Source organism: Anomaloglossus baeobatrachus, chromosome 3 (assembly GCF_048569485.1).
Source record: "Anomaloglossus baeobatrachus isolate aAnoBae1 chromosome 3, aAnoBae1.hap1, whole genome shotgun sequence".
NCBI lineage: Eukaryota > Metazoa > Chordata > Amphibia > Anura > Aromobatidae > Anomaloglossus > Anomaloglossus baeobatrachus.
This window is the reverse complement of record NC_134355.1, coordinates 100,695,347-100,839,525: the sequence shown is the minus strand read 5'-3', so window position 1 is coordinate 100,839,525 and position 144,179 is coordinate 100,695,347. Positions and strand designations below refer to the sequence as shown.

General features: G+C 48.7%; 2 protein-coding genes across 3 annotated transcripts; one reads left to right on the top strand and one right to left on the bottom strand.

The window, feature by feature from the left end:
- Positions 1–22,716: 22,716 nt before the first annotated feature.
- FAM161A (FAM161 centrosomal protein A) lies at positions 22,717–44,557 on the bottom strand. Of its 2 annotated transcripts, XM_075338091.1 has the most exons (7): positions 44,463–44,557; positions 44,141–44,314; positions 33,165–33,403; positions 31,191–32,360; positions 29,749–29,848; positions 25,150–25,304; positions 22,717–23,916 (listed from the first exon to the last, which is right to left on the bottom strand). In XM_075338091.1, the coding sequence occupies exons 1-7, from the start codon at positions 44,472–44,474 to the stop codon at positions 23,784–23,786; spliced, it is 1,983 nt and encodes a 660-aa protein (XP_075194206.1). In that variant the 5' UTR covers positions 44,475–44,557; the 3' UTR covers positions 22,717–23,783. The 2 variants fall into 2 exon arrangements, with proteins under 2 accessions (XP_075194206.1, XP_075194207.1); XM_075338092.1 differs by lacking the exons at positions 22,717–23,916; positions 25,150–25,304; positions 29,749–29,848 and adding an exon at positions 30,646–30,846.
- A 71-nt stretch (positions 44,558–44,628) lies between these two features.
- On the top strand, positions 44,629–134,547 carry ERLEC1 (endoplasmic reticulum lectin 1). Its single transcript, XM_075339346.1, has 14 exons — positions 44,629–44,906; positions 49,266–49,370; positions 69,123–69,203; positions 70,096–70,173; positions 79,757–79,817; positions 93,414–93,454; positions 100,908–101,131; positions 101,258–101,387; positions 115,802–115,960; positions 130,382–130,441; positions 130,559–130,683; positions 133,371–133,448; positions 133,536–133,611; positions 134,343–134,547. Exons 1-14 carry the CDS (start codon positions 44,754–44,756, stop codon positions 134,412–134,414), a joined length of 1,443 nt encoding a protein of 480 aa, XP_075195461.1. The 5' UTR covers positions 44,629–44,753; the 3' UTR covers positions 134,415–134,547.
- Positions 134,548–144,179: the final 9,632 nt, after the last annotated feature.

The following is a 144,179-nucleotide window of genomic DNA, read 5'->3' as shown; positions in this document are numbered from 1 at the left end:
TGGGGTAGTAGGTCAGGTTGGTTAACGCTGGGGCGCCCCAAGTATAATGGAAAGGATGATACGAGGGCCGAGACAGGGCCGGGCCCCCCAGCCGCAGTGGCCGGTCCTGGTAGGACATGGGGACGTGGGCTACCCATCGGCTCCGTCACATCTACTCCCTTCCCATACGTTGGGGCAGTTGCAACCAGCGTTTCCACTTCATTGGCCCACTGCTCCATCATGAGGAATATCTGACTTTGCTGGCGTTGGTGGAACTCCATCACTCGGGCCTTCATCCATGCCATGGTTCCGGGCTCGGGGTCTGGCGCAATCACTGCCGGGACTTCTGGCACATTTTCGCTAAGGGGCCGCGGTCCCAGCGGCTCCCACAGGAGCAGTTCAGGGGGGTCCTGAGCGCCTGCAGCCGGTTGGTCCGCCGGGGCGGGTTGGCAGGGTATCGCTACCGGTTGGACAGGTAGCGGGCCTAGTGGCGGGGCGGCAGCAGCTAACACGGGTAGCGGGGAGGGAGGCAGGTTGAGCGGGTGCAGGCCGGGCTCCTCAGCCGCAGTGGCCGATCCCTCGGGAATACAGGGGCGTGGGTCTCTTACCCGCTCCTCCAAATCCTCTTCCATCTCGCGTCTCCGCATAGCAGCCACCACGTCCGCCATGTCGGTCTCCCACTCCTCCAGGAGGAGCTGCATGTGGGCTTGCAGACGGTTATTCAGCGGGGCAGTCCGGTCTCTCAGCCACATCGCCGTGCCAGGCGCGGGAGCATCCTCGTTGGTAGTCGGACTGTGCATTCTGGCAATAAATTCTTCCAGGAACCCAGTATCGCTGCAGAGTCCTGGCGTCCCTGCTTTTATAGCCGCGGGCTACATGCGGCCAGCCGCCATCAGTCCCCCTTAGTTTCTTTCCGGCTCCTCCTCTATCGGGGCGGGGTTTTAGCCTTCGCGCCTCCACCACTCGAGGAGACGCTCGAGCGGGAATTCTTCGCGCCCAAGATGGCGGCTTCGGCAAATTTTCAGCCGGACACCTCCGGCAATAACAAGGCGCACCTCTACCCAATGGCAGAGCGGTAGGATCCTGTTCGTGACGCCAAGTTGTCGCGGGCAGAGGAGGGGACGCTGCGCTCTCCCACTGCTCGGGTCCGGCCGCTGCTGTGGCTGCTGCTCGGTGGTGGCTCGAGCGGTGGGCTGGATCCCGGGGACTCGAGCGGCGTTCCTCGCCCGTGAGTGAAAAGGGATGGGGATTGATGGTGGGGATTTGGTTATTGTCCGTGACGCCACCCACGGTTGTGGTGATATTGGTGACACCACCGCTGCTCTGGACGGGGATCCCGGGAGCGGTGACAGGGAGCAGTTTTGTTGTTAGTTCTCCCCTCCGTGGGTAGGGGGTTGGTTGTCCCGGGGCCCGGTGATGGGGTAGGGATGGATGGTGCAGGCGGGTTACGGGGCCTGGCGAGGTGCAGGGTCGCGGGGGGGCAGCGCTGTGCCGCACGGCACGGTGGTACTCACTCAGCCAATGATGAGGACACAGTTCTCGGTAAAACACACGGCTGGATGGACGGGTCCCACAGACGGCTGCGGTGTTGTTTCTCCCGGCAGGTTGATGGTGACTGCCTTTCCCTGCACCTATGTACGGTAGATGGTTCCAATGGGTTCCCACCGGTAACCCGCTCCCCAGCTTGGATATGGGCTGGAGGAGCCCCTTTTGCCCGCAGGCTCTGGCCCTGGGAAACGGTTGCCTTGGCGGTGGCGGTGTCTCCCTCCCTTGGTTGGGCTGTTGCCTTCTGTCGGGACTTGGCTGCTGGGAAACCCAGGAGGTTCCCTTCGCTAACGGATTTGGCACATTCACGGCGACTCCTAGCCTTGCCGGGGTCCGTAAGCCCCTGCCAGATGGTGCTGACTTCTCTTTGCGTACCGGTCCGGTACCGCCGGGCCACCGCCCGTCCACGGTCCTTACGGTAGACTCCGATAGGCCACTCATGCAGACGGTCACCACCGTCTGCCAACCTTGCTGATCCGTCCGGGCCACACACCCGGACCAACTTCAGTCTGCTCTGCTACCACTCTCCTTCCTTCCACTTTCAACTCTCCAACTAAACTGAAACTGAGCTCTTTTCCTGCCTCCAGGACTGTGTACTCCTCGGTGGGCGGGACCAACCACCTGGCCCACCCCCTGGTGTGGACATCAGCCCCTGGAGGAAGGCAACAAGGGTTTTGTGTCTGACTTAGGTGTGCCTGACCGGGAGTGTGGGGTGTGTTGTGCTGTTCTCTGTGGCCACTGGCTTGTCCAGGGCGCCACATTAGATAGATTAGATACACAGATAATAGATTAGATACACAGATAATAGAGGGATAGATAGATTAGATACACGGATGATAGATTAGATACACAGATAATAGATTAGATACACAGATAATAGATAGATAAATAGATTAGATACACAGATAATAGATAGAGGGATAGAGAGATAGATAGATTAGATACACAGATAATAGATTAGATACACAGATGATAGATAGATGGATAGATAGATTAGATACACCTATGATAGATTAGATACACAGATATTAGATAGACAGACAGAGGGATAGATAGAGAGTTCCAAGGCCTCGATATCAGGATTGCAGACGGTACTCCTGTGATCAGCAAGTCATCCCCTATCCAATGGTGATCCCTTGTTTTGTTTTTTAAGAAGTAAGAAATAATAGTAACAAGAAAAAGCAGAAATAGCAGGAGAAAAATAAAAGGCTGGCAATATTTTTACATGTGTGTAAATTAATATTAATTTCAAGAGACATATGTGTTTTATTATTCATGATGAAGATGTGAAGCAAAAAAAATCCAAATAAAATATTGTATTGTGTTGCAAAGAGTTATTTCTGTCTTTCCATTACTTTATAGGTTGAAATTCTCATGCAACTGGAGAACACAAAAGCTGACCTGGAAAGACTGAAAAAAAGACGATTACCAGTTGAATTACGCAAAGAAAAAGTATGTTGTAGAACACACACAGTAATTTTCTTCAATACTACATTACATCATGGTGTAGTCACTGTGTGACAGAATTTAGAAGTGTATAGGAGTGGTTCTTGTTGTCAGCCAAGAACCCCTCAATAAAAAAGAACAAGCAGCACTTATATAACAGTACAGCCAAGACCATGATCATACGCTGATACTAACCTTTGGGCTTTGTTCACATTTGCATTAATAGCTCCATTACTAGTCTTTGATACAGGTTCTGTTACAAAAACAAACAAACCAACAATACAGCAATATTTTTCATGAGAGCAGACAGCCATCCACCATCTGTGCTGTAAACAACTGATTGGTGAGGTTGTCGATTATTGGAGCCCTCGCAATCTGATATTAATGACTATCCAAAGCATGCATGTTTATATACCTATATTCATTGTTAACATATCTTAGCATTTCAGAGTGCAGTTGTCTCTTTTTTTGTTAATATATCTCACGCTCAGTACATACATGTTCACACTTGTGTGTTACGAAGTGCTATCAGTCTTTTTTTCTTAGATTATGGGGTCATGCCTTCTGATTGAGCACTCCAACTCACCAGCGTTAGGCAATTCTAATTCATTTTTAGCAGGTTCCTATCCGCCCCTAAAATAGAGTTTCTTTAACCCAAAGAAAGGCATTATAGTAGATAGGGACCCAAAATAAGAGATACGCCTTGACGTTGGCTGTTGGGCTCACAAAAATGGCCTTTTTTATATGCTAAGTATCTCAATTTTTATGTGTCTTATCTTAACAGTAATACATATGTATATGCCTATATTCATTGTTAACATATCTTACTATTTCAGAGTGCAACTGTCTTTCTTTGTTAATACCGTGTTTCCCCTAAAATAATACAGGGTCTTATATTATTTTTTGATCTGAAAGAAGTGCTTATTTTCAGGTGATGTTTTATATTTTCCTGTGAACAACAACTCACATTGAACAAAATATCAACATGTATTCAAATATAATCATGTCATCACATTCTGGAACATCAACATTTTACTGGATCAGTTGCACAATTTTTATCTGATCTGCTATTCTCAGAATCAGTCCTATAGTGGTGGGTAGTAAGGAAGTACCATATTAACAAAGGTTTAAATTACCTGCTTAAATGTATTATTAAATGTATTATTGTCTATGTACTGCTAAGTTTATCCCCAAAAGAAAGCAGACACCCCTTAAAAGAATCGTATTTATGAGACCCCAAAGAATTTGAGTTGGCAAGTGAATGGGCTCTCACATACAAATGTGCATCACTGTCAGGTCCCCCTGCGTTTTACAGTGGTTGGCTCCTCCTGGTGACTGAAAGCAGTATCACTCACATGGAGCGATACCGGTACCCAAACTGTTTGTGAGAGCTGTAGTGGAATGCAGCTGGAATGGCGAGGGAGCTGACAGCAGTGCAGATCTCTGTGTGAGAGCCCATCCACCATCGCCACTTGCCAACTGTCATTTATGGGGTCTAGTGAGTGTGATTTTTCTTTAGGGAGGGGTCTGCTTTCTTTTGGGGATGTCTGCTTTCTTTGATGAAGAATCCTGCTGTATTCTTTAACTTTTTTAGCTGCTTTGACACTTCCTTATGGAACCACAACTAGGGCTTATTTTTGGAGCAGAGCTTATATTTTAAACATACTCAAAAAAGCCTCAAAAATTCTACAATTATTTTCAGGGTAGGTCTTATTTTCAGGGAAAAGTATACGTCATCAATATCTAAGTAGAGGAAAACACTTTTAAGGAATATTTCTATTACATCAAGTGTATTAAATACTAAAATTATTATTTCAGGACTGCTACTTACTGGAGATTGAGAAATTGAAGGCTTATTCTGAGAAGGTAATTATTAACACTATGCCAGATCTTTTTATTCAGACGGAAGGTAATTATCATTAAAGGGGTTGTTTCTTGAAGACATCCCCTGTCCAATGTCTACCAACTAACTTTATAGAGACGGTTCCATCATTGTATGTGTCAGTGGCCCGTAAAGACTGGCAGGCGCACTTAGAAACCCGGCATGTCCAAGAAATTATTGAAATGCTATTCATAGGAATGGTTGCAATATAATGCTAAATTTCACCTAAAGTGCCTGCAGCAAGGGGAATTTGTGCTGCAGGGGCATCATGTGCATAGACATGGCTTCCCTTGGCAATCAGATGATTCTTAGGGATGAGACGAAGCCTAACTCGTTGTTTGTGCCACCTTTATTCTAGAAAGGAGCTGTTTTCTTGAGACAACTTCTTTAAAAGGAATCACTTGATTCATGCTGCCCAAACCAGGCACGATTGGGTGCAAGATTGTAGCCAGGTATATGTTTTCAGAGAACATATAGAAAGAAGAGCCATAAGAGGACCATATACACAGGGGTGGGATTCAAATTTTTAACAACAGGTTCTCTGTAAACCCCGCCTATTTGAAAACCACACCCATTCTGTAACCACACCCATTTTGTTAGCCCCACCCATTTTCACGCAGTTTCCTCAACCAAAAAATACAAGAAATTTAAAGTAAAATCTCCTTCCTCTTCTTACCCTCCTAAACCTTCACTCTCCTGTCCAGTACCAGTTGCTCCAGTCATATTGAATTAAATGGTTTTTCTACAGTTTTTAAAAATTATTACTAAAGAAGCCCTGCTAAAATTGAAATGGGCGACCTTCCCCATACAAATCTCATCCCATGTGGCTCCTTTCCCCCTACAGATCTCATCCCATGTGGCCTCTTTCCCCTGCAAATCTCATCCCATGTGCTCCTTTTCCCCTGCAGATCTTGTCCCATATGACTCCTTTTCCCGTATAGCTCCCATCTTATGTGGCCCCTCTCCCCATATAGCTCCCATATTATGTCGCCCCTTTCCCCATATAGCTCCCATCTTTTGTGGCCCCTCTCCCCATATGGCTCCCATCTTATGTGGCCTCTCCCCATATAGCTCCCACCTTATGTGGCCCCTCTCCCCATATAGCTCCCATCTTATATGGCCCCTCTCCCCATATAGCTCCCATCTTATGTGGCCCCTCTCCCCGTATAGCTCCCATCTTATGTGGCCTTTCCCCATATAGCCACATATAGCTGCCATCTTATGCGGCTCCTCTCCCTGCATCTTCGGCTCACTGAGCGCTTACCTGCTGCAAGCACCGGCAGCTTCTCCTCTGTCCTCCGTCCTCCTCCGCGGCTCGTCTCTGCACGCTGACGCTGACAGACGGCAGTAGGAGGAGCTACCTCCCCACGCTGCAGTGACCTCTGCAGCGTCAGCGCGTCGCTGCACGCCGGGTCAGGGAGCAGACAGGCTCCACTGTACCCGGAAGTGCGGCGCAGAGGTACGGGGATTCATTTGTGTCAGTGTCTTAAGGAGACACTAACACAAATGAATACAGGGAACCGGGTCACCGCAGCTGTTTCTTGCCGATTCTGGGAACCGGCTGCTATTTTAACAACCGGTTCTCCAGAACTGGACAGAACCGGCTGAATCCCACCCCTGCATATACAGAGACACAGAGACAAGACTAGTCCGGCACCTCCCTTAGCCATCTTCTTCCAGCACAACTGCAGGTTATTGAGAGGTCTTTGCTGTAGCCAGAAACCTGTCACATTAAGAAAAGCTGACTGGGGTAGTCTTGTCTTATGAAGGTGGCGTCACCCCAAAAATTCAACTTTGCCATTTCACCATTTTTTTTTTCCATCAATTTCCATGTGGGCTACCTAATTTTATATTTTGATCGAAATTTTACGGATGTGAAGATAACAAATATATTTGTTTTCTTCTGTTATTTCTAGGTTTGGAAAATGTGGGTGATTTGAATTTATATTTTTTAAAAAACGTTTATACATTTTTTACTTTACTTTTTCGCCTTGTTATGGCACCTAAACCTGTATTGCAGTATACACTGTATTGCAGTATATAGTCGGCATTCTTATATGAAGCCCAACCTCAGGCTAGGCTATAGAATGGGACTATATTGGCTACAAATGGGGCCTTCTTCAGGCCTTTGGCTGCCATGACATCTCATTAGCCTCCTAGACATTGTCATCTAAATTCCGCTATCGGTGATTGTCTGTGGCAACTAAATGGTTAAACAGCACTGTTCATAGAAAGTTCTGCTCGTTGCTAGTACAGGAAGTACTTGTCTCCCATTGAGAACATCTGCCCCATCATTGGTCAGGAATTGCAGATTCAGCTGCCAGCAATGGATCTTGATGTTTTGCCCATGTGTATTCAGTGTGGCAGAATATTCCTTAATAATCTCATAAGCCAAGGTATATAAGTGCGTGTATTTTAATACTTCATAAATCGAGATGTTTTGAAAATTTTGTTTGCATTTTTTCATTATTTGCATATCATTACCATGTCTGTCCATCCTGTGATTTCCATAACTCCACAGCTCTTTCTTCTTGGTATTGTAATTTCAATGTTGAGGAGTGTATATCAGTATCTATCCATACCATTTCACTCAAAACTAAAATGACTGCACATGATAGAGTAGTACAACAAAAGGACTTGGTATTTTTTGGCTTTACAGCATATGTGTTAACTTCTGTTACAGATAAAAGAAGAGAACGTGTCGTTGTCAGACACCATTAGGGTTCTTCAGCAGGAACTTGAGAAGAGGTCCATATTGTCCTATTTTAGTCCTCCAGTTTACACAGCAGGAGCTGAGGTTCTGCTGATCTCTCATCGGAAAGGATCAGAATATACTCACACAGGAGCAACAGGTTAATTACTGTGATACTTGAGAATTTAGATCAAATCTTAAGATTTTACTCCTGAAACTTTTGGTCTGGCTTTATAGTTTGTAGAACATGAAGAAAAATTATATTTACAGTATCTTGTAGTAAACTATTGTGCCATTGCTGAGAAATCAGGTTAAAAACCACATGATAAAGTCATGTGGGGAAGTACCAAGTGAACGGCGAAAGGGAAGGGAAACCCTGTGTCCAGGGAAGGGGGAGATGGAGATCCCTGTCCGAACCTACTGCTGGTCCCTTGCGTCCCTCATCACCCTAGATAGGTTCCGCATCTATGCGCCGAGCCGGATACCTGACCCTAGGTATCCCTAGTGCTGGGTCCTAAATTTTGAATGGATGGGATGACTGCTTAGTCAACCCCACTAAACACTATAAATGACACAGGGAGGACACCCGGGGAAAAAGCATTAACTACTTACAGTTAGGTCCAGAAATATTTGGACAGTGACACAAGTTTTGTTATTTTAGCTGTTTACAAAAACATGTTCAGAAATACAATTATATATATAATATGGGCTGAAAGTGCACACTCCCAGCTGCAATATGAGAGTTTTCACATCCAAATCGGAGAAAGGGTTTAGGAATCATAGCTCTGTGATGCATAGCCTCCTCTTTTTCAAGGGACCAAAAGTAATTGGACAAGGGACTCTAAGGGCTGCAATTAACTCTGAAGGCGTCTCCCTCGTTAACTTGTAATCAATGAAGTAGTTAAAAGGTCTGGGGTTGATTACAGGTGTGTGGTTTTGCATTTGGAAGCTGTTGCTGTGACTAGACAACATGCGGTCTAAGGAACTCTCAATTGAGGTGAAGCAGAACATCCTGAGGCTGAAAAAAAAAGAAAAAATCCATCAGAGAGATAGCAGACATGCTTGGAGCAAAATCAACAGTCGGGTACATTCTGAGAAAAAAGGAATTGACTGGTGAGCTTGGGAAGTCAAAAAGGCCTGGGCGTCCACGGATGACAACAGTGGTGGATGATCGCCGCATACTTTCTTTGGTGAAGAAGAACCCGTTCACAACATCAACTGAAGTCCAGAACACTCTCATGAAGTAGGTGTATCTGTCTCTAAGTCAACAGTAAAGAGAAGACTCCATGAAAGTAAATACAAAGGGTTCACATCTAGATGCAAACCATTCATCAATTCCAAAAATAGACAGGCCAGAGTTAAATTTGCTGAAAAACACCTCATGAAGCCAGCTCAGTTCTGGAAAAGTATTCTATGGACAGATGAGACAAAGATCAACCTGTACCAGAATGATGGGAAGAAAAAAGTTTGGAGAAGAAAGGGAACGGCACATGATCCAAGGCACACCACATCCTCTGTAAAACATGGTGGAGGCAACGTGATGGCATTGGGCATGCATGGCTTTCAATGGCACTGGGTCACTTGTGTTTATTGATGACATAACAGCAGACAAGAGTAGCCGGATGAATTCTGAAGTGTACCGGGATATACTTTCAGCCCAGATTCAGCCAAATGCCGCAAAGTTGATCGGACGGCGCTTCATAGTACAGATGGACAATGACCCCAAGCATACAGCCAAAGCTACCCAGGAGTTCATGAGTGCAAAAAAGTGGAACATTCTGCAATGGCCAAGTCAATCACCAGATCTTAACCTAATTGAGCATGCATTTCACTTGCTCAAATCCAGACTTAAGACGGAAAGAACCACAAACAAGCAAGACCTGAAGGCTGCGGCTGTAAAGGCCTGGCAAAGCATTAAGAAGGAGGAAACCCAGCGTTTGGTGATGTCCATGGGTTCCAGACTTAAGGCAGTGATTGCCTCCAAAGGATTCGCAACAAAATATTGAAAATAAAAATATTTTGTTTGGGTTTGGTTTATTTGTCCAATTACTTTTGACCTCCTAAAATGTGGAGTGTTTGTAAAGAAATGTGTACAATTCCTACAATTTCTATCAGATATTTTTGTTCAAACCTTCAAATTAAACGTTACAATCTGCACTTGAATTCTGTTGTAGAGGTTTCATTTCAAATCCAATGTGGTGGCATGCAGAGCCCAACTCGCGAAAATTGTGTCACTGTCCAAATATTTCTGGACCTAACTGTATCTACAGATGACACAGGTAGATGTTCAGCAAAGTCTTCAGCACTGATACCACATAGTAGTACAAGCCACCTGCTTGCAACTAAGGGTTGAATGAACTGAAAACATCATCAGCCCCAAGATAATGCTGATGATCAGCAGCTGGGTGGACAGCAAGCTCCTGCTGGGTACAAATGGGGGAGAGATGAATCCAGCAGGAAAACTACCTACACCAATGAAAACTAACAACAGGAACACAGGAAAGTCAGGCAGCATTCTGCACTGCCAAACGCTGTGCCCTTCTATGGCCAGAAACCCCATGAGTGTCTGTCACCCGTGAAAGATAATTAACCTGGAAGTGCATTGTGGATGTATTGATGTACTTGAAGTGCATAGACACACCCACATGGCACTTCCAAGCAATTTTGCATATATATTGAAAGCCTGATTTCTCAGCCAAATATAATTTTTCTTGTCGCTCTACGACCTATACACCGATACAACTAATTTCAGTATCAAAATCCTTCTGACAGGTTCCATTAAAAAAAAAGTGTTCTCTTGACATCTGTAAGTAAATACTTGTAGTCCATCTAAAATGTCAATTCTATATCATCTTTTCGGTTTTTTTATGCCTCGTTAAAAGCTGATCATTACCCCTTTGTCAGTTGTGTCCTTAACCAGTTTACGCTGCCAGAACTAATTGTTGAGAAAACTGCTTGGTACCTGCCCTAGACCAAGAGTGTTGCGGTACAAGGGAGAGAACTATGCACCATCTGTTCTAGTGATCTCACTATTGGACTCTCAGGATTTAGCATATCCTAGCTATACACTCCCTGACAGAAGTTCTGTCGCTTATCCATGTTATGTAAATAAAAGCTTATAACCTGACTTTAAATTCATCCATTGGTTTTATAAATTACTCTTTTGAAAGCTGAAACCCTCCCAAATTTGGTTTAGGTTATGAAAATAAAGCTGAAATATTGATCATTTAATGAACACAGAAAGGTCAGATTTTGGCAAGACAAAGGTTTTGTCATCCATGGAAAGTAATGTGAAATTCGAACAAATAATTAACTTCTAATACAAAGATATGTTGCATAACATTGGTGAATGAAGTTGTGGTGCTATTAGAGCCATATTTAATATTTTGTGTGACCTCCATGAGCTTGAAGGACTGCATCCATGTGGTTCAACAATGATTCATACAATTTATTGATTAAGTCATCAGGAATAGCAAAGAATGCAGTCTTCCATGCCTCCCAGAGTTCATCTAGATTCTTTGGTTTTGTCTACCAAGCTTCCTCTTTCATCCTACCCAAACATGCTCAATGATGTTCATGTCTGGTGACTGGGCTGGCCAGTCCTTGAGCACCTTGATCTTCTTTGCCAGGAGGAACTTTGTTGTAGAGATGGATGTATGAGATGGCGCACCATGCTGCTGCAGAATTTGACCCCTTTTATGATTGGGAATGTAAGAGGTAGCTTGATATTTTAGGCTATTGATATTGACTTCCACCTTGCAAATGTTTTGCACACCCCCATACTGAATGTAAACCCAGACCATGATCTTTCCACCACCAAACTTAACTGTTTTCTGGGTGTATTTTGGATCAGTAGGTCTCCTGCAGTGTTTGTGGCGGCTTTGGTGTAATTCAACTGAATATTTATCAGAGAAATCCACTTTCTGCCACTTTTCCAGCATCCATCTGTTTAGCAGGCTGTCGGACTTGGCAAATGCCACACGTTTTTTTTATTGCCTTTTGTTTAGTGCTGGCGTGTGGGCACTGATTCGACCATGGCGGCCATTTCGAAACAGAATCCTACAAACTGTTCTAGTTGACACAGGGACTTGAGCTGACCAGGACTGTTGGAGCTCTGCTGCAGTGGAAGAGGGGCTGGCTTTGGATTTTCTAACCAAGAAATGTTCCTCCTGAGCAGTTGTCTTGCGGGGTCTGCCGGACCTGGGCTTGTAAAAAACATCTCCAGTTTCTTCAAATCTTTTTTTTAATTCTTTGTACTTGATGCTGAGACACATTAAAGGGTGCTTTACATGCTGCGACATCACTAACGATATATCGTCGGGGTCACATCGTTAGTGACGCACATACGGCTTCGTTAGCGACATCGCAGCGTGTGACACCTAGGAGCGACGATCAACGATCGCAAAAACGTCAAAAATCGTTGATCGTTGACACGTCACTCCTTTTCATAATATCGTTGGTGGTGCATGCCGCTGATTGTTCATCGTTCCTGCGGCATCACACATCGCTATGTGTGACACCGCAGGAACGACGAACATCTTCTTACCTGCGTCCACCGGCAATGAGGAAGGAAGGAGGTGGGCGTCATGTTTCGGCTGCTCATCTCCGCCCCTCCTCTGCTATTGGGCGACCGCTTAGTGACGCCGCTGTGACGTCGCTGTGACGCCGAACGCACCTCCCCCTTGAAGGAGAGATTGTTCGGCAGCAACAGCGACATCGCTAAGCAGGTATGTGCGTGTGACGCTGCCGTAGCGATATTGTTCGCTACGGCAGCGATCACCACATATTGCAAGAACGACGAGGGCGGGTGCTATCGCTTTTGACATCGCTAGCAATCGCTAGCGATGTCGCAGCGTGTAAAGCACCCTTAAAGGTGCCAGCCACCTCAGCATTGGATCTGGTCTTCAGCCTCTTGATAATCAAGGCTTTGGTCGCAGGGTGGATTTTTGGCATGTTGTCAGAGGTCAAGTTGCAGTTCAAGTGAAGGTCTAGGGTGCTGGGTTTCTTTTTATCCACACCCACTAATTAACCAATCATTTAGTGAGCACAGGTGAGGATGTAAACTAGGATTCGGTATATTATATGACAAGGCGACAAAACTTTTGCCAAAAGCTGACCTTTCTGTGTTCATTAAATGATCAATATTTCAGCTTTGCAGCAACTCTATTTTCATAGCCTAAACCAAATTTGGGAGGGTTTCAGCTTTCAAAAGAGTAATTTATAAAACCAATGGATGAATTTAAAGTCAGATTATAAGCTTTTATTTACATAACATGGATAAGCGACAGAACTTCTGCCAGGGAGTGTACAATGTATATTTGTTTGAAAACTCCTGTAATTTCAATTATACCTGCATGATCAAAAATTATCATTACAGTAAAATACGTATATCAATACTAAGTACACTTCTCTACCTGTGCCAGGTCTGACCTGAATACATTTTTTTAAGGTTCTAATCACATCTGTGTTTTCCAATTCCATTGCTTTTGACAAGAAAAATAATATTGAAAGAAACAATATTTTCCTGTAAAAATGAAGGACACCTCGTTGTAGCTTGTTGGACTAGTGAAGAGCCCATCTGGCTGTGGCTGAGGCCTAAACAAAGATGAGAATAAGATTCTGTCCTAAGTGGCAGTCATCTGTAATCTGTAATAGCTCTCAGCATCCTATCATGCCAGTTTTTCACTTTTGAATATCACATTAGGTTGGTGAAATGTCTTAAAATATAGGAGCCGGTCGTGCATAGCTAACTACTGAAATGTCTCAGCAAATTAATTTTTCTTGCTTTTGATCTTTTCTTTTAACACGCACAATGAAAGGTCATTTAAGCTCCATTAATTGAGCGCGGTCTTTTGTAGAAAATGGTACGTGTTCTACAAATAGTGATTTGTCAAGATTATGCTACCAAATGTGTTTCTAATTAAAGGGCCACAAGGAGATGGTTTCCTCCATTTGTCATGTGGGACTGAACAGGGCATTAACATGCACTAGATATAGCCATAGGCTGATAAAGGACGTCATATGTTAGACCTCCGCTCTGATCCTCATTTATAAGTACAACCTGTAAACCTTCAGCCATACTGTAACCACTTCCATGGTGCAGATTAAGCACTGCCTTCTCACTATCGTAAGTAGAGATGAGCAGATCACTTCGCGCAACCTCGGTCCAGGTCAGTGGCCTCTGGCCGTCGACACGCAGGATCTGTTTGAATTATCTTAGGGCGGCTTTGCACGTTGCGACATTGCACGTGCGATGTCGGTGGGGTCAAATCGAAAGTGACGCACATCCGGCGTCGCAGTCAATATCGCAACGTGCAAATCCTTTTTGATACGATGAACGAGCGCAAAAGCGTCGTTATCGTATCATCGCTGCAGCCTCCGACATTTCCATAATGCCGGTGCAGCGACAGGTACGATGTTGTTCCTCGCTCCTGCGGCAGCACACATCGCTGTGTATGAAGCCGCAGGAGCGAGAAACTTCACCTTACCTGCCGCCGGCTGCAATGAGAAGGACGGAGGTGGGCGGGATGTTTACATCCTGCTCATCTCCGCCCCTCCACTTCAATTGGCCGCCTGCCGTGTGACGTCGCTGTGACGCTGCACGACCCGCCCCCTTAGGAAGGAGGCGGGTCGCCGGCCAGAGGGACGTCGCACGGCAGGTATGTCCGTGTGAAGCTGCCGTAGCGATAATAATCGCTACGGCAGCTTTCACTAGATATTGCACGTGCGACGGGGGCGGGACTATCGCTGCAGCATCGGTAACACATTGTTACTGATGTCGCAGCGTGCAAAGCCCGCCTTACATTCCCGGATCTCGGCCCCAGTTTACGACTAGTTGTTTTTTTTTAATTTTTAGATCACACATTCCCAGAGATGTGCAGTTGTGGAAGGACACTACACAGTTTAGCTACAGGTTCTAATGAAAGTACTTCTGCCTTGGAAGAAGATGTCACGGTGAAGGAAATTCACAGGCAAATGTAAGGATTGTATTCTAGCGGCTTCATAGTGATATATGTTTCAGTAACAAAAAGAGCAGAATCTGATATGCCCTTGCCATATTTTCTATGGGTACAGGTGAGTGGGTATTTTAGTGCCCAAAATGGCGGCCCATATAGGGTATGGTTTTCTTTCTATTTTACACTCAACAAATGTTAGTTTTAGCATTGCCAGAAATGGTGAATGTGTGTGTTTTCTGCATAAATTATGAATAATTAGGTGAAATAAAAAAAATATGATAAAATCTATCTAATATTTGTTGACAGTAAATAGGTTTGAAAAGTATATAATAGGCCTAGGCCTATCCCACACGACTTAAATTGAGCCAACTTTGTAATTTAATTTAATTTATTAAAAGAAATCAGTGGGGTGGATTTATGAATCCTGTCTACTTCTTACATCCATATAAATCACTCGAAAGCCGAAATTTAGCACAAATGTATCAAAAACATAGACACAAGAAGAAAGAATTAAAAATAAAACATCAGGTGTGATAAAAAAGGTCCGCCCCAGCTATTGTAAAAAGCACAAAGAATCCAGCATCATGAAAAAACATACAAATTGTGTATACATGATTATAGTCATATCATTTTACTCCAATAATTCCATATATTAAATATTCAACAAGACAATAGTAAGATATATATGCATAAGATTGTCCCAAATAAAATGGAATTATATATCCAATCTGTATGAAATCAGGCTGTATAGAATATGATGACTTATATAGACACTGAGTCCTAGCTGAATCTAAAGGGATTAGAATCCTCCCATGATATCCTCATGTGTTCACCAAGCTTGCATTAAATGTGTCATCACAGAAAGGGTATGTGACGCCCTGGTTGGGCAAGGTAGTCACAAATAGGGCCCCACACAACACCCTTCCCTCACAGGTGACATCAGCCAACCTCAAAACCCTAGTCACCCCCTAAGGGCTTGATAGACACACCAGGGGGCGGAACTAGGCGGTTGGAAGACGCCCACCTAGGAGTTTTAGACAGTCCGAGGGCAGGAAACAGTTCAGTCAGACAGGGCAGTCAGTACAGTGGAGTTCAAGGAGAGTGGAGGTCAGGTCTGTGTCTCAGGCTTGAATGAAAACTGACAAGTACCAGGGTAGGAGCCCTGGTGCCTTTGGCTAGGAGGCAGACGGCGGTCTCCGTCTGCAGGAGCCGGGAAGACGGCTCGGTGGACCGGGACAGGGTAGTAGCCCGCCGGTACCGACCCGGGGAACCGACTCGGAAACTGGAGCCCAAAGGGGGTACTCAAACCCTGAAGCTAGGTCCAGAAGCGACTGGAACTGGTTAATTAACTGATTGCGGCCAGGACTAGAGGTCCTGTCCCAACCAAAGTCCCGATTGAAGGCAACAGCCCACCGAGGGGGATAACAGGCTACCACCAAGGCTCATAGATCCCACGGGCCAGCGTCTGCGGGCAAGGGCTCCTTAGACCACATCCAGCCGGGAGCGGACTCCTGAAGTTTCAAGCGCAGGTAGTCCACCATTCCAAAACAGGTGCAGGAGAAAGATAGAGACCACCAGCCGGGTGGAGGAACCCGAACGCAGCCGGCTGCGGGCACCGACCATCATCACCTTGGTTTACCAGAGACTCGTGTGTTTCCTTAATAGTGAGTACACCAGCACCCTGCGGTCACCCATCTCCCTGCATCACCAACCCCAACGGATCCCGGGGCCACCATCCCTGCCCACGGAGGGGTTAACAACTTGCTGCACAACATCTACCCCGGGTGCCCTGTAACGGCAGCGGTGGTGTCCAATATCACCACATACCGTGGGTGGCGTCACAAACCTAGTACGGCCCAGCCCGTACATATATGTCCACCATACCCCGACCCTTTTCATTCGGAGTGTCCGCGGGACCCCAGTCCGGAGACCCTCGAGCCACCCACCGGAAGGTCCGGACCCGAGCAGCAGCAGGCTGCTGGCACGGGGGGCGGCACAGGTACACATGAGGTAACCATGTTAATGGAAGGATAAAAAAATCAGCATTGCAAACTGTTTACAAAGTACAGACCTCTAAAGCCCCTCAATGTATTACCTGTGCCGAGGCAGACCCACACACCACTCCAACGATCGTTTCTCATTAGCTTCGTCTATTTCTTAGCCTATAAACTATAAAGTCTGAATATGTGCCATATTTTTTCACAATGGTCACACAGGATGATAAATTAGGATACTTTTTGTCTGAGTTTTTGCATCAATGTGTAGCGCCGCCGTCCCTGCGGGGACGCAGATTTACTAGCCACCACTGCCAGGTTGCATCCTCTCCCGCAGCTCTGCGGCCACACATATGCTCATCTGCCTCGTTCTTCACCTGGGGCTTGTGCATGTCTCACAGGCTCCCAGGGAATGCGCTTAATGCACATATATGCACACAAACCCTCCTCTTACAGGGCCAGCGTGCCATTTCCCGGAAATGCTTCTTAGCCATGCTATGTATTTTAGGCACCCTCCCATTAAGGGAGGTGCCTGCGCAATGACCTTATTTAGTATACCAGCCTGTTGCTGGCTAGTTGTCAGGTTCCTGTGCTCCTGTCCTTTTATCCCTGTGTCCGTCACCATGTCCCTGCCCACCATATTTTGCCACAGTCATCTTGACTGTACCTGCCGATACCTGTGCCTGTACCTGAGTCCGTCAGCTATCCTGGGGTCAGCTGCCACAGTCCCAGTCACTGCCCTGGGAGTGGTACCTGTCATCCACCTCATGGTAGGTGCTTAGTTAAAGATTAAGCCTGGGTCTCCACTGTGGTCCAGTGGGTTCACTAATCTTGCTCACTGCCCCTACACCGGCTACATGCGTTACACACCTAGGTTGCTTATGACACGCCCCAGAGCCTTGGGGTACTCGGTCCCGCGCTTTGAATCACAGGGACATGTCACGGGAATGGCCGGTGCCCAGTTCCGTGACACTGGGGGTCGCTTAAAAAGGGGAAAAATAAAAAGGGAAATGTTTTTCATGACGCCACTTGCGATATGAGGCTATGTGGGGAAAGCCGCTGCTGCAAAGTCTTTCACTGCTGGGACTGGTGGTATTAAGCAGCTTGGATGTTATGGACCTCCGCAAGTAAAGCTAAGCCCCAGGGGAGAATGATGGTGGTATGGTTGAAGTTGGTGATGCAGAGGTGTAGGAAGAATTCAGACAACACAGGGGCTGCTGTTTAAATTGTGCTTTACTCACTGGTTCTGAGTAGCTGCAACTCGGCTGGTGCTGGTCTCTACCAATCTGGGCATCAGGTAATCTGGTATTCCCTTGATCCCAGTGCCGGTGTAGTGACCTGGTAAGCTGTACTTCCATGCACCCGTCTGTAGTTGGCCTGAAGAGTTCTGGGGTCCCCTCCTGTTGTCACAGTCCAGGCCCGTGTGGCAGGCAGATTGAACCTCTCTTGGGTTGGATCTCTGTGCCAGTTTCTGGTTTCCCTCTTTGCTGCTGTGCCCCGGACACTAACCTTGGTGAGGAACCCTGATGATTCCCTCACCTGGCAGATTTATCAGGTGAGCTTGAAGTGTCTTCCTGAACTAGGGCTCTGCACCCCACCAGTGCTCGGTCCCGTTAGTACTCACACCATACTCTCCCTGGCGACCGTTCGCCTTGAGCCCAACAAGCCACTTTCCACTTTCTGTCTGAACGTCGTCTTCTGACTGACTTAGGACTGACCGTCCGACTGACTGTATTTCTGACTGTCTGACTGACTGTATGTCAAGATGTCCATCTCCCGTCAACTCTGACTAGCCCCTCATCCTCCCAGGTATCTGACTAGCGGATTGGATAAGTCCCGACCAATAGATGGCCATCCATCAGGTCCGTCTCTAGCCTTTTCCCCAGTACTGGAAAAAGGGCATGGATGTGTGTGTTTGAATGGTATTTATTGGCACTGGTCTTCCAGGAACCCGGGGTTAGCACCACAGCTGGTACTGGATGCAATACCCTGTGGTATCTGACACCTCAGTGGCGCAACACTTACTTTGTAACTTTTTTGTGCTTACATTTTGTTACATTTTAGGCAATACTCCATTTCCTTTAAACCCAAAAAAATAATGTGCACTAAAAGTCTTAAAATAAAATAAAAAATAATTGTATCCCTCTGTTGGGCTTTGATTATGCTATGTGTCTGTGAGAGAGCGTATTGAATTTATATTGTGAGAAATTAGGCTTCTTCATAAAATTCTAATAAACGGAAGGGTGGACATATATCTATGTAAATTAAGTGGATAGGGGGCTTTACACGCAACGACATCACTAACGAGATGTCGTTGGGGTCACGGAATTCGGGACGCACATCTGGCCTTGTTAGCGATGTCATTGCGTGTGAAACGCATGAACGACCGCTATTGATCAAAATTACTCACCATATCGTTGATCGTTGACACGTCGTTCTAATCTCAAATATCATTGCTGTTGCAGGACGAAGGTTGTTAGTCGTTCCTGATGCAGCACACATTGCTATGTGTGACACCGCAGGAACGAGGAACAACATCGTACTGCGGCCGCCGGCAGTGGGGAAGGAAGGAGGTGGGCGGGATGTTATGGCCGCTCATCTCCGCCCCTCCGCTTCTATTGGGCGGCTGCTTAGTGACGCCGCTGTGACGCCGAACTAACCTCCCCCTTAGAAAGGAGGCGGTTCGCCGGTCACAGTGACGTCGCTAGGCAGGTAAGTATGTGTGACGGCGACGGGGGCGGGTGCTTTCACCAGCGACATCGCTAGCGATGTCGCTGTGTGTAAAGTGGCCTGATGTCTCAATGGTCTGTGAGTGATTTCTATTTTTTACAAATATTCTTTTGCTAAAAAAAAACGATGTGTTTATTCATTGTTGGCAGGAAACGAGAAAGGAACCTGCTCCTCGACGTTATGGTTATTATGTATGAGAGACGATGGTTTGTAGAAGAAGCCATGCCACACGTCAGAAGAGCCCTGAGGAAATGTGGAGTCTTATCACTTGCTGCAGATTAGATGTGGAATTCCGGCAATAATATGTCAGTGTGACTGTGTCATTACCGCTGTACAGTGACAGTAAAGAAATGGGATTACTGACACAGATTGCAGGGTAAACATGGCTACCAAATCCCAGATGATCACTTCTATTGTAATAAAAATGTTATTTTCAAGAAATTGTAAAAACTTGTAATGGAACTCTGATCACTGTTATGTGATGAGTGAGGATGATGACAATTGATAAAGGAAGATAAAGTAAGATGTATATTACAATAATCTGAAATACAATTAATTGAATTAAATTGTGACTTTATATAACTTTTAGGCTGGGGTCACATGAGCGCATAAAAAAACAAAACTGGTCGCATTCTCATCCAAAAAAGTTGAATGATTTTTTTCTTGTCTTCTGTGTGCTGTCCTTATGCAATCCGTTTTTTTTTTACTCTGCAGGTATTAATCAATTCCAGGACCATTTACAGTTTCCCATAATACAGAACTGTAATGTATCTATAAAAATCAGATGCAATACTGATGGTCCATAAGGCATCTGATTTTTTTTCTCACCATATCACAGCATGCTGCAATTTTTTTCCCATGTCGAATACAGCAGAGAAAAAAATGCAGATCTGCACTGCCTCATTTAATAATGTTGGTCCAAGTGCAATCCTTTTTTTTATCAAATTGCACTCGTCTGGGTTATACACTCATGTAAGCAAGACTTTACAATGATGGTACAATGCTGGTGGGTGAATGCAAAACTATCTGATTCTTGCCATTGAAGAAGAGTGCAGTAAGCAACCAGCGTCCTCGTTAATATTGTTAATGTTTCCATAGGCCTCCATACACCCTAAAAGAGTGAATTTGTTACTTCCGTCTTAGTTTATATTATTTTTATTAGGGCAGAACCTTGACAACTAAATTTAAAATACAACTCCAGTGTTTATTTTTATTACTATATAATATACTAGCTGTACTACCCGGCTTCGCCCGGGTTAATAACTGTTGTTAACAAAATAGAATGTATTAACATTCCCGGGATAGAATGTATAAATAGAATGTATTAACGCCCGGGATAGTAACTGTCTCTCTGTTTCTCTCCCATTCTCTGTCTGCCTCCCCCTCTGTATATAGTTCTCTGTCTCTCTCTCTATCTCTTTGTCTGTCTGTCTCTTTCCCTGTCTGTCTCTGTCTCTTTCTCCGTCTGTCTCAATCTCTTCCCCTGTCTATCTATCTCTTTCCCTGTCTATCTATCTCTGTCACTTTCCCTGTTTGTCTCTTTCCCTCTCTTTCCCTGTCTGTCTCTTTCCCTCTGTCTCTTTCCCTGTGTCTGTCTCTTTACCTGTCTTTTTCTGTCTCTTACCCTGTCTGTCTCTTTCCCTGTCTGTCTCTGTCTCTTTGTCGGTGTCTGTCTCTTTCCCTGTCAGTCTGTCTCTTTGTCTGTGTCTGTCTCTTTGTGTCTGTCTCTTACCCTGTCTATGTCTGTTTCTTAACCTGTCTGTTCTGTGTTTGCCTCTTTTCCTGTCTGTGTCTGTATCTTTCCCTGGCTGCATTGTGACACGCCAACATTCCATAGAAGGGCGTGGCTGCGCATTCTTCTGAAGTTCTGGCTGCACTGTGGCTCCCAGCTCCATTTGCTTTAATGGAGGCAGGTTTTTTGGTGAATAACTGTAAAGCGCGGGGTTAAAATTTCCCCTCAAAACATAGCCTATGACGCTCTCGGGGTCCAGAAGTGTGAGTGTGCAACATTTTGTGGCTGTAGCTGCGACGGTGCACATGCCAATCCCGGACATACATATACACACACACACACACACAAACACACACACACATACATACAAACACACATACACACATTCAGCTTTATATATTAGATAATTCTGTCACTATAGCCTTTAGTTGTTCTGTTGTTGTGAAGATTCAAGGTGTACTTCCCTTCAGTTAGGTAATGTGATTTCTTGGTGATTCTAGAAATGACCTGCCTTCAAGTTTTCTGAATGGCGTCCCCAGCACAACATGTATTATGGTATTGCATGGACTGTACCACTGAGGTTCGCCCCAGTGGGGGACAGAAACATCTTTCAGAGATAATGATGATGACTGCACAAAGGAATCAAAATACAAACAACACAGGAATCGGGAATACAAACTATCTCTGGCAGTGGTCACATGACAGGAGGGGGAATAAGAAGGGTGTGGTGTCTTCCTATTAGCTGAAGGTGAATTATGGCAACTTCAGCTGGAAAACACATGCGACCTACAGTCAGCCAGTGGTACTGCATGTCCCAGGGAAACCCAGCTTAGTGGATGAGCGGAGCCTGTGCTCAGCAGAGCCACGGGCACCAACTCCTCTCCCATCACCAGCACTATCCATGGTGGGAACACGGCGTCACCTGGTGATTGGAGCAGAAGTCGCAGGAGCGGACTCCGTTGGGGACATGACACAATACAAGTCTATGGGTTCGTAAAAAAAATGTAGAGCCCATGGATGGCATCAGTGTGCTGTATGTATTTAACATTGAAAAGTAGAGGTGAAGCTTTGTAATTCATTTATTTCTTTATCCATCTGATGACACATTGATGGAAAAATTGGACACTTAAGAACTTGGATACTAAGAAACTACGTTTGACTGTACATGTTTATATGCCATAAACCAATAAAAATTGTACAAAAAAAAGACACATGGAAGCCACACTGTTGCCACACACTGATGACATCAGTAGCATTTTTTTTACACTTACGTGTTTAAATATGGTTGCGTGAATAAGGCCTAAAAGACTGTACATAAGAATGTGTAACCCATCCACACACAAAATATAAGTAGCTCTTAACTAAACTTGTACATAACTTATGATTTTAATTCACTACAATAAGAAATGTAACAAAACAAAACGGCAAGATTTTTTTTTTTTTTGGGGGGGGGCGGTGGAGGAAAAAATAAACCAAAATGTCTGAAATAAGGTTTGTTGTAATGGTATAAATGGTAAACAGTGAATAATGTAAATTGTTACTTTCCAAGATGCTTCAGAATAAAGCATGTTTTCAAAGTCGTCTACTTTCTGATCAATGCTATATACTTGGGTATTTCTAATAGATAAGTAAGTGGCTAAAGTGATAGATTCATGATAATGATTGAGGATGAGAATAATAATTAATAATAATTAATAATAAAAAAGCATAACTGATTTTGAATGCTGGAAAATAAATTTATTTGGTAAAAACATTTCCAGTTTATAATAAAGTCACATTATCAATATACAATAAATCAAGTTATCGATTTTGCATTTGAATAATTAAATTATTGAAAAAATAAAAATTAATTTTCTTAACAGTAATAAGTAAAAAACAGGGATGGGTATTAGCTTTTCCCTAGGGAGCCTGCCCTTAGCTAAAACTAGAACTGTACTCACTAGTCATTCGTCTTAAATATTCGCCAGCGGATCGTGTTTGTACTGGTAATATAATCTATACCGGTAAAGCCAGCCATACATATTAGATGGGTCTCGGCCTACCAGTATGTAGGCTCTAGCCCAAGAATAAGAGGTAGGTTTCATGATATATGTATAAGGATGTAAGTGTAGGGAAGCCAGCTATATGAGGAAAGCATGTACACATACATATACTGTATCTCAATCTACTGTCTAACTTTATATCACCTCTTGGATGCCTTCCTTTCGACCAATTTTTTTGCAAAAACAAATGTTTACAATTTTTGTTGTATTTCCAGTCACACCCCTCTTCAAGTAAAGTAATGACTTCTCATTAAAGAGCCACATTCCTTGTTGATTGGAGTGCAAAAAGTATCTAAATCACATTATAAATGATGGCGAGACAAAATGCATAGCCTGTTAATAAGAGTTACTGTGCCATTGTACTTGTACAGTTCTTGTTGCCTGGGTTTTTTCCTTCATTACAGAACAGAAATCTTACTACACAGGTAAAATGCTGGATTTTACTATATTATCACAAGGAAATTGTATATATCAGACTTTTGATTTTCTTTTGATTGGTTGGTTGCACACATCAGAAAGTTTGTCAATTCACTAATAAATAGAATTTTCAACGGGGGATGAATAATTTTGATTGTAACTAAATGGGCAGCTGATATTTGTTATACAAAAGAACGCGCCCCATGTTGCTCATTCCAGTCAATTCTGATCAAAGTAGTTTACCAGAATGTTGTATGGGTTCTCCAAGGCTATCCACCATGTTATATTATCAGATATGATTGGATGCTTATGGAGTGATCACACAAACAATTTGGTAACACGCTCTGCATCAGGTAAGTTTCAACTAACTACAGCTCTTCAATGTGGTCTTCATCGGTACTGTATTCTTCATACTTCTCATCTTTAGACTGATTTCTCTGAATTTCATCGTCTTCACCATGTTCTTGTAAATCTTCTATTTCTAAAGTTCCATCAGAGCTCCTTTAAAGATAAATAAACAGAACGTTTTAACAAATTAAAGTGGTTGACCACTACTTTTACATTGATGGCCTATCGTTAGGTGTCTGATCAATAGGAGGCCTATGTGCAGTACCCAGCCGTGGCCACTATCAGAAGACGGAACGGTGCCGGAGCTAAGTATTTCTGGCTGCCTCCTGCCACCACCGGGACTGAGAACAGATGATCGGCCGGGGTCAGACACCTCCATCCCTGACGATCATCTGTTCTCAGTCCCGGCGGTGGCAGGAGGCAGCCAGAAATACTTAGCTCCAGTACTGTTCCGTCTTCTGATAGTGGCCGCAGCTGGGTACTGCACATAGGCCTCCTATTGATCTGGACCAAGAACAGCTGATCGGCAGGGGTGCCGATCAGACACTGATGACAAGAGATGAGCTGTTCCATGGAGGTTCGGTTCGCCGGCAGCCAAGGAGCCCGAGCCTCCACTCGCTTGAGCTTGACCCAGACCCAGGAGCAAGTAACTGATTGTCAGTTTGAATCTCCGCCCACAAATAGCCATCCATAAGCAGATCACTTCTGGGGGAGGGTAGGCGGGCTTTTTCAAATAATTTTTTGGCTTGCACACTATATGTAAGCATGCTGATGTTACCCCCAGTGCGAGCCATTCAAACACGCAATTGGCTCGCACAGGGCTGATCACCAAGAGTACCTGAGCACAGAGTTGCTGGCACGAGTGAAGTTCGAACGTTAAGCATCTGAACCCCGAACCTTGATTTTTTAAGTTGGTGTTCAGTTCGAAAATCGAACCTCAGATTCACTCATCTCTATTGATGATCTATCCTAAGGATAGGCCATCAATGTAAAAGTAGTGGACAACCCCTTTAAAGGGCAATTTCCTTTGCAGCCATTCTTATGCATATTGCTCTTTTGTGGACAGGGAGCCACTTTCCCTGTCAAGCCATTCTGTATACAACAAAACATGGTGTCTGCTATGCCCCAGAAAGTCTATCAGCAGAATACAAGCTGTGCCTTGTAACTCTGCAATTAAGAGGGATGTGCCCATGGGTGTAAGCTGAACAGTAATAGTGAGGTACACCAGGCTTCTACTGAACCACTCTATGCCTATGATTTCATACAAAGTTTCTTAATGTCAAAATTAGTATTATACCATACAAACATTGCTCTGCACTAAGGAAAACTCTGTCCTCCATGCATTGCCATACAAGCACCATGTACAGGCTTTTGACAGTGTATTACCTCTCTTCATCGTCTATGCTGAACATATCCTCTTTCGAACGCTCAAAGACTCGGACAGCTGCATTTTTCCCTTTCATCGAAACAAAATCATCAGATATACCGAGATCTCTGAGAACTGTAGTGTAATGTTTCTCAGCACACAGACGAGCATTTTTCTGTAAAATAAAAAGGTATGTAATCAAGACAACACTTGGAAACCATTAACAATATCCAAATCCATAAATCAATGCTTTTGGTTGTAATGGTAGAAGAGTTTATTTAAGAGGCACTCTTCTTCTTTTTCCATCCCTGCACTGCCCACCAGATTGTCCATTACACTCTGCTCTTCTCTTATACATGGTTGTCTTACAGTCCATCCATGCAATTCAGCCTTCTCTTTGCTTCTCTTCAGCCAACATCTTGATTCCTAGCTGATTTCATTGGTATACAATCATACCCATCTATAGACACCATCCACAAAGAGTCCAAAAACTCGAAGCGTTTCCCCCTACTTATGTATTGGGGTTCATCAGGAGACGAATTAAGGCAGAATCGCCATTCTGATGTTTGACCACACGTGTGGCAGCATATGTCCCTCCAAGACGGTGCATGTGGCAGACGTGTCGAGTTTTTGAACTCTTTGTGGATGGTGTCTATGGAAAGCCTGGGTATAATTGCATACCAATGAAAAGAATAAAAGAATTATGTCAGGAAGGCTAACCTGGTATTTTGTAGATTATAAATGTGTGACAGGAGCTGTGCAGTCATCACAAGTTACAATGATAAGAGCTTCTGTATTTCACCTATGGTACGGTCTATGCACTTTCTTCATATAGAAAGCTTTGCTTACCGTGATGGTGATACTCTTCAGAGAACTTAAAGACATGTAACTTCCAGGGATGAACCATGAGATCACATGACCTAACTGTAGAGAACTATACCCAGAAAATCACAGGATTGATAAAAATATGCAAATGATGAAAAAAATGGAAACTATATTTTCAAAACATAGCAATTTATTCAGTATTGAGTATGAGCACCTTGCGCTGAAATACCCACTCTTATATGCCTTCTGCCTTGCAGTTCAAATTTGGAGAGAAAAGGGTTAATAGACCGCGCTGCCATAGAACAGAGAATCCTTATAGAAGGAATGATTTTACTTGTGTAAGCGTTTCAAAGCCTTATAGCTTCTTCCTCAGGACAAATCAGGTATATGGGAGCCTTGCCCCATTAAAGGGGTTATCCGGCTTATTTTGAGTTTTTTTCATTATTACCCTATTGGGCTACATTGGGGCAGGTAAGTAGATAGAGACCACTTACCTGCCCCGCTGTCAGCCCCTCTCCCCCGGCTCAGAGTGGTCATGTGACCGCTCCTGCCGCGATTCTGCTGCTTCCGGTCATTTCATGTCAACATGGGCAGGACCATGTTGACATGCAAATCTGGAACAGCATGTCGCCTCCCTGCTGGGCGGCTACAGTGCGATGAGCCCCGCCCCCCTTCCCTGCACCCTCCCACACATTCCCCCGCACCCCGTACTCGCCCCGCGACATTCCCCTACACTGCTGTGGGGTCCGTGACCTGGGGGAGGGGCCTGGTGGCGGCTGCCGTGGTGTCAGCGCCAGCACCGGGCCCCTGCTCAGGATCGCACATTCAAATGTACCGGCATCACATATCACAGATGCCGGTACATTTGAAAGCGCTGATGAGAAGGAGCATTGCGCTTCTCATCACTGTCCCGCTGTCTGTGCTCTCTTCAGCACAGCGGTGACGTCACTACTGTGCTGATATGGCCAGAGCACAGACAGCGCGCGAATGTGCAGGAACGGCGGGGACCGAGGACGGGTGAGTATGTACTCCCTACATGTGTTGCCTATGGGGGGGGGGGGGGGTCGGTACAGAGCCCGATGTGTGTATGCGGTGCAGAGCCCGATGTGTGTGTGCGGTGCAGAGCCTGATGTGTGTGTGCAGTGCAGACCCTGATGTGTGTATGCGGTGCAGAGCCTGATGTGTGTATGCGGTGCAGAGCCTGATGTGTGTATGCGGTGCAGAGCCCGATGTGTGTATGCGGTGCAGAGCCCGATGTGTGTATGCGGTGCAGAGCCCGATGTGTGTATGCGGTGCAGAGCCCGATGTGTGTATGCGGTGCAGAGCCCGATGTGTGTATGCGGTGCAGAGCCCGATGTGTGTATGCGGTGCAGAGCCCGATGTGTGAATGCGGTGCAGAGCCCGATGTGTGTATGCGGTGCAGAGCCCGATGTGTGCATGCGGTGCAGAGCCCGATGTGTGCATGCGGTGCAGAGCCCGATGTGTGCATGCGGTGCAGAGCCCGATGTGTGCATGCGGTGCAGAGCCCGATGTGTGCATGCGGTGCAGAGCCCGATGTGTGCATGCGGTGCAGAGCCCGATGTGTGCATGCGGTGCAGAGCCCGATGTGTGCATGCGGTGCAGAGCCCGATGTGTGCATGCGGTGCAGAGCCCGATGCGTGCATGCGGTGCAGAGCCCGATGCGTGCATGCGGTGCAGAGCCCGATGCGTGCATGCGGTGCAGAGCCCGATGCGTGCATGCGGTGCAGAGCCCGATGCGTGCATGCGGTGCAGAGCCCGATGTGTGTATGCGGTGCAGAGCCCGATGTGTGTGTGGTGCAGAGCTCGATGTGGTGGGGGGTGCAGAGCCCTATGTGTGTGTGTGTGTGTGTGGGGAGTGATGTAGAGCCCGAAGTGGTGTGGGGTGCAAAGCCTGATCTGGGGCTGTTATTTGCAATGCTGTAGTGATAACAGGTCAGGTGCTGGGGCAGAATATACTGACAGGGAATGTGTGTGCAGGGGGCGGGCAGGGGGCGAGGCTGGAAACTGGAGTGGGGCTGGACACTGAGGCCGGGCGGTGCCAGCTCTGACTGAGGTTTTGCACAGGAAGTGGTCAGTTTGCTTGTGCTGAATGTAAACAAAGAGCTGCAGAGAATAAATGAATAATTCAAGAGGAACAAAAGTTAGAAAACAAAAAATAACAATGTAGGGGTGTTTTATATGACAATACAGCACAGATTAGCTTAAACTCAAAAATTTTTGTTATGTCGGACAACTCCTTTAACAGACATTACAATTTCTGCCCATTGGAGCTCACTGTTAATATTATTCTCGGATATTGCTTTTAAAAATCATTGCATAGCACATTTTACCATTTTTTCACTCATATAAACTAGATATTGAAACAAATTCTTTTTTCTAATCTGTTTTTCTATTTTAATTGTAGGTTTTACTTTTTTGGGTATGTGATTATGTCTAAGAATTTCTCTATGGACACAAAAAGGCCTTTTTCTCTCAAATATTGTTCACAAATTTGTCTAAATCTGTGTTAGTGAGCACTTCTTTACCGAGATAATCCATCCACCTCACAGGTTGTGGCCTATCAAGAGGCTGATTAGACATCAGAATTATTGCACAGGTGCGCCTTATACTGGCCACAATAAAAGGACACTCTAAAATATGCAGTCTTATCACACAGCACATTGCCACATATGTCAGAAGTTTCGATAGAGAATGCAATTGGCATGCTGACTGCAGGAATGTCCACCAGAGCTGCTGCCTGTAAATTGAATGTTAGTTTCTCTACCATAAGCCGTCTCGAAAGGCGTTTCAGAGAATTTGGCATTACATCCAACCGGCATCACAACCGCAGACCACATGTACCCAACCAGCCCAAGACCTCAACATCCAACATCTTCATCTGCAACACTATCTGAGTCCAGCCACCTGGACAGCTGCTGCAACAATCAAATTTCTTCACAAACTGTGAGAAACCATCTCAGGGAACTCATCTGCTGCTCGTCGTCCTCCTCGGTGTCTCCACGTGACTGCAGGTTGTTGTCATAACCGACTTGAGTGGGCAAATGCTCTTATTCGATGGCGTCTGGCATGTTGTAGAGGTGTTCTCTTCAAGGATGATGCCATTTTGAATGCACAGAGATACCGTGATGAGATCCTGAGGCCTATTGTTGTGCCATTCATCTATGACCATCACCTCATGGTGCAGCATGATAATGCATAGTTCCATGGTGCAAAGATCTGTATACAATGGAAGCTGAATACATTCCAATTCTTGCATGGCCGCATACTCACCAGACATGTTACCCACTGAGCATGTTTGGGATGCTCTGGATGAGCGTATACGTCAGTGTTCAAGTTCCAATGAACAATCCACAATCAACAACCTGATCAACTCTATGCGAACGAGATTTGTGGCACTGTGTGAGGCAAATAATGGTTACACCAGAAACTCTTTGGATCTCTAACATTCCCCCTTCCCCCCCAATACTGGAAAGCTGCACATTTTAGAGTGGCCTTTTATTTTGCCAGCCTAAGGCACACCTGTGCAATAATCCTATAGTCTAATCAGCATCTTGATATGCCACACCTGTGAGGAGGTTGGATTATCTCCGCAAAGTGCTCTCGAACACAGATTTACACAAATTTGTGAACAATATTTGAAAGAAAAAGCCTTTTGTGTACATAGACAATTACTTAGATCTTACACTTCAGCTCATGAAAAATGGAAGAAAAAAATGAAAGTGTTAGATTTATAGTTTTTTCAGTGTATATCTAAAAAAGGACAACGTACAAACCTGAGAGGCCCTCTCCAATAAGAGCGGGGTTTGGGAGACCCTTTCTTTCATTGCACCCAGCTCTTCCATGTACTCTTTTGTTTGCTGCTTTTCACTTTTCCTGTTGTATCAATGTAAAGATATCAAAGTTTAAGAGTCACAGACATTCATCAATAGGTGTGATTGGTTTCCTTGTATCTCAGAGGTTCTGTCATTAGATTCTCCTTTACACATTGTTGCTGACCTTCAGAGCTATGTGTTCTCAACATCATCAACCGTGACACTTTTGATGAAATTATGTGCACCAAATACATAAAAGTTGTCCAAACCCATTGATTTTAGCAGCACTAGACTGTCATCTGTTGTTAATGGGGCCTCCTGACTTCCCTATGACAGATTATGTTGGGCGTGAGAGAGATTGATCTGGTTAAATTTGAACACCCCATTCTTTTGTTTTCAGGGGAGATAAGCTGCTGCCAGACGGTTCTGGCAGCAGCTTTCTACCTTCTCTCATGAAAACACATGACTGTTCGGCAAACATTTATGAGTCAGGGGAGATAGGAGTCCATGAAGGTCACAGCTATCGCACTTTTACTTTCATCTACCCACTACTATTTGCTATGTTGGAAAGAGATTATGAAATCATACTTTTTTTTTTTTTTTAATCAGACTACGCAGTTTGTAGTCTGTTGCTAAGGCAACCTATAGTGTCTGCTTAAAAGCTGCTTACACAAAACAATAAAGAAAGTCAAACTATGAAGCTCCCTTGTTTTTTTGAATTGAAACAATAGTGAAGATGGTTGTAAAGATATCAAAGTTTTAGGTTTCATTATAAACTAATAGGCTTTTCCCAAAAATTAATTATAATGATAGATTTAATTTAGTTAATCTTCCCTGGTAGCTCTGTGATCTAGAAAACTAGGTATAAAGCTACATATGCTATCTAGGAAATATTACCTCAATTCTTTTAATCTACTATGTGCCTTTTGGGTTTGGTCTGGGTGAATAGCTCTAGCTTTGCTACTTATATGTTTCTTCAGGGTTTTTTCTTTCTCCCTCCTTCTTGTTTGTCTCTTTTTCTTGTCTTCTTCCTGTTTTAATTTGCCTTGAATAGACTTCCTGGGTGAGGACATAAAAGGACTGAAAATGCATGTAACATCCAAGGTTGAGTTCTGCTAGGGTCACAGAGGGAGAGGACTCTAAGAAGGATAGAAGAGATCCTTAATATCTAATCTAAGGCTATTCTAATAGAGGTAGCGCCATGGGAGTGTATTCTATCAGAGGATGCATGGAATCTGGGCTTTGGTCTAAATGAATGACCTTTAATAAGTTTCAGCCATTGTATGAATTAAGGCTTACCAGGTCTACATTATGGACAATTGTTGAATCCCCTTTTGCATGGCGTCCTGCCAAATTTCGATTCAATGCATCTCTTAGTTATCTCTTACGAACGTGTCCATTACCTGATAGCCTGCTCTCTCCTTTTAGACGACTCTGTAGACCTTGGAGTGACAAGTGGATCCTCTTCAAGTGCTAATAACCCTGTTGAAGTTTTCCATGATGGGTTCCTAGGAGATTTATATGGCCACCGAGTCTCCTTGAGCATTTCTTCATCTGCTTCAATGTCCTTCAGGATTTTCCCCTTGTGTGATGCTAGATTTGAGGTTCGTAAATAAAAGGGGTCACAAATAGTTACATGCTTTGCGTCTTTATTAATTAAGAAACGTTTCTCATGATTTTCATGTAGAACTCTAAAATTGGGTATCTGAGTATTGATTTTTGGCTTATGACTTTCTTCTTTTTTAGATTGTTGACATCTTGTTTTTCTACTTTTTGGACTTGCCCTACAGGCCAGTGTGCTGGTAGGATAAGAAGCGCTGTGCAGAAGTTCTTGAGATCTCATTTTTATCCGAATCTGCCTATACAGTTCCTCTTCTTTTAGCCTTTCATTAGCCGACGTTCCATATACAGATTTTGGAACTGGCTTTGCTTTGAAAAGCTTGACGGTATGGACTGAATCTTGAAGATCATTGAGCTGCATCTTCTTTTCTTGTTTCTTGAGCTCCTCTCGCTCGGTAAACAAGAATGGTTTTTGAGATGCTTGAAGAATCTCTTTACTTCTCTCCTTGACAAAATTCCGTCTTTCCTCATTTCTTTCCACTATTTCGTGATACAGAGGGAGATAAACTGAAGCAGGCACAGGGTTTGCTCGAAATTTCTTTTGACATTCTGCTTCTTCCTCGAGTCTCTTCTTCAACAAATTGTTCTCCATCTCAATTTCTGATTTCGACTTGACATTCATCTCCTTTTTCTTGGACTCCCGAATTGTCATATCAAATGGTTGTGGGATAGTCACTTTGTGAGACCATTCTTTACATCTATGTTTTTTAGCTTTTTGTTTTGACTGCTTTTTTCCAAAATCTGTTTTCTTGATATAATCTTCAACTGTAAATCCATTCCACATTTGACCAATTTTCTCTCTGACAGATATAGAGTCATTTGTGTCACTGTCATCTTCTCCATCAGAGAGTTCATCCAGGGACGAATCTGACAGTCCAGATGAGCTCACGTTGTGCTTTAGAAAACAGCATTCACATTCAGTAGGCTCTGAAGACTTCTCCTCCCACTCGGACCTAGAAATTAAGAAAAGATACAATAAACACCTTACTGGGCAAAGGTGTCATAGTGCTAAAAAGCTTCCAGATGACCAATAAAATATACTACATGCCCATGGCTGGTGTTTACTCTGCACAACATCTAATGGTGTCCATACAAATTACATGAAAAATGACCACTGCTACAGTAGGATAGTTTAGTCTCCGAAGCTTCAGAAAATCTGATCTTATTTGACATATGTGATAGACAATCTCCAAACAACTTTGCTTATGTAAAAATCATGTCTTTCATCCGAAAAAAATCACTCAAAGTCTCAGCTACTGAGGTTTTGCTTCATACTTCCGGTCCACTGCCTGTTGTCAAGCACAATCTGTATTCAGCACCAAAGACACAACCGGATTAGCGAATACAGGAGGGTCTTTATCTTTCTTCTTCAGCTCTCCTGTCTGTTAAACTGGAAACAGGAATGACAGATGGGCGGGATTTCAGGTCAGGTCAACCAAGTCATTGGACAATGCATGGCGGGGAGGGAAAGGAAATGTCAGCACCTATTGTGCTGGCAAAAGTCTACACTAAATTGGTGGTGGGTTCTGTAGTCAGTATATTATGTTCTCCCCTTGCTCTATCCAAAGACTCAGACACCACAACACCAAATGTATTCTGCTAAAAACGCAGGCAGAATTGGAGTACAGGTACTGTGCTATATTATCCAATAACTCCAACCTGGAAAAAAAGAGCAGCTAAGGTTCTATTCAGTACCTGCTTATAACGCAGCTGCCTACCACACTGACTACACACAACTTCTGAGGACACCTACTCACCAGTAATCTGTATTGGCCGCAGCTTGTGTGTTCTGGACTCCGTGTAGATGCAGTTTATGGTCGTACATCTTCTCCAGCTGCTCCATGTTTAGTACATGAGCGTTTTTTAATCTCTCAAGCTGCATGTAATACTCCCTGTCTGAGTGATGGAGTTTTGAAATGTCCAGCATCCAATCTTTGCAGGTCACCATTTTGCAGGATTGCTCTTCTTCAGGATCAGAGTAGGAGTCGAGATCATCCTGTTAGATTTGACAATGCAAATGTTTGTATATGACTATAATGTGAGGAAAAAATGACTAAAATAGCTATGGGAGGGAAAAAAGGGGCTTAAAGGAAACCCCCAGTCTGTTCCTTTATACATTGTACAATGGGGATACATGTGTCTATAGTACAGGGTCAAATATCCTTCTAAAGGTTATTCCTGATATGTAAGGTCTTATACAATTATTAGGATATCTGCTGTGGAAGAATAAAATCCTAATGTGCTACCCCAGTGAGGTTCCTGACTAACCACCAAAGGAGGCGATTTGTACCTTATGTTCAACACAGGGCAACAGATCTGGATAAATAACGGCCCATACTAATTTGTCGGTTACCACCTACCCTCTCTACCTGCCAGACCCTACATAGAAAGCTTCAACTGTACTAAAAAACAAAAAGGTTAATCACAGCACCTACAGTGCTGGCCAAAAGTATTGGCACCCCTGCAATTCTGTCAGATAATACTCAGTTTCTTCTTGAAAGTGATTGCAATCACAAATTCTTTGGTGTTATTATCTTCATTTATTTTGCTTGCAATGAAGAAACACAAAAGAGAATGAAACAAAAATCAAATCATTGTTCATTTCACACACAACTACAAAAATGGGCCAGACAAAAGTATTGGCACCTTTAGCCTAATACTTGGTTGCACAACCTTTAGCCAAAATAACTGCGAACAACCGCTTCCGGTAACCATCAATGAGTTTCTTACAATGCTCTGCTGGAATTTTAGACCATTCTTCTTTGGCAAACTGCTCCAGGGCCCTGAGATTTGAAGGGTGCCTTCTCCAAACTGCCATTCTGAGATCTCTCCACAGGTGTTCTATGGGATTCAGGTCTGGACTCATTGCTGGCCACTTTAGTAGTCTCCAGTTCTTTCTATCAAACCATTTTCTAGTGCTTTTTAAAGTGTGTTTTGGGTCACTGTCCTGCTGGAAGACCCATGACCTCTGAGGGAGACCCAGCTTTCTCACACTGGGCCCTACATTATGCTGCAAAATTTGTTGGTAGTCTTCAGACTTCATAATGCCATGCAGACGGTCAAGCGTTCCAGTGCCAGAGGCAGCAAAGCAACCCCAAAACATCAGGGAACCTCCACTATGTTTGACTGTAGAAACTGTGTTCTTTTCTTTGAATGCCTCTTTTTTTCCTGTAAACTCTATGTTGATGGTTTTTCCCAAAAAGCTCTACTTTTGTCTCATCTGACCAGAGAACATTCTTCCAAACCGTTTTAGGCTTTCTCAGGTAAGTTTTGGCAAACTCCAGCCTGGCTTTTTTATGTCTCGGGGTAAGAAGTGGGGTCTTCCTGGGTATCCTACCATACAGTCCCTTTTCATTCAGACGCTGACGGATAGTACGGGTTGACACTGTTGTACCTCGGACTGCAGGGCAGCTTGAACTTTTTTGGATGTTAGTCGAGGTTCTTTATCCACCATCTGCACAATCTTGCGTTGAAATCTCTCGTCAATTTTTCTTTTCCTTCCACATCTAGGGAGGTTAGCCACAGTGCCATGGGCTTTAAACTTCTTGATGACACTGCGCACCGTAGACACAGGAACTTTCAGGTCTTTGGAGATGGACTTGTAGCCTTGAGATTGCTCATGCTTCCCCACAATTTGGATTCTCAAGTCCTCAGACAGTTCTTTGGTCTTCTTTCTTTTCTCCATGCTCAATGTGGTACACACAAGGACACAGGACAGAGGTTGAGTCAACTTTAATCCATGTCAACTGGCTGCAAGTGTGATTTAGTTATTGCCAACACCTGTTAGGTGCCACAGGTAACTTACAGGTGCTAGTAAAGGGAACCTGTCATCAGAAATTTAGCTTGAAACCTAAAAGATTCCCCCTCTGCAGCTCCTAGGTTGCATTCTATCAAGGTTCCTGTTGTTCTTGTGCCCCCTTTCTGACCAAAATAAATACTTTATAAAGTGGTACCTTTTTGTATTGAAATCTTGATAATGGTACACGGGGGCGGGCTCTCTGGTGTCCGTTAGTCTGCCTCCTATCGCTTTAGGCCGTCCCCCATTGCTCCATTTCATATCTCAGGATGCCGCCCACTGCGCCCGAGGTGCCGCGCACACGAGGACCGCTGGTCATTTGTGCGCAGGCACGAGGTTATGGGCGGCGCTGAGATTGCATCGCAAGTGCCCGCCCATCATCTCGTGGCCACGCTCTCCCCTCTGCCTCCAGCGTTCTGCGCAAGCGCTGGCCAGATGACCCGACGTCACCTCTTTCCCATCTTACCCTGCAGCAGGAAATAGATGGGAGGAGCGGAGCAGGACACCGCCGGCTACGAGAGATGACGTCGGGTTATCTGGCCAGCGCTTGCGCAGAACGCTGGAGGCAGAGGGGAAAGTGCGGGCACAAGATGATGGGTGGGCACTTGCGATGCAATCACAGCGCCGCCCATAATCTCGTGCCTGCGACACACGTGACCAGCGGTCCTCGCATGCGCGGCACCTCGGGCGCAGAGGGCGGTGTCCTGAAGTATGGAATGGAGTGATGGGGACGGCCTAAAGCGTCAGGAGGCAGACTAACGGCCACCAGAGAACCTGCCCCCGTGTACCATTATCAAGATTTCAATACAAAAAAGGTACCACTTTATAAAGTCTTTATTTTGGTCAGAATGGGGGCACAACGACAACAGGAACCTTGCTAGAATGCAGCCAGGAGCTGCAGAGGGGGAATCTTTTAGGTTTCAAGCTAAATTTCTGATGACAGGTTCCCTTTAATTACACAAATTAGAGAAGCATCACATGATTTTTCAAAAAGTGCCAATACTTTTGTCCACCCTCTTTTTTATGTTTGGTATGGAATTATATCCAATTTAGCTTTATGACAATTTTTTTTTTTTCATTGAAGACAAATTAAATGAAGATAATAATACCAAAGAATTTGTGATTGCAATCATTTTCAGGAATAAACTGAGTATTATCTGACAGAATTGCAGGGGTGCCAATACTTTTGGCCAGCACTGTAGATAGTCTATTTAGACGTGCGCCACTTATATGTATTAGATAGGCAAAGAAAAATAAGGGGCTAAAATATAACCTTTAATTCAATTTAAATATAAAAAGTTATTAAAATATCTATAGTATAGGTATAATATGCAACAATGAGTTTCTCTGAGTGATAGAAACAACAGGTCAATAAGACCACCAAAAAATGGCCCCAATATCCAATTAAACAGAAAGGGCCCAGCCCACAGACGCCATTAATACAAGACAAAAAAAAATTAAAAAAAACAAAACAAAGAAAAAAAACATAAATAGTGTTATTTCCATATCCCTGAGTGGACAGCGGTCCCACGGGTGGGTGTGAATAAATAAATACCGGTAAATAGAAAAACACAAAATAATTAAATCATAATCTCATAGTTACAATGGTCAACATATCATGTGACCCCAATAATTCACATTGGCTGTATATGCAAAGTGATTAGGAAATGATTTACAAAAATGGCATGGTCTCAGATTAACAGGAGCAGGGGTAGGCAGACATCTCCTTTAACACAGGCATTCAGGTGTCTATATTACTGACCCTATACAGGCCTGGAGAACCTATTTATGCCTGTCACCCCACCTGCTTCTGCCCTAACAAGGGCAGACCACAGCTAGCTCTGTTGCTGAACCCTAAGATATCCCTAATTCCATCCCGACGCGTTTCATGGGCAAAGACTCTTCAGGGGAAATACATGCAGTCGGGTAAATAGGGTCTACAGGTGCATCTCAATAAATTAGAATATCATCAAAAAGTTAATTTATTTCAGTAATTTAATACAAAATGGAAACGCAAATATTATATAGAGTCATTACACACAGATTGTTCTATTTCAAGAGTTTATTCTGTTAATGTTGATAATTATGGCTTACAGCCAATGAAAACCCAAAAGTCATTATCTTAGAAAATTAGAATAATTACCACAAAACACCTAAAAAGGCTTCCTAAGCAATTAAAGTGGTCCTTTAGTCTGATTCAGCGCTTTACAATTCAGGAGGATCATATACAAACAAGTAACAGTTATAGAAATACAATATTTAGAGGAAAAAAAAGAAAAAACACAACCCTGCTCGTGAGAGCTTACAATCTACAATGAGATGGGGGGGGGGGGGAGAGGCAAGGTTCAAGTGTTTATTTACAATGACAATCCAGCCATCTCACGGACATGGGGGATAGATAATGGTTTCCTCGACCAGTGGGCCAGAGCCTTGAGATGCCTTTGGGTGCCATGGAGTTTGATGTGGAGTTATGTTGTGAGAAGTTGTAGAGGGACTATGTGAATTGAATCTGATTAGGGAGTGTGATAGGCCGCCCTAAAAAGATGCGTCTTTAGGGTGCGTCTGAAGCTGAGTAAGTTGGGAATTGTCCTCACTTCTTGGGGTAGAGCGTTCCAGAGGATTGGTGCAGCTCGGAAGAAGTCTTGGATCCGGGAGTGGGAGGTTCGAATTAGTGTGGATGTTAGTCGAAAATCGCTTGCAGAGCGTAGAGAACGGGTGGGGTGATAGACAGAGAGGAGGGTGGAGATGTAGGGGGGTGCCGCACTGTGGAGAGCTTTGTAGGTGAGAACAAGCAGTTTGAATTGGATCCTGTGATATATGGGCAGCCAGTGCAATGACTGGCACAGAGCAGAGGCATCCGAGTAGCGGTTAGCCAGATAGGTGACCCTGGCTGCTGCATTAAGGCTATGTGCGCACTAGAGCTTTTTACCTGCGGATTTACCCGCGGATTTGCCCCGGAAATTTCTTGAGAAATGTCTGCAATCTTTGTGCAGACATTTCCCATGAAATTCAATGAGAAAAAAAAATAGCTGTGCGCACTGTGCGGATTTTTCTCAAGAAAATTTCTTGAGAAAATTTTCTCGAGAAACTTTCTTGAGAAAATGTGCATGTCCATTAATTTCCGCAGGTATTCCGCAGGTAGCAATGATGTGCGGTATACCACCGGAATAGCCGCGATTTACCTGCGGGAATGCTCATCGCTGCCTGCGGTTTTGCAGGAAGCGATGTCATTATGCCAGGAAGAGGAAGCGAAGCAGAGTAAACACAGACGTCACACTCCCTGGACGCCGCACAGAAGCACTTCCGTGCGACCTCCAGGTGCCCGTGCAGTCTGTGTCCTGCTCCGGCCTCGCGGCTGCCTGCCCTGCTGTGTGTCAGTGTCTGCCCGCAGTATCAGCAGCTTGTCACGCTGCAGCGCAGGCAGACACTGACACAGGCAGACACTGATACTGCACTGCAGGGTGTCAGTGTCTGCCCGCAGTGTCAGCAGCCTGTCACGCAGCAGCGCAGGCAGACACTGACACCCTGCAGTGCTGGGAGCCGCGGGGATGACGATCGCTGCTGTCAGGAGGTGAGATCATTACCTGCTGTGACGATCTCCTGCCTCCTGACGTCAGCGCTGTCACTGCTGTCTATGCCCGTCTCGCGAGCGGCCCGAGACTGTCACTAGCGGTGACGTCACGGGCTCTCGCGATTCTTCTGACAACGCGGCGGGCATAGAAGTCAGTGACAGCGCTGACATCAGCAGTACAGGAGATGATCACAGAAGGTAATGATCTCATCTATGCTCCTGATGGCAGCGCTCGTCATCCCCTGCAGTGACCTGAGCTGACCTATTGATGTTAGCTCAGGTCACTGCACAGCTCTCCCAGCCAATGGGGAACATTCTGTTCTTCATTGACTGGGACAGCGACTATGGTATGGATCGCCGTGGGACCCCCCCCCCCCTTATTGGATTACGCCGGACGTGGATTGATTGTTCTTTTCAATAAATTGGTTAAAGAGGCTATGTGGGGAGTGTTTTTTCAAATAAAACTTTTTTTGTTGTCTATTTTTTTATTATTACTGACTGGGTTGGTGATGTCGGGTATCTGATAGATGCATGACCTCACCAACCCCAGGGCTTGATGCCAGGTGACATTACACATCTGGCATCAACCCCATATATTACCCCGTTTGCCAACGCACCAGGGCGCGGGATGAGCTGGGGCAAAGCGCCAGGATTGGCACGTCTAATGGATGCGCCACTTCTGGGGCGGCTGCGGCCTGCTATTTTTAGGCTGGGGAGTGTCCAATAACAGTGGACCTCCCTAGTCTGAGAATATCAGACCCCAGCTGTCCGCTTTACCTTGGCTGGTGATCCAATATGGGGGGGACCGCACGTTTTTTGTTTTAAATTATTTATATAATTTAAAATAACAGCGTGGGGTGCCCACTCTTTTGGATTATCAGCCAAGGTGAAGCTGCCAGCGGTGGTCTGCAGGCTGCAGCCGTCTGCTTTACCCTAGCTGGCTACAAAAAATGGGGGGACCTCACGTCGTTTTTTTTTAATTATTTATTTATTTTATGGCTAAATACAAGGCTAAGCACCCTTTAGTGCCACATGAAAGTCACTAAAGGGTGCCAGCTTAGAAAATGCAGGGAGGTGGAACATTATATAGGTTTTTCTCATCTATCTATCTATCCCTCTATCCCTCTATCTATCTATCCCTCTATCTATCTATCTATCCATCTATCCCTCTATCTATCTATCCATCTATCCCTCTATCTATCTATCCATCTATCCCTCTATCTATCTATCTATTCATCTATCTATCCCTCTATCTATCTATCTATTCATCTATCTATCCCTCTATCTATCTATCTATTCATCTATCCATCTTTCCCTCTATCCATTATCTGTCTATCGATTATCTTTATTATTTATTGCAGGGACAAACCTGCGGTAAATCCACGGCAAATCCGCGGCAAAACCGCATGCGGATTTGGTGCGGATGTTTTCCGCAGGTCCGGAAATCTTTCACTGGCAGAAGTTTCTCAAGAAATTTTCTTGAGAAACTTCACATTTCTAGTGCGCACATAGCCTAAGGTTGGACTGTAGAGGAGAGAGTCTAGTTAGGGGGGAGACCAATTAATAGAGAGTTACAGTAGTCAAGGCGAGAGTGGATCAGGGGCACGGTGAGGGTTTTTGTCGTTTCCAGAGTGAGAAAGGGGCGGATTCTAGAGATGTTCTTGAGGTGCAAGCGGCAGGAGCGGGCAAGAGATTGTATGTGGGAGGTGAAGGAGAGATCGGTGTCAAGTATAACACCCAGGCAGCGGGCTTGCTGGACTTATCGTTGTGCCACACACAGAGAGGCAGATGTCAGGTTTAGGAAGGTTGGAGGATGGAGGAAAAAGAAGAAGTTCAGTTTTGGAAAGGTTAAGTTTCAGATAGAGAGCAGACATGACATTGCAAACTGCAGTCAGGCAATCACTGGTGTTCTGTAGTACAGCGGGGGTGAGCTCAGGGGATGAGGTGTATAGCTGTGTGTCATCAGCATAAAGATGGTACTGAAAGCCAAATCTGCTGATGGTCTGTCCAATTGGGGCAGTGTAGAGGGAGAAAAGAAGAGGGCCAAGGACTGAACCTTGAGGGACCCCAACAGTGAGAGGAAGAGGAGAAGATGTGGAGCCAGCAATTGATACACTGAATGAATGGCCAGAAAGATAGGAAGAGAACCAGGAGAGCACAGTGTCCTTTAGGCCGATAGAATGGAGCATAGAGAGAAGGAGATGGTGGTCAACAGTGTCGAAGGCAGCAGAAAGGTCAAGAAGCATAAGCAGAGAGTGGTCACCGTTACGTTTTGCAGTCAATAGGTCATTGGTCACTTTGACAAGGGCAGTTTCTGTTGAGTGTAAGGGGCGGAAGCCAGACTGTAAAGGATCTAGAAGCGAGTGAGTGGAAAGGTAGCGGGTGAGGCGAGAGTAGACCAGGTGCTCCAAGAGTTTGGAGATGAAGGGGAGATTGGAGACTGGTCTGTAGTTGCTTGTGCAGGATGGATCGAGAGAAGGTTTTTTTAATAATGGAGTAATGATAGAGTGTTTGAGGGAGCAGGGGAAGATACCAGAAGAGAGAGAGAGATTGAAGATTTTAGTTAGGTGAGTGGTGACAACCGGAGAGAGTGTCTGGAGTAGAGGTGTGGGGAAGGGATCAGTAGGGCAAGTGGTAGGACGAGAGGAGGATAGGAGCCTGGAGACTTCCTCCTCTGTGACTGGGTCAAATGTGGAAAGTAAGCTGGATGGGATATGGGGAGGGATGGGATTCACAGAGCTTGGTGGCTGGGAGCTGATCTCTTGGCGGATGTTTTCTATTTTCTCTGTAAAATACGAGGCCAGGTCATCAGCATGAAGGGCTGTGACAGGGGTCTGTACTTTGGGACTGAGGAGGGAGTGAAAGGTGTCAAAGAGCTTTTTTGGATTGTTGGCAAGTGAGGAAATAAGGGTGGTGAAGTAGGTCTGTTTGGCGAGGTGAAGGGAAGAGTTGTAGGTCCTTAACATGAACTTGTAGTGGATGAAGTTTTCTGGTGTGCGGGTTTTCCTCCATAGGCGTTCGGCACTCCTGGAGCATCGCTGAAGAAATAGAGTTTGTGATGTGAGCCAAGGCTGTTTTACTCTTTGTTTGGTCTTTCTGAAGGTGAGGGGCGCTACTTGGTCTAATGTAGTCCTGAGTGTGTCATTGTAGTGCTTTACAGCCATATCAGGACAGGAAAGTGAGTAGATAGGGGACAATGATGCGTGTAAAGAGTCTGAAAGTGTCTGAGAATTGATGGCCTGTAGGTTTCTGAATGTGTGATTGGTGGGAGTGTGCTGGGGCGGACGAGGATTTGTGAGCTTGAAAGAGAGGATGTTGTGGTCAGAGAGGGGAAGAGGTGAGTTGTCAAAGTCAGAGATTGAGCAGAGGCGGATAAAGACCAGGTCAAGGGTGTTCAGTAGGCTATATAATCATGGGGAAGACGCCTGACTTGACAGATGTCCAGAAGGCAGTTATTGACACACTCCACAAGGAGGGTAAGCCACAAAAGGTCATTGCTAAAGAAGCTGGCTGTTCACAGAGTGCTGTATCCAAGCATATTAATAGAAATTTGAGTGGAAGGAAAAAGTGTGGTACACAAAGGTGCACAAGCAACCGGGATAACCACAGCCTTGAAAGGATTGTAAAGAAAAGGCCATTCAAAAATGTGGGGGAGATTCACAAGGAGTGGACTGCCGCTGGAATCAGTGCTTCAAGAGCCACCACACACAGACGAATCCAGAACATGCGCTACAACTGTCGCATTCTTTGTGTCCAGCCACTCATGACCAATAGACAATGCCAGAAGCGTCTTACCTGGGCCAAGGAGAAAAAGACCTGGACTGTTGCTCAGTGGTCCAAGGTGTTGTTTTCAGATGAAAGTAAATTTTGGGGGAGACGAAGCCACCAGTGCATGAATATAGCGGATGGAAGGAAACTGTGTGTGGCCATGTGTGTTATAATGACATTATGCAATAGGCGGCCAGCCTTGTACAACAGCTGGGAGAGCAGCCTGGGGGGCACTTGCCCCCCGACCTCCCGGGCCAGTCTGCCCCTGCCAACAAGCTTTTTGGTGATAGAAATCTCATTTTCCAGCAGGACAAGGCACTTGTCCACACTGCCAAAAGTACCAATACCTGGTTTAATAAGCACAGTATCACTGTACTTGATTGACCCAGCAAACTCACCTGACCTAAACCCCATAGAGAATCTATGAAAGACACCAGACCCAACAATGCAGACGAGCTGAAGGTTTCTATCAAAGCAACCTGGGCTTCCATAACACCTCAGCAGTGCCACAGGCTGATCGCCTCCATGCCACGCCGCATTGATGCAGTAATTCATGCAAAAGGAGCCCCGAGCAAGTATTAAGGCATTTACTGTACAGACTTTTCAGTAGGCGCCAACATTTCTTCGTTTAAAATCATTTTTTCAGTTGGTCTTATATAATATTCTAATTTTCTGAAATAATGGCTTTTGGGTTTTCATTGGCTGTAAGGTCCCTTTCACATTGCATTTTTCCCTACGTTCACAGGTCCTGTCGGGGCATCCGTCCGGACCGCCCCTCCCCCACTCTGCAAAGCGTGCTCCGGACGCATGCGCCCGACAGGGCCATTCACTGTTATGGAGCGCACTGGCGTTAGCGTGTGCTCTGTTTTGTGCCATTTTTTGCACATATACGTTTCTGCAGACGGACACCCGAACGTACTCCTGCAGTAACGTATATGTGCAAAAAATGGCACAAAACAGAGCACACGCTAACGCAGTGCGCTCCATAACAGTGAATGGCCCTGTCGGGCGCATGCGTCCGGAGCACGCTGTGGACGTAGGGAAAAATGCAATGTGAAAGTAGCCTAAGCCATAATCATCAACATGAACAGAAATAAACACTTGAAATAGATCACTCTGTGTGTAATTACTCTATATAATATATAGGAATAGATCACTGTGTAATGACTCTATATAATATATTGGAATAGATCACTCTGTGTGTAATGACTCTATATAATATATTGGAATAGATCACTCTGTGTGTAATGACTCTATATAATATATTGGAATAGATCACTCTGTGTGTAATGACTCTATATAATATATGCGTTTCCCTTTTTGGAATTTTTTGATATTCTAATTTATTGACATGCACCTGTATGTCCCAGCTGCCATATGAACAAATTTGGCTTTATTGGAAATTTGGATACTGTCCCTTGAAAGCTGTAATCAGCCCCATTTATGGATATGTACAGGTCAATATAATAAATGTTGTGAAAAGTTCACTTTATGGCAAATTAAAGTGCACATTTATTTGATCAGTGATCAGACTACACAGGGCGATCAGCTATACAGGCACAAGCCCTCACACTCGGGCATGGCGGGCTCCTCCTCACCTCCGTGCAGGCCCGCAGCTTCTCCTCCTCCTGCCTCTCGTACAGGGTGCGGGGGGCTCGGGTGCGGGGGTTCACAGGGGTGCGGACACACGATGCGGCCAGCACTGCGTCCCGGTGAGAGCTCGCCATCACAACCGCCGGAGACGCTGCACTGCTGCCTGGCAACGGCTGACGCTACGGGGTGAGAGAGGGGACAGGAAGCAAAAAAGAGGATCAGAGGCTTGGCAACAAGAGCTGCAGCAGATGGCGACATAATCCGCTCATCCCATCTGCTGGTGAGAGGGCAACAGCCGGCGGGGATGGGCGGAGAGCCGGCACGTACGGGGAGATACATTACTGAGCCGCTACAATGGAAGCATCCTCAAAGGGTTAAATTCTCCGTAGTGGAGATGCACGCGGAGCTCCGATAGAGATGAAAATGTTATGTGTAAGGAGCTGTATGTGTAATAAAGTTTATTTAAAAAAAAAAAAAAAATCTACTCCGGAAGTGCTGAGCTGTCGCCGCTGCGGGCCGGCTCCAGTGATCCCGGAAGAGACGTGGCGTCCCTGCTGAGAGCGCTGTGCCGCTATGTGATTGGCCGGGCCGTGCACTGTCCGGAGAGCTGGGGAGAGGATGCACAGGGGAGAGCGGGCTGTCCGTGCTGCTGCCCCGGCCCTGCTGCTCCTGTACGGGGTGTTCAGGGTGTGCGGCGGGGGCCGGACGCTGCCAGCCATCAGCGATGACATCCCATTCCGCCTCAACTGGCCCGGGCCGGACTTCTCTCTGGTCAGTCACCTGGGGACAGTGCAGGGGGCGGGGCCCGACAACAGTGCAGTAGTCGGGGGTCCTGTGCTACACACGGGGCTGTGTTATGGGGGTGTCAGTGTGTATGGGGGGACAGGAGAGTGACTGCCCTCACAGAGAGGGGTATAGAGTGGACGATGAAAGGATCCGGGCTCTGTGAGGACCGTATCATCACTTCAGGACTGTTATTTTTTATGCCGAAGATATTTTCCAAAATAGAAGTGTTCTTACTTTGCAGCAGGTGCAGTGCTGTATATATGCTGTATATATGCTTTATATATGCTGTATATATGCTTTATATATGCTGTATATATGCTGTATATATGCTGTATATATGCTTTATATATGCTGTATATATGCTTTATATATGCTGTATATATGCTGTATATATGCTGTATATATGCTTTATATATGCTGTATATATGCTTTATATATGCTGTATATATGCTTTATATATGCTGTATATATGCTGTATATATGCTGTATATATGCTGTATATATGCTGTATATATGCTTTATATATGCTGTATATATGCTTTATATATGCTGTATATATGCTTTATATATGCTGTATATATGCTGTATATATGCTTTATATATGCTTTATATATGCTGTATATATGCTGTATATATGCTGTATATATGCTGTATATATGCTTTATATATGCTGTATATATGTGACAACAGGTCTGGGTCACGCTGATGTATTGCTGTGACCCCTGTACATCTGACCATCGTCCCTGCCTGCAGATTATGTTGTCGTTCTATAGTGATGGCCGCACTGATCTCATAAGGCAGAGGGGACGTGATCAGTATTTGATTCCATCACGTCTACACATCACTCACTATCCCAGACACAGAAAAGAGCTCTGGAAAGAAATCTGTTCTAATGGAGAATTGTCATCCAATATCAATTCCTACAATTTATATCCATATGAAGAGCATCAAATCTGTAGATAGTTTACATCAAAATTACCCCCCTCCCCCACTGAAAATTGTTTATTAGTAAAATTTACAAACTTTCTGTTGTTTTCAAATTAGAACAAATTAAGTGGATGAACAGGACTGTAACAAGTGGAACTCCGAATTCACCACAAAATGTCACGTGAATACTGCAGTCTAAGGGGCACTTTGCACTCTACGATATCGCAGGTGCGATGTCGGTGGGGTCAAATCGAAAGTGACGCACTTCCGGCGTCGCTGTCGATATCGTAGTGTGTAAATCCTTTATGATATGATTAACGAGCGCAAAAGCGTCGAAATCGTATCATCTGTGTAGTGTCCGACATTTCTATAATGTAGCTGCAGCGATGGTACGATGTTGTTCCTCGTTCCCCTGCGGCAGCACACATCGCTGTGTGAGAAGCCGCAGGAGCGAGGAACATCACCTTACCTGCGTCACCGCGGCTCACGCCAGCTATGTGGAAGGACGGAGGTGGGCGGGATGTTTACATCCCGCTCATCTCCGCCCCTCCGCTTCTATTGGCCGCCTGCCGTGTGACGTCGCTATGACGCCGCACGACCCACCCCCTTAGGAAGGAGGCGGTTTGCCTGCCAGAGCGACGTCGCAGGGCAGGTGAGTGCATGTGAAGCTGCCGTAGCAATAATGTTCACTACGGCAGCTATCACAAGATATCGCATGTGCAACGGGGGCGGGGACTATCGCGCTCAGCATCACAGCATCGGCTTGCGATGTCGTAGTGTGCAAAGTGCCCCTAAGAATCATTCATCCTCTTCATGACAGGTGTCCGCAGTACTTTATACTAGAGTCTTTGGCTGTTATCTGCTGCAGACATGATGCATACACCCGCTTCTGGCTGCGTTCCTCAGGGATCTTAGCTCCTTCTTTCCTCATGGACAATGGCCTTCAGGTCACTATTATTCTTTGTGCTCTCCAACAACCTTCTTTAAATTCCACCTAATTTTTTTTTGTGGGGTTTAGTCAGGTGGCAGATGATCACTCCAGATATCACCGAGCCTCCACTATGCTTCACTGTAGATGGCACAGAGCCATTACCATACTTCACTGTAGATATCTCCAAACTACTACTATCCTTAAGTGTAGATGGCACCGAGCCACCGCTGTGCTTCACTGTAGATGGCACCGAGCCACCGCTGTGCTTCACTGTAGATGGCACCGAGCCACCGCTGTGCTTCACTGTAGATGGCACCGAGCCACCGCTGTGCTTCACTGTAGATGGCACCGAGCCACCGCTGTGCTTCACTGTAGATGGCACCGAGCCACCGCTGTGCTTCACTGTAGATGGCACCGAGCCCCCGCTGTGCTTCACTGTAGATGGCACCGAGCCACCGCTGTGCTTCACTGTAGATGGCACCGAGCCACCGCTGTGCTTCACTGTAGATGGCACCGAGCCACCGCTGTGCTTCACTGTAGATGGCACCGAGCCACCGCTGTGCTTCACTGTAGATGGCACCGAGCCACCGCTGTGCTTCACTGTAGATGGCACCGAGCCACCGCTGTGCTTCACTGTAGATGGCACCGAGCCACCGCTGTGCTTCACTGTAGATGGCACCGAGCCACCGCTGTGCTTCACTGTAGACGGCACCGAGCCACCGCTGTGCTTCACTGTAGATGGCACCGAGCCACCGCTGTGCTTCACTGTAGACGGCACCGAGCCACCGCTGTGCTTCACTGTAGATGGCACCGAGCCACCGCTGTGCTTCCCTGTAGATGGCACCGAGCCACCGCTGTGCTTCCCTGTAGATAAAAAGTATTGTTTTGATATGTGAATATATTTGCTAAATTAATTATGTTTCTATTATCTATAATGTTTTGGTAATCTGTCGGTAGGTTTTTGCTCTGTAATCTGAGGACAGCATACTGTAGGGGTTAAAAACAAAAATAAACTATGCCTCTTTTGTAAGGCTCCATACTGTTGTTTACATAAACTAAAGGCTTTATCACCTAGTGACTATCATTGCTAAGTCTAGCTGGAACGTGTGCGGCAGTCTGACAAGAACCTTTTGTGATTGACACCTGTCAATTGTCAATGTACAATTTCTATAGTCTGGTGTGGTCAGGGACAGCTTTTTGAACTCCGTTATATGACTAAACCTAAAAATTCCGATTTTGTCAGATCGGCTGCACCCAGTAACCTAAGTGATGCATCGTTAGATTCAGAATCTTCTTGCCTATATCATGCGGCTCTCAGATGAGGTTGGACAGTTTCCTTTTAATTCTGGAGTTGGGGCTTATTCACACAGCATATGAGTTCTATACATAATTTTTTCACAGCGCTCGTAACATTTAAATATTTAGTCTAAGGCTGTTCACACGTCCATGCAAAATTGTGAAGATGTCCTATGTTGATCCAAATATCAGATCAAATTCTATAATAAATGTTTATGGGTCCATGAAAAAAATCGGACAGCATTCTGCCATCTGTTTTCCATGGACTGATAGAAGACGGTGCAGAAACACTGATGAAGGCCTCATTCAGATGTCTGTTTCACGTATATGTTCTATCAGTGATTTTCATATATAGAATGCGTACACATTATAGCCCATGGGACTATAATCCTGGGGACGTTGGTTTTTTTTTACTTTTATCTCTAAAGAAAAGTACCAATGTAAGTCTGTTGGTCCGTGAAGCTCGCAGACATTACAGTAGGATGATATCAGTATGGACTGATTTACATTGCACAGGTTAGACGAAGCTTTATAATCTATTATCCATACGTAAAACTCATTGATGAAACAAGGATGGTAAAAACTGACACCTTGACCAACTATGGATGAAATACTGACCCAAAACACCGATAACAATCTAATAATTTTTTTTTGTGTACATGAAAAATGTACTGATATCTGAATGTCGGAATCAGTTAAATCTTTGATCAAGAACACTGATGAAAATCGGCCAATCATCTGATATCATTAACGTGTGCAGGAGCCCTTCAGTGAGGGGTACACTTAACATGAGTTTGCCTAAAGGGATTTTCCCACAAACAAAGTTCATTTTAATAAATAGATTTTGGAATAATAATAATTTCCACAATTGGATGTGTTTTAAAAAAAATGTTCCTGTGCTGAGATAATCTTATATATGTGTCCCTGCTATGTACTGTATAATGGCCGTGTCTGACCATACAGAGACATGGTCTGATCATACCACAGCTCCTGGGACATGGAGGAAGTAATAATGTATACAGACAAGACAGCATGGGATGGCAAATGTATTCTTTCTCTGAGGTAAAACATTTTTATAAAAAAAATAGGCAGGGAAATGTTTTACCTCACAAAAAGAATCAGCTGTGATCCCCTGGTGTAATATCTCATCATGTTATCTGGAATCTAAATATAATTATTATTCTTTTTAGCCGACCACAGGAATACCATACAGAGAAGACAATTACATCATTATGACCACGGCCGACAAAGAGAAATACAAGTGTCTACTTCCAATTACTGCCGGGGATCAGCAGGTATAACTTATAGGTTATTACTGTACTGTGTGTTTTTTTTTGTTTTGTTTTGTTTTACTATATCGTTTTATTGGGGAATAGAGGAATCATGCGTGTATGCTGCTGCTACTATACTAGATGGTGGGCACTAGGCAAGACGAAAAGTCAGCTCCTCTTCAGTAGGATACACCCACTGACCGGAGCCAAGCTGATCAGTTTTAGCTTAGTGTCCGTAGGAGGCAGACACTGCACTCAGCCCTGTTTCTAGTTTAGAATTGTTTTTTGTTTTTTTTTTTTATGATTTCACTTTTTATTTTAGATTGTCTTTTGGTTGGGCAACAGAGGGGCGTTGTGTCACTCTGTCATGCCACCTAGAGACCGAGAGCAGAGTGTGGGGTTGCATCACTTATGTATTCTCTCTGGTCTATGAGGAAGGACCAAATTAGAGGGAACCTGTCACCACTTTTTTTCTAACATGCTGTATATAAGAGCCCAGGCCGCTGTGAGAACATAAAAAACTTTTTATAATACTTACCTAATGGTCGCTCGGTTGGCCAGATGTGCGTTTCTGTTGTCCGGTGCCTCCTCTTTCGTCCTCCTTCTGACTCCTGTGTGCATGACATGTTCTACGTCATACACATTCACCGGTCCTGCGCAGGCGCACTACAATACTTTGATCTGATCTGTTCTATTCTGCTCAGGACCTGAATGCTGGCGAGTGTGGATGACGTCGGACCCGTCATGCACCGCGGCTAGAGAAGGAGGACGAAGATGGCCGAAAGAGGAGGCACCGGACAATCTAATAAAACACAACAATGAGATTAATGTAACCAGTGCTCCGTGCTGAAATTTTTTTTTTGCCTTAGAGCCGTGTACTCCGCTCTACGTCCATTGGTCCAGTTGTCTTTAGTCCACAGTTACAGTAGGTTCTCCCAATAACCAAGGTAGCAAAGGGTGGTTCTTGTTTCCAGTTCCCAACCCCATCCTCTCCTAAGGAGCTTTTCAATCTGTACCTTTGAGGAAGATCCTCTCCCTTTGCTCTGTCTTCCTTACGCCCCTTCTGACGAGTCTCTACAAAATATTGCACCTGGTCAGATTGTATATATATATAAAAAATTTTAAGTCCTTCTCCTTGGAGTCTTGGGTCTGGGCACAAGGGTTTTTAGAAACTACAGTTGCTGGGTTCTGACCTGAGGACCTCACCTCTGCTTCTGTTCTTTCTAGTTCTTCTTTTCCCATAATTGAGGACTTCTTTGAGACATCCCATCGTTCATGTGTCCCCCAATGATGAGATTGAGAAAAGAAGCTTAGTTGGGTACTAAACTTAAAATCTTTCTCTCGGCCTTCATTGGGGGACACAGCACTCGCACTTCTTAATTATTTCCGTCGGGCCAGTCTATATTCATTTAAATTTGCTTCTCCTACTGCTTTCACACTAACGGATCAGCTTGGCTCCGGTTGGTGGGTGCATCCTACTGAGGAGTTGCGAATTTCCTTTTATTGCCTAATGGCAGCAGCATACACTCATTGTTCATGTTTCCCGCAATGAAGGCTCTGAGAAAGAATGAGATTTTACGGTGAGTACCTCAAATGTTTATTTTTTTTGTTAATCACTTTTACCTTATCCATATGGACATATCTCTGTTGCCTAAATAGACTGTATAAACACTGTCTATATATATAATTGCCTTATTCTGTCTGTCTGTCTGTCTGTCTGTCTGTCTGTCTGTCTGTCTGTCTGTCTGTCTGTCTGTCTGTCTGTCTGTCTGTCTGTCTGTCTGTCTGTCTGTCTGTCTGTCTTGCTCCAAAATTGTGTCCTTACGGTGACACAAAGCTGATTTGCCGCTGGGCTCGCCATGGCCCCGCCTCCCCGCACGGATTGGCTGCGCCCCCACACGGATTGGCCGGCCGCTCGCCCAGGCTCCGCCCCCCCCACAGATTGGCCTCTCGCCCCGGCACCCTGCAGGCATTGGCAACTCGGCCACGCCCCGCCCCCTCACGCAATGCACGCTAGCTCTGGCCCCGCCCCCCCATGCATTCCCCGAACCGACACGGTCACAACTCCCAGGTGAGTACTGTACCCCCGGGAGCCCACATCAGCGTACGCCGCCAACCCAGCCGACACATACCCTCGCATTGCTGGGGCTGGCCGGTGTATGCTGGTACGCATCAAGGTCCTGCAGCGGCGGAACATACACACACGCACACACATAACAGCACACACACACACATCAGATCACACTCACTCTCACACACACATCACATCGCATCCACACATCAAGGTCCTGCAGCGGCGGAACATACACACACGCACACACATAACAGCACACACACACATACACACACATCAGATCACACTCACTCTCACACACACCTCACACACACATCACATCGCATCCACACATTCACAACATCCTGGGATATCGCTTGCTTCTCGGCGGCGATACTGTGCTGTGAGCTTCCAGGACCTGCCGGAGGATCACATGGCCAGAAGCATGTGGTATCTCCGGATGTTGTGAGTGTGAGCGCGTATGTGCGATATCGTCAATGTGTGTGTGCGTGAGTGTATGCGATCGGGTGTGTGTGAGTGTATGCGATCGGGTGTGTGTGAGTGTATGCGATCGGGGGTGTGTGTGAGTGTATGCGATCGGATCTGTGAGTGTCGGCAGAGGAGCACGGCGTGCTGGAGGAGGCTGGGAGGAGAGAGGCTGATCCTGGGGAAGGCTGGGATGGGGAGGCTGAGAGAAGAGAGGCTGATGCTGGGGGAGGCTGAGGCTGGGGTAGGCTGGGAGGAGAGAGGCTAATGCTGGGGACCGAAAAGGCTGATGCTGGGAGGAGAGAGGCTGATGCTGGGGGAGGCTGAGGCTGGGGTAGGCTGGGAGGAGAGAGGCTGATGCTGGGAGGAGAGAGGCTGATGCTGGGGGAGGCTGAGGCTGGGGTAGGCTGGGGGGAGAGAGGCTGATGCTGGGAGGAGAGAGGCTGATGCTGGGAGGAGAGAGGCTGATGCTGGGAGGAGAGAGGCTGATGCTGGGAGGAGAGAGGCTGATGCTGGGGTAGGCTGGGAGGAGAGAGGCTGATGCTGGGGACAGAAAAGCCTGATGCTGGGAGGAGACAGGCTGATGCTGGGAGGAGACATGCTGATGCTGGGAGGAGACAGGCTGATGCTGGGAGGAGACAGGCTGATGCTGGGAGGAGACATGCTGATGCTGGGAGGAGACAGGCTGATGCTGGGAGGAGACAGGCTGATGCTGGGAGGAGAGAGGCTGATGCTGGGAGGAGAGAGGCTGATGCTGGGGGAGGCTGAGGCTGATGCTGGGGGAGGCTGATGCTGGAAGGAGAGAGGCTGATGCTGGGAGGAGAGAGGCTGATGCTAGGGACAGAAAAGGCTGATGCTGGGATGAGAGAGGCTGATGCTGGGATGACAGAGGCTGATGCTGGGGACAGAGGCTGATGCTGCGGGTAGAGAGGCTGATGCTGGGAGGAGAGAGGCTGATGCTGCGGGCAGAGAGACTGATGCTGCGGGTAGAGAGGCTGATGCTGGTGCAGCATGGGGGATGGAGCACGATTGGGAGTGCGCAGCATGGCGGATGGAGCACGTTTGGGAGTGCGCAGCATGGCGGATGGAGCACGTTTGGGAGTGCGCAGCATGGCGGATGGAGCACGTTTGGGAGTGCGCAGCATGGCGGATGGAGCACGTTTGGGAGTGCGCAGCATGGCGGATGGAGCACGTTTGGGAGTGCGCAGCATGGCGGATGGAGCACGTTTGGGAGTGCGCAGCATGGGAGATGGAGCACGATGGGGGGTGCGCAGCATAGGGGATGGAGCACGATGGGGGGTGCGCAGCATAGGGGATGGAGCACGATGGGGGGTGCGCAGCATAGGGGATGGAGCACGATGGGGAGTGCGCTGCATGGGGGATGGAGCACGATGGGGAGTGCGCTGCATGGGGGATGGAGCACGATGGGGAGTGCGCTGCATGGGGGATGGGGCACGATGGGGAGTGCGCTGCATGGGGGATGGGGCACGATGGGGAGTGCGCTGCATGGGGGATGGGGCACGATGGGAAGTGCACACCTCCCCCCAACACACACACACACACGCAGGCGCGCGCGCACGCGCACTGCACAACACACCACACACACTGGGAACCACAAACAACTGCCCTACACAGACCCCCACACACACAGACAACGCTGCACACACACAACACCCAACACACAAACACCGCGGCACACACAAATATACGCACATACCGCACAACACACACATTGCACAAAACATACCTCCCCTTAAAACACACCACACCCACACAAACCGCGCAACACACACACACACACACAACGCGACAGACACACAGCGCTCCACAAACAACGCAACACACATACAACACCGCTCTCACCCCCCGCCACACCCAGACAACACCCACAACATGTACAGTGCCCTACACAAACACTTGGTAACTACACACAACAACATCTATCTATGTGTACATATATATATATATATATATATATATATATATATATATATATATAACAAAAATCATACGTGAACTACACAATACGTAAATTCTAGAATACCCGATGCGTAGAATCGGGCCACCTTCTAGTATTAGTTATAAAGCTAGTGTCTGTTCTTTCTAGTCATTGGCTTTTACCTGCTATCATCCAGCTACTGAAACTGTGATGTAATATATATGTTAAAGGTGCACTCCGGCATTTATTTATTTTTGTCCCCTTTCTTGGCAGTCAGTAATACATGTGTATTCTAATATTTGACTATTGCTGTTTTCTGTTGTTTTCAACACCGCTCCAGTGACTTCTGTGTGGACCGGGGTCACTTTCTCAATGTAAGTCTATGAGTCTCAGAACAAAGCTAGTCTTTTTCCGAGTCTCATAGACTTAAGGCCACTTTACACACAGAGATAAATCTGCGGCAGATCTGTGGTTGCAGTGAAATTGTGGACAATCAGTGCCAGGTTTCTGGCTGTGTACAAATGGAACAATATGTCCATGATTTCACTGCAACCACAGATCTGCCAAAGATTTATCTGTGTCTGTAAAGTGGCCTTTAGACTAAAGGGTGCTTTACACGCTGCGACATCGCTAGCGATAGCTAGCAATGTCGTGCGCGAGAGCACCCGCGTCGCTGGTTCGTCATGGGGGTGATCGCTGCCGTAGCGTACAATATCGCTACGGCAGCGTCACACGCACATACCTGCTTAGCGACATCACTGGAGACACCAAACAATCTCTCCTTTAAGAGGGCGGTTCGTTCAGCGTCACTAAGCGGTTGCCGAATAGCAGAGGAGGGGCGGAGATGAGCGGCCGGAACATGCCGCCCACCTCCTTTGTTCCTCATTGCCGGTGGATGTAGGTAAGGAGATGTTCGTCGTTCCTGCGATGTCACACATATCGGTGTGATGCCGCAGGAACGACGAACAACCAGCGGCCTGCACCACCAACAATATTTGTGAAAAGGACCGACGTGTTAACAATCAACGATTTTTGACATTTTTGCGATCGTTGATCGTCGCTCCTTTTAGTCACACACAACGATATCGCCAACGGCGCCGGATGTGAATCACGAACACCGTGACCCCGACGATCTATCGTTAGCGATATTGTTGTTGTGTAAAGTACCCTTAAGAAACTGATCTTCGGTCCACACTTGTCCAGATGTTGTTTTTTTGCAATGTGACCATAACATGTAGGGCGAAGAGTTCCAGAGTATGGGGGAGGCACGCAAGAAATCTTGGATGGGATGGTGGGAAGAGGAGATGAGAGGGGAGTAGAGCAGAGATATTGTGAGGATCGGAGGTTACGTGCAGGTAAGTACCGGGAGACTAGGTCACAGATGTAGGGAGGAGATAGGTTGTGGATGGTTTTGTATGTCATGGTTCGTGTTTTGAACTGGAGTCGTTGGGCAATGGGAAGCCAGTGAAGGGATTGGCAGAGAGGAGAGGTCGGGGAGTAGGTAGCGGGGGGACAGATGGATTAGTCGAGCAGCATAGAATAGATTGTAGGGGTGCGAGACTGTTAGAAGGGAGGCCACAGAGCAGGGGTTACAATAGTCTAGGCGGGAGATAATGAGGGCATGCACTAGTGTTTTGCAGCTTCATGGGAAAGGAATGTACAAAATATTTTTGATTTGGTGGAGGTGAAGAGATCTTGGATGTGTGGCTTGAAGGAGAGAGCAGAGTCTAGAGTTACCCCCAGGCAGCGAGCATGCACTAGAGTCCTCTCTAATTATCAGGATTTCTGCTGTTTCTGATTATAAAATGGTTTAAAAGTGACCAGTCATCAGATAAGGTGTTCAGAGGTGGACATGTCCAGTCTCACTGCACGGATCTCAGGCCAAACACTGCTGTGATCATCCTGTTTTCTCCCTTTTTAGATCTCCTTTTCCGGGTTGCTTTTCTTGTGGATTCGAACCTTTCTTTTACTGGATTTAATCTCACCACTTGTAGCATGGCAGAGAGAAACTTTACCAATGAGCCACTGCTTATTATAGACCGATGTTCTCTGCCTAAATATCTAAATCATATTCTTTTTCTTTACAGGTCTATTGTATTGGGGCATAGAGATACATCTGTATTTACCAGTACATTTCTATATACCTGTATGACAATGTAAAATAAATGTTGACAGTGGGTTTTTTTCCCATATAAAATAACAAAAAATTAATGAACAACAGTTACAATAATTACATTTTTTTAATACTTTTTTTTTAAAAAAATAATAGTCACAAATCTGAAAATAATATGGACGTACGTTATTTTGTATCCCTGTATTCGTAAAAACTCATACAATAAAGTCAACAGATATCTATGGTGTTCAGTAAGGACATAAATGGCTTTTTTTTTTTTTTGTATATTCATTAAAGGGAATCTGTCACCACGTTTTTGCCACCTAATCTGAGAGCAGCATAACATAGGGGCGCAGAGATCCTGATTCCAGTGATGTCACTTACTGGGCTGCTTAGTGTAGTTTTGATAAAATCACTGATTAATCAGCAGCAGATTAACATTAGATGCTTTTACAACTATGAAGGAATGAACAAGAAAAAAAAAAATGGTCTGGTCATCTGAACAAGTGCATTACAAAAATGTCACTGTGTATATGATGTGTTGTGTATGTGTACAGTGCTGGCCAAAAGTATTGGCACCCCTGCAATTCTGTCAGATAATACTCAGTTTCTTCTTGAAAATGATTGCAATCACAAATTCTTTGGTATTATTATCTTCATTTATTTTGCTTGCAATGAAGAAACACAAAAGAGAATGAAACAAAAATCAAATCATTGATCGTTTCACACAAAACTCCAAAAATGGGCCAGACAAAAGTATTGGCACCCTTAGCCTAATACTTGGTTGCACAACCTTTAGCCAAAATAACTGCAAACAACCGCTTCCGGTAACCATCAATGAGTTTCTTACAATGCTCTGCTGGAATTTTAGACCATTCTTCTTTGGCAAACTGCTCCAGGTCCCTGAGATTTGAAGGGTGCCTTCTCCAAACTGCCATTCTGAGATCTCTCCACAGGTGTTCTATGGGATTCAGGTCTGGACTCATTGCTGGCCACTTTAGTAGTCTCCAGTGCTTTCTCTCAAACCATTTTCTAGTGCTTTTTGAAGTGTGTTTTGGGTCATTGTCCTGCTGGAAGACCCATGACCTCTGAGGGAGACCCAGCTTTCTCACACTGGGCCCTACATTATGCTGCAAAATTTGTTGGTAGTCTTCAGACTTCAAAAATGCCATGCACACGGTCAAGCAGTCCAGTGCCAGAGGCAGCAAAGCAACCCCAAAACTTCAGGGAACCTCCGCCATGTTTGACTGTAGGGACCATGTTCTTTTCTTTGAATGCCTCTTTTTTTACTGTAAACTCTGTTGATGGCTTTTCCCAAAAAGCTCTACTTTTGTCTCATCTGACCAGAGAACATTCTTCCAAAACGTTTTAGGCTTTCTCAGGTACGTTTTGGCAAACTCCAGCCTGGCTTTTTTATGTCTCGGGGTAAGAAATGGGGTCTTCCTGGGTATCCTACCATACAGTCCCTTTTCATTCAGACGCCGACTGATAGTACGGGTTGACACTGTTGTACCTTCGGACTGCAGGGCAGCTTGAACTTGTTTGGATGTTAGTCGAGGTTCTTTATCCACCATCCGCACAATCTTGCGTTGAAATCTCTCGTCAATTTTTCTTTTCCTTCCACATCTAGGGAGGTTAGCCACAGTGCCATGGGCTTTAAACTTCTTGATGACACTGCGCACCGTAGACACAGGAACTTTCAGGTCTTTGGAGATGGACTTGTAGCCTTGAGATCGCTCATGCTTCCTCACAATTTGGATTCTCAAGTCCTCAGACAGTTCTTTGGTCTTCTTTCTTTTCTCCATGCTCATGTGGTACACACAGGGACACGGGGCAGAGGTTGAGTCAACTTTAATCCATGTCAACTGGCTGCAAGTGTGATTTAGTTATTGCCAACACCTGTTAGGTGCCACAGGTAAGTTACAGGTGCTGGTAATTACACAAATTAGAGAAGCATCACATGATTTTTCAAACAGTGCCAATACTTTTGTCCACCCCCTTTTTATGTTTGGTGTGGAATTATATCCAATTTGGCTTTATGACAATTTTTTTCTTTCTTCATTGAAGACAAATTAAATGAAGATAATACCAAAGAATTTGTGATTACAATCATTTTCAAGAAGAAACTGAGTATTATCTGACAGAATTGCAGTGGTGCCAATACTTTTGGCCAGCACTGTATATAGGTATCTGATAGTTGCTTGTGTGCATGCTTGTACTAGTACTAAAGGACAAGTATTATATACTAGACATTGGTTTAATGCATAGACAGCGGTGCCAGCCGCTAAGGTTTTATTCTTTTCATATATAAGGTCTATGTTGGCAGTCTACATCTACACAAAAAAAAAATATGATCTAATCATATATTGGGACAAAACAGTTTGGCATAGGTTTGACACAAAATCAACTTTACACATCTGCAATCACAACACTTTTTCATAGTAGCAGATCTTTCTGAAAAAAACATATACTGCAGGCAATGTTTTTTTTTTTACTAAGTGCAGATAAAGGAGTTCACAATTTGTTTATTTTACATGCATGTACTTGAGACTAAATATCACTTTCTTTGTCGCTCCATTGGGAGACCCAGACAATTGGGTGTATAGCTTCTGCCTCTGGAGGCCACACAAAGTATAACACTTTAAAAAGTGTAACCCCTCCCCTCTGCCTATACACCCTCCCGTGGACCACGGGCTCCTCAGTTTTATGATTTGTGTGGAAGGAGGCACACATCCACTCATGAATTCTCAGACTTTTTATGTCGGTTGGAAGAAAAGAGGACCCCCACGGGGTCCCCGGCATGTTCCCTTCTCACCCCACTATGTCGGCGGTGTTGTTAAGGTTGAGGTACCCATTGCGGGTACAGAGGCTGGAGCCACATGCCGTCTCCTTCACCATCCCTTAGCGGCTCTGGGAGAAGTGGGATCCTGAGCGGTCTTCCATTTACTGGGACCGTGCTCCATCCGCAGCCCCTGAGGGAACCTGCCGGACCGGAGCCTCTTCAACCCCAGGGACCGGGCCCTGCAACTTAAAGGTACTCTGTATCCCTGTCGGGGATCGTACAGAGAGCGCACCTTCTTCCCGGGAGCCGCGGTACTTTTAGAACTGAGAAGGCCGGTGGACTTCCGCGCCGACCGTGCCTGCTTGTCGGCCGCGGCCTCAAATTTAGTCCCCGGCTTCACCGGGGCCTAGTCACAAAAATCCCGCCCCCGGGCCTGCCTGTCAGGGGTAAGGGCGGGTTCTCCGGCATGACGTCGGAGGTGAGGGCTGGAGCATCCTGCATGTCTTCCTCCCCCCTCACTGACCACTGTGGGGACCCCAGATTCCCGCTCTTGGCTGGCGCCGCCCCCGGCTCCACTCCTCCCCTGAGAGCTCCGGCGGCCATGTTCTGGCATTCTGCCGGTGGATGCTTCTCGGTGAACAGCTCAGCAGCTCCGGGGGATACAAGACAGGGAATCTGGAGGACACACTCCGCTCGTTAGTGGTCGGTAAGCCACACCGGTCACCCGGTGCTGGCCCCCCTGGGGTGCCGGTATAGATACATATATATATGTTTATTCAATAGATATATATATATCTGTTCGGTCAGTCCGTATACCTTGGTCCCTATATACCCTCAGTTGGTCACTCTCCTAGGAGACAACAGCATGTCGTCCACAAGGATCAAAGCTACTAAGGCACAGGTTTTTTTCGCAGCCTGTACCTCTTGTGGGGCTATGTTGCCTGCGGGATCCACGTACCCTCACTGTGAGCAGTGTTCAACTCCTGCCACGCTTGCTCAGCCGGAGCCTCAGGCACTGGTGGGCCCCTCGGCTCAGGTAGACCCCCCTGCTCCCCCTGAACATGCAGGGACAGAGTTACAGGGGTTGGCCTCTTTTGCTGAGAAACTCTCTCAGTCCCTTTCTCAATCCATGGCACAGTCTTTGGACAAATGGTCTTCTAGGCTCCTGGAGGCATTGCAATCCAGACCGGTCCCTTCACAGGCCCCGGTTCCTGTTAGCTTGTCTCCTCCAGGCCCCTCTCGGTCCGCGCCGCAGCGTGCTCCTAGGTTGGCCCCTAGGTCTCAGGCGGAGGACTCCTGCCCGGACCGCAGTCCCAGACCGGCAAAGCGGTCCCGCTGGGACTCTTCCCCGTCTTCCTCACGCTGCTCGGAGGACTCTCAGGAAGACGAGGCGGATGTGGGAGCTCAGGGCTCTGACCCTGACTTCGCCCTTAACCTTGATACACCTGAGGGGGATGCCTTAGTAAATGATCTTATCTCATCCATCAACCAGGTGTTGGATCTCTCTCCCCCGCCTCCTCCTGTGGAGGAGTCGGCTTCGCAGCAGGAGAAACACCAGTTTCGGTTCCCCAAACGTACGCGAAATATGTTTTTTGATCACTCTAACTTCAGGGATGCTGTCTAGAAGCCCAGGGCGGTCCCGGACAAGCGCTTTGCTAAAAGGCATACTGACACGCGTTATCCCTTTCCATCTGAAGTTGTTAAGGGCTGGTCTTACTCTCCCAAGGTGGATCCGCCAGTCTCCAAATTGGCTGCTAGATCCGTTGTGTCTGTTGCAGATGGCTCATCCCTGAAGGATGCCACTGACAGACAGATAGAGCTCTTGGTGAAGTCCATCTATGAGGCCACGGGCGCGTCTTTCGCCCCGGCCTTTGCCGCTGTGTGGGCTCTCCAAGCGATCTCGGCTTGTCTGGCTGAGATTAATGCTGTCACATGGAATTCTGCTCCGCATGTTTCGTCTTTGACTTCCCAGGCGTCTGCCTTTTCCTCCTACGCCATGAACGCCGTCCTGGACTCCGCTAGCCGAACGGCTGTAGCATCCGCTAACTCCGTGGCAGTCCGCAGGGCCATGTGGCTGCACGAATGGAAAGCAGACTCGGCTTCCAAAAGGTTCTTAACTGGTCTGCCTTTTTCTGGCGACCGTTTATTTGGCGAACGATTGGATGAGATTATTAAGGAATCCAAGGGAAAGGAATCCTCCTTACCCCAGTCCAGACCTAAGAAGCCTCCGCAACGAAAAATACAATCAAGGTTTCGGTCCTTTCGTCCCTCCGCCAAGCCACAATCCTCCTCGTCCAACAGGCCGGAGAAAGGCCAGAGGAACTCCTATGCGTGGCGGTCCAAGTCACGCCCCCAAAAGGCCGCAGGAGGCACTGCCTCCAAGACGGCCTCCTCATGACTCTCGGCCTCCCCTAGCCGCATCCTCGGTCGGTGGCAGGCTCTCCCGCTTTGGAGACGCCTGGTGGCCACATATTCAAGACCGATGGGTGAGAGACATTCTGTCTCAGGGTTACAGGATAGAGTTCAGCTCACGTCCTGCGGCTCGTTTCTTCAGAACCTCCCCACCCCCCGCTCAGGCCGATGCACTTTTCCAGGCAGTGGACGCTCTGAAGTCAGAAGTTGTTGTGATCCCCGTTCCCCCTCAGGAACGTGGTCGCAGTTTTTACTCCAACTTGTTCGTGGTGCCCAAAAAGGACGGGTCATTCCGTCCCGTTCTGGACCTCAAGCTACTCAACAGACATGTGAGAACCAGACGGTTTCGGATGGAATCTCTCCGCTCAGTCATCGCCTCGTTGTCACAAGGAGACTTCCTGGCATCCATCGACATCAAGGATGCTTATCTCCATGTGCCGATCGCCCCCGAACATCAACGTTTCCTGCGTTTCGCCATCGGGGACGAACACCTCCAGTTCGTCGCATTGCCCTTCGGCCTGGCGACAGCCCCACGGGTTTTCACCAAAGTCATGGCATCCGTCGTGGCGGTCCTACACTCTCAGGGCCACTCTGTGATCCCCTACTTGGACGATCTCTTAGTCAGGGCCCCTTCTCGGGTGGCGTGTCAACAAAGCCTTACCGTCGCTCTGGCGACTCTCCAGCAGTTTGGGTGGATCATCAACTTCCCGAAATCCAAGTTGACACCAACCCAATCACTGACTTACCTTGGGATGGAGTTTCACACACAGCCAGCGTTAGTCAAGCTACCGCTGGACAAACAGCTTTCTCTGCAGGCAGGGGTGCAATCACTTCTTCGGAGTCAATCACACCCCTTAAGGCGCCTCATGCACTTCCTGGGGAAGATGGTGGCAGCTATGGAGGCAGTGCCGTTTGCACAATTTCATCTACGGCCACTCCAATGGGATATTCTCCGCAAATGGGACAAGAGTGCGGCTTCCCTCGACAAGAACGTCTCTCTTTCCCTCGCGACCAAAACATCACTTCAGTGGTGGCTCCTACCCACATCTCTGTCGGGAGGAAGATCATTCCTACCCCCAACCTGGGCTGTGGTCACGACGGACGCGAGCCTGTCAGGTTGGGGAGCGGTTTTTCTCCACCACAGGGCTCAAGGAACCTGGACTCCGATAGAATCGTCCCTTCAGATCAATATTCTGGAGATGAGGGCAGTATATCTAGCCCTATTGGCTTTCCATCGTTGGCTAGAGGGCAGGCAGATCCGAATCCAGTCGGACAACGCCACTGCCGTCGCCTACATCAATCACCAAGGCGGCACGCGCAGTCGTCTGGCCTTCCAGGAAGTCTGGCGGATTCTGCAGTGGGTGGAAGACACCGGCTCCACCATCTCCGCAGTTCACATCCCGGGCGTAGAAAACTGGGAAGCAGATTTTCTCAGTCGTCAGGGCATGGACGCGGGGGAATGGTCTCTTCATCCAGACGTGTTTCGGGAGATCTGTCGCCGCTGGGGAACGCCGGACGTCGATCTCATGGCACAACAACAAGGTCCCGGCCTTCATGGCACGGTCTCAGGATCACAGAGCTCTGGCGGCGGACGCGTTAGTGCAGGATTGGTCGCAGTTCCGACTGCCGTATGTGTTTCCCCCTCTGGCAATGCTGCCCAGAGTACTACGCAAGATCAGGTCCGACTGCCGTCGCGCCATTCTCGTCGCTCCAGACTGGCCGAGGCGGTCGTGGTATCCGGATCTGTGGCATCTCACGGTGGGTCAACCGTGGGCACTTCCAGACCGCCCAGACTTGCTGTCACAAGGTCCGTTTTTCCATCTGAATTCTGTGGCCCTCAACCTGACTGTGTGGCCATTGAGTCCTGGCTCCTAGCGTCTTCAGGGTTATTTCAGGATGTCATTGCCACCATGAGACAGGCCAGGAAGCCAACGTCCGCCAAGATCTATTATAGGTCTTGGCAAATCTTCCTGTCCTGGTGCACTGCTAACGGTTTTTCTCCATGGCCGTTTGCCTTACCCACATTCCTTTCGTTCCTTCAATCTGGAGTGGACAAGGGTTTGTCCCTCGGCTCTATCAAGGGCCAAGTGTCAGCGCTCTACGTGTTTTTTCAAAAGCGTCTAGCCAGGCTTCCGCAGGTCCGCACGTTCCTGCAGGGGGTCTGCCACATAGTTCCACCTTACAAACGTCCGTTGGAACCTTGGGACCTTAACAGGGTCCTGACGGCTCTTCAAAAGCCGCCTTTTGAGCCTCTGCGGGATGTCTCTCTCTCCCGTCTTTCGCAGAAGGTGGCCTTCCTAGTGGCAGTCACGTCTCTTCGGAGAGTGTCTGAGCTTGCAGCGCTGTCATGCAAAGCCCCCTTCCTGGTTTTTCACCAGGATAAGGTGGTTCTCCGTCCGGTCCCGGAATTTCTCCCTAAGGTGGTATCCCCTTTTCATCTAAATCAGGATATCTCCTTGCCTTCCTTTTGCCCTAATCCAATTCGCCAGTGTGAAAAGGATTTGCACTCTTTGGATCTAGTGAGAGCACTCCGGTTCTACGTGTCTCGCACGGCGCCCCTGCGCCGTTCAGATGCGCTCTTTATCCTTGTCGCTGGCCAGCGTAAGGGCTCTCAGGCCTCCAAGTCAACCTTGGCTCGGTGGATCAAGGAACCGATTCTCGAGGCCTACCGTTCTTCTGGGCTTCCACTTCCTTCAGGGTTGAAAGCCCATTCTACCAGAGCCGTAGGTGCGTCCTGGGCTTTGCGGCATCGGGCGACGGCTCAGCAGGTGTGTCAGGCAGCTACGTGGTCTAGTCTGCACACTTTCACGAAGCACTATCAAGTGCATACCTATGCGTCGGCTGACTCCAGTCTAGGTAGGCGAGTCCTTCAGGCGGCGGTTGCCCACCTGTAAGAGGGGCCGTTTTTCGGCTCTTTCGATTGAGGTATTCTTTTACCCACTCAGGGACTGCTCTTGGACGTCCCAATTGTCTGGGTCTCCCAATGGAGCGACAAAGAAAAAGGGAATTTTGTTTACTTATCGTAAATTCCTTTTCTTCTAGCTCCTATTGGGAGACCCAGCACCCGCCCCTGTGCCCTTTGGGCTAGTTGTTCTTTTGTGTACACATGTTGTCATGTTGAATTGTTCTTATGGTTCATGGTCTTCAGTTCTCCGAACATCCTTCGGATTGAATTTACCCTAGACCAATTTATAAGTTTTCTCCTTCCTGCTTTTGCACCAAAACTGAGGAGCCCGTGGTCCACGGGAGGGTGTATAGGCAGAGGGGAGGGGTTACACTTTTTAAAGTGTAATACTTTGTGTGGCCTCCGGAGGCAGAAGCTATACACCCAATTGTCTGGGTCTCCCAATAGGAGCTAGAAGAAAAGGAATTTATGGTAAGTAAACAAAATTCTCTTTTTTGCAATCAGGTTTTTTTAAAAATGTTGCATACTTATCTTTGTTGTGGTCATTAATCAGCTGAGAAGAGTTCACGGAAAGAAATAACAGATAAGAGTTCCAAACTCTCATCATCATGAGCTCACTGATGGATTCTGCGTTAAGGCAAGCAGTGCAAAACTGTTAGGCTATGTGCCCACGGGGACATTATCCTGCGGATATATCCGCAAGACATTCCGCAGGTGCTCCCAGAAATCCGCAACAGAACTTTCTCTGTTTCAATGCTGCGAATATACAGCGGAATGTCGTGCGGATATGCTGCGGGCATTCTGCATTGAGGATACAGTACCATGGCTTCTCCACTGCATCCTCAATGCAGAACAAGTGCTGCAGTGATCGGGGTGCTCATTCTTACCTCCATCATGCAGCACCTCGCTTTCCGGCGGCCGGGTCACTGTCAGGCAGCGTCTGGTTCACTGTGCTGGAGGTGGGCGGGCCTGAACTAGCTCCGGCTGTCACATGACCGGAGCTCGTGCAGGCCCCACCCACCTCTTCCTTCCTGTACCTGGCTGGATCCACCGCGCTGCTGCCGCTACACCGGACGGAGAAAATGACTCGGGTCTCTATCAAGGCAGGTAAGTATATGGGACCCTGCGGAGAAATCCGCAACAATAATTGACATGCTGCAGATTTTTCCGCACGAAAATCTGCACGATTTCCGCTGCGGAAAAATCCGCAGCGTGGGCACAGCATTTCCCAAATGCCATAGAAATGGCTGGGGAGTAGCTGTGCTGCAGATTTCTGGAAAATCCGCAGCTTTTCCGCGAGAAATCTGCGGCAAAATCCGCGCATTTTCCGCAGCGTGGCCACATAGCCTTAATGGAACCGGACTGACAATTTATTTTTAGCCTAAAATGCTTGTATTTTCTGTAAAAAGGAAAGAAAAAAAAAAGTCTCCAGATTTGTTCCCTATAAGCTGTGGGCTCTTATATACAGTATTGTCTTCAGTGTAGGAGAAAAAGGGGTTAAACCCGCGCAATCCGCGAAATAAGATGTAGAGATGTTGATAGTTTAATCACTCTTTTATTCCATAGGTCTACGCGTTTCAAGGTGCAGGGACCTCTTCCTCAGGATCAGAAAATCAACATTGCATGTGCAGAGAGATAACACACTTATATACATATGGGATATAACAAAGGACCGCCTACTGGCACTTTGAAAGAAAAGAAAAAAAAAAAATGTGTTTAAATGACACAGCATTTTCCAGCAACATAGCGAAACTTAGTTGTTCATATAGTGTTAAGATGCATCTATATGTATCAGTAATTGAGGAAAAGGAATGAAATTCAGAAAAGAAAAGGAGGAATGTAGAAAGAGAGTAATGAGCAATAAAGAAAAAACAAAAAAAAAAGTGGAAAAAAGACAAAGAATATGCAAGTATATATGTTCTTATACGGGCTAGAACCCCAATTGCAGTGAATATATCAGTGAAATGGCAATAGCACATCAGTGCATCAGTGGTTGATGCCACCCAAGTTATTTGTATTTTAATGCTTCACCCATTTATTTATTTATTTAAAAATGTTGATACAAATAACTTGGGTGGCATCAACCACTGATGCACTGATGTGCTATTGCCATTTCACTGATATATTCACTGCAATTGGGGTTCTAGCCCGTATAAGAACATATATACTTGCAGATTCTTTGTCTTTTTCCCCCCTTTTTTTTTTTTTTTCTTTATTGCTCATTACTCTTTCTACATTCCTCCTTTTCTTTTCTGAATTTCATTCCTTTTCCTCAATTACTGATACATATAGATGCATCTTAACACTATATGAACAACTGACTAAGTTTTGCTATGTTGCTGGAAAATGCTGTGTCATTTAAACACATTTTTTTTTTTCTTTTTTTCTTTAAAAGTGCCAGTAGGCGGTCTTTTGTTATATCCCATATGTATATAAGTGTGTTATCTCTCTGCACATGCAATGTTGATTTTCTGGTCCTGAGGAAGAGGTCCCTGCACCTTGAAACGCGTAGACCTATGGAATAAAAGAGTGATTAAACTATCAACATCTCTACATCTTATTTGGCGGATTGCGCGGGTTTAACCCCTTTTTCTCCTCCTACACTGAAGACTTCTGCACGTGGGGCCGCGGCAGCCGCCATTATCCTATGCTATCTACGGTGGTTGTGACCCTTCACAACCATTTTTGGTGAGTGTATTTATCTATATACTAACCTGTACTTATCTGGTAAAACCCTATCAGCGCTTCTGTTTTTTAGCACTAATATACAGTATTGTAGAACGCTGTATATAAGAGCCCAGGCCACTCTGTATAACGTAATTAACATCTTTTATTACACTCGTCCAATGACCCTCGCTGGTTTCATTCCGGCGCCTCCTTTCTGCTTATTATTGCCGTCCTCCTTCCCAGCTCCATGTGGATGACGCATCCTATGCCATTCACACAGAAGTCTTCATTGTGCTCCTGCGCATGCGCACTTCTCTCTGTTCTGTTGAGGGCAGATCAAGGTACTGTAGTGCGCATGCGCCGACATTCTTTGACATTGCCCCGCACCTGCACATTGCAGTGCATTGCTCTGCACTCGGCACGGTAGTTCAAAGTGAGTATGCGCAGGAGAGCAACAGTGGCTTCTGTGTGGAAGACGTCATCCACACGGGCCTGGGAAGGAGGACCGTGATGGAAGGAGGAGAAGAGGCGCCGGACCAAGAACAGCAACGCAGATTGAACCGGACGAGCCTGCAGGGGAGTGTAATAAAAGATTTTTTTTTTACGTTATACACAGTGGCCTGGGCTCTTATATACAGTATTCTAGAATGCTCTACATAAGAGCTCACTGGTGGTGGCCGCAACTTATAGGAGACAAATCTGGTGATGCGTTCCCTTTTAAAGGGCATAATGACCTCTATGCTCAACAAATCAAATATGGTATAGAGCAGTCATGGCGAACCTTTTAGAGTCAGAGTGCCCAAACTGTAGCCCTAAACCCAATTTTTTTTCCGAAGTGCCAACCAATCCTATTATGTAAATAATTGATTGTAACCTTACCTTTGCCGTCTTCTCTTCAGCAGGGGGCATCACGCTCATGCCTGATTACCACACATTGAAGCTGAGCTCTTTCTGGAAAAAATTGTAGCATATTAGACAGAGATTTTAGCCTGGAAAGCAATCAGATTTCACCCTGTAATCCACATCTACATTTCAAAGTCTGAACATCTTGAAATCCCATAAAGACATACAAGTTGTTCCCTCCCCTTTCATTGTGTAGTTATGTCCCCCATCCTGGCATGCATGTTTTCCCCATCCTGGCATGCATGTTTTCCCCATCCTGGCATGCATGTTTTCCTCCATCCTGGCATGCATGTTTTCCCCATCCTGGCATGCATGTTTTCCCCATCCTGGCATGCATGTTTTCCCCATCCTGGCATGAATGTTTTCCCCATCCTGGCATGCATGTTTTCCCCATCCTGGCATGCATGTTTTCCCCATCCTGGCATGCATGTTTTCCCCATCCTGGCATGCATGTTTTCCCCATCCTGGCATGCATGTTTTCCCCATCCTGGCATGCATGTTTTCCCCATCCTGGCATGCATGTTTTCCCCATCCTGGCATGCATGTTTTCCCCATCCTGGCATGCATGTTTTCCCCATCCTGGCATGCATGTTTTCCCCATCCTGGCATGCATGTTTTCCCCATCCTGGCATGCATGTTTTCCCCATCCTGGCATGCATGTTTTCCCCATCCTAGCATGCATGTTTTCCCCATCCTGGCATGCATGTTTTCCCCATCCTGGCATGCATGTTTTCCCCATCCTGGCATGCATGTTTTCCCCATCCTGGCATGCATGTTTTCCCCATCCTGGCATGCATGTTTTCCCCATCCTGGCATGCATGTTTTCCCCATCCTGGCATGAATGTTTCCTCCATCTTGGCATGTATGTTTTCCCCATCCTGCCATGCATGTTTTCCCCATGCTGGCATGCATGCCCCCCCCCCATGCTGGCATGTGTGTTCCCCCCCTATGCTGGCATGTGCGTTCCCCCTCCCCCACCCCATGCTGTCATGTGCGTTCCCCCACCCCCACCCCATGCTGGCATGTGTGTTCTCCCCCACCCCATGCTGGCACTGGCCCCCCCATCCCCCCCTTGGCACAGCCGCACACGAGTTATAAAAAAAAAAGCAACACGCAACTCACCTTTCTGCACCCGCTCCCCCGCTGCGCGCCGCTGGGTCCTCAGTTCCCACGCGGCCAGAAGACCTCATTACGCCAGCGCCACTCGCTGACTCTCCTCCGTCTCCTAGGCAACAGACCTGCAGCCTGGGGGAGGAGGAGTGTCAGAGCGAGGAGAAATGTCTCCTCCGCTCCAACACAGCTTTGATCTGCCGACGCGGCTGCACCGGCAGATCAAAGCGGCAGGATCAGGCGACAGCACGCGTGCCAGCAGAATGGGCTCTTGGTGGCACGCGTGCCATAGGTTCGCCATCACTGCTATAGAGTGTCCTGTCTCGACTTCTGGGAATAAAGATCATTGTATTGTTACTGTTAAATAATTCATCTGGTATTACACAATCGTCATTGTTATTTTAAGGAAGAAGAAAGAGACTATAAGGGACCATCTCCTGGAGAACTTTTAGATCCTCTCTTCAAGCAAACCAGCTGCTCTTACAGGGTACCTTGCATTTACTCTTTTAAAGGGGCTTTACCACCACAGACATTTATTACTCACCAAAAGGATAGGTGTTAAATGTCTGATCTCTGGGGGTCCTACCAATGATTAATTATGACTGAGAGATTTTTACCCCTTTTTTAATTGTAATAAACTTTCTAGCTTTCTTCTTCCCTTCTATATAAAGCGGTGGTTCACCCGCATTCGTTATTGGCCATATCAATATTATGTTGACAAACAAGGTTTCTCTCAAATACCTTGTGTTGCCAATAGTGCCTGTGAGCGGCGCTATTGTGGCCCACTCAACCCCTTCACGTGACCCCCGGGATCCGGTGACGTCACATCAAATGAAGCCGGCCGCAGTCTGTGAGTGACTGGGCAGTGGACGGCATTTCACCGCTCGTCACAGCCCAGCGTCACAGCCCAGCATCTCCCTGCTCACTCCTCCTTCACTGCAAAGCGCTGCAAGCAGGAGACACACGCTGGGCTGTGGCAAACTGTGAAATTCCGCCCAGTGACTCGGGAAGACTGGGGCTGTCCACGGTGATGTCAGGTGATCAGGAAGTTGATGTGACATCACCAGATCCTTAAGGTCACGGAGCCCGGGGGTCAGGTGATGGGGAAGAGCGGTCCACAATAGCACCACTCACAGGCAGAATTGGCAACACAAGGTATTTGAGAAAAACATTGTTTATCAACATAATATCGATGTGGCCAATAACGGATATGGGTGAACCACCCCTTTAAAACAGGACATTTGTTATTTCGAATTGTAGGTTAATTTTTCTTTTTTAAGTTTTACAAAGGGTTTTAGAATAAGACAAGTACGGTAGATGATGGGAAAGTTTAAGAAGACAACTTTTCTTACATTGTTTCTTTACAAATAATGTTTTAGATTGAGTCGTACTGGACATACGAGGTGTGCCATGGAAAACACATTCGGCAGTATCATGAGGAGAAGGAAGCTGGGCAGGTCAGTACATTGTGGCTGCATGTAGGGCTGTTCTGCGTTCTCATACTGGTAGGTCGTTTAGATTTATCTCTTATCTGCCTGGAGTGTAGTGATTTACGATGATGCGCCTCTAGACCTGTATTATGGCGGTATCTCAATCTTTACTGTTAACTTGTGATGTTTAGGGAAAAGTAAACTCTTTGAAACAGAAATACATTGATGAAGGATAATCTGTGATCCAGTGGATACAGAGAGAGTCCAAAAATAGGCCACATGTCAGAGTCATGCATTGATCATTCATGTACACAGCCTCTAATAAGAAAGTGCTATGATAACCGTACTGGTATTGTAGGAAGCCATACGCCTATGTCTGCACCACAAGGCAGGTCTTAATTGTAAGTAATCAGTGATATTTTCATTGGGTGACAGTAAGTGGGAAGAATTTGTACAGAAAATACAGTACCGATCAAACGTTTGCGCACACCTGTTCAAACTATGGCTTTCTTTGTTCATATTGGAACGTATATATTGTAGATTTAGACTGAAATCAGCAAATCCTGGAAGGAACACGTGGAAATAGGCAAGAAGCACACGTGAAGCAAACCAGAATGCTTGTTAAACCTTAGATTCTTCAGATACCCCCCCTTCTTACTTTGATAACTGCTTTACATTCATTGGCATTCTGTCAAGCAGCTTCATTAGTCACCTGTAACGGCTTTCCAATACTCTTGAAGGCACACCCAGAGGTGATGAGGACCTGTTGGCTGTTTTGACTTCACTCTGCTGTACAACTCATGTTAAACCTTTTCAATTGGGTTGAAGTCCGGTCATTGTGGAGGCCATGTCATCTGATGCAGTCCTCCATCTTTTTTCATCTTTGGTCACACAGCCTTTAAATAACTTGGAGGTGGTTTTTGGTCATTGTACTGTTGTAGCACAAATGGTTATACTTTTAAGTGCAAACCAGATGGGATGGCGTGTATTTGCAGAATGCTGTGATATCCATGCTGGGTAAGTATGCCTTAGAATTTGAATGAATCACCAACATTGTCACCAGCAAAGACCACCCCCCATGCCCCCAAAGCATCACACATCTTTGTTTCATGGTGGTTTCCACATATGTAGAAACTTTCCTCTCACTTTTCCTCAATCTCACAAACACATGGAAGTTGGTACTAAAACTCTAATTTTGACTCCTCAAACTACAGTACAGATTTCCCCTTATCTACTGATCAGTTTGCAGTTCTCAGTGCTGGCTTCTATTCAACCATTCGACCTTTTTGTAGCCCCATCTGTAAAGTTGATGTTGAGATGTGTTGTCTCATTTATAAGAGCCGTTATCAAAGGTGCTGGTAATCTGCCTTTTCTGAGGTTGGTAACTCTGATGAACTTATCCTCTGCAGTAAAGGTATTTTTTAGTCTCTTTCCTGGGATGTTCCTTATGAGAGCCAATTTATTCTAGCAAGGGACAGGTTTTAGGACTGCACTTGAGAATACTTTTAAGATTGTATACATATTTTTGGCATTTATTGACCTTCATGTCTTAAAGTAAAAATGGACTGTCATTTCTCTTTAAATAGTAGTTTTTGGTATATTTTGAATTAGAACAGTTGTGGCTTAGGGCTTAGTACTGTATGGAACTATGTACCCACACTGCCTCTGCAAAAACACACCTGATAGTCGCAGACACTTTTTGATGGCTGGTAATTTCATAAATGAATGTGTAACCAGGCATATCTGTTCATTTGAAGCCATTCCAGGTGACTACCTCATGAAGCTGCTGGAAAGAATACCAAGGATTTGTAACACTATTATCAAAGTGAAATGGGGGTACTTTGAGAAATTAAGGTTTAACACATATTCTGTCTGTTTCATGCATGTTTCTTTACATCTTCTTGTTTCCATATGTAATACTTTGTGGTTTTGCTGCCTTCATTCTGAATCTGCAATGTTCACATTGCAATAAGAACAAGGAAATCCATTGCCTGAACACTTGTTTAAGCTTTCATTATGCAGAGTATAATTTTACTGTACAGATAAGCAAAGAATCCATATAAATCTAAAGTAAAACCCATTTCCTTCCATCTTAGAAGGATATGAGTGATTCTAGTAGAGGGCATCACAGAAAATTGGTCATATACTAGTTACATTTCTCACCATACATACAAGTAATCCCGATAGGTTTTTTTTTTCTCTTCCTGTATCATTTCCTTTGAGAGCAGTATCTAATGAGACGGCACAGGAGGCCGAGGCTGCACTCACTTCCCCACAGCGTATATTACTCTTCTGGAACAGGATGTCATAAAGGGGCAGCGCTGCAGTTACTTACACAGTGTTTATATCACCGCCCTCTGAAGATGTTCTGAATTTATGGTACTGATGCAACCTGGGAAAGAATTGACGAGGCGCTGGCATTTCTTTTTCGCTCCTAATTGGGAGACCCAGACAGTGGGTGTATAGCTACTGCCCTCTGGAGGCCGCACAAAGAACTACACTTAAAAGTGTAAGGCCCCTCCCCTTCTGGCTATACACGCTCCCGTAGGAGTACAGATTCCTCAGTTTTAGCTTTGTGCGCAAGGAGGTCAGACACGCACGCATAGCTCCATTGTTTTTAGTCAGCAGCAGCTGCTGACTATGTCGGATGGAAGAAAAGAGGGCCCATAAACAGGGCTCCCAGCATGCTCCCTTCTCACCCCACTGTATGTCGGAGGTGTTTGTAAGGTTGAGGTACCCATTGCGGGTACGGCGGCAGGAGCCCACATGCTGATTCCTTCCCCATCCCTTTTTACAGGGCTCTGGGTGAAGTGGGATTTACTGGTCTCCAGGCACTGAGGCCGGGCTCCATCTACAGCCCCTGGAGAAGATGCTGGATGGAGCGGAGTACATCAGGGACATGGCCCTGCTTCCTCAAGGTACTCTGTGTCCCCGTGCATTTGGCGCTCACACCGCAGCATGCTGGGTGTTGTAGTGCGCCGGGGGACATCAGCGCTACGGCGCTTGTGCCATGGCCTCATTCAGCTTAGCTGAAGCAGGCACACTTCCAGGAATCGGTCGCGCCGGCCGCTGGGACTGCGGCGCGGCTGGCACTTGTGGTGCGCCGGGGACTTCAGCGCGGCCCGCGCTTTTACGGCGGCCGCGCTGATAACTCGAGTCCCCGGCTTTTGCGGCCTCCTTCCGTTCGTTCCCGCCCCCGGACCTGCCAGTCAGGAGAGGGGCGGGACGCTGGCCACGTCTAGGAATGGGTCATGCCGGCCGCTGGGACTGCGGCGCGGCTGGCACTTGTGGTGCGCCGGGGACTTCAGCGCGGCCCGCGCTTTTACGGCGGCCGCGCTGATAACTCGAGTCCCCGGCTTTTGCGGCCTGCTTCCGTTCGTTCCCGCCCCCAGACCTGCCAGTCAGGAAAGGGGCGGGACGCTGGCCAGTGCATCAGCGCTGAGGGCTGGAGTCGTTTTTACATACTCCAGCCCTCACAATTGGCACAGAGGGGACACTGTTTCCCGCACTTTTGTTTGGGAACTCCCATGGACCGCCCCTCTCCACAGACGCCGGCAGCCATTCCTGCTGACACGCTGAGCTGCAGAGGGGAGCCGGGGAGACCCAGACAAGGAATCTGCAGCCTCTTACCCGCTATTCAGCGGGCGGTAAGCAGCCCTCAGGGCTCTCCCCCTCTTGTGCCAGTAGTATTCTTAGTATTTTGTTGCTACAAATACTTTGTATTACATAGCGCTGGTCGTCCTTTGGCTATAGACTCTCTCACATTCAGAGAGCCAGCAGCATGTCGTCCGCAAAACGCAAGGGTGCCAAAGCACAGACATTATATGCTTCCTGCACCGCATGTGGGACTTTTCTACCGGCAGGCTCCACGGACCCCCATTGTGTGCAGTGCTCGGCCCCTGCGGCGCTTGCACAGTCGGGACCTCTGCTGGACGTGACCCAGGGTGTACCACCTGTGAATGCTGTCCAGGTGACAGGAACTGAGTTTGCAGCTTTTGCTGACAGAATGTCTCTCACTATGTCACAAATTCTTGACACATTGCGAGCTAGGCCTGTACTTCAGGCCACGGACACTGTGCATTCATTGCCCCCTGGTCCCCCTCAGCTCCAAGCTCCGGGACGGGCATATACACCTCAGGGTGAAGACTCTGACTCGGACGATGGCCCCGGGCAGCCTAAGCGGGCTCGCTATGACGGGCCTTCACATTCATCTCAATGGTCAGGATCCCAGCGAGATGAATCTATGGGTGATGAGGCGGACGTAACTGATCAGGATTCTGATCCTGGGACCGCTCTCAATCTAGATACACCAGATGGTGACGCCATAGTTAATGATCTTATATTTAACATCAATAAGATGTTAAATATTTCCCCACCAGCTCCTCTTGTGGAGGAGTCAGCTTCGCAGCACGAGAGAATCCATTTCAGATACCCTAAGCGTACTTTAAGCACTTTTCTGGACCACGCTGACTTTAGAGACGCAATCCAGAAACCCCACGCTTATCCTGAAAGGCGTTTTCCTAAACGGCTTAAGGATACACGCTATCCTTTTCCCCCTGAGGTGGTCAAGGGTTGGACCCAGTGTCCAAAAGTGGATCCTCCAATTTCCAGGCTTGCAGCTAGATCCTTGGTTGCAGTTGAAGATGGAGCGGCACTTAAAGATGCCACTGACAGGCAGATGGAGCTCTGGCTGAAATCCATCTATGAAGCGATTGGAGCGTCTTTAGCGCCTTCTTTTGCAGCCGTATGGGCACTCCAAGCTATCTCAGCCGGGCTGGCGCGAGTTGACTCCGTCACACGTGCATTTGCCCCGCAGGTAGCACCTTTGACCTCGCAAATGGCGGCATTCGCGTCGTACGCGATTAATGCTGTTCTTGACGCTACAAGCCGCACGGCAGTGGCGTCAGCCAACTCCGTTGTTTTGCGTAGGGCCCTGTGGTTGAGACATTGGAAAGCAGATTCTCATTCCAAGAAGTGCTTAACCAATTTGCCTTTTTCTCGTAACCGATTGTTTGGAGAGCGTTTGGATGAAATCATCAAACACTCCAAGGGTAAGGACTCATCCTTACCGCAACACAGACAAAACAGACCCCAACAGAGGAAGGGTCAGTCTGGTTATCGGTCCTTTCGAGGACCGGGCAGGTCCCAATTCGCCTCGTCAAAAAAGACTCAAAAAGACCAGAGACGCTCAGATTCTTGGAGGTCTCAGTCACGCCCAAAAAGGGCAGCCGGAGGAACCGTTGCCAAGACGGCGTCCTCCTGACTTGCGGTCTCCGATTCCCACACCCGCGGTCGGTGGGAGGCTTTCCCACTTTGGCGACATCTGGCTGTCACACGTCAAAGACCGTTGGGTGAGGGATATTCTGTCTCACGGGTACAGGATAGAGTTCAGTTCTCGTCCGCCAACTCGTTTCTTCAGAACTTCTCCCCCACCAGACCGAGCCGATGCTCTGTTGCAGGCGGTGGCCGCTCTAAAAGCGGAAGGAGTGGTGGCCTCCGTCCCTCTTCAGGAACAAGGTCACGGTTTTTACTCCAATCTGTTTGTGGTCCCAAAAAAGGACGGATCGTATCGGCCCGTCCTGGATCTAAAGTTGCTCAACAGACACGTAAAAGTCAGGAGGTTCCGGATGGAATCCCTACGCTCCGTCATAGCCTCAATGTCTCAAGGAGATTTTCTAGCATCAATAGATATCAAAGATGCGTATCTCCACGTGCCGATCGCACCAGAGCATCAGCGTTTTCTACGCTTCGTCATACACGACGAACACCTGCAGTTCGTAGCGTTACCTTTCGGTCTGGCAACAGCCCCCCGGGTCTTCACCAAGGTCATGGCAGCAGTAGTAGCTGTTCTGCACTCGCAGGGTCACTCGGTCATCCCGTATCTAGACGACCTGCTTATAAAGGCACCCTCTCAAGAGGCATGCCAACACAGTCTGAAGGTGGCACTAGACACTCTCCAGAGTTTCGGGTGGATTATCAACTTTCCAAAGTCTCATCTAACCCCGACCCAATCTCTGACTTATCTTGGCATGGAGTTTCATACTCTCTCAGCGATAGTGAAGCTTCCACTGGACAAGCAGTGCTCGCTACGGACTGGAGTGCAATCTCTCCTTCAGAGCCAGTCGCACTCACTGAGGCGCCTCATGCATTTCCTAGGAAAGATGGTAGCAGCAATGGAGGCAGTCCCGTTCGCGCAGTTTCATCTGCGCCCTCTACAATGGGACATTCTACGCCAATGGGACGGGAAATCGACGTCCCTCGACAGGACTGTCTCCCTCTCTCAGACTGCCAAGGACTCTCTGCGTTGGTGGCTTCTCCCCACCTCATTGTCACAGGGAAAGTCGTTCCTTCCCCCGTCCTGGGCAGTGGTCACGACGGATGCGAGCCTATCAGGGTGGGGAGCGGTGTATCTCCACCACAGGGCTCAGGGGATGTGGACTCTGGAAGAGTCCACCCTGCAGATCAATGTTCTGGAAATCAGAGCAATCTATCTTGCCCTGCGAGCCTTCCAACAATGGCTGGAAGGCAAGCAGATTCGGATTCAGTCGGACAATTCCACGGCGGTGGCGTACATCAACCACCAAGGGGGAACACGCAGTCGCCAAGCTTTTCAGGAAGTCCAACGGATTTTGACGTGGGTGGAAAGCAGAGCGTCCACCATATCCGCAGTTCACATCCCAGGCGTGGAAAACTGGGAAGCAGACTTTCTCAGTCGCCAGGGCATGGACGCAGGAGAATGGTCCCTTCACCCGGACGTGTTTCAGCAGATCTGTTGCCGCTGGGGGACGCCGGACGTCGATCTGATGGCGTCACGACACAACAACAAGGTCCCAGTTTTCATGGCACGGTCTCACGATCACCGAGCACTGGCGGCAGACGCCTTGGTTCAGGATTGGTCGCAATTCCGACTCCCCTATGTGTTCCCACCTCTAGCATTGTTACCCAGAGTTCTCCGGAAAATCAGGTCCGACTGCCATCGAGCCATACTCGTCGCTCCAGATTGGCCAAGAAGGTCGTGGTACCCGGATCTGTGGCATCTCACGGTAGGCCAACCGTGGACACTACCAGACCGTCCAGATTTGCTGTCTCAAGGGCCGTTTTTCCATCTGAATTCTGCGGCCCTGAACCTGACTGTGTGGCCATTGAGTCCTGGATCCTAGCGGCCTCAGGTTTATCTCATGAAGTGGTTGCCACAATGAGACAGGCTAGAAAACCATCCTCAGCTAAGATCTATCACAGGACGTGGAAGATATTCTTAGCGTGGTGCGTGGCTCAAGGGTTTTCTCCCTGGCCATTTGCATTGCCAATTTTTCTTTCCTTCCTGCAGTCTGGGTTGGAAAAAGGTTTGTCGCTTAGCTCTCTTAAGGGTCAAGTCTCCGCGCTATCCGTATTCTTTCAGAAGCGCTTGGCACAGCTTTCTAAAGTACGCACGTTTCTCCAAGGAGTTTGTCATATCGTTCCTCCTTACAGACGGCCATTGGAACCCTGGGATCTGAACAAGGTTCTCATTGCTCTCCAGAAGCCGCCTTTCGAGCCTTTGAAAGAGGTTTCCCTTTCTCGGCTTTCACAAAAAGTAGTTTTTCTTGTGGCGGTCACGTCTCTTCGAAGAGTGTCCGAGCTAGCGGCGTTATCTTGCAAATCTCCCTTCCTGGTGTTTCACCAAGACAAGGTGGTACTGCGTCCAATTCCAGAGTTTTCTCCCAAGGTGGTTTCTTCCTTTCATCTCAATCAGGATATCACTTTACCATCTTTGTGTCCGCATCCAGTTCACCAATTTGAAAAGGGTTTACATCTGTTGGACCTGGTGAGAGCACTCAGGATTTACATTTCTCGCACGGCGGCTCTACGCCGTTCTGATGCGCTCTTTGTCCTAGTCGCTGGTCAGCATAAGGGATCGCAAGCTTCCAAATCCACCCTGGCGCGGTGGATCAAGGAACCAATTCTTCACACATACCGTTCTGCTGGGCTTCCGATTCCATCTGGACTGAAGGCCCATTCTACCAGAGCCGTGGGTGCGTCCTGGGCATTGCGGCATCAGGCTACGGCTCAGCAAGTGTGCCAGGCGGCTACCTGGTCGAGTCTGCACACGTTTACCAAACACTATCAAGTGCATACCTACGCTTCGGCAGATGCCAGCCTAGGTAGACAGGTCCTTCAGGCGGCGGTGGCCCACCTGTAGGAAGAGGCTGTCTGACAGCCCGTTCATGTGGTATCTTTTTACCCACCCAGGGACTGCTTTTGGACGTCCCACTGTCTGGGTCTCCCAATTAGGAGCGAAAAAGAAGAAGGGAATTTTGTTTACTTACCGTAAATTCCTTTTCTTCTAGCTCCAATTGGGAGACCCAGCACCCGCCCTATTTGTTCTTAGGGTTTCGTTTTTCGGGTGCACATGTTGTTCATGTTGTTTCTTAAGTTCTCCGATCATGTTATCGGATTGAATTTGTTTTTGAAACTGTTATTGGCTTTCCTCCTTCTTGCTTTGGTACTAAAACTGAGGAATCTGTACTCCTACGGGAGGGTGTATAGCCAGAAGGGGAGGGGCCTTACACTTTTAAGTGTAGTTCTTTGTGCGGCCTCCAGAGGGCAGTAGCTATACACCCACTGTCTGGGTCTCCCAATTGGAGCTAGAAGAAAAGGAATTTACGGTAAGTAAACAAAATTCCCTTCTTTGCTTCTCTCTCCACCACCACCGCTTCTAACTGTGAAAACATCATTAGGTGGCGTCGATAGATGCAGTACTTTGCTTCTATCACCACCCTCTTATGACTTTTCCTTTCACAGTAAGAAGCTGCGACCTTGGTCACTTCTCTCACAGCTTCTAATAAGCTCCATGGATTCAGGACATCTTCCAAGGGTGTTGATGAAAGAAACTGAGATAAGTGACTGCAGCTCCACCCCTGATGACGTCCTGTTCCATAAGAGGTGATAGACACTGTGAGGAAGTGATTGCAGCCCCAGCTTCCTGTGACATCCTGTTTGAGACTCCCCTCAAATGAAATTTCACAAGGCGTAGTATAGGTATTAGCTGTATACGGAGAAGTGTAGAGTATTTTAGAAAATGACGACCGTGTCTAAGCTGTAAAAAGAAATATTTATAAAGGGCATTTTAGGTACCGGACCACCCCATTAATGTCGTACTCTGCAAAAGTAGTTCCATCCTTATATTATTAATATTTTAACCCTTTCTCAATGTAGGAAAAAGTAATTAAAAAAAAGTTTGAAAAATGTTTAAAGATAATAAAAAAGGCAAGTTTGAGTGGACATACGGTAAATAAAAAAAAAAAAAAAAAGCCCAAAACATATTTTGGACTGCTAAGTCCATAATTGTTCAATGTATGTGAAAATAAAATGAATTAACCCATATGGCAAATGGAATAAAGAAAGTATCAGATCATCACAATTGTCATTTTTGGGTCACCACACCGCCAACCCTCTTGTGACAGTATGAGATCACATAACACGAAGTTAGTCATCTATTATGTCGTATATGTTACTGGACAACAATAGAGGAGCAAAGACTGACTATAAAATGCTTTGAGCTAACCTCCGATTTTGTTTTTTTTTATGCATAGTTTGTACTTAGACTTTATATTTTGTTTTTCTTTCCCAGCAAACTAATATTCAAGAATATTTCCTTGGGAACATGGTAAAAAAAAGCTCATCTGACACAGGTTTGTTAACAATGTAGTACCGGTGTATGCATAGGTACCGTGTTTTCTTTTTCGCTCCTAATTGGGAGACCCAGACAGTGGGTGTATAGCTACTGCCTCTGGAGGCCGCACAAAGAACTACACTTAAAAGTGTAAGGCCCCTCCCCTTCTGGCTATACACCCTCCCGTAGGAGTACGGATTCCTCAGTTTTAGCTTTGTGCGCAGGAGGTCAGACACGCACGCATAGCTCCATTGTTTTTAGTCAGCAGCAGCTGCTGACTATGTCGGATGGAAGAAAAGAGGGCCCATACAGGGCTCCCAGCATGCTCCCTTCTCACCCCACTGTATGTCGGAGGTGTTTGTAAGGTTGAGGTACCCATTGCGGGTACGGCGGCTGGAGCCCACATGCTGATTCCTTCCCCATCCCTTTTTACAGGGCTCTGGGTGAAGTGGGATTACTGGTCTCCAGGCACTGAGACCGTGCTCCATCTACAGCCCCTGGAGAAGATGCTGGATGGAGCGGAGTACATCAGGGACATGGCCCTGCTTCCTCAAGGTACTCTGTGTCCCCGTGCATTTGGCGCTCACACCGCAGCATGCTGGGTGTTGTAGTGCGCCGGGGACATCAGCGCTGCGGCGCTTGTGCCATAGCCTCATTCAGCTTCGCTGAAGCAGGCACACTTTTGGGAAAAGGTCGCGCCGGCCGCTGGGACTGCGGCGCGGCTGGCACTTGTGGTGCGCCGGGGACTTCAGCGCGGGCCGCGCTTTTACGGCGGCCGCGCTGATAACTCGAGTCCCCGGCTTTTGCGGCCTATTTCCGTTCGTTCCCGCCCCCGGACCTGCCAGTCAGGAGAGGGGCGGGACGCTGGTCAGTGCATCAGCGCTGAGGGCTGGAGTCGTTTTTACATACTCCAGCCCTCACAATAGGCACAGAGGGGACACTGTTTCCCGCACTTTTGTTTGGGAACTCCCACGGACCGCCCCTCTCCACAGACGCCGGCAGCCATTCCTGCTGACACGCTGAGCTGCAGAGGGGAGCCGGGGAGACCCAGACAAGGAATTCTGCGCCTCTTACCCGCTATTCAGCGGGCGGTAAGCAGCCCTTTGGGCTCACCCCCTCTTGTGCCAGTAGTAATCTTAGTATTTTGTTCCTGCAAATACTTTGTACTGCATAGCGCTTGTCGCCCTTTGGCTATAGACTCTCTCACATTGCAGAGAGCCAACAGCATGTCGTCCGCAAAACGCAAGGGTGCCAAGGCACAGACATTATATGCTTCCTGTACCGCATGTGGGACTTTTCTACCGGCAGGCTCCACTGACCCCCATTGTGTACAGTGCTCGGCCCCTGCGGCGCTTGCACAGTCGGGACCTCTGCTGGACGTGACCCAGGGTGTACCACCTGTGAATGCTGTCCAGGTGACAGGAACTGAGTTTACAGCTTTTGCTGACAGAATGTCTCTCACTATGTCACAAATTCTTGACGCATTGCGAGCTAGGCCTGTACTTCAGGCCACGGACACTGTGCAATCATTGCCCCCTGGTCCCCCTCAGCTGAATTACCTCCAAGCTCCGGGACGGGCACATACACCTCAGGGTGAAGACTCTGACTCGGACGATGGCCCCAGGCAACCTAAGCGGGCTCGCTATGAGGGGCCTTCACATTCATCTCAATGGTCAGGATCCCAGCGAGATGAATCTATGGGTGATGAAGCGGACGTCACTGATCAGGATTCTGATCCTGGGACCGCTCTCAATCTAGATACACCAGATGGTGACGCCATAGTTAATGATCTTATAGCGTCCATCAATAAGATGTTAAATATTTCCCCACCAGCTCCTCCTGTAGAGGAGTCAGCTTCGCAGCACGAGAAAATCCATTTCAGATATCCTAAGCGTACATTAAGCACTTTTCTGGACCACGCTGACTTTAGAGACGCAATCCAGAAACCCCACGCTTATCCGGAAAGGCGTTTTTCTAAACGGCTTAAAAGATACACGCTATCCTTTTCCCCCTGAGGTGGTCAAGGGTTGGACCCAGTGTCCAAAAGTGGATCCTCCAATTTCCAGGCTTGCAGCTAGATCCTTGGTTGCAGTTGAAGATGGAGCGGCACTTAAAGATGCCACTGACAGGCAGATGGAGCTCTGGCTGAAATCCATCTATGAAGCGATTGGAGCCTCGTTAGCGCCATCTTTTGCTGCCGTATGGGCACTCCAAGCTATCTCAGCCGGGCTTGTGCAAGTCGACTCAGTCACACGTGCATTTGCCCCGCAGGTAGCACCATTGACCTCGCAAATGTCGGCATTCGCGTCGTACGCGATTAATGCTGTTCTTGACGCTACAAGCCGCACGGCAGTGGCGTCAGCCAACTCCGTTGTTTTGCGTAGGGCCCTGTGGTTGAGACATTGGAAAGCAGATTCTCATTCCAAGAAGTGCTTAACCAATTTGCCTTTTTCTCGTGACCGATTGTTTGGAGAGCGTTTGGATGAAATCATCAAACACTCCAAGGGTAAGGACTCATCCTTACCGCAACACAGACAAAACAAACCCCAACAGAGGAAGGGTCAGTCTGGTTATCGGTCCTTTCGAGGACCGGGCAGGTCCCAATTCGCCTCGTCAAAAAAGACTCAAAAAGACCAGAGACGCTCAGATTCTTGGAGGTCTCAGTCACGCCCAAAAAGGACAGCCGGAGGAACCGTTGCCAAGACGGCGTCCTCCTGACTTGCAGTCTCCGATTCCCACACCCTCGGTCGGTGGGAGGCTTTCCCACTTTGGCGACATTTGGCTGTCACGCGTCAAAGACCGTTGGGTGAGGGATATTCTGTCTCACGGGTACAGGATAGAGTTCAGTTCTCGTCCGCCAACTCGTTTCTTCACAACTTCTCCACCACCAGACCGAGCCGATGCTCTGTTGCAGGCGGTGGCCGCTCTAAAGGCGGAAGGAGTGGTGATCTCCGTCCCTCTTCAGGAACAAGGTCACGGTTTTTACTCCAATCTGTTTGTAGTCCCAAAAAAGGACGGATCGTATCGACCCGTCCTGGATCTAAAGTTGCTCAACAGACACGTAAAAGTCAGGAGGTTCCGGATGGAATCCCTACGCTCCGTCATAGCCTCAATGTCTCAAGGAGATTTTCTAGCATCAATAGATATCAAAGATGCGTATCTCCACGTGCCGATTGCGCCAGAGCATCAGCGTTTCCTACGCTTCGTCATACACGACGAACACCTGCAGTTCGTAGCGTTACCTTTCGGTCTGGCAACAGCCCCCCGGGTCTTCACCAAGGTCATGGCAGCAGTAGTAGCTGTCCTGCACTCGCAGGGCCACTCGGTCATCCCGTATCTAGACGACCTGCTTATAAAGGCACCCTCTCAAGAGGCATGCCAACACAGTCTGAAGGTGGCACTAGACACTCTCCAGAGTTTCGGGTGGATTATCAACTTTCCAAAGTCGCATCTCATCCCGACCCAATCTCTGACTTATCTTGGCATGGAGTTTCATACTCTCTCAGCGATAGTGAAGCTTCCACTGGACAAGCAGTGTTCGCTAAGGACAGGAGTGCAATCTCTCCTTCAGAGCCAGTCGCACTCACTGAGGCGCCTCATGCATTTCCTAGGAAAGATGGTAGCAGCAATGGAGGCAGTCCCGTTCGCGCAGTTTCATCTGCGCCCTCTACAATGGGACATTCTCCGCCAATGGGGCGGGAAGTCGACGTCCCTCGACAGGACTGTCTCCCTCTCTCAGACTGCCAAGGAATCTCTGCGTTGGTGGCTTCTCCCCGCCTCATTGTCACAGGGAAAGTCGTTCCTTCCTCCGTCCTGGGCAGTGGTCACGACGGATGCGAGCCTATCAGGGTGGGGAGCGGTGTTTCTCCACCACAGGGCTCAGGGGACGTGGACTCAGGAAGAGTCCACCCTGCAGATCAATGTTCTGGAAATCAGAGCAATCTACCTTGCTCTGCAAGCCTTCCAACAATGGCTGGAAGGCAAGCAGATTCGGATTCAGTCGGACAATTCCACGGCGGTGGCGTACATCAACCACCAAGGGGGAACACGCAGTCGCCAAGCCTTTCAGGAAGTCCGGCGGATTTTGACGTGGGTGGAAAGCAAAGCGTCCACCATATCCGCAGTTCACATCCCAGGCGTGGAAAACTGGGAAGCAGACTTTCTCAGTCGCCAGGGCATGGACGCAGGAGAATGGTCCCTTCACCCGGACGTGTTTCAGCAGATCTGTTGCCGCTGGGGGACGCCGGACGTCGATCTGATGGCGTCACGGCACAACAACAAGGTCCCAGTTTTCATGGCACGGTCTCACGATCACCGAGCGCTGGCGGCAGACGCCTTGGTTCAGGATTGGTCGCAATTCCGACTCCCCTATGTGTTCCCACCTCTAGCATTGTTACCCAGAGTTCTCCGGAAAATCAGGTCCGACTGCCATCGAGCCATTCTCGTCGCTCCAGACTGGCCAAGAAGGTCGTGGTACCCGGATCTGTGGCATCTCACGGTAGGCCAACCGTGGGCACTACCAGACCGTCCAGATTTGCTGTCTCAAGGGCCGTTTTTCCATCTGAATTCTGCGGCCCTGAACCTGACTGTGTGGCCATTGAGTCCTGGATCCTAGCGGCCTCCGGTTTATCTCATGAAGTTGTTGCCACAATGAGACAGGCTAGAAAACCATCCTCAGCTAAGATCTATCACAGGACGTGGAAGATATTCTTAGCTTGGTGCTCGGCTCAGAGGGTTTCTCCCTGGCCATTTGCATTGCCAATTTTTCTTTCCTTCCTGCAGTCTGGGTTGGAAAAAGGTTTGTCGCTTAGCTCTCTTAAGGGTCAAGTCTCCGCGCTATCCGTATTCTTTCAGAAGCGCTTGGCACGACTTTCTAAAGTACGCACGTTTCTCCAAGGAGTTTGTCATATCGTTCCTCCTTACAGACGGCCATTGGAACCCTGGGATCTGAACAAGGTTCTCATTGCTCTCCAGAAGCCGCCTTTCGAGCCTTTGAAAGAGGTTTCCCTTTCTCGGCTTTCACAAAAAGTAGTTTTTCTTGTGGCGGTCACGTCTCTTCGAAGAGTGTCCGGGCTAGCGGCGTTATCTTGCAAATCTCCCTTCCTGGTGTTTCACCAAGACAAGGTAGTACTGCGTCCAATTCCAGAGTTTTCTCCCAAGGTGGTTTCTTCCTTTCATCTCAATCAGGATATCACTTTGCCATCTTTGTGTCCGCATCCAGTTCACCAATTTGAAAAAGGTTTACATCTGTTGGACCTGGTGAGAGCACTCAGGATTTACATTTCTCGCACGGCGTCTCTACGCCGTTCTGATGCGCTCTTTGTCCTAGTCGCTGGTCAGCATAAGGGATCGCAAGCTTCCAAATCCACCCTGGCGCGGTGGATCAAGGAACCAATTCTTCACACATACCGTTCTGCTGGGCTTCCGATTCCATCTGGACTGAAGGCCCATTCTACCAGAGCCGTTGGTGCGTCCTGGGCATTGCGGCATCAGGCTACGGCTCAGCAGGTGTGCCAGGCGGCTACCTGGTCGAGTCTGCACACGTTTACCAAACACTATCAAGTGCATACCTACGCTTCGGCAGATGCCAGCCTAGGTAGACAGGTCCTTCAGGCGGCGGTGGCCCACCTGTAGGAAAGGGCTGTCTGACAGCCCGTTCATGTGGTATCTTTTTACCCACCCAGGGACTGCTTTTGGACGTCCCACTGTCTAGGTCTCCCAATTAGGAGCGAAAAAGAAGAAGGGAATTTTGTTTACTTACCGTAAATTCCTTTTCTTCTAGCTCCAATTGGGAGACCCAGCACCCGCCCTATTTGTTCTTAGGGTTTCGTTTTTCGGGTGCACATGTTGTTCATGTTGTTTCTTAAGTTCTCCGATCTTGTTATCGGATTGAATTTGTTTTTGAAACTGTTATTGGCTTTCCTCCTCCTTGCTTTGGTACTAAAACTGAGGAATCCGTACTCCTACGGGAGGGTGTATAGCCAGAAGGGGAGGGGCCTTACACTTTTAAGTGTAGTTCTTTGTGCGGCCTCCAGAGGCAGTAGCTATACACCCACTGTCTGGGTCTCCCAATTGGAGCTAGAAGAAAAGGAATTTACGGTAAGTAAACAAAATTCCCTTCTTTCCAAAAATAAGACCTCCCCCAAAAATAAGCCCTAGCAGGGATTTTCAGCATTTTCGGAGAAAGGCTTAAATATAAGCCCTCCCCCGAAAATAAGCCCTAGTCCCGGATCAATAATGAAGTGTCCATGCAGCTAAAAAAGATACAGATACTGCAGGACACTGCATTATACACAGCGGGACCCGGCAATTACACTCACCAGACGTCGAGCAGCAGGACCTGCAGTGATCACACACCCGCACACATCAGCTCTCACACACACACACAATCAGATCTCACACACACACACCAGATCTCACACACACAGACCAGATCTCACACACACACACACCAGATCTCACACACACACACCAGATCTCACACACACACACCAGATCTCACACACACACACCAGATCTCACACACAAACATCGGATCGCACACAGTCAGATCGCACACATAATCACATCGCACATACAAACATCGGCTCACACGCAAACAACAAATCACACACACACAAACATCGGATCGCACACACATCGGATCGCATACACACTCACCTAATCCAGTGACACCGATCTCTTCTCGCCGGGAGAATCCTGAGAGGCAGTGCAGTGGAGCGCGACGAACAGGACCTGCGGCCGGACACGTGACTTGCTCTCATTCCCTGCTGCTGTAAGTGCTGGATGTGATGTGATGTGATGTGATGTGATGTGATGTGATGTGATGTGATGTGATGTGATGTGATGTGATGTGATGTGATGTGATGTGATGTGATGTGTGTGTGTGTGTGTCTGCAATCGGCTGTGTGTGTGTCTGCAATCGGCTGTGTCTATCTGTGATGGCTGTGCGTGCCTGCGATCTGCTGTGTGTATCTGTGATGGCTGTGTGCGATCTGCTGTGTGTGTATCTGTGATCGTCTGTGTGTATCTGTGATCGGTTGTGTGTGCCTGCGATCTGCTGTGTGTGATCTGCTGTGTATATATGTGATCTGCTGTGTGCCTGTGTGTGATCTGCTGTGTGTGATCTGCTGTGTATATCTGCGATCTGCTGTGTGTGAATCTGTGATCGGCTGTGTGTGCCTGCGATCTGCTGTGTGTGATCTGCTGTGTGTCTGTGTGTGATCTGCTGTGTGTGTGATCTGCTGTGTGTGCCTGCGATCTGCTGTGTGTGTCAGCTAGCAGCAGGGTAGGACGGCGTGCAGCACCGACTGGAGATCACAGGAGGACCTGGGAACCACGCAGACGTCCTGGTCTGGTGAGTATGAGTCTCCTGGGAAGTGGTGGGGTCTGCTTTTTTGGGGGGTAAACTTACCCCCAACCGTGTTTCTCCAAGAATAAGACCTCCTCCAAAAATAAGCCCTAGCGCTTTTTTAGGGGGCAAAAAAAATATAAGACAGTGTCTTATTTTTGGAAAAACACGGTAGTATTACAATTAACCCCTTTCTCAATGGGTGATTTTTTTTTTTTTTTTTTCTTCCAAGAGTCATAGCTTTATTTTTTTCATCAACATACAGATGTTTGAAGGCTTGTTTTTTGCAGGACAAATTGTACTTTTGAATGACACCTTCCATTCTATCGTGATGATTTTTCTATTTAGTGTTATATTGTAAAAATGACTTGGCCACAATGACCAGGACTGTATGATTAGGAGGGTTTTCTTTATCGTTCCTATGGGAGACCCAGACATTGGGTGTATAGCTTCTGCCTCCGGAGGACACACAAAGTACTACACTAAAAAGTGTAGCTCCTCCCTCTGAGCCTATATACCCCCTGGAGAACGAGATCTAGCCAGTTCATTGCTTTGTGTTCAGGAGGCATACATCCACACATGCATTCTCATCTGATTTTTCATTTTTGGAAAGAGTTTGAAGAAAAGCGGGTCCAAGCCTGGACCCCCGGCATGTCCCTTCTCACCCCACTGTGTCGGCGGTGTTGTTAAGGTTGATTCCAAGGCCTGAGCCTTACATGCCGCGCTCCTTCACCATCCCTCGGGCTCTGGCTTGAAGTGGGAGCCAGCACGGTTCTCCATGCTTTGCAGGAGACCGGTCTCCATCCGCAGCCCTTCGGGATCCTGCTGGACGGAGCACTCATCCCCAGGGACTTGGAACCCTGCGTCTCAGCAAGCTAAGTACCTGAGACGTTTATATTCTGGGGGTCCCTGTACTTTATTATGGTGGGAGAGTGTGCTGTGTAACTTTTCTGACATTTCCGGCCGGTTCTCTGGCTGTCGCCTGAGAACCGCGCCGATGGTGCCTGCGCGCCGGCCGCATCGCTCAAATTTAGGCCCCGGCTTCGCCTGAGGCCTACTTTCGATTTCACTGCCCTCGCATGTCAATCATGCAGAGGGACAGTGCGGCTCCGCCCAGCGGCCGTTTGGCACAGGGGAGGGACACTCCTCTCTGAGTACATGTCCCCTCCCCTGTAAGTCTCCTTGGCCCTCCAGATCCCGCTGTCAGAGCAGGTCCCGCCCCCTCTCCTTGCTCTGGCGCCATTTTATCAGCGTTTTTCTCTGCGATCAGCGCTGGCTGCAGCATCCCTGCTAAGCTGCTTTGGGGTCCGGGCTGTGGGATCTGGAGGGCACACAAACGGTCTGGTAAGCCACAACCTCCGGTTGTGGACCTTCTTATATACTCTCTGGGGGTCATTCTGGCTCAGAGCCCCCACTCCAGCAGCATCTCTCACACGAGGAGCAAGACTGCAAGGCTGTACTCAATATGCACTGCATGTAAGCTCGTGCTGCCTGAACCGAGCACATATCCACATTGTGATGCCTGCTCTAACCTGACAATGCCTCAGCCTGGAATCGCACCCACAGTGGTCCCTCCGGCTCCGGTGGCTGAACCCCTGGCTTGGGTAGAATCCTTCTCTAGGTCAATCTCCCAGTCTTTTGCCGACTCCATGGGACAGCTGTCCCGGACTTTGCTGAACATGCATCAGCCCCCTTCTCAGGGCGCCTCTGCTGCTAGGGCTCGCTCAGCGGAGCTCACAGAGGATTCTTCATCTGGTCCCAGACCCCGTCCTCCTAAGAGGAGACGCAGGGCTCCCTCTCCTTCCTCGTCTCGCGGCTCTGCTTCTGAAGCTGACTCGCCGGACGGGGAGGATGCCTTTACAGGGGGCTCGGAGGCTACCTCCATGTGCCCCATTGATCTGTCCGAAGGTGAGTCAGATGTTAGTGATTTGATTGCGTCCATTAATTCGGTACTGGATCTCAATCCGCCAGTATCAGAGGAGCAACCCTCTCTGGCAGAAAAGCACCAGTTTACCTTGCCTAAGAGGACAAAGAGTGTGTTCTTTAACCACTCCAGTTTTCAGGCCGCTGTGACCAAGCCTAGGGCCTGTCCTGACAAACGCTTCCCAAAGCGTGGTTCTGATGACCGTTTTCCTTTTCCACCTGAGGTGGTCAAGGAGTGGGCTCATTCACCAAAGGTAGACCCCCCCCAGTGTCTAGACTCTCAGCCCGGACTGTTGTATCAGTGGCTGATGGCACCTCCCTTAAGGATTCCACTGACCGCCAGGTTGACCTTCTGGCCAAATCGGTATATGAGGCAGCAGGGGCCTCGTTCTCCCCATCTTTTGCAGCAGTGTGGGCTCTCAAAGCCATCTCTGCTTCTCTAGAGGAGATGCATTCCCTCGCCAGGGAATCTATGCCCGAAATGGATGCCTTAACTTCCCAAGCTTCCGCTTTTTCATCCTATGCCATGTCTGCCATGCTGGAGGCTTCTCACCGCACTGCGGTGGCTTCGGCTAATTCCCTCGCTATCCGCAGGATCTTGTGGCTTCGAGAGTGGAAGGCAGATGCTTCTTCAAAGAAGTACCTTGCTGGACTCCCTTTTGCTGGGTCCAGGCTGTTCGGTGAACAACTGGATGAAATTATTAAGGAAGCTACTGGCGGGAAGAGTACTTCCATGCCACAAACCAAAACCAGGAAACCTGTTCAGGGTAGGAACCAGTCGAGGTTTCGTTCCTTTCGTTCCTCCAACTGGTCGTCCTCTAAGCCCTCGGCCTCGTCCACTAACTCAGCCAAGGACCAAAAATCCAACTGGCGCACAAAGGTGCGTCCACAGAAGACCGCAGGAGCTGCTGCCACTAAAGCAGCCTCCTCTTGACTATCTGTCCGCGCCAGCAACGTCCTTCGTCGGTGGCAGGCTCTCCCACTTTGGCGACGCTTGGTTTCAACACGTCTCCGATCAGTGGGTGCGGGATATCATCTCCCACGGCTACAGGATAGAATTCTCTTCCAGCCCGCCAAACAGATTTTTTCTGTCAACTCCCCCCTGTTTCAAGGCCGCCGCCTTCGCTCAGGCCGTGGCATCCTTGCAGACCAACGGAGTAATTGTACCGGTTCCCGCCCGGGAACGGTTCAGAGGTTTCTACTCAAATCTCTTCCTAGTCCCCAAAAAGGACGGTTCCTTCCGGCCCATCCTGGATCTCAAGCTTCTCAACAAGCATGTTCAGGTGCGGCATTTTCGCATGGAATCTCTGCGGTCAGTCATTGCCTCAATGACCCAAGGGGATTTCCTGGCATCCATCGACATCAGAGATGCCTATCTGCATGTGCCAATTGCAGTTTCACACCAGCATTGGCTACGTTTTGCAATCTGAGAGGAACATTTCCAATTCGTGGCTCTCCCCTTCGGGTTAGCCACGGCCCCTCGAGTATTCACCAAGATCATGGCAGCAGTGGTTGCGGTTCTGCACCTCCAGGGGTTGGCAGTGATTCCTTACCTGGACGACCTTCTAGTCAAGGCTTCATCCAGCGCAGACTGTCAGCGGAGTGTCTCGCTCACTCTCGCCACTCTAGTCCAATTCGGGTGGCTTGTCAATCTGCCCAAATCCACTCTGACTCTGACCCAGAGGCTCACGTACCTAGGGATGCAATTCGAGACTCTGCCGGCACTTGTGAAGCTGCCCTTAGTCAAACAGCAGTCCCTCCATCTGGCGGTGCGCTCTCTGCTGAGGCCCCGCCGTCATTCCATCAGGCACCTAATGCAGGTGCTGGGTCAGATGGTGGCGTCAATGGAGGCGGTTCCCTTTGCCCAGTTCCATCTGCGTCCTCTGCAGCTGGACATTTTCCGCTGTTGGGACAAGCGGACTTCCTCCTTGCACAGGTTAGTGGCTCTGTCGCCACAGACCAGGGGCTCTCTTCAGTGGTGGCTTCGGCCCCTCTCTCTGTCTCAGGGACGCTCCTTCCTGGCCCCGTCCTGGGTGATCCTCACCACGGATGCCAGTCTATCCGGCTGGGGAGCGGTATATCTCCACCACAGAGCACAGGGCACTTGGACTCCGTCCGAATCAGCCCTCTCGATCAATGTGCTGGAAACCAGAGCTGTGCTTCTAGCTCTCTTAGCCTTTCACCACCTGTTGGCGGGCAAGCACATCCGAGTCAAGTCAGACAACGCGACAGCGGTTGCCTACATCAATCACCAAGGCGGGACACGCAGCCGCCTGGCAATGTTGGAGGTTCAACGCATCCTTCAATGGATGGAGGACTCCAAGTCCACCATATCCGCAGTCCACATCCCAGGCGTGGAAAACTGGGAAGCAGATTCTCAGCCGTCAAACCGTGGACAGTGGCGAGTGGTCCCTGCATCCGGCAGTGTTTCGGTCAATCTGCCGCAAGTGGGGCACTCCGGAAGTGGATCTAATAGCATCCCGGCACAACAACAAGGTTCCGGTTTACGTGGCTCGCTCCCACGATCCTCAGGCCTTTGCAGCGGACACTCTGGTTCAAGATTGGTCCCAGTTTCGTCTGTCCTACGTGTTTCCCCCTCTAGCTCTCTTGCCCAGAGTCCTGCGCAAGATCAGAATGGAGGGCCGTCGGGTCATCCTCATTGCTCCGGACTGGCCCAGGCAAGCTTGGTACCCAGACCTGCTCCATCTGTCCGTAGAGGTGCCGTGGCATCTTCCGGACCGTCCAGACCTTCTCTCACAAGGTCCGTTTTTCCGCCAGAATTCTGCGGCTCTCAGATTGACGGCGTGGCTCTTGAGTCCTGGATCTTGACGACTTCTGGTATTCCTCCTGAAGTCATCTCCACCATGACTCGGGCTCGGAAGTCTTCCTCGGCCAAAATCTATCACAGGACCTGGAGAATTTTCCTGTCCTGGTGTCGCTCTTCCGGCCATGCTCCTTGGCCTTTTTCCTTGCCGACCCTTCTGTCCTTTCTACAGTCCGGTCTGCATCTAGGACTATCCCTCAATTCCCTCAAGGGACAAGTCTCTGCTCTGTCAGTGTTGTTCCAGCGGCGTATCGCCCGGCTGGCTCAGGTGCGCACCTTCATGCAGGGCGCGTCTCACATCATTCCGCCTTACCGGCGGCCCTTGGATCCCTGGGACCTCAATCTGGTCCTCACGGCCTTGCAGAAACCCCCCTTTGAGCCTCTTAGGGAGGTTTCTTTGTCTCGTCTTTCACAGAAAGTGGTCTTTCTAGTGGCCATAACTTCCCTCAGGAGAGTCTCTGATTTGGCTGCGCTCTCTTCGGAGTCACCTTTTTTGGTTTTTCATCAAGATAAGGTGGTTCTCCGTCCGACTCCGGACTTTCTCCCTAAGGTGGTTTCTCCTTTCCACCTTAACCAGGACATTTCCCTGCCTTCCTTTTGTCCGGCTCCTGTTCATCGCTTTGAAAAAGCGTTGCGTACTCTGGAGCTGGTGCGGGCGCTCCGGATCTATGTGTCTCGCACCGCTGTTCTTAGGCGGTGCACCTCTCTTTTTGTGCTAACCACAGGTCGGCGTAAGGGCCTCTCTGCTTCTAAGCCGACCTTAGCTCGTTGGATTAGGTCGGCCATTTCCGATGCCTACCAGTGTACTCAGGTGTCTCCCCCGCCGGGGATCAAGGCACACTCGACCAGAGCTGTCGGTGCCTCTTGGGCTTTCAGGCACCAGGCTACGGCTCAGCAGGTCTGTCAGGCTGCCACTTGGACTAGTCTGCATACCTTTTCAAAGCACTACCAAGTGCATGCTCATGCTTCGGCAGATGCGAGCTTGGGCAGACGCATCCTTCAGGCGGCTGTCGCCCATTTGTGAAGTTAGGTTCCGCCTACTTCTCAGTTTTCTGTTTATTCCCACCCATGGACTGCTTTGAGACGTCCCAATGTTTGGGTCTCCCATAGGAACGATAAAGAAAAAGAGAATTTTGTTTACTTACCGTAAATTCTTTTTCTTATAGTTCCGTATTGGGAGACCCAGCACCCTCCCTGTTGTCTGTTGGCAGTTTCTTGTTCCGCGTGTTATCACCGGCTGTTGTTGTAGACAGAGGCTCCGGTTGTTCCGGTTCTTGCTCTATCTCTACTTGTGGGTGGCTACTCTCCATCAGCTTTTGCACTAAACTGGCTAGATCTGGTTATCCAGGGGGTGTATATGCTCAGAGGGAGGAGCTACACTTTTTAGTGTAGTACTTTGTGTGTCCTCCGGAGGCAGAAGCTATACACCCAATGTCTGGGTCTCCCAATACGGAACTATAAGAAAAAGAATTTACGGTAAGTAAACAAAATTCTCTTTTTCTTCTTGTATTTAACAGGTGAGAAACAGGAAGAGGAAAAAGCTGGAATCCATAAAGCCGTAAGTAAGGAGAGGCCATTATTCGCTTTATTTGCAGTATGTAGTTATGTATGCAGTGGATAAAAGAAATCTTGTAATATAATGTTTTTCCCAGAGTGCAACATGCCACTTATGGTGTCTTGTATTCCACATCTTTTTATTGAAGCGGAGTGTCTACTTTAAAAGAATATTCCCATCTCCAAGATCCTATCCCAATATGTAGTAGTTGTAATGGTATAAGGAAATATCTCCACTTAGAAATGTAGTATAGTTCTCCTGATATAGCCATGTCTCTTACCTCATGTGCAGGGCATTGCAGCTTAGGTATCCATGAGTACATCCACTCATATAGTGACATCTAGGCTAAAGACACATGGACATTTAGCATTTGATGCGAGAGCATCTGATGCGTTATGCTAATGACCCTCAGCTCCCACTCTGCCGCGAGTCTAAGCAGAGTATCATTATACTGTGATGTGATCCTGCAATCGGATCACAGCTGTAGAGGAGAGGGAGGGACTAATCTCCCTATCTCCTCCATTATCAGCTGATGCATGTATTGCACTGCACTTTAGTGTAACGCAAGTGCAATGTGATGCGTCTCTCACACCCATAGACTTGTATGGGTGCAAGTGAAAAGGAATCTGATTCCACCTGCAGCATGCTGCAATTGTTTTCTCGGTCTGAGAGAAAACAGTGGCAGCTGAGAAAAAAAAATCGCTCATGGAAGTATAACATGGGGCCAAGTGGAATGTGATATATATATATTTTTTTTTATCGCATTCCACTTGCTCAGTTTTACTCGCCGTGTGTCCTTACTGTTAGTTAAATGGGCTTCGTTGTAACCATGGAAACCTAAGCTGCAATGCCCTGCACATGAGGTAAGAGACATGGCTACATCAGGATAACTATAAGACATTTCTAATTGAAGATATTTGCTAATATTCTTATTATAACACCAACTACATAATGGGATAGGATCTTTGAGATGGGAGTACCCCTTTAATGTTAGCGGGGGGTCTCAGGATTTTGTCTGCAGCTTTCCTTCTCCATAATCTGATCACCTATGCTTGTCATAGTCATAGAGATGTGAGCTGCCCCTTTTCCCCTGATATTTGTGTAGAATTTCATACTGATGACAATATCGTCAAGTTAGAGCGTATATAGCATGTAATATTGGCAAAGTGAATTTTGTGTTTTCTGACGGCCACTAAGAAGTATGATCCATTGAAGAGAAAAGGCAACTAAAAGTTTACATATTTTCTGATCTGTTATGGCCCCTGTTTATTAATCTGAATAAAAACGGTACAAAGATATATTTTACTTTAATCTGAATAGTGTTGTCTGGATTATATGAAAACCCACAGATCAGTACAATGGAAATGAAGAACTAAGAGCTGCTGCCCCTTGGTCTAAGTGATCAGTGGGGGTCACAAAAACTTGGTGCCCCCTGACAAGCACTACTAAATAGAGGATATCCTCTATCAAAAAATGTCATTGTTGGTTACCCGGGAACATATATTTCCATTATCAGGGAGCAATGTTAACCTTTAATTCAGAATTACCCCAAATTTTTGAATAAAATACTTTCTTTATCGTTCCTTATGGGAGACCCAAACCATGGGTGTATAGCTTCTGCCTCCGGAGGACACACAAAGTACTACCCTCAAATGTGTAGCTCCTCCCTCCGGGCTATATACACCCCCTGGATGACAATCTACCCAGTTCAATGCTTTGTGTTTCAGGAGGTACACACACTTGCATTCTCTGATATTTTTTTATTTTAATTTTAAAGATTTGGAAGAAAAGCGGGTCCAGTCCGGACTCCCGGCATGTCCCTTCACACCCCACTCTGTCGGGTGCTGTTAAGGTTGACTTTATAAGGCTGGAGCCTTCACATGCCGCGCTCCTTCACACCCTCTGTCGAGGCTCTGTTTGAAGTGGGAGCCTCCACGGTCCTCTCTGCTTGCAGAAGGCCGGTCTCCATCCGCAGCCCTGTCTGGTTCCTGCTGGAAGGAGCATTTCCCCCCTCTCCAGGGACATGGCCCTGCGTCTCAAAAAGCTAAGTATTGAGACGTTTTTCAGGGGTCCCGGGTACTTTTATTAGGGGGACAGTATGTGTTTTAGCATTACTGTAAATTCCGGCCGGTTCTGGGGGTTTCCCCTGAGAACCGCGCCGAAGGTGCCTGCTCGTCGGCCGCATTTTAAAATCTAGGCCCCGGCTTCAGTTTGGGCCTAGTTTCGGTTTTGGCTTCTCTGCATGTTTTGCATACAGCGCCGCCCACCGCCCGACCAGCAGAGGGGAGGGCACTCCTCTCTGGGGAGATGTTCCCTCCCCTGTATTTCTTCCTGTATCTCTCTGCCCTCCGTTTTTCCCGCTCGTGGGCTTATACACGCCCCCTCTCTTTCTCCCAGTGCCATTTTCTCAGCGTTCTTTCACTGGAGGGCGCTGGATGCTGCAGCTGCATACTGTTAGGAAGGCTGACGCTTCATAGGAGAGCGGTGGAATCCGGAGGGCACACAGAGAGCACGGGCTGGTAAGCCACAACCTCTGGTTGTGCACTTTTATTACACTCTCAGGCATTCTACAGGAGTGTATTCTGGCTGCAGAGCTTCCACCTCAGCAGCATTCTGTCACTAGGAGCAAGGCTGCAAACATGTACGCTATATGCACTGCATGTAAGCTCATTCTGCCAGAGCCTAGCACATACCCACATTGTGATGCCTGTGCTAACATGTTTGTGTCTCAGCCTGGAGCTACCCAAGCAGGGGTCCCTCTGGCTGCTCCGGCCCAGGTGGCTGAACCCCCGGCTTGGGTAGCTTCCTTTTCACAAGCTATTTCCCAGTCTTTTGCCGACTCCATGGGGCAGCTGTCCCGGACACTGCTGTCCATGCATCAGCCCCCCTCTCAGGGTGTCTCTGCGGCTCCTAGCTCTGCAGAGCCCTCAGAGCATGTCCTAGGACCCCGTCCCCCTAAACGGAGACGCAGGGAACCTTCTCCTTCCTCGTCCCACGGCTCTGATTCACAGGCCGAGGTGCAGGGCGAGGAAGATTCGTTTACTGTGGGCTCAGACGCTGCCTCTATGTACCCCATTGACTTGTCTGAGGGTGATGCGGATGTTAGTGACTTGATTGCGTCCATTAACTCCGTACTGAACCTCAACCCACAAGAGTCAGAGGAACAACCCTCTCTGGTAGAGGTACACCAGTTTACCTCTCCTAAGAAACCTAGGAGTATGTTTTTTTTAACCACTCCAGCTTTCAGACCACTGTTAACAAGCCCAGGGCCTGTCCTGACAAACGTTTTCCGAAGCGTAGTTCAGATGACCGTTTTCCTTTTCCACCGGAGGTGGTTAAGGACTGGGCCCAGTCCCCAAAGGTAGACCCTCCGGTGTCCAGAATCTCAGCCCGCACAGTCGTAGCTGTGGCTGATGGCACTTCTCTTAAGGATCCCACTGACCGCCAGGTTGACCTTCTGGCCAAGTCTGTATATGAGGCGGCAGGAGCCTCGTTCTCCCCGTCTTTTGCGGCAGTGTGGGCTCTTAAGGCAGTCTCTGCCTCTCTGGCGGAGATTCATTCCCTCTCCAGGGACTCTATTCCTGAGACGGATGCCTTAACTTCTCAAGCTTCGGCTTTTGCATCCTACGCCATGTCTGCCATCCTGGAGGCTTCTCACCGCACTGCGGTGGCCTCCGCTAACTCCCTCGCGATCCGCAGGATCTTGTGGCTTCGAGAGTGGAAAGCAGACGCTTCCTCTAAGAAGTACCTTGCGAGTCTCCCTTTTGCTGGGTCCCGGCTGTTTGGGGAACAGCTGGATGACATAATTAAGGAAGCTACTGGCGGGAAGAGTACTTCCCTGCCACAAGCTAAACCCAAGAAACCTGTCCAGGGCAGGAACCAATCGAGGTTTCGTTCCTTTCGTTCCTCTAACTGGTCGTCCTCTAAGCCCTCGGCCTCGTCCACTACCGCAGCCAAGGATCGTAAATCCAACTGGCGCGCAAAGCCGCGTCCTCAAAAGACCGGAGGAGCCGCTGCCACTAAGGCAGCTTCCTCGTGACTATCTAGCCGCGCCAGCAACGTCCTTGGTCGGTGGCAGGCTCTCCCACTTTGGCGACGTGTGGTTGCAACACGTCTCCGATCAGTGGGTGCGGGATATCATCTCCCACGGCTACAGGATAGAATTTTCTTCCAGCCCGCCGAACAGATTTTTTCTGTCCACCCCCCCCTGCTCCAAAGCCGCCGCCTTCTCTCAGGCCGTGGCATCCCTGCAGGCCAACGGTGTAATTGTTCCGGTTCCCGCCCGGGAACGGTTCAGCGGTTTCTACTCAAACCTCTTTCTAGTCCCCAAAAAGGACGGTTCCTTCCGACCCATCCTGGATCTCAAGCTTCTCAACAAGCATGTTCAGGTGCGGCACTTTCGCATGGAATCTCTGAGATCGGTCATTGCCTCAATGACCCAAGGAGATTTTCTGGCATCCATCGACATCAGAGATGCCTATCTGCATGTGCCTATTGCGGTTTCACACCAGCGTTGGCTACGCTTTGCGATCGGAGAGGAACATTTCCAATTCGTGGCTCTCCCCTTCGGCTTAGCCACGGCCCCTCGAGTATTCACCAAGGTCATGGCAGCAGTGGTTGCGGTCCTGCACCTCCAGGGGTTGGCAGTGATTCCTTACCTGGACGACCTTCTAGTCAAGGCCTCATCCAGTGCAGACTGCCAGCGGAGTGTCTCTCTCACTCTCGCCACGCTAGTTCAGTTCGGGTGGCTTGTCAACCTGCCCAAGTCCACTCTGACCCCGACCCAGGTGCTTTTGTACCTAGGGATGCAATTCGAGACTCTGCCGGCACTTGTCAAGTTGCCCTTAGTCAAACAGCAGTCCCTTCGTCTGGCGGTGCGCTCTCTGCTGAGGCACCGCCGTCATTCCATCAGACACCTCATGCAGGTGCTGGGTCAGATGGTGGCGTCCATGGAAGCGGTTCCCTTTGCTCAGTTCCATCTGCGTCCCCTGCAGCTGGACATTCTCCGCTGTTGGGACAAGCGGATCTCTTCCTTGCACAGGCAGGTGGCTCTGTCGTCACAGACCAGGAGCTCCCTTCAGTGGTGGCTTCGGCCCCTCTCTCTGTCTCAGGGACGCTCCTTCCTGACTCCGTCCTGGGTGATCCTCACCACGGATGCCAGCCTCTCCGGTTGGGGAGCAGTATTTCTCCATCACCGAGCACAGGGCACTTGGACTTCGTCCGAATCAGCCCTCTCGATCAATGTGCTGGAGATCAGAGCTGTGTTTCTAGCTCTCCTAGCCTTTCACCACCTGTTGGCGGGCAAGCACATTCGAGTTCAGTCGGACAACGCGACAGCGGTTGCCTACATCAATCACCAGGGCGGGACTCACAGCCGTCTGGCAATGTTGGAGGTTCAACGAATCCTCCAGTGGACGGAGGACTCCAAGTCCACCATGTCTGCAGTCCACATCCCAGGCGTGGAAAACTGGGAGGCCGATTACCTCAGCCGTCAAACCGTGGACAGCGGCGAGTGGGCCCTGCACCCGTCAGTGTTCAGATCAATCTGCCGCAAGTGGGGCACTCCGGAAGTGGACCTAATGGCATCACGGCACAACAACAAGGTTCCGGTTTACGTGGCTCGCTCCCACGATCCTCAAGCCTTCGCAGCAGACGCACTGGTTCAAGATTGGTCTCAGTTCCGTCTGGCCTATGTGTTTCCCCCTCTAGCGCTCTTGCCCAGGGTTCTGCGCAAGATCAGAATGGAGGGCCGTCGAGTCATACTCATTGCTCCGTACTGGCCCAGGCGAGCTTGGTACCCAGACCTGCTCCGCCTGTCCGCAGAGGTGCCGTGGCATCTCCCGGACCGCCCAGACCTTCTCTCTCAAGGTCCGTTCTTCCGCCAGAATTCTGCGGCTCTCAGATTGACGGCGTGGCTCTTGAGTCCTGGATCCTAACGGCTTCAGGCATTCCCTCTGAGGTCATCTCCACCATGACTCAGGCTCGGAAGTCTTCCTCGGCCAAGATTTACCACAGGACTTGGAGGATTTTCCTGTCCTGGTGTCGCTCTTCCGACCATGCTCCTTGGCCGTTCTCCCTGCCGACCATCCTGTCTTTTCTACAGTCCGGTCTACAGCTAGGACTGTCCCTCAATTCCCTCAAGGGACAGGTGTCGGCTCTGTCGGTATTGTTCCAGCGGCGTATCGCCCGACTGGCTCAGGTGCGCACTTTCATGCAGGGCGCATCTCACATCATTCCTCCTTACCGGCGGCCCTTGGATCCCTGGGACCTTAATCTGGTCCTTACGGCCTTACAGAAACCCCCCTTTGAGCCCCTCAGGGAGGTTCCCTTGTTTCGACTTTCACAGAAAGTTGTTTTTCTAGTAGCCATAACTTCTCTCAGGAGAGTCTCTGATTTGGCTGCGCTCTCTTCGGAATCCCCCTTTTTGGTGTTTCACCAAGACAAGGTGGTTCTTCGTCCGTCTCCGGACTTTCTCCCTAAGGTGGTGTCTCCTTTCCACCTTAACCAGGACATTTCATTGCCTTCTCTTTGTCCGGCCCCTGTGCATCGCTTTGAAAAGGCGTTGCATACCTTGGATTTGGTGCGGGCGCTCCGAATCTATGTGTCACGCACCACCGTTTTTAGGCGGTGCACCTCACTTTTTGTGCTAACCACTGGTCAGCGCAAGGGTCTCGCTGCTTCTAAACCGACCCTAGCTCGTTGGATCAGGTCGGCTATCACCGATGCCTACCAGTGTTCTCAGGTGCCTCCCCCGCCAGGGATTAAGGCGCACTCGACCAGAGCTGTCGGTGCCTCCTGGGCTTTCAGGCACCAGGCTATGGCTCAGCAGGTTTGTCAGGCTGCCACGTGGTCCAGTCTGCACACTTTTTTTCGAAGCACTACCAAGTGCATGCTCATGCTTCGGCAGATGCGAGCTTGGGCAGACGCATTCTTCAGGCGGCTGTCGCCCATTTGTGAAGTTAGGTTTTGCCTACTTCTCAGTTGGTTTATTCCCACCCATGGACTGCTTTGGAACGTCCCATGGTTTGGGTCTCCCATAAGGAACGATAAAGAAAAAGAGAATTTTGTTTACTTACCGTAAATTCTTTTTCTTATAGTTCCGACATGGGAGACCCAGCACCCTCCCTGTTGCCTCTTGGCAGTTTTTTTGTTCCGTGTGTTTCACCGGCTGTTGTTAGTAGTCAGAGTTACGGTTATTCCGAGTTTACTCTATCTCTACTTATGGGTGGATGTCCTCCTTCAGCTTTTGCACTGAACTGGGTAGATTGTCATCCAGGGGGTGTATATAGCCCGGAGGGAGGAGCTACACATTTGAGTGTAGTACTTTGTGTGTCCTCCGGAGGCAGAAGCTATACACCCATGGTTTGGGTCTCCCATGTCGGAACTATAAGAAAAAGAATTTACGGTAAGTAAACAAAATTCTCTTTATTGTAGTGATATCTTTGCTTTCTTTTAGATCCCCACCAAAAACATTGAAGGACAAATGACGCCATATTTCCCTATAGAAATGGGGAATGGAACACCATGCACCTTGAAACAAAACCAGGCCCGGACCACGACCGTGATGTACATCTGTCACCCAGATGCCAAACATGAGATCCTGTCTGTAGCAGAAGTCATCACGTGTGAATATGAGGTGGTGATACTGACGCCTCTTCTCTGTACTCATCCAAACTACAGGTCCGTCACCCTAGATATCCATCCATATTAATGTGGTTATTCTAATATTTTACCATTGGAAAATGCTGTATGTAAATAGTCGGACTGTGTTATAACTACATTACAATTTGTCTCTATTTTGCACAGGTTTAAGACCTCTCCTATAAATGATATTTTTTGCCAGTCAATGCCAGGGTCACCTCTAAGACCACAAAGCCTGGAGAAACTTGAACAACAGCGGGAAATGATCAAGCCACCATTCAAGCCCAATAAAGAGGTAGCCAAATTATTGCTGTAAATGGGTTAAGTTGGCCAGACACGTGCTAAATGTCGTCCGAACTAATATCTTACCCATAGACTTACATGCTCTTATTTTGTGTGATCACAAACAGCTCGTCTGCATTCACTCTGACAAGCATTTCCTCTAACAGCCGGGATCAGAGGATCCTCCAATACTGGCTGTATAAAACTGATCATTGTCGTCAAGAAATACCAGATTTATTATCTAGTTTAGACACTTTTTGCGCCTCTATAGACAGTGTCTGGGTGTTGCTGAAAAGGGGTGATGCTTAAGGGTCTGTACACACGTTGCGGTTTTGTCACATTTGCGTTGCGTTTTTCTGCTATTTGTCCTGAAATCTCATGCACATGTTGCTCATTTTTTCCTTGCAGATTTGCAGCAGACTTAAATCAGCATGTTATTTCAATCGGTGCTTTTGCTGCAGATTCACCCATAGTAATAAATGGGGGAAAATGCATGCAAATAATGTATACATTTTATGCTGTGTTTTTCCCAACAAAGCAGTATTTGCAGCAGATTTTTCTGATGCAGATAATGAATGTGTGCACATACCCTAAAATATACTGTATCTTTGTACCATGTTAGCCAGTGAGATAAAAAAAAATGTTTAAAAGAACAGAGTCCTCAGTGGTTGATACCTTTTAATGGCTAACTGAAAAGATGGTCATATATAGCAAGCTTTCGAGACTACTCAGGTCTCTTCATCAGGCTCACTATAACACAAAATTCTGAAGAGTCACATATTTATACACAACAGGTCATAGAATGGGGCAGTAAACAAGACAAGTTATGTGAAGCAGAACTATCACTATGGCAAGAAGACAAACTGTTGTGGCCATAAATATTGCTGCAGTTCATAGATAAGCAGTGTGAAAGTTGTATTGTCCTCTGATTGGGGTCTGGTCCAGTTGTGATGCCCCCAGATGGTCTGAGAGGAGCACATTTCTTAATTGATGTAAAAAGACATAAATCCATGTGACACATTCATTCCTGCTCTGAATGTGTCAAAAGTCATCATAAGTTTGTATTCTGAGAGTCTCCTGTCTCTCTGGGATTTGAAATTTCCTTTCAATACCAGCAATTTCATGTCCATGATGCTGTGGTCTGGACTACAAAAATGTTTGGCCACACGTAGATCCATCCTTTTCTTCATCGTTCCTTATGGGAGACCCAGACCATGGGTGTATAGCTTCTTCCTCCGGAGGACACACAAAGTACTACACTAAAAAGTGTAGCTCCTCCCTCCTAGCATATACACCCCTTGGATAACCAAATATAGCCAGTTCAATGCTTTGTGTTCAGGAGGTCACACATCCACACATGCATTCTCTTTTGATTTTTGATTTTAAAGAATTGGAAGAAAAGCGGGTCCAACCTGGACTCCCGGCATGTCCCTTCTCACCCCACTGTGTCGGCGGTGGTTGATTTTACAAGGCTGGAGCCTTACATGCCGCGCTCCTTCACCATCCCTCGGGCTCTGGCTTGAAGTGGGAGCCATCACGGTTCTCACTGCTTTGCAGGAGACCGGTCTCCATCCGCAGCCCTTTCAGGACCCTGCCGGACGGAGCGCTCATCCCTCAGGGACCTGGTCCTGCGTCTCATAAGCTAAGTATTGAGACGTTATTGAGGGGTCCATGGTACATTTATTGTGGGGAGAGTGTGTTATTTACTTTGCTGTAATTTCCGGCCGGTTCTCTGGTTTTTTCCTGAGAACCGCGCCGAGGGTGCCTGCTTGTCGGCCACATGGAAAAATTTAGGCCCCGGCTTCGGCTGCGGCCTACTTTCGGTTTCACTGCCCCTGCATGTCAGTCATGCAGGGGAACAGTGCGGCGCTGCCCACCGGCCGTTCAGCACAGGGGAGGACACTCCTCTCTGAGGAGATGTTTCCCTCCCCTGTATTTCTCCTTGGCCCTCCGGTTCCCGCTCTTGGACTAATCCCCCCCCCCCCCTCTCTCCGGCGCCATTTTATCAGCGTTCACGCACTGATCAGCGCTGGCTGCTGCAGCTCTGCAATCTGTCTGGGGGTCCAAACTGTGGAATCCGGAGGGCACACAAAACGGTCTGGTAAGCCACAACCTCTGGTTGTGGACTTTTTTATACACTCTCTGGGGGTCATTCTGAAAGAGTGTGTTCTTTACTGCAGAGCCTCCACCTCAGCAGCATGTCTGTCACTAGGAGCAAGGCTGCAAGGCTGTACACAATATGCACTGCATGTAAGCTCATACTGCCTGAACCGAGCACATATCCACATTGTGTTGCCTGCTCTAACATGGTGGTGCCTCAGCCTGGAGTCTCCCCAGGGGTCCCTCCGGCTGCTCCAGCCCCGGTGGCTGAACCCCCGGCTTGGGTAGCATCGTTTTCTAATGCTATCTCCCAGTCCTTTGACGACTCCATGGGACAGCTGTCCCGGACTCTGCTGACCATTCATCAGCCCCCTTCTCAGGGCGCCTCTGCTGCTCCGACTCGCTGTGCAGAGCTCACAGAGGATTTTTCATCTGTTCCCAGACCCCGTCCTCCTAAACGGAGACGCAGGGACTCTTCTCCTTCCTCGTCCCACGGCTCTGATTCACGAGCTGAATCGCAGGGCGAGGAGGATGCCTTTACTGTGGGCTCAGACGCTTCTATGTACCCCATTGATCTAACCGAAGGTGATGCAGATGTTAGTGATTTGATTGCGTTCATTAATTCCGTACTGGACCTCAATCCCCCAGTGTCAGAGGAACAAGCCTCTCTGGTAGAAAAACACCAGTTTACCTCACCTAAGAGAGCAAGGAGTATGTGTTTTTTAACCACTCCAGTTTTCAGGCCACTGTGACCAAACTCAGGGCCTGTCCTGACAAACGCTTTCCAAAGCGCAGTTCTGATGACCGTTTTCCCTTTCCACCAGAGGTGGTCAAGGAGTGGGCTCATTCACCAAAGGTAGATCCTCCGGTGTCTAGAATCTCAGCCCGGACAGTTGTATCTGTGGCGGATGGCACCTCACTTAAGGATTCCACTGACCGCCAGGTTGACCTTCTGGCCAAATCTGTTTATGAAGCGGCAGGGGCCTCGTTCTCCCCGTCTTTTGCAGCAGTGTGGGCTTTTAAGGCCGTCTCTGCTTCTCTGGCGGAGATGCATTCCCTCAGCAGGGACTCTATGCCCGAAATGGTTGCCTTAACTTCCCAGGCTTCGGCTTTTTCATCCTATGCCATGTCTGCCATTCTGGAGGCTTCTCACCGCACGGCGGTGGCTTCCGCTAATTCCCTCGCGATCCGCAGGATCTTGTGGCTTCGAGAGTGGAAAGCAGACGCTTCTTCCAAGAAGTATCTTGCTGGGCTCCCTTTTGCTGGGTCCCGGCTGTTCGGTGAACAACTGGATGAAATTATTAAGGAGGCTACTGGCGGGAAGAGTACTTCCTTGCCACAAACTAAAACCAGGAAACCTGTTCAGGGTAGGAACCAGTCGAGGTTTCGTTCCTTTCGTTCTTCTAACTGGTCATCCTCTAAGCCCTCAGCCTCGTCCACTAACTCAGCCAAGGATCAAAAACCCAGCTGGCGCACGAAGCCGCGTCCTCAGAAGAACGGAGGAGCCGCTGCCACTAAGGCAGCCTCCTCTTGACTATCTGGCCGCGCCAGCAACGTCCTTGGTCGGTGGCAGGCTCTCCCACTTTGGCGACGTGTGGTTTCAACACGTCTCCGATCAGTGGGTGCGGGATATCATCTCCCACGGCTACAGGATAGAATTCTCTTCCAGCCCGCCAAACAGATTTTTTCTGTCCACTCCCCCCTGCTCCAAGGCCGCCGCCTTCTCTCAGGCCGTGGCATCCTTGCAGGCCAACGGAGTAATTGTACCGGTTCCCGCCCGGGAACGGTTCAGAGGTTTCTACTCAAATCTCTTCCTAGTCCCCAAGAAGGACGGTTCCTTCCGGCCCATCCTGGATCTCAAGCTTCTCAACAAGCATGTTCAGGTGCGGCACTTTCGCATGGAATCTCTGCGATCAGTCATTGCCTCAATGACTCAAGGAGATTTTCTTGCATCCATCGACATCAGAGATGCCTATTTGCATGTGCCAATTGCAGTTTCACACCAGCGTTGGCTACGTTTTGCAATCGGAGAGGAACATTTCCAATTCGTGGCTCTCCCCTTCGGGTTAGCCACGGCCCCTCGAGTATTCACCAAGGTCATGGCAGCAGTGGTTGCGGTTCTGCACCTCCAGGGGTTGGCAGTGATTCCTTACCTGGACGACCTTCTAGTCAAGGCTTCATCCAGTGCAGACTGTCAGCGGAGTGTCTCGCTCACTCTCGCCACGCTTGTTCAATTCGGGTGGCTTGTCAATCTGCCCAAGTCCACTCTGACCCCGACCCAGAAACTTACGTACCTAGGGATGCAATTCGAGACTCTGACGGCACTTGTGAAGCTGCCCTTAGTCAAACAGCAGTCCCTTCATCTGGCGGTGCGCTCTCTGTTGAGGCCCCGCCGTCATTCCATCAGGCACCTCATGCAGGTGCTGGGTCAGATGGTGGCATCAATGGAAGCGGTTCCCTTTGCCCAGTTCCATCTGCGTCCTCTGCAGCTGGACATTCTCCGCTGTTGGGACAAGCGGACCTCTTCCTTGCACAGGCTAGTGGCTCTGTCGCCACAGACCAGGGGCTCTCTTCAGTGGTGGCTTCGGCCCCTCTCTCTATCCCAGGGACGCTCCTTTCTGATTCCGTCCTGGGTGATTCTCACCACGGATGCCAGTCTATCCGGCTGGGGAGCAGTGTTTCTCCACCACCGAGCACAGGGCACTTGGACTCCGTCCGAATCAGCCCTCTCGATCAATGTGCTGGAAATCAGAGCGGTGCTCCTAGCTCTCGTAGCCTTTCACCACCTGTTGGCGGGCAAGCACATTCGAGTCCAGTCAGACAACGCGACACCAGTTGCCTACATCAATCACCAGGGCGGGACTCGCAGCCGCCTAGCAATGTTGGAGGTTCAACGTATCCTTCAGTGGACGGAGGACTCCAAGTCCACCATATCCGCAGTCCACATCCCAGGCGTAGAAAACTGGGAGGCAGATTATCTCAGCCGTCAAACCGTGGACAGCGGCGAGTGGGCCCTGCATCCAGCAGTGTTCCGGTCAATCTGCCGCAAGTGGGGCACTCCGGAAGTGGATCTCATGGCATCCCGGCACAACAACAAGGTCCCGGTTTACGTGGCTCGCTCCCACGATCCTCAGGCCTTGGCAGCGGACGCGCTGGTTCAGGATTGGTCCCAGTTCCGTCTGGCCTACGTGTTTCCCCCTCTAGCTCTCTTGCCCAGAGTCCTGCGCAAGATCAGAATGGAGGGCCGTCGGGTCATAATCATTGCTCCAGACTGGCCCAGGCGAGCTTGGTAACCAGACCTGCTCCGTCTGTCCGTAGAAGTGCCGTGGCATCTCCCGGATCGCCCAGACCTTCTCTCGCAAGGTCCGTTTTCTTTTTCGCTCCTAATTGGGAGACCCAGACAATTGGGTGTATAGCTACTGCCTCCGGAGGCCGCACAAAGTACTACACTTAAAAGTGTAAGGCCCCTCCCCTTCTGGCTATACACCCCCCCGTGGGAGCACGGGTCCCTCAGTTTTTGCTTTGTGCGAAGGAGGTCAGACACGCACGCATAGCTCCACTATTTAGTCAGCAGCAGCTGCTGACTATGTCGGATGGAAGAAAAGAGGGCCCATACAGGGCCCCCAGCATGCTCCCTTCTCACCCCACTTTCTGTCGGTGGTGCTTGTTAAGGTTGAGGTACCCATTGCGGGTACGGAGGCTGGAGCCCACATGCTGATTCCTTCCCCATCCCCATTAGGGCTCTGGGCGAAGTGGGATTTTACCGGTCTCCAGGCACTGAGACCGTGCTCCATCCGCAGCCCCTGGAGAAGCCGCTGGATATGGAGCTGAGTATCGTCAGGGACATGGCCCTGCTCCGTCAAGGTACTCTGTGTCCCCGTGCATACGCGCGCACACCGCAGCACTGCTGGGTGTGTTAGTGCGCCGGGGACAACAGCGCTGCTGCGCTTGTGCCATTTCCTCACTTCAGCTTAGCTGAGTGGGTAGACTCAGGGAGAACGGTCGCGCCGGCCGCTGGGACTGCGACGCGGCTGGGACTTGTGGTGCGCCGGGGACTTCCGCGCTGACCGTGCATATATCACGGCCGCGCTTATTACTACAGTCCCCGGCTTTTGCGGCCTAGTTCGTTCGTTCCCGCCTCCGCACCTGCCAGTCAGGAGGAGGGCGGGACGCTGCACAGAGCATCAGCGCTGAGGGCTGGAGTCTTTTTTACATACTCCAGCCCTCACACCAGGCACAGTAGGACGCAGTTTCCCGCTCTTTGTTTGTGGCACGCCCACGGTCCGCCCCTCTTCACAGAACGCCGGCAGCCATTCCTGCCTGCACGCTGAGCTGCAGAGGGGAGACGGGGAGACCCAGACACGGGATTCTACGGCCTCATACCCGCTGTTCAGCAGGCGGTAAGCAGCCCTCAAGGGCTCACCCCCACTTGTGCCGTTTGTATACTGAGTATTTTGTGTTTGCAAATACTTTGTACTGTACGGTCGCTGGTGATTCTCGGCTATATACCCTCCTAGATTACAAGGAGGCAACAGCATGTCGTCCGCAAAACGCAAGGGTGCCAAGGCACAGACATTATATGCTGCCTGTACCGCATGTGGGGCTGCTCTACCGGCAGGTTCCACTGACCCCCATTGTGTGCAGTGCTCGGCCCCTGTGCAACTTGCACAGCCGGGGCCTCTGCTGGACGTGACCCAGGGTGTACCACCTGTGAATGCTGTCCAGGTGACAGGAACGGAGTTTGCAGCTTTTGCTGACAGAATGTCTATGACCATGTCAAAGATTCTTGAAACATTGCAGTCTAGACCAGTAACTCAGACCATGGACACTGTGGCATCATTGCTCCCTGGTCCCCCTCAGCTGGAACACTTCCAAGCTCCGGGGGTGTCACATGCACCCCAGGGTGACGATTCTGACTCGGACAACAGTCCCAGACAACCTAAGCGGGCTCGTTATGAGGGGCCCTCAACTTCGTCTCACTGGTCAGGATCCCAGCGGGACGAATCTATGGGTGATGAGGCGGATGTAACTGATCAAGATTCTGATCCTGGGACCGCTCTCAATCTGGATACACCGGATGGTGACGCCATTGTGAATGATCTTATAGCGTCCATCAACAGGATGTTAGATATTTCTCCGCCAGCTCCTCCTGCGGAGGAGGCAGCTTCACAGCAGGAGAAATTCCATTTCAGATATCCCAAGCGTAAATTAAGCACTTTTCTGGACCACTCTGACTTTAGAGATGCAATCCAGAAACACCACGCTTATCCTGAGAAGCGGTTTTCTAAACGGCTTAAAGATACACGCTATCCTTTTCCCCCTGACGTGGTCAAGGGTTGGACCCAGTGTCCCAAGGTGGACCCTCCAATCTCCAGGCTTGCAGCTAGATCTTTAGTTGCAGTAGAAGATGGAGCGGCACTTAAAGATGCCACTGACAGGCAGATGGAGCTCTGGCTGAAATCCATCTATGAAGCTATTGGAGCGTCGTTGGCGCCAGCTTTCGCAGCCGTATGGGCACTCCAAGCTATTTCAGCTGGGCTTATACAAGTCGACTCGGTCACACGTACATCTGCCCCGCAGGTGGCACCATTGACCTCTCAAATGTCTGCATTCGCGTCTTACGCGATTAATGCTGTCCTGGACTCTACGAGCCGTACGGCGGTGGCGTCAGACAACTCCGTGGTTTTGCGCAGAGCCCTGTGGTTGAGAGAATGGAAGGCAGATTCTGCTTCCAAGAAGTGCTTAACCAGTTTGCCTTTTTCTCGTGACCGATTGTTTGGGGAGCGTTTGGATTAAATCATTAAACACTCCAAGGGTAAGGACTCATCCTTACCTCAACACAGACAAAACAAGCCTCAACAAAGGAAGGGTCAGTCTGGTTTTCGGTCCTTTCGAGGCTCAGGCAGGTCCCAATTCTCCTCGTCCAAAAGGACTCAAAAGGATCAGAGAGGCTCAGATTCTTGGCGGACTCAGTCACGCCCAAAAAAGACAGCAGGAAGAACCGTTACCAAGACGGCTTCCTCATGACTTTCAGCCTCCTCTCTCCGCATCCTCGGTCGGGGGCAGGCTCTCCCGCTTTGGCGACATTTGGCTGTCACAGGTCAAAGACCGTTGGGTGAGGGACATTCTGTCTCACGGGTACAGGATAGAGTTCAGCTCTCGTCCTCCAACTCGTTTCTTCAGAACTTCCCCACCGCCCGACCGAGCCGATGCTCTGCTGCAGGCGGTGGCCGCTCTAAAGGCGGAAGGAGTGGTGACTTCCGTTCCTCTTCAGGAACAAGGTCACGGTTTTTACTCCAATCTGTTTGTGGTGCCAAAGAAGGACGGGTCCTTTCGGCCCGTCCTGGATCTAAAGTTGCTCAACAAACACGTAAAAACCAGGAGGTTCCGGATGGAATCTCTACGCTCCGTCATAGCCTCAATGTCTCAAGGAGATTTCTTAGCGTCAATAGACATCAAAGATGCTTATCTTCACGTGCCGATTGCGCCAGAGCATCAGCGTTTTCTACGCTTCGTTATAGGAAGCGAACACCTGCAGTTCGTAGCGTTACCTTTCGGGCTGGCAACAGCCCCTCGGGTCTTCACCAAGGTCATGGCAGCAGTAGTAGCTGTCCTGCACTCGCAGGGTCACTCCGTGATCCCGTATTTGGACGATCTACTTATAAAGGCACCCTCTCAAGAGGCATGCCAACACAGTCTGAACGTGGCACTGAAGACTCTCCAGAGTTTCGGGTGGATTATCAACTTTTCAAAGTCAAATCTAACCCCGACCCAATCACTATCATATCTTGGCATGGAGTTTCATACTCTCTCAGCGATAGTGAAGCGTCCACTGGACAAGCAGTGCTCTCTGCAGACAGGGGTGTAATCTCTCCTGCAGAACCAGTCCCACTCCTTGAGGCGCCTCATGCATTTCCTAGGGAAGATGGTGGCAGCAATGGAAGCAGTCCCTTTCGCGCAGTTTCATCTGCGCCCTCTACAATGGGACATTCTCCGCCAATGGGACGGGAAGTCGACGTCCCTCGACAGGGATGTCTCCCTCTCTCAGGCAGCCAAGGACTCTCTCCGATGGTGGCTTCTTCCCACCTCATTGTCAAAAGGAAAGTCGTTCCTACCCCCATCCTGGGCGGTGGTCACGACAGATGCGAGCCTATCAGGGTGGGGAGCAGTGTTTCTTCACCACAGGGCTCAGGGTACGTGGACTCAGAGAGAGTCCACCCTTCAGATCAATGTTCTGGAAATCAGAGCAGTCTATCTTGCTCTGCGAGCCTTCCAACAGTGGCAAACTGGGAAGCAGACTTTCTCAGTCGCCAGGGCATGGACGCAGGGGAATGGTCCCTTCACCCGGACGTGTTTCAGGAGATCTGTCGCCGCTGGGGGATGCCGGACGTCGACCTGATGGCGTCACGGCACAACAACAAGGTCCCGGTTTTCATGGCACGGTCTCACGATCACCGAGCTCTGGCGGCAGACGCCTTAGTTCAGGATTGGTCGCAGTTCCGACTACCTTATGTGTTCCCACCTCTGGCATTGTTGCCCAGAGTGCTCCGCAAAATCGGGTCCGACTGCCGTTGCGCCATTCTCGTCGCTCCAGACTGGCCAAGGAGGTCGTGGTACCCGGATCTGTGGCATCTCACGGTAGGACAACCGTGGGCGCTACCAGGCCGTCCAGACTTGCTGTCTCAAGGGCCGTTTTTCCATCTGAATTCTGCGGCCCTGAACCTGACTGTGTGGCCATTGAGTCCTGGATCCTAGGGACCTCAGGTTTATCTCATGATGTTGTTGCCACCATGAGACAGGCTAGGAAACCATCCTCCGCCAAGATCTACCACAGAACGTGGAAGATATTCTTATCTTGGTGCTCTGCTCAGGGAGTTTCTCCCTGGCCACTTGCATTGCCTATTTTTCTTTCCTTCCTGCAGTCTGGGTTGGAAAAAGGTTTGTCGCTTAGCTCCCTTAAAGGACAAGTCTCTGCGCTATCCGTATTCTTTCAGAAGCGCCTGGCGCGACTTCCTAAGGTACGCACGTTCCTGCAAGGGGTTTGTCATATCGTTCCCCCTTACAAGCGGCCATTGGAACCCTGGGATCTGAACAAGGTTCTAATTGCTCTCCAGAAGCCACCTTTCGAGCCTATGAAGGAGATTTCCTTTTCTCGGCTTTCACAGAAAGTGGCTTTTCTGGTGGCGGTCACGTCTCTTCGGAGAGTGTCAGAGCTGGCGGCGTTATCTTGCAAATCTCCCTTCCTGGTGTTTCACCAAGACAAGGTAGTACTGCGTCCAATTCCAGAGTTTCTTCCCAAGGTGGTATCTTCCTTTCATCTCAATCAGGATATCACTTTACCATCTTTGTGTCCGCATCCAGTTCACCACTTTGAAAAGGGTTTGCATCTGTTGGACCTGGTGAGAGCACTCAGGATCTACATTTCCCGCACGGCGCCTCTACGCCGTTCGGATGCACTCTTTATCCTGGTCGCTGGTCAGCATAAAGGGTCGCAAGCTTCCAAATCCACCCTTGCGCGGTGGATCAAGGAACCAATTCTTCACGCCTACCGTTCTGCTGGGCTTCCGACTCCTTCTGGACTGAAGGCCCATTCTACCAGAGCCGTGGGTGCGTCCTGGGCATTACGGCATCAGGCTACGGCTCAGCAGGTGTGCCAGGCGGCTACCTGGTCGAGTCTGCACACTTTTACCAAGCATTATCAGGTGCATACCTACGCTTCGGCGGATGCCAGCCTAGGTAGACAAGTCCTGCAGGCGGCGGTGGCCCACCTGTAAGAAAGGGCTGCCTGACAGCCCGATCACGAGGTATTCTTTTACCCACCCAGGGACTGCTTTTGGACGTCCCAATTGTCTGGGTCTCCCAATTAGGAGCGAAAAAGAAGGGAATTTTGTTTACTTACCGTAAATTCCTTTTCTTCTAGCTCCAATTGGGAGACCCAGCACCCGCCCTGTTTTTTCTTAGGGTATTTGTTTTTCGGGTGCACATGTTGTTCATGTTGATAAGTTACGTTCTCCGATATTGTTTATCGGATTGAATTTGTTTTTGAAACAGTTATTGGCTTTCCTCTTTCTTGCTTTTGCACTAAAACTGAGGGACCCGTGCTCCCACGGGGGGGTGTATAGCCAGAAGGGGAGGGGCCTTACACTTTTAAGTGTAGTACTTTGTGCGGCCTCCGGAGGCAGTAGCTATACACCCAATTGTCTGGGTCTCCCAATTGGAGCTAGAAGAAAAGGAATTTACGGTAAGTAAACAAAATTCCCTTCTTTCCGCCAGAATTCTGCGGCTCTTAGATTGACGGCGTGGCTCTTGAGTCCTGGATCCTGACGGCTTCAGGCATTCCTTCCGAGGTTATCTCCACTATGACTCAGGCTCGGAAGTCTTCCTCGGCCAGGATTTACCACAGGACTTGGAGAATTTTCCTGTCTTGGTGTCGTTCTTCCGACCATGCTCCTTGGCCTTTTTCCTTGCCGACCATCCTGTCCTTTCTACAGTCCGGTCTGCAGCTAGGACTGTCCCTCAATTCCCTCAAGGGACAGGTCTCGGCTCTGTCAGTGTTGTTCCAGCGGCGTATCGCCCGACTGGCTCAAGTGCGCACCTTCATGCAGGGCGCATCTCACATCATTCCTCCTTATCGGCGGCCTTTGGATCCCTGGGACCTTAATCTGGTCCTCACGGCCTTACAGAAACCCCCCTTTGAGCCTCTTAGGGAAGTTTCTTTGTTTCGACTTTCACAGAAAGTGGTCTTTCTAGTGGCCATAACTTCTCTCAGGAGAGTCTCTGATTTGGCTGCGCTCTCTTCGGAGTCACCCTTTTTGGTTTTTCACCAAGACAAGGTGGTTCTCCGTCCGACTCCGGACTTTCTCCCTAAGGTGGTGTCTCCTTTCCACCTTAACCAGGACATTTCATTGCCTTCCCTTTGTCCGGCTCCTGTGCATCGCTTTGAGAAAGCGTTGCATACTCTGGATCTGGTGCGGGCGCTCCGGATCTATGTGTCACGCACCGCTGCTCTTAGGCGGTGCACCTCTCTTTTTGTGCTAACCACAGGTCAGCGCAAGGGTCTCTCTGCTTCTAAACTGACCCTAGCTCGATGGATTAGGTCGGCCATATCCGATGCCTACCAATGTACTCAGGTGCCTCCCCCGCCGGGGATTAAGGCGCACTCGACCAGAGCTGTCGGTGCCTCTTGGGCTTTCAGGCACCAGGCTACGGCTCAGCAGGTCTGTCAGGCTGCCACTTGGTCTAGTCTGCACACCTTTTCGAAGCACTACCAAGTGCATGCTCATGCTTCGGCAGATGCGAGCTTGGGCAGACTCATCCTTCAGGCGGCTGTCGCCCATTTGTGAAGTTAGGTTTTGCCTACTTCTCAGTTCTGTTTATTCCCACCCATGGACTGCTTTGAGACGTCCCATGGTCTGGGTCTCCCATAAGGAACGATGAAGAAAAAGAGAATTTTGTTTACTTACCGTAAATTCTTTTTCTTATAGTTCCGACATGGGAGACCCAGCACCCTCCCTGTTGCCTGTTGGCAGTTCTTGTTCCGTGTGTTTTCACCGGCTGTTGTTGTAGACAGAGGTTCCGGTTATTCCGGGTTTTACTCTATCTCTACTTGTGGGTGGATGTCCTCCTTCAGCTTTTGCACTAAACTGGCTATATTTGGTTATCCAAGGGGTGTATATGCTAGGAGGGAGGAGCTACACTTTTTAGTGTAGTACTTTGTGTGTCCTCCGGAGGCAGAAGCTATACACCCATGGTCTGGGTCTCCCATGTCGGAACTATAAGAAAAAGAATTTACGGTAAGTAAACGAAATTCTCTTTTTTTCTCTGATTGTGTGGTGACGAGAATTGATCCTTGTTCTGAGCGGTTGTCCTTTCTCCCCTACATACATACCCTAAAATGCACCAAAGTTGTGATGCAGAATATTAGTGGAACGTTAGCCAGGAGGTGACACTAAGGCTGCGTGCCCACAATCAGTGTTTGCAGCATTATGCATTCAGCGTGTTTTCGCTGCGTCCAAAACGCTGCATTTTACAGTACAAGCACAGGTAGATTGGATTTATAGAAATCCCACCCACTGTGCGTGTATGGCCCGCAACGAAAACTGACCTGTGGTGCGTCTTTCCGAGGCCGCAGCATGTCAGTTCTTTGTTGCAGAGTCGCAAGCGTCCTCAGTAGGGAGAACCCAAGTGAGAGATCGCAGCACCCCAAATCCTGATGGTGGGTACGAGCAGCTGCGGTCTCCTGTGGAGGAGACTCGCTGCCCCGCAGGTCACGACCCGCTACATCCAGGATGTAGCAGGTCCTAATAATCGCGGGCACGTACCCTAGGAGGAGAAAATTGTTTCGCTTGTCTAGGAAGATTGACCAGTTTTATCAGATGCCGTTGGCCACTGTGAGGATACGTTCCCACAATGAGTTTTACTTGTGTTTTTGACGCTGGGTATTTTTGCTGCTTCCAAAACACAGCTTTGTACAGAACAAGCAAAGTGGACGGGATTAATAGAAATCTCCTGCCCTCTGAGCTTCTTTTTTACACTCTGTAAAATCACCTGCCATGCATTTTTCTATTCTGCAGCATGACAATATCTCTTGCGGGGTACGCAGAGTTTTCTGTATGGCATTTCCCCATAGACAAGAATTAGTTGCCAAAAATCTGCAAGTGAAAAAATACACAAGCATTTTTGGTGCATTTCCGCAGACATGGGAATTATTCTATTACAACTCAGAGCTATGCTATTACATTGTATATACAATGAAATGTTCATATAAATTACTAATCCATTATTGATATATTAAAAAAAAAAATAATAAAATAAGTCCATGACACTAATAACAAAAAATGTGAACATTTTGTATAAAATGTTCTCGCTCACATAGAATAAAAAAACAACAAAACCCTTAGTCTATAGAGTATCACATGAGATTAATAACATGAAGGATTAATTTAATGGGTTAAATTAACAGATTCTTTATTATAGCAGCATAAAGAAGAGGAAATAAATTTAAAAGTAAATTATGTGTAATGGCCATTAAAAATCACTAGAAAAAATACAATTTTTCGTGCCTTAGACACGGCCTCATACAGCCACTTCAAAGAAAAAAATAAAGCTATAGTTGCCAAAATGGGGGGGGGGGTGAGATGAAGAACTATAAGTACGGTAATCACTTTGACTCCTGTGACCGTCTGTCTGGTGGAGAGTTGCCTATCATGCACTCAGGTTTTTGAATTTGTGATGGCATTGCCTAATATTACATTTTGTTTGGTACTGTGTGATGAACATCTAGAAGATGTGAGTTTTCAGTCTTTGTTCTTGTCTCTATATTTCTAGGAAGAGCAGCAAGGTTTGAAGGACAAGTTCTCCACCATCCATAAGCCAGTGACTGTGGGATCTCAGCAGCACGTCACTGTGGGGACTACACACATCTCCAAACTGACCGATGAGCAGTTGATCAAAGAGTTTCTAACCGGCTCATACTGTTTCCATGGGGTAAGTCATTGTCTTGTTTCAGCATGGAGAACATCCTTCTAATGGCAACACTTAGAAGTCTCAAAAATATTCTAAGAATTGAACAGTTGCTTCATCTTAGGATGGGACCACACCTCATTCTTACCTGTGCAATCCATTTTTTTTTTTTTTTTTTTTTTATAAAGGTCTGACATGTAATTGGGTCATGACCCATGTATTACATTACTTACATTATATTACTCATTTCTTTGTCGCTCCATTGGGAGACCCAGACAATTGGGTGTATAGCTTCTGCCTCCGGAGGCCACACAAAGTATTACACTTTAAAAAGTGTAACCCCTCCCCTCTGCCTATACACCCTCCCGTGCTCCTCAGTTTTATGCTTTGTGTTGAAGGAGGCACACATTCACTCAAGCTCCCATTTTAGTCAGCAGCAGCTGCTGATTGTATCGGATGGAAGAAAAGAGGGCCCTAACAGGGCCCCCGGCATGCTCCCTTCTCACCCCACTAAGTCGGCGGTGCTGTTAAGGTTGAGTTACCCATTGCGGGTACAAAGGCTGGAGCCACATGCCGTTTTTCCTTCCCCATCCCTTAGAGGCTCTGGGAGAAGTGGGATCCTAACCGGTCACCATTCACTGGGACCGGGCTCCCTCCGCAGCCCCTGGGGGAATCTGACGGACAGGAGACTGAGTATCATCAGGGACAGGCCCTGCATCTATAAGGTACTCTGTGTCCCCTTGGGGACGGTGCATGGAGCGCCTGTGTTACAGACGCTGCAGCGGCTGCTGTTTTTTTGTGACGACCGGGACTACCGCGCCGACCGCGCCTGTTTGCCGGCCGCGTTATTAAATTTAGTCCCCGGCTTCTGCGGCCTAGTACCATAACTCCCGCCCCCGGGCCTGCCAGTCAGGGGTAAGGGCGGGACGGTCGACTGGACGTCGGCAGTGAGGGCTGGAGCATACTTAGGTGTTCTCCTCCCCCCTCACTGAGCACTGTGGGGCACCAGATTCCCGCACTTTATTAGTCACGCCCACGGCTCCCTCCTTCCCTGAGAGCTCTGGCAGCCATATTTACAATCACTTCTGCCGGTGGAGGATTTCAGAACGAGCTCTACAGCTCTGGGAGGCCCAGGCAGCGAATCTGGTGGACACACAACCGCTTTGGGCTGTCGGTAAGCCACACCGGTTACCCGGTGCTGGCCCCCCTTGGGTGCCGAAGTGTATATATATATATATATATATATATATATATATATATATATATATATATATATATATATATATATATATATATATATATATATATATAATATTTGTATATAATATTTGTATATAATATTTGTATACCTTTTCTCTGTTCGGCCGCATTGTTTTGCTTTTGGCTATATACCCTCAGTGATCACTCTCAGAGGAGACTACAGCATGTCGTCCGCAAAGAGCAAGGGTGCCAAGGCACAGGCTTATTTTGCAACCTGTACCTCTTGTGCGGCTATGTTACCTGCAGGTTCCACCTACCCTCACTGTGTGCAATGCTCGGCCCCTGTGGCACTCACTCAGCCGGAGCCTCGGGCACTGGTGGGACCCTCGGCTCAGGTAGAACCGCCGGCTTCCACTGTCCAGGTGGCAGGGACAGAGTTTGCAGTTTTGGCTGAGAAACTCTGAGTCGCTTTCACAATCCATGGCTCAGTCTATGGACAAATGGTCGGCTAAGATACTAGAAGCCTTGCAGTCCAGATCGGTCACACAGGCCCCGGGCACTGTGAGTTCATCGCCCCCAGGCCCCTCTCGGTCGGTGCAGCAGAGTGCTCCTGGGGTGACACCTAGGTCCCACGGGGAGGACTCCGACACGGACCGCAGTCCCAGACCGGCTAAGCGGGCTCGCTGGGAACCTTCCCCGGCTTCATCACGCTGTTCGGGGTCTCAGCATGAGGACTCTCTGGAGGATGAGGCGGAGGTCGCAGCTCAGGGCTCTGATCCTGACGTTGCTCTCAATCTTGATACACCTGAAGGGGACGCCATAGTAAATTACCTTATAGCGTCCATCAACCAGGTGCTAGATCTTTCTCCCCCAACTCCACCTATAGAGGAGTCGGCTTCACAGCAGGAGAAACACCAGTTTAGGTTTCCCAAACGTATACGGAGTGCGTTTTTCGATCACTCTAACTTCAAAGATGCTGTCCAGAAGCACAGAGCATTTCCGGACAAGCGCTTTACTAAGCGCCTTAATGACACATGTTACCCCTTCCCCCCTGACGTAGTTAATGGTTGGGCTCAGTGTCCCAAGGTGGATCCTCCAGTCTCTAGACTGGCGGCTAGATCCGTAGTATCAGTGGCAGATGGTTCATCGCTCAAGGATGCCACTGACAGGCAAATAGAGCTCCTGATGAAATCCATCTATGAAGCCATAGGCGCGTCTTTTGCTCCGGCCTTTGCAGCCGTGTGGGCACTCCAAGCTATCTCAGCTTGTCTGTCTGAGATTAATGCAGTCACACGTACCTCTGCTCCGCAAGTTATGTCTTTGACTTCTCAGGCATCGGCCTTTTCGTCCTACGCCATGAACGCCGTCCTGGACTCAGCGAGCCGTACAGCGGTAGCGTCCGCCAATTCGGTGGCAGTCCGCAGGGCCATGTGGCTACGCGAATGGAAGGCAGACTCTGCTTCCAAGAAGTTCTTAACCGGTTTGCCATTTTCTGGCGACCGTTTGTTTGGCGAGCAATTGGATGAAATTATTAAACAATCCAAGGGAAAGGACTCGTCCTTACCCCAGTCCAAACCAAACAGACCTCAGCAACGAAAAATTCAATCGAGGTTTCGGTCCTTTCGGCCCTCAGCCAGGTCCCAATCCTCCACGTCCAACAGGTCAGAGAAGGGCCAGAGGAACTCTTCTGCATGGCGTTCTAAGTCACGTCCTCCAAAGACCGCCGGAGGAACCGCCTCCAAGGCGGCCTCCTCATGACTTTCGGCCTCCCCAAACCGCATCCTCGGTCGGTGGCAGGCTCTCCCGCTTTTGCGACGCCTGGTGGCCACATGTCCAAGACCGATGGGTGAGAGACATTCTGTCGCACGGTTACAGGATGGAGCTCAGCTCTCGTCCTCCGACTCGTTTCTTCAGAACATCTCCGCCCCCCGAGCGAGCCGATGCACTTTTTCAGGCGGTGAACACTCTGAAGGCAGAAGGAGTTGTGATTCCGGTTCCCATTCAAGAACGTGGTCGCGGTTTTTACTCCAACTTGTTCGTGGTGCCAAAAAAGGACGGATCATTCCGCCCCGTTCTGGACCTCAAACTGCTCAACAGACACGTGAGAACCAGACGGTTCCGGATGGAATCTCTCCGTTCTGTCATCGCCTCGATGTCCCAAGGAGACTTCCTAGCCTCAATCGACATCAGGGATGCTTATCTCCATGTGCCGATTGCACCAGAGCATCAACGCTTCCTGCGTTTCGCCATCGGGGACGAACACCTTCAGTTTGTGGCACTGCCTTTCGGCCTGGCGACAGCCCCACGGGTCTTCACCAAGGTCATGGCATCCGTGGTGGCGGTCCTACACTCTCAGGGCCACTCGGTGATCCCTTACTTAGACGATCTCCTAGTCAAGGCACCCTCCCGGGTGGCATGTCAACACAGCCTGACCATTGCTCTGGAGACTCTCCAGAGGTTCGGGTGGATCATCAATTTCCCAAAGTCAAAATTGACACCGACCCAATCACTGACTTACCTCGGGATGGAGTTTCATACTCTCTCAGCGATAGTGAAGCTTCCGCTGGACAAACAGCGTTCGCTGCAGACAGGGGTGCACTCTCTCCTTCGGACCCAGTCACACCCCTTGAGGCACCTCATGCACTTCCTAGGGAAGATGGTGGCAGCAATGGAGGCAGTTCCCTTTGCGCAGTTTCATCTGCGTCCACTTCAATGGGACATTCTCCGCAAATGGGACAGGAGGTCGACGTCCCTAGACAGGAACGTCTCTCTTTCACTGGCAGCCAAAACCTCTCTTCAGTGGTGGCTTCTTCCCACTTCCTTGTCAAAGGGAAAATCATTCCTGCCCCCATCCTGGGCTGTGGTCACGACGGACACGAGTCTGTCAGGGTGGGGAGCGGTCTTCCTCCACCACAGGGCTCAGGGAACCTGGACTCCGACAGAGTACTCCCTTCAGATCAATGTTCTGGAGATAAGGGCAGTGTATCTAGCCCTAAAGGCGTTCCATCGGTGGCTGGAGGGCAGACAGATCCGCATACAGTCGGACAACGCCACGGCGGTCGCGTACATCAACCACCAGGGCGGCACACGCAGTCGTCAGGCCTTCCAAGAAGTTCGGCGGATTCTGCTGTGGGCAGAAGCCACAGCCTCCACCATCTCCGCAGTTCACATCCCGGGCGTAGAAAACTGGGAAGCAGACTTTCTCAGTCGCCAGGGCATGGACGCAGGGGAATGGTCTCTTCACCCGGACGTGTTTCAAGAGATCTGTTGCCGCTGGGGAACGCCGGACGTCGACCTCATGGCGTCTCGGCACAACAACAAAGTCCCGGCATTCATGGCACGGTCTCAAGATCACAGAGCTCTGGCGGCGGACGCATTAGTTCAGGATTGGTCGCAGTTTCGACTGCCTTATGTATTTCCTCCTCTGGCACTGCTGCCCAGAGTGTTGCGCAAGATCAGGTCCGACTGCCGCCGCGCCATCCTCGTCGCTCCAGACTGGCCGAGGAGGTCGTGGTACCCGGATCTGTGGCACCTCACTGTGGGTCAACCGTGGGCACTTCCAGACCGACCAGACTTGCTGTCTCAAGGGCCATTTTTCCATCTGAATTCTGCGGCCCTCAACCTGACTGTGTGGCCATTGAGTCCTGGCTCCTAGCGTCCTCAGGGTTATCTCAAGATGTCATTGCCACTATGAGACAAGCCAGGAAACCAACGTTCGCCAAGATCTATCACAGGGCTTGGAGGATCTTCTTATCCTGGTGCTCTGATCGGGGTTTTACCCCCTGGCCGTTTGCCTTACCCACTTTTCTTTCTTTCCTTCAATCCGGAATGGACAAGGGTTTGTCTCTCTGCTTTCTCAAGGGACAAGTATCTGCGCTTTCCGTGTTTTTTCAAAAGCGTCTAGCCAGGCTTCCGCAGGTCCGCACGTTCCTGCAGGGAGTTTGCCACATAGTCCCACCTTACAAGCGTCCGCTGGAACCCTGGGATCTTAACAGGGTGCTAACGGCTCTTCAGAAACCACCTTTCGAGCCGATGTGGGATGTCTCTCTATCACGCCTTTCGCAGAAGGTGACCTTCCTAGTGGCAGTCACATCACTTCGGAGAGTGTCTGAGCTAGCAGCGCTGTCATGCAAAGCCCCCTTCCTGGGGTTTCACCAGGATAAGGTGGTTCTGCGTCCGGTCCCGGAATTTCTCCCTAAGGTGGTATCCCCTTTTCATCTCAATCAGGATATCTCCTTGCCTTCCTTTTGCCCTCATCCAGTTCACCAATGTGAAAAGGATTTGCACTTGTTAGATCTCGTGAGAGCACTCCGGCTCTACATTTCTCGCACGGCGCCCCTGCGCCGTTCGGATGCGCTCTTTGTCCTTGTCGCTGGCCAGCGTAAGGGGTCGCAGGCTTCCAAGTCAACCTTGGCTCGGTGGATCAAGGAACCGATTCTTGAAGCCTACCGTTCTTCTGGGCTTCCGATTCCTTCAGAGCTGAAGGCCCATTCTACCAGAGCTGTGGGTGCATCCTGGGCATTGCGGCACCAGGCTACGGCTCAGCAGGTGTGTCAGGCGGCTACCTGGTCGAGTCTGCACACTTTCACGAAACACTATCAGGTGCATGCCTATGCTTCGGCAGATGCCAGCCTAGGTAGGCGAGTCCTTCAGGCGGCGGTCGCCCACCGGTAAGAGGGGGCCGTTTTTCGGCTCTTTTTATCGAGGTATTCTTTTACCCACCCAGGGACTGCTTTTGGACGTCCCAATTGTCTGGGTCTCCCAATGGAGCGACAAAGAAGAAGGGAATTTTGTTTACTTACCGTAAATTCCTTTTCTTCTAGCTCCTATTGGGAGACCCAGCACCCGCCCCTGTTCCCTTCGGGCTGTTGTTCTTTTGTGTACACATGTTGTTCATGTTGAATTGTTCTTTTGGTTCATGGTTTCAGTTCTCCGAACATCCTTCGGATTGAATTTACCTTAGACCAATTTATAAGTTTCCTCCTTCCTGCTTTTGCACCAAAACTGAGGAGCCCGTGATGCACGGGAGGGTGTATAGGCAGAGGGGAGGGGTTACACTTTTTAAAGTGTAATACTTTGTGTGGCCTCCGGAGTGAAGCTATACACCCAATTGTCTGGGTCTCCCAATAGGAGCTAGAAGAAAAGGAATTTACGGTAAGTAAACAAAATTCCCTTCTTTTCAAGCTCTATGGCTCATTGACAGCTTATTTTTTGTGTTTCGAGCTGACATTTTTAATGGTACCATTTTTGCGCAGATGTTACGTTTTGATTGCCTGTTATTGCATTTTGCACAAAATTTCTGGCGACCAAAAAACGTAATTGGCATTTGGAATTTTTTTGCCACTACACAGTTTACCGATCAGATTAATTGATTATATATTTTGATAGGGCATTTCTGAACACTGAATGTGTTTTATATTTTGAACCCTTTACTTTTCAATTGGGCGAATGGGGGGTGATGGAATTTTTTAGATTTTTTTTTTTTTTTTTTTTTTTTTTTTTAATTTTTCAAAACTTTTTTTTTATTTTACTTGTCCCCATAGGGGACTATAAGGATCAGTAATCTGATCACTCATTCGGTTCTCCCGATCAGAGCAGCATCGCTCAAACCATTAGAAATTATCATCTCCTGTAAGCTGCAGTACTTGGCTGCTGTTTACAGGACCTGAGTCATGTGAGCTACAGGAGTCATCACATGATCCAGTGCTACCATGACAACCATCAGATTCACGTGATCACATCACGTGACTTCCGGTAGCGGCCGGTGAGTAAAGCTTTAGTGCAATTGCCATTAAAATAGTGCTGTCACATTTTGACAGCGCCATTTAAGGGGTTACCAGGTACGGTTGGATAGTGTTTTCACTTGTGCCTGCAAGAAACACATGTCAGCTGTACTAATCAGCTGATATGTGTGCCTGCAAGGCACACATGTCAGCTGTACTAATCAGCTGATATGTACGCAGAGCCCCACTGGCAGATTAACACTGACCGCTAGGATGTAACTTTACTGCCCACGGTCGTTAAGGGGTTAAAGTTGGGACATGCACTGATGCATTCTAACGAACCATAAGACAGAAGAATAGAACTGGTCTTAAAAGGGTAGTCCCTACATTTTTATTTATTTTTTTTCTGTTAAAATGGATTCATGCTACCCTAAAACAAAAAAAAAAAACGTACCAGGCCCCCACTGGTCCTCCACATGGATGCTTGTGTCCCTGCCATTCTCCTCACTTCCTATTCCGGTGGAGACATTACATGACAGCTGCAGCCAATCAGTGGCCACTAATAAGCTACAGACACACTCCTGGCTTACACAGAACATCAGTCATGTGATGTTATCTACCGGAAAAGGAAGCAATGAGACTGGTGGAGGACAAAGGCAGGGGTAGGGGAGTATCTGTCCTTTTTTTTTTTCTCTCTCTCTCTCTCTTTAGGAGCCCAATAGATCTATTTTTTTATAGAAACAATATTTTGTGAACAATCCCTTTTAACATAATGTACTGCTGGGCTATACGAATGCACATATGCTACGCCAATGTGTGTTTTTTTTGCTTTGTGATGTTTATTTATTTTTTAAAAATCGTGTTAATTTTACCTCGCACATTTGCTCATATAAATGGTAACGATAGAGGACAGGGATCTATTTTATAATATGCATTTTTTTTAGTAAAAGATTTTTCTTAGATTTATTAGCTTTTTTTATAGTGAGGATTCCCCAGCACATACATCCTTAGGAGATCTCCTTTGTAGATCTGGCCTTGGGCCTAAACAAACATCTTAAAAATGACAAGGATTCATTTCACTGCGATATGTAAAGCTGTAAACTTGCTGTAATTATGATGTGAAATTCTCCATGTGTCCCTTGCGTTGAGGATTCTCCATGTGTATATATGAGAGATCACATTCTCTATCTGTACTTTTCCTTGATTGCCTTTTATTAGGTAACATGTGTTTTAGCTCTTTTATGTATTATTGCTTGTTTCTTTATTGTTCCTTATGGGAGACCCAAACCATGGGTGTATAGCTACTGCCTCCGGAGGACACACAAAGTACTACACTAAAAGTGTAGCTCCTCCCTCCGAGCATATACACTCCCCGGATGACAAATCCAACCAGTTTCATGCTTTGTGTTCAGGAGGTCACACACACACATGCATCCTCTTTTGATTTTTCTTTTTTTCTAAAGATTTGGAAGAAAAGCGGGTCCACTGGACTCCCGGCATGTCCCTTCTCACCCCCCTGTGCGGCGGTGCTGTTAAGGTTGACTTCAGGGCAGGAGCCCTTCATGCCGCGCTCCTTCACCATCCCTTAGGGGCTCTGGCTTGAAGTTAGAGCCAACACGGTTCTCACTGCCTTGCAGGAGACCGGCCTCCATCCGCAGCCCTTTTGCAGGACCCTGCTGGACGGAGCACTGAACCCCCACCCCACCCAGGGACTGGGCCCTGCGTCTCAAAGCTAAGTATAGAGACGTTATTCAGAGGGTCTTTCTGCAATGTGGGGCACTTTTATTGGGGGGGACAGTGATTTACTTTAATAATGCTGCTTTTTACTGTGTTTCCGGCCGGTTCCACGGTTTTTACTGAGAACCGCGCCGATGATGCCTGATTGTCGGCCGCATGCATAACTCTAGGCCCCGGCTTTAGCCGCGGCCTAGTTTCGTTTCGTTCCCCTGCATGTCAGTCATGCAGGGGGACACTGCTGCGCCGCCCACCGGCCGTTCTGCACAGGGGGGGACACTCCTCTTTGAGGAGATGATTCCCTCCCCTGTACATCTCCTTAGCCCTCCGATTCCCGCTCCTGGTTTAACCCCCGCCCCCCCCCCCCCTCACTCTGGCGCCATTTTCTCAGCGTTCTTAGTACACTGGTCGGCGCTGGCTGCACTGCTGAAGGAGTGAATATCTGGCTGGGGGTCCAGGCTTGGAATCCGGAGGGCACACATAATAGCGGTATGGTAAGTCACAACCTCTGGTTGTGCACTTTTATACACTCTCAGGGCATTCTGAAGGAGTTAATTCTTTATTATAGAACCTCCTCCTCAGCAGCATGTCTCACACTAGGAGCAAGGCTCCAAGGCTGTACGCTATATGCAATGCATGCAAGCTCATATTGCCTGAACAGAGCACAGACCCACACTGTAATGCCTGTTCTAATGTGGTGGTGCCTCAGCCTGGAGTCTCCCCAGGCTGAACCCCCGGCTTGGGTAGCATCTTTTTCCAATGCTATTTCCCAGTCCTTTGCAGACTCCATTGGACAGTTGTCTCGGACGCTGCTAAGCATGCATCAGCCCCCTTCTCAGGGTGCCTCTGCTGCTCCAGCTCGCTCTGCAGAGCTCACAGAGTCTGTTTCATCTAATCCCAGACCCCGTCCTCCTAAACGGAGACGCAGGGACTCCTCTCCTTCCTCGTCCCACGGCTCTGCCTCACGGGCCGAGTCACAAGGCGAGGAGGATGCCCTTACTGTGGGCTCAGACGCTTCGTCTATGTACCCCATTGATACCGATGGTGATGCAGATGTTAGCGATTTGATAGCGTCCATTAACTCCGTTCTGGACCTTAACCCTCCAGTGTCAGAAGAACAGGCCTCTTTGGTAGAAAAACACCAGTTTATCTCACCTAAGAGAGCAAGGAGTACGTTTTTTTTTGTTTTTTTTTTTGTAAATTCTTTATTTAAGATGTTTCTTAATATTACAGAAATTAAATTGCAACAACAAATAAGCATAAACATGTATTTTTCAGATGAAAGGAAAGAGAAAAGGAAAGGAAAGAGGGAGAGATGGGGATGGGAGGTTGGTGTAAAGTAAAGAGAGGACAAGGGGTTGGGAATGTAGAGGGGGTAGGGGAAGGGGAAAAGGTGAGATTCCCACCTATTTCTAAGAAGGTGTCTGGTTACTAGGATTTATATATATGAAAGTACGAAAAGGCTTTGTTTTCAGAGGTGTGTATGAACAACGTGTTTGTTTTGCTTAACTGTTTTGTTTTTTTTTAACCACTCCAGCTTTCAGGCCACTGTGACTAAACCCAGGGCCTGTCCTGACAAACGCTTTCTTAAGCGTACTTCTGACTTACTGGGGGCTCGGACGCTCTCCATGTACCCTATTGATCTGTCCGAAAGTGACGCAGATGCTAATGATTTGATTGCGTCCATTATATTTGTACTGGACCTCAATCCGCCTGTATCAGGGGAGCACCCCTCTTTGGCAGAAAAGCATCAGTATACCTTGCCTAAGAGAACAAAGAGTGTGTTCCTTATCCACTCCAGCATTCAGGTCACTGTGACCAAGCCCAGAGCCTGTCCTGACAGACGCTTCCCAGAGCGTGGTTCTGATGACTGTTTCCCCCTTCCACCAATGGTGGTCAAGGAGTGTGGGCTCACTCACCAAGGGTGGACCCTCCGGGGTCTAGACTTTCAGCCCGGACAGTTGTATCAGTGGCTGACGGCACCTCTCTGAGGATCCCACTGTCCGCCAGGTTGTCCTTCTGGCCAAATCTATATATGAGGCGGCAGGGGCCTCGTTCTCCCCATCTTTTGCAGCAGTGCGGGCTCTCAAAGCCATCTCTGCTTCTCGGGAGGAGATGCATTCCCTCACCAGGGCCTTTATGCCCGAATTGGTTGCCTTAACTTCCAGGCTTCAGTCTTTTCATCCTATAGCTGGAGACTGTCACCGCACTGCGGTGGCCTCGGCTACTTCCCTCGCTATCCGCAGGTTCCTGTGGCTTCGAGAGTGGAAGGCAGATGCTTCTTAAGAAGTTCCTTGCTGGACTCCCTTTTGCTGGGACCAGTCTATTCGGTGAACAACTGGATGAAATTATTAAGGAAGCTTTTGGCAGGAAGAGTACTTCCATGCCACAAACCAGGAAACCTTCCAGGGCAGGAACCAGTCGAGGTTTCGTTCCTTTCGTTTCCTCTAACTGGTCGTCCTCTAAGCCCTCGGCCTCGTCCACTAACTCAGCCAAGGGCCGTAAACCAACTGGCGCATGAAGCCGCGTCCTAAGTCGGCAGGAGCTGCTGCCACCAGGGCAGCCTCCTCTTGATTATCTGGCCGCGCCAGTAACGTCCTTGGTCGGTGGCAGGCTCTCCCTCTTGGGCGACGTGTGGTTGCAACACGTCTTCGATCAGTGGGTGTGGGTTACCCTCTCCCACGGCTACAGAACAGAATTCTATCCAGCCGCCAAACAGATTTTTTTCTGACAACTCCCCCCTGCTCCAAGGCCGCCGCCTTCTCACAGGCCGTGGCATTCTTGCAGGCCAATGGAGTAATTGTACCAGTTCCCGACTGGGAACGGTTCTGAGATTTCTACTCAAATCTCTTCCTAGTCCCCGAAAAGGACGGTGCTTTCCGACCTGGATCTCAAGCATGTTCAGGTGCGGCAATTTTGCATGAAATCTCTGCGATCAGTCAATGACCCAAGGAGATTTCTTAGCATCCATCGACATCAGAGATGTCTCTCTGCATGTGCCATTCGCAGTTTCACACCAGCGTTGGCTACGTTTTGTAATCTGAGAGGAACATTTCCAATCGTGGCTCTCCCCTTGGGTTAGCCACGGCCCCTCGTGTATTCACCAGTTGCGGTTCTGCTCCTCCAGGGGTTAGTAGTGATTCCTTACCTGGACGCCCTTCTAGTCAGGGCTTCATCCAGTGCAGACTGTCAGCGGAGTGTCTCGCTCACTCTCGCCACGCTTGCAAGTCCACTCTGACCCCGACCCAGGAACTTACATACCTAGGGATGCAATTCGGGACTCTGCTGGCACTTGTGAAGCTGCCCTTAGTCAAACAGCAGTCTCTTCATCTGGCGGTTCGCTCTCTGCTGAGGCTCCGCCGTCATTCCATCAGGCACCTCATGCAGGTGCTGGGTCAGATGGTGGCGTCAATAGAAGCGGTTCCCCTTGCCAGTTCCATCTGCGTCCCCTGCAGCTGGACATTTTCCGCTGTTGGGACAAGGGACTTCTTCCTTGCACGGGCTGGTGGCTCTGTCGCCACGGACCAGGAGCTCTCTTTAAGTGGTGGCTTCGGCCCCTCTCTCTGTACCAGGGACGCTCCTTTCTGGCCCCGTCATGGGTGATTCTCACCACGGATGCCGGTCTATCCGGCTGGGGAGCAGTGTTTCTCCACCACCGAGCACAGGGCATTTGGACTCCCTCCGAATCAGCCCTCTCGATCAATGTGCTAGAAATCAGGGCTGTAGTCCTTGGACTCGCAGCCGCCTAGCAATGTTGGAAGTTCAACATATCCTTCAGTGGACGGAGGACTCCGAGTCCACCATATCCGCAGTCCACATCCCAGGCGCAGAAAACTGGGAGGCAGATTATCTCAGCCGTCAAACCGTGGACAGCGGCGGGTGAGCCCTGCATCCGGCAGTGTTCCGGTCAAGTTAGCAGGCGGGGCACTCCGGAAGTGGATCTAATGGCATCCCGGCACAACAACAAGGTCCCGGTTTACGTGGCTCGCTCCCACGATCCTCAGGCCTTGGCAGCGGACGCGCTGGTTCCAGATTGGTCCCAGTTCCGTCTGGCCTACGTGTTTCCCCCTCTAGCTCTCTTGCCCAGAGTCCTGCGCAAGATCAAAATGGAGGGCCGTCGGGTCGTACTCATCGCCCCAGGCCCAGGCGAGCTTGGTTCCCAAACCTGCTCCGTCTGTTCGTAGAGGTGCTGTGGCATCTCCCGGACCGGCCAGACGTTCTCTCAGAGGGTCCGTTTTCCACAACAATTCTGCGGCTCTTAGATTGACGGCGTGGCTCTTGAGCCCTGAATCCTTACGGCTTCAGGCATTCCTTCCGAGGTCATCTTCACTATGACTCAGGCTCGGAAGTCTTCCTCGGCCAGGATTTACCTCAGGACTTGGAGAATTTTCCTGTCCTGGTGTCGTTCTTCCGGCCATGCTCCTTGGCCGTTTTTTCCTTGCCGACCATCCTGTCCTTTCTACAGTCCGGCCTGCAGCTAGGTCTGTCCCTCATTCCCTCAAGGGACAGGTCTCGGCTCTGTCAGCGTTGTTCCAGCGGCATATCGCCCGACTGGCCCAGGTGCGCACCTTCATGCAGGGCGCATCTCACATCATTCCGCCTTACCGGCGGTCTCTGGATCCCTGAGACCTTACTCTGGTCCTCATGGCCTTACAGAAACCCCCCTTTGAGCCTCTTAGGGAGGTTTCGTTGTTTAGTCTTTCACAGAAAGTGGTCTTTCTGGTGGCCATAATTTCTTTCAGGAGAGTCTCTTATTTGACTGTGCTCTCTTCGGAGTCACCCTTTTTGTTTTTTTTCACCAAGACAAGGTGGTTCTCCGTCCAACTCCGGGCCTTCTCCCTAAGGTGGTGTCTCCTTTTCACCTTAACCAGGACATTTCATTGTCTTCCCTTTGTTCGGCCCCTGTGCATCGCTTTGAGAAAGCGTTGCATGCTTTAGATTTGGTGCGGACGCTCCGGATCTATGTGTCACGCACCGCTGTTTCTTAGGCGGTGCACCTCTCTTTGTGTGCTGACCACACGTCAGCGCAAGGGTCTCTCGGCTTCTAAACCGACCCTAGCTCATTGGATAGGTCGGCCATATCCGATGCCTACCAATGTTCTCAGATGCCTCCCCCGCCGGGGATTAAGGCGCACTCGACCAGAGCTGTCGGTGCCTCTTGGGCTACGGCTCAGCAGGTCTGTCAGGCTGCCACTTGGTCTAGTCTGCACACCCTTTCGAAGCACTACCAAGTGCATGCTCATGCTTCGGCAGATGCGAGCTTGGGCAGACGCATCCTTCGGACGGCTGTCGCCCATTTGTGAAGTTAGGTTTCGCCTACTTCTCAGTTTCTGTTTATTTCCCACCCATGGACTGCTTTGAGACGTCCCATGGTTTGGGTCTCCCATAAGGAACGATAAAGAAAAAGAGAATTTTGTTTACTTACCGTAAATTCTTTTTCTTATAGTTCCGACATGGGAGACCCAGCACCCTCCCTGTTGCCTGTTGGCAGCTTTCTTGTTCCGTGTGTTTTCACCGGCTGTTGTTGTAGACAGAAGTTCCGGTTATTCCGGGTTTTACTCTATCTCTACTTATGGGTGGATGTCCTCCTTCAGCTTTGGCACTAAACTGGTTGGATTTGTCATCCGGGGAGTGTATATGCTCGGAGGGAGGAGCTACACTTTTAGTGTAGTACTTTGTGTGTCCTCCGGAGGCAGTAGCTATACACCCATGGTTTGGGTCTCCCATGTCGGAACTATAAGAAAAAGAATTTACGGTAAGTAAACAAAATTCTCTTTTTTTTATGCAGGGTGTCGGCTGGTGGAAGTATGAATTTTGTTACGGAAAATATGTCCATCAGTATCATGAGGTAAATGCGTGTACAGATTTTTGCCCACTAGATGGAGGTGTGTGAAGAACACACTATTCTTTGACAATTACTTTATGGCCTTTTTAATACATTTCTTTTGTGTCTTTTTATTGGCAGGATAAGGACAACGGCAGGTCGACCGTTGTTGTAGGTACTTGGAAAGAAGGACAACATTTAGATTGGGCCAAGAAAAATGTTGCAAGGTTGTATCATCCCCCTGATGAGGGCGTGCAGACTGTAAGGCAAGTCATCTGTTATACCACCCCTGTTATACTACTCTATACAGGCAGAGTTACTGTCACTTTGTCACTATAAGCTGCGACGGTCCCCAATTTAAGGCAGCAGCATAACAAGCCTGAAGACTTTTATATGGGCCCATAATTTGTGAACAAACTTTTCCTAGATCCTCCTGACCATTGTCTGCAAAAACAAGCCTCCCCTATTGTCAACCTGGATGTTCTGGAGACAATACTGCGGGCTCTCTTAGCAGGGATGTCAAACTGAAATACACAAAGGGCAAAAATTAAAAACTTGGAGAAAGTCGAGGGCCCCACATAGCCCTCCATACACAATAATATAGTCCTCCATATAAAATAATGGGCCACATATAGTCCTCTATACAGAGTAATAGGCCGCACATAGCCCTCTATACAGAATAATGGGCCCTCCATACAGAATAATGTGCCACATATATTCCCCTATACAGAGTAATAGGCCCCACATAGTCCTCCATACAGAATAATGGGCCCCACGTATCCCTCCATACAGAATAATGGGCCCCACGTAGCCCTCCATACAGAATAATGGGCCCCACGTAGCCCTCCATACAGAATAATGGGCCCCACGTAGCCCTCCATACAGAGTAATGGGCCCCTCGTAGCCCTCCATACAGAATAATGGGCCCCACGTAGCCCTCCATACAGAATAATGGGCCCCACGTAGCCCTCCATACAGAATAATGGGCCCCACGTAGCCCTCCATACAGAATAATGGGCCCCACGTAGCCCTCCATACAGAATAATGGGCCCCACGTAGCCCTCCATACAGAATAATGGGCCCCACGTAGCCCTCCATACAGAATAATGGGCCCCACGTAGCCCTCCATACAGAATAATGGGCCCCACGTAGCCCACCATACAGAATAATGGGCCCCACGTAGCCCTCCATACAGAATAATGGGCCCCACGTAGCCCTCCATACAGAATAATGGGCCCCACGCAGCCCTCCATACAGAATAATGGGCCCCACGTAGCCCTCCATACAGAATAATTGGCCCCACGTAGCCCTCCATACAGAATAATGGGCCCCACGTAGCCCTCCATACAGAATGGGCCCCACGTAGCCCTTCATACAGAATAATGGGCCCCACGTAGCCCTCCATATAAAATAATGGGCCCCACGTAGCACTCCATATAAAATAATGGGCCCCACGTAGCCCTCCATATAAAATAATGGGCCCCACGTAGCCCTCCATATAAAATAATGGGCCCCACGTAGCCCTTCATACAGAATAATGGGCCCCACGTAGCCCTTCATACAGAATAATGGGCCCCACGTAGCCCTTCATACAGAATAATGGGCCCCACGTAGCCCTTCATACAGAATAATGGGCCCCACGTAGCCCTTCATATAGAATAATGGGCCCCACGTAGTCTTCCATACAGAATAATGGGCCCCATGTAGCCCTTCATACAGGATAATGGGCCCCATGTAGCCCTTCATACAGGATAATGGGCCCCACGTAGCCCTTCATACAGGATAATGGGCCCCACGTAGCCCTTCATACAGAATAATGGGCCCCACGTAGCCTTCCATACAGAATAATGGGCCCCTCGTAGCTCTCCATACAGAATAATGGGCCCCTCGTAGCTCTCCATACAGAATAGTCGTCCATACAGAATAATGAGGCGTCGCGGGCCAAATGAAAGCAGATTTGGCCCATTGGCCATAGTTTGACATATGTGCTCTATAGGGATGAACAATTATTGGAATGATCATTTGAACTCAGTACAATACAGTTTTCACAGTGCCAAGGATTGCTGTAAACTGTGGTTTTCGCCTGTTTTCAGAAGACTTTTATTATGGGTCTTCCTCAAACAAGCACATAGTAAAGAATGCTAGTTGAAACAGAAACAAATAGGAGCCATACTGTTGTAAAGCGACCCTGTAGTGCAGCTCAGCTTTTCCCAACATTTTTATAGCTTATTTGGGGTTAATTAGTGCAGAATAATAAGGGTGGATAGTCATTTACACAATATTGACAATCCATGCACTCATTACTTTTGTTAGTAATGCAAACTTTCCACCCTTCCTGAGACTTTCCCCATATTCTTGTGCCAAGTTGGGGAGAAAGTATGTAAACCCGGCCCAAGAGTGAGTATTCCATGGAGGGACATGGGGCATTCCTGCAAGAGATAAGGAGCATTAAACATCACCAGTAATGTTGGCAACTATGATAATAGACAACAGGGCTGTTCTTTTCTTGCCCAGGTATAAGTACATTAATAAATCTTAGTATATGGATGAATAATAAAGCGAAAAAAGGAAAATAAATGCATGAAAAAATGTACAATAATTTAATACTGATCATCCTGGTTGGTCATAGCGACATTTACAATACACTTTGATGCCATCACAAGGCAACCGCAAAGCTTCTCACCCAGCAAGGAGGAAACTGTACAACGTCCCATAGCCAACAATCAGATTTATTCTTTAAATAAAAATAAAAAAAACCTTAGAAAAATGAGACCTGGCATCGGATTGGCTGCTGTGGGCACCTGCTCCACATTCTTAGCGCCAGTCTTTCCTAATGTCTCACACTTCAAGTTTTTCTTCCATGTGGATCTTCTATTCTTCTTATACAAATGTTGATCGTCTCTTGAAAAAGATGAGCTAAAATAGTTGTATAAAATCTAAACTTTTATTACAGAATGGTGTCACATTTCTATGGCGGTGGTGATATCTGCGAAATGACAAATAAACCGAGGCAGGTGATCGTAAAACTAAAGTGAGTATTCCCTGTACTTCCAGAGATACAAGTCATGCTGGCAATATAGAAATACACATCTGTCATTGTTGTCTTGACTATTATTAGGTGTAAAGAGTCTGAGTCGTCACATGCTGTCACTGTGTATATGCTCGAGCCACAGACTTGTCAGTACATACTTGGAGTAAGTATACATCCCTTTTATGTTTAATGTATCTTGAATGGTCACTGTACATTCAGACATGATTCCGTCTGATAAACCTGTAAATCACTTTATTTAAACATAATTTTTATTTACTCCCAAAAAAATCGCACCAAAGTACTGTTCACTGGGTCTCTCGCTCCCGTCTGCCCACTGGATCTCTCGCTCCCGTCTGCCCACGGGGGGGTCTCTCGCTCCCGTCTGCCCACGGGGGGGTCTCTCGCTCCCGTCTGCCCACGGGGGGGTCTCTCGCTCCCGTCTGCCCACGGGGTGGTCTCTCGCTCCCGTCTGCCCACGGGGGGGTCTCTCGCTCCCGTCTGCCCACGGGGGGGTCTCTTGCTCCCGTCTTCCCACGGGGGGGTCTCTCGCTCCCGTCTGCCCACGGGGGGGGTCTCTCGCTCCCGTCTGCCCACGGGGGGGTCTCTCGCTCCCGTCTGCCCACGGGGGGTCTCTCGCTCCCGTCTGCCCACGGGGGGGTCTCTCGCTCCCGTCTGCCCACGGGGGTCTCTCGCTCCCGTCTGCCCACGGGGGTCTCTCGCTCCCGTCTGCCTGCTGGCAAATCTAATCCATCTCCACCTGCAGAGATGCCAACACTTTGTTCACAAACGGAAAAAAACAAAACAATTTTGTGTGAATGGAATTGGCTCGTTAGCAAAATAAACGGTCACGGTGGAATTGTGTAATGTGATGAATTTTGTCTTTTTGCTGTTCAGGTGGAGTCCCCAGTGATATGTAAGATTCTAGATACAGCTGATGAAAATGGACTCCTCTCAATTCCCACTTGAAGCACAGAATGAAGATGATTAATCTGCTGAGACCTGTAATCAGTCCACGGGATCAAGTGTACAAAATTTCAGAGACAATTTGTGTATATGTATGAGTGTATATATTGGATAATACAAATTTTAAATACAATAAGCTTTTTGTATGTTTATGAAACTTTTTTTTTTTCATTAGGGCTTGGCTGGGTGATAAATTTCATGACCACAACATGACTGAGATTGCCAAGAGCTGTTCTTTTCTGTCTCGGGGAATCCTATAGATATTGAGTGGAGTAGTAATATGACCAATTCTCCATTCATTGTAGTCAGAATGGGGGTCTGAGCCCCTTTTCCAATCACTATAAAAAAGCACACGCTGCAAAATTGGCAATGCTTAACATTCATCACTTAAATGGGTCAGTAGGCTTTTTCTATTTAATCTATGAAGGTTCCAAGGATGTGATCAATTTTGTGAGGGCTCAAACTGTATATAGCAGGCTATGTGGGGTTCATAATGTATATAGGAGGCTATGTGGTGGCTCATAAAATAAATAGGAGGTGTTGTGGTGGCTTATGCTGTATTTAGGAAGCTTTGTGGGGTTCAAAATGTGAATTGAAGGCTATGTGGGGCTCATACTGTAAATAGGAGGCTATGTGGTGGCTTATAAAATATATAGGAGGCTATGTAGTGGCTCATAAAATATATAGGAGGCTATGTAGTGGCTCATGCTGTATTTAGGAGGCTATGTGGGGCTCAATGTATATAGGAGGTTTTGTGAAGCTTATGCTGTATTTAGGAGACTATGGGCTCATACTATATATAGAAGGGCTATCTATTGGCTCACAGTGAATATAGAGGAGCTATGTGGGGACTCACACTGTGTATAGAGAGGCTATGTGGGGGCTCACATTGTAAATAGAAGGGCTATGTGGGGACTCACAGGGAATGTGTGTGGGCTCACATTGTATATAGAGAGGCTATGTGGGGCTAATACTGTAGTTAGGAGACTGTGGGGGCTCATACTCTTTAGGGGGCTATTTGGGGCTCATAGTGTATATAAGAGGCTATGTGGGGGCTCATAGTGTATATAGGAGGCTATATGGAGGCTAATTTATATAGAGGGGCTATGCGGGGGCTCACATTGTATATAGAGGGGCTATGCAGGGGCTCACATTGTAAATAGAAGGGGATATGCGGGGGTTCAGTGTCTATAGAGGGGCTATGTATATAGAAGATTATATGGAGGTTCATACTGTATATAGTGGGAAGGCAACATACTTTAATTCTGCTCAATGTGAAGGGATACAATTAATATTAATGTAAAATAATTATTAATATATTGAGCAGAATTAATTTCAGCCTATTCGTTCAGATCTCCATATCAGTCACTGTCTCTCATCTGGACTCCTAGGAAAATTGCTCTGCAGGGACTGATTAGATTCTCCTGCCTAGCTTTTTTACTAGAACCAGGAATTGGGTTCACTGGGTGCTCAGTGTGCTGAGGGAATCTGTTTGTTGCTGACCAAAATTGAGCAGAGAAGTGCGTGAAGGTGAAAAGACCTAGTACATGTAGCTCAGTCTCTGCCAGAACCTTGAAGAGCAGGACTAAGGTTTAAGCTGGGGCATACTTTTATTATTGGGGGACCGGAAGTGACTGGACGTGACCGCCTGGAGATAGTGGGCGGAGTTAGTGGGCCACGTGGTCATAGAGTTGTTTATAATAAAAGCGGGGTTCTGGGGTTAAGAGCCACAGACGTAGAGGGTGCAGGGGAGCTTCATTCCACCCCCTACACACACACACCTTGGAGTTCTTACCCACCAGCCCCCGCTTCTATTAGAAAGAATACCATGAGCACGTGGACTTAAAAATTAATGTTTATTCCAGTGCGCTGCAAAAGTGCACCTAAGCTGATCACGCCCACACTATCTCTGCTCCTGCCCACTTTCCACGCTCCACTCACTATCTCCAAGCGGTCACGCCCAGTCACTTCCGGTCCCCGATACTACAAGTATGCCTAAACATTTTGTTGACTGTTTATTGATGATATGTTATACCTTTTTGATGGAGAGAAATCGGTCTTACTTTCCGTTTGAAGATTATGGACTTAATAAACCTTCCTGTTTCCACAAAAAATGTGTGCCTGTGTGAACGCTGCCACCTGAAAGAAAGTGATTCCCTACAATTGGTGTTTGACGTGCAGGTGGAAATCCCAAGGAGAACCTGTGATTGCTGTGTGGAAACTGTGCGTCTTGAGTGAAAGCAGCTACAGTATTTCAAATTCTGGCCGGAAGCATGGAGGAGCTGATTAAGCCCCTAATACAGGTGCAGCAGCAGAACCCAAACCCTACCAGCCCATGTATAACATCGGTCCCCCATATTACAGAGACTTAGGAAAAACGCCTGGTAAGGCCTCTTTTACACATCCGTGAAAATCACGCACGTGTTTCACGGACGTGTCAAAGGTGCGTATTGCCCTCGGTGTGCTGTGTGTATCGCCTACGTGTGTTATCCGTGATAACACACAGAGAACGGGAACTTTCTACTCGCCTGTCCCTGGCTTCGCTGTCCGTGGTGCTGATCTTTGGCCTCCGATCCTGCCGACTCCACGCTGCTGATGCTTCCGGCCGCAGTGAAGTGAATATTCAATTAGCATAATGAGCGGCGGTCGGAAGCAAGTGACAGCGGCAGAGACAGGAGGGCTGGAGAAGGTGAGTAATGTTTTTTTTTTTCTTTGTCGCTCCATTGGGAGACCAAAGCATTACACTTAAAAGTGTAAACCCCTCCCCTCTGCCTATACACCCTCCCGTGCATCACGGGCTCCTCAGTTTTATTGCTTTGTGGAAGGAGGCACACATCCACGCAAGCTCCACATTTTAGTCAGCAGCAGCTGCTGACTATATCGGATGGAAGAAAAGTGGGCCCATACAGGGCCCCCAGCATGCTCCCTTCTCACCCCACTTGGGTCGGCGGTGCTGTTAAGGTTGAGGTACCCATTGTGGGTACATAGGCAGGAGCCACATGCTGTTTTCCTTCCCCATCCCTTAGGGGCTCTGGGTGAAGTGGGATCCTGACCGGTCACCAGGCGCTGGGACCGCGCTCCCTCCGCAGCCCCTGGGGGAATCTGCTGGACAGGAGCCGGGTATCATCAGGGACAAGGCCCTGCGACTCTGAGGTACTCTGTGTCCCCTTGGGGACGGCGCATAGTGCGCCTGGGTAATGGACACTGCAGCAGCGGCTGGGTGTGTTAGTGCGCCGGGACTACCGCGCTGGCCGCGCTTGTTTGCCGGCCGCGCTTATAACTTTAGTCCCCGGCTTTTGCGGCCTAGTACCGCATATTCCCGCCCCCGGGCCTGCCAGTCAGGGGTAAGGGCGGGACGCTGCACTGGACGTCAGCGCTGAGGGCAGGAGCATACTTTGTATCCTCCTCCCCCCTCACTGAGCACCGTGGGGCACCAGATTCCCGCACTTTTACAGGCACGCCCACGGCCCCCTCCTCCTCTCTGAACGCCGGCAGCCATTGCTACAAGACGCTGGAGAACTTCAGAGGGGAGACAACTGAGCTTACAGCTCTGGGAGGCCCAGGCAGGGATCTGGTGGTCACACAACCGCTGGGAGCGGTCGGTAAGCCGCACCTGTTACTAGGTGCTGGTCCCCCTGGGTGCCGAATTGTATATTTATATGCTTATAGTGTATACATTTACTCTGTACGGCCTCACTGTTAGCATTTGGCTATATACCCTCACTGATTATTCTAAGAGGAGAAACAGCATGTCGTCTGCAAAAAGCAAGGGTACCAAAGCACAGGCTTACTTTGCAACCTGTACCTCATGTGCGGCAATGCTTCCTGCAGGTTCCACCTACCCTCATTGTGTGCAATGCTCGGCCCCTGTGACACTCACTCAGCCGGAGTCTCAGCCACTGGTGGGACCCCCGGCCCAGGTGGAACCTCCAGCCCCCACTGTCCAGGTGACAGGGACAGAGTTTGCAGTATTTGCTGACAAACTTTCTGAGTCTATGGATAGATGGTCTGCTAAGATACTGGAAGCTTTGCAGTCCAGACCTGTAACACAGGCCCCGGGCACTGTTGATTCATTGCCCCCATGCCCCCCTCGGTCGGAGCAGCAAAGAGCTCCTGGGTCAACTCATAGGTCCCAAGGGGAGGACTCCGACACGGACCGCAGTCCCAGACCGACGAAGCGGGCTCGCTGGGAGCGTCCCTCGACTTCATCACACTGTTCAGGGTCTCAGCATGAGGACTCTCTGGAGGATGAAGCAGATGCGGCAGATCAGGACTCTGATCCTGACGCCGCGCTCAACCTTGATACGCCTGAAGGGGACGCCATAGTAAACGACCTTATAGCGTCAATCAATCAGGTGTTAGATCTTTCTCCTCCACCCCTTCCGATTGAGGAGTCAGCTTCTCAGCAGGAGAAATTTCATTTTAGGTTTCCCAAACGTACACTGAGTGCGTTTCTTGATCACTCCGACTTCAAAGACGCAGTCCAGAAGCACCGAGCTTTTCCGGATAAGCGCTTTACTAAGCGACTTCATGACACACGTTATCCCTTCCCCCCTGACGTAGTCAAGGGTTGGGCCCAGTGTCCCAAGGTGGATCCTCCAGTCTCTAGACTGGCGGCCAGATCCATAGTTGCAGTGGCAGATGGTGCATCACTAAAGGATGCCACTGACAGGCAGATAGAGCTCCTGATGAAATCCATCTATGAGGCTATCGGCGCGTCCTTTGCTCTGGCATTTGCTGCCGTATGGGCACTACAAGCTATCTCAGCTTGTCAGTCTGAGATTAATGCACTCACACGAGCCGCGACTCCGCAGGTTGTGTCATTAACCTCTCAGGCGTCGGCGTTTGCGTCCTACGCCATGAATGCGGTACTAGACTCTGCGAGCCGTACAGCGGTGGCATCCGCCAATTCAGTGGCAGTCCGCAGGGCCATGTGGCTACGTGAATGGAAGGCAGACTCTGCTTCCAAGAAATTTTTAACCGGTTTGCCGTTTTCTGGCGATCGCCTGTTTGGCGAGCAATTGGATGAAATCATTAAACAATCCAAGGGTAAGGACTCGTCCTTACCCCAGTCCAAACCTAACAGACCTCAACAACGGAAGGTACAATCGAGGTTTCGGTCCTTTCGGCCCTCAGGCAGGTCTCAATTTGCCTCGTCCAACAGGCCTCAAAAGGATCAGAGGAACTCTGATTCATGGCGGTCTAAGGCACGTCCTAAAAAGACCGCCGGAGGAACCGCTCCCAAAGCGGCCTCCTCATGACTTGCGGACTCCCCAAACCGCATCCTCGGTCGGTGGCAGGCTCTCCCGCTTTTGCGACGCCTGGTTCCCACATGTCCAAGACCGATGGGTGAGAGACATTCTGTCTCACGGTTACAGGATAGAGTTCAATTCTCGTCCTCCGATTCGTTTCTTCAGAACATCTCCGCCCCCCGAGCGAGCCGATGCTCTTCTGCAGGCGGTGAACTCTCTGAAGGCAGAAGGAGTAGTTATCCCCGTTCCCCTTCAGCAATGGGGTCACGGTTTTTACTCCAACTTGTTTGTCGTACCAAAAAAGGACGGATCTTTCCGTCCCGTCCTGGACCTCAAACTGCTCAACAAACACGTGAAAACCAGACTATTCCGGATGGAATCTCTCCGCTCCGTCATCGCCTCGATGTCCCAAGGAGACTTCCTGGCATCAATAGACATCAGGGATGCTTATCTCCACGTGCCGATTGCACCAGAGCATCAGCGCTTCCTGCGTTTCGCCATCGGGGACGAACACCTTCAGTTCGTGGCATTGCCTTTCGGCCTGGCAACAGCCACACGGGTCTTCACCAAGGTCATGGCAACAGTGGTTGTAGTCCTACACTCTCAGGGACACTCAGTGATCCCTTACTTGGACGATCTTCTTGTCAAGGCCCCCTCTCGGGTGGCATGCCAACACAGCCTGAACATTGCTCTGGAGACACTCCAGAGGTTCGGGTGGATCATCAATTTCCCAAAGTCAAAACTGACACCGACACAATCGCTGACATATCTCGGGATGGAGTTTCACACTCTCCCAGCGATAGTGAAACTTCCGCTGGACAAACAACGATCCCTACAGACAGGGGTGCGATCTCTCCTCCGAGCCCAGTCGCACCCCTTGAGACGCCTCATGCACTTCCTAGGGAAGATGGTGGCAGCAATGGAGGCAGTTCCATTTGCACAGTTTCATCTGCGTCCTCTTCAATGGGACATTCTCCGCAAATGGGACAGGAAATCGACGTCCCTCGACAGGAACGTCTCCCTTTCTCGGGCAGCCAAGGCATCCCTTCAGTGGTGGCTTCTTCCCACTTCTTTGTCGAAGGGGAAATCATTCCTGCCCCCATCCTGGGCTGTGGTCACGACGGACGCGAGTCTGTCAGGGTGGGGAACGGTCTTCCTCCACCACAGGGCTCAGGGTACCTGGACTCAGCCAGAGTCCTCCCTTCAGATCAATGTTCTGGAGATAAGGGCAGTGTATCTAGCCCTGAAGGCGTTCCAGCCGTGGCTGGAAGGCAGGCAGATCCGAATTCAGTCGGACAACGCCACGGCGGTGGCATACATCAACCACCAAGGCGGCACGCGCAGTCGGCAAGCCTTCCAGGAAGTTCGGCGGATTCTGCTGTGGGTGGAAGCCACAGCCTCCACCATCTCCGCAGTACACATCCCGGGCGTGGAAAACTGGGAAGCGGACTTTCTCAGTCGCCAGGGCATGGACGCAGGGGAATGGTCTCTTCACCCGGACGTGTTTCAAGAGATCTGTTGCCGCTGGGGGAAGCCGGACGTCGACCTAATGGCGTCCCGGCACAACAACAAGGTCCCGGCATTCATGGCACGGTCTCAAGATCACAGAGCTCTGGCGGCAGACGCCTTAGTTCAGGATTGGTCGCAGTTTCAACTGCCTTATGTCTTTCCTCCTCTGGCACTGCTGCCCAGAGTGTTACGCAAGATCAGGTCCGACTGCCGCCGCGCCCTCCTCGTCGCCCCAGACTGGCCAAGGAGGTCGTGGTACCCGGATCTGTGGCATCTCACGGTGGGTCAACCGTGGGCACTACCAGACCGACCAGACTTGCTGTCTCAAGGGCCATTTTTCCATCTGAATTCTGCGGCCCTCAACCTGACTGTGTGGCCATTGAGTCCTGGATCCTAGCGTCTTCAGGGTTATCTCAAGAGGTCATTGCCACTATGAGACAGGCCAGGGAACCAACGTCAGCCAAGATCTACCACAGGACGTGGAGGATCTTCTTATCCTGGTGCTCTGATCAGGGTTTTATTCCATGGCCATTTGCCTTGCCCACTTTTCTGTCTTTCCTTCAATCCGGAATGCAAAAGGGGCTGTCTCTCGGCTCTCTTAAGGGACAAGTCTCGGCGCTCTCTGTATTTTTTCAAAAGCGTCTAGCAAGGCTTCCGCAAGTACGCACGTTCATGCAGGGGGTTTGCCACATAGTCCCCCCTTACAAGCGCCCGCTAGAACCCTGGGATCTGAACAGGGTGCTAATGGCTCTTCAGAAACCACCTTTCGAGCCAATGAGAGATATTTCTCTTTCTCGCCCCTCGCAGAAGGTGGTCTTCCTAGTGGCAGTCACATCACTTCGCAGAGTGTCTGAGCTAGCTGCACTGTCATGCAAAGCTCCCTTCCTGGTGTTTCACCAGGACAAGGTGGTTCTGCGTCCGGTTCCGGAATTTCTCCCGAAGGTGGTATCCCCTTTTCATCTCAATCAGGATATCTCCTTACCTTCTTTTTGTCCTCATCCAGTTCACCAATGTGAAAAGGATTTGCACTTGTTAGATCTTGTGAGAGCACTCCGGCTCTACATTTCTCGTACGGCGCCCCTGCGTCGCTCAGATGCGCTCTTTGTCCTTGTCGCTGGCCAGCGTAAAGGGTCGCAGGCTTCTAAGTCAACCTTGGCTCGGTGGATCAAGGAACCAATTCTTGAAGCCTACCGTTCTTCTGGCCTTCCGGTTCCTTCAGGACTGAAAGCCCATTCTACCAGAGCCGTGGGTGCGTCCTGGGCATTGCAGCACCAGGCTACGGCTCAGCAGGTGTGTCAGGCGGCTACCTGGTCGAGTCTGCACACTTTCACGAAGCACTATCAGGTGCATACGTACGCTTCGGCAGATGCCAGCTTAGGTAGGCGAGTCCTCCAGGCGGCGGTTGCCCACCTGTAGGAAGGGGCCGTCTTTCGGCTCTATTACCGGGGTATTCTTTACCCACCCAGGGACTGCTTTTGGACGTCCCAATTGTCTGGGTCTCCCAATGGAGCGACAAAGAAGAAGGGAATTTTGTTTACTTACCGTAAATTCCTTTTCTTCTAGCTCCAATTGGGAGACCCAGCACCCGCCCCTGTTCCCTTCGGGCTGTTGTTCTTTTGTGTACACATGTTGTTCATGTTGAATTGTTCTTGGTTCATGGTTTAAGTTCTCCGAACATCCTTCGGATTGAATTTACCTTAGACCAATTTATAAGTTTCCTCCTTCCTGCTTTTGCACCAAAACTGAGGAGCCCGTGATGCACAGGGGGGTGTATAGGCAGAGGGGAGGGGTTTACACTTTTAAGTGTAATGCTTTGTGTGACCTCCGGAGGCATAAGCTATACACCCAATTGTCTGGGTCTCCCAATTGGAGCTAGAAGAAAAGGAATTTACGGTAAGTAAACAAAATTCCCTTCTTCTCGCAGACACGTCTTTTCTCCGGTGCGTGTCACACGGAACACATCCGTGTGTGTTACGTGTGACCCGATTGTGTTCCGTATGACACCCGTGATGCCGGAGATAAAACTGACATGTCGGCGTAAGAAACACGCGTATGTACGAAACGGACACACGGTCTGTGCGAAAATGCATACGTGTGTCCGACACCATAGGAAGACATAGGTCTACGTGGGTACGTGAGGAAACAGACCATACAGGTACCCGAGGTACGTACGTGTGAAAGAGGCCTAACATTTTGTGGCACTGTCAGATGAGCTAATGCGTAATCACAGGACCCTGGACTATACAGAGACAGATGAAGAAACAGTGAAGGGATTCATGCAAGATGAGTATAGGGTTTTGTTTTTTGTTCTTTCATTTAGGCCGGTGTCACACTTGCGATTGCCTTGCGTTGAATCTCGCACGAGTTTCTGGGTGCATCACCCGGCACGGACTCACACACTCCTCACAGGAGTGTCTCAGCTGCATAGAGATGAATGCAACCGACCCGCTCCTGTGAGGAGTGTGAGAGTCCGTGACGGGTGATGCAACACGAGATACACGCGAGGCAATCGCAAGTGTGACACCGACTTTGTTTTTTAGCCCCTTACTGTAGAAGCTTGTTTTCACCTTCCTGACAGAGCCAAATTTTACAATTCTGACCAGTGTCACTTTATGTGGTAATAACTCTTCAATTGATCCCTGTAATTCTGAGACTGGTTTTTGTGACACATTGTACTTATGGCAGTGGCAAATTTAGATCAAAATTTTTTACATTTTCTAAAATATCGGAATTTTGACAAAAGTTTTGAAAATTTCTCAATTTTAAACCAGAGAATTATATCATACAAAATAGTTAAAAATATTTTCCCACATGTTTACATTATATCACCATCATTTTTTAAACCTAAATATTTTTTTGGGGCATGAAGTTAGAAGGGTTAAGATTATCAGCAATTTCTCATTTTTCCAACAAAATTTACAAAATTTGAGGGGCCTATGTGACAGAAAATGCCCAGAAGTGACACCATTTTAAAAACTGCACTCCTCAATGTGGAACAAAAAAAAAT

Bases quoted from the DNA above. Each gene is read 5' to 3' on its own strand.
- ERLEC1 (XM_075339346.1), top strand. From the start codon at position 44,754: ATGCACAGGGGAGAGCGGGCTGTCCGTGCTGCTGCCCCGGCCCTGCTG. The intron at 69,204-70,095 runs GTACCTTGCATT...ATAATGTTTTAG, and splicing joins AAACCAGCTGCTCTTACAGG to ATTGAGTCGTACTGGACATA. The intron at 101,388-115,801 runs GTAGCCAAATTA...CTATATTTCTAG, and splicing joins CATTCAAGCCCAATAAAGAG to GAAGAGCAGCAAGGTTTGAA.
- FAM161A (XM_075338091.1), bottom strand. The intron at 32,361-33,164 runs GTGAGTAGGTGT...CTTAATTTCTAG, and splicing joins GCGGCCAATACAGATTACTG to GTCCGAGTGGGAGGAGAAGT. The intron at 29,849-31,190 runs GTAATGGACACG...TTGATACAACAG, and splicing joins AGGAGAGAGCAGGCTATCAG to GAAAAGTGAAAAGCAGCAAA.